This window comes from Strongylocentrotus purpuratus, unplaced genomic scaffold (assembly GCF_000002235.5).
Source record: "Strongylocentrotus purpuratus isolate Spur 01 unplaced genomic scaffold, Spur_5.0 spur5_scaffold_4, whole genome shotgun sequence".
NCBI classification, from domain to species: domain Eukaryota; kingdom Metazoa; phylum Echinodermata; class Echinoidea; order Camarodonta; family Strongylocentrotidae; genus Strongylocentrotus; species Strongylocentrotus purpuratus.
Genome location: NW_022145610.1, coordinates 27718827 through 27863005, shown reverse-complemented (window position 1 = coordinate 27863005; position 144179 = coordinate 27718827). Strand labels below are relative to the sequence as shown.

General features: G+C 37.5%; 4 protein-coding genes across 4 annotated transcripts; 1 reads left to right on the top strand and 3 right to left on the bottom strand.

Moving 5' to 3' along the window:
- The first annotated feature begins 26199 nt into the window (after positions 1-26199).
- On the top strand, positions 26200-60175 carry LOC373187 (abl protein tyrosine kinase). The gene is made up of 10 exons (XM_011663775.2): positions 26200-27704; positions 45942-46130; positions 48449-48750; positions 50648-50920; positions 51348-51432; positions 52887-53064; positions 54048-54232; positions 55662-55852; positions 56367-56559; positions 58638-60175. Exons 1-10 carry the CDS (start codon positions 27659-27661, stop codon positions 59993-59995), a joined length of 3000 nt encoding a protein of 999 aa, XP_011662077.1. The 5' UTR covers positions 26200-27658; the 3' UTR covers positions 59996-60175.
- Positions 60176-72086: 11911 nt separating this feature from the next.
- Positions 72087-88221, bottom strand: LOC100891246. The gene is made up of 2 exons (XM_003728254.3): positions 87687-88221; positions 72087-73115 (listed from the first exon to the last, which is right to left on the bottom strand). The coding sequence occupies exon 2, from the start codon at positions 73103-73105 to the stop codon at positions 72398-72400; it is 708 nt and encodes a 235-aa protein (XP_003728302.2). The 5' UTR covers positions 73106-73115; positions 87687-88221; the 3' UTR covers positions 72087-72397.
- Positions 88222-96218: 7997 nt separating this feature from the next.
- LOC753902 lies at positions 96219-121063 on the bottom strand. Its single transcript, XM_030998112.1, has 6 exons — positions 120916-121063; positions 115680-115829; positions 112988-113140; positions 111531-111581; positions 99155-99262; positions 96219-96690 (listed from the first exon to the last, which is right to left on the bottom strand). The coding sequence occupies exons 1-6, from the start codon at positions 120940-120942 to the stop codon at positions 96628-96630; spliced, it is 552 nt and encodes a 183-aa protein (XP_030853972.1). The 5' UTR covers positions 120943-121063; the 3' UTR covers positions 96219-96627.
- A 5424-nt stretch (positions 121064-126487) lies between these two features.
- On the bottom strand, positions 126488-131374 carry LOC588511 (gamma-aminobutyric acid type B receptor subunit 2-like). Its single transcript, XM_030997285.1, has 7 exons — positions 131359-131374; positions 130316-130393; positions 129401-129551; positions 128563-128704; positions 127987-128100; positions 127404-127529; positions 126488-126691 (listed from the first exon to the last, which is right to left on the bottom strand). Exons 1-7 carry the CDS (start codon positions 131372-131374, stop codon positions 126488-126490), a joined length of 831 nt encoding a protein of 276 aa, XP_030853145.1.
- Positions 131375-144179: the final 12805 nt, after the last annotated feature.

The following is a 144179-nucleotide window of genomic DNA, read 5'->3' as shown; positions in this document are numbered from 1 at the left end:
ATTTTTTAATGGCCTTATAATCATTTGATGATGGTTATTATTTTTTATGATGAAATGATTATTCAGACCAGAAGGTAATTAGACTAAATGAACAATAGACCAAATGGTTAGTAGATTTATTGAAGATTAGACCAAATGGCTATCAGCCTAAATGGTCATTAGACCAAACTATAAATAGGCCTACGCAAAATTATTGTTAGTACATGTGGATAGTAGACGGGCAAGGTGTACAGTGTAGATCACATTGGAAACAACAAATTGGATAGTAGACGGACCAGTTGTAGACCAAACAGCAATTCACCCCTCTAGAAGGGTGGTTGGGTGGAGGGAGGGAGGGGGGGGGGGTATGGAGTGACATGGTTGATTAGCCACACACCTCAGACTGTCAGCCATGCTCTTCTGCTATCTACTCACCAGAAACCTCTAGGGCATAACGAGGTCAGTGACAACTGCTTCTAACCATGATACATGTACATGTATGGAAATTACCATTGACGAGCCTTGCGTGCATTCATGTACAGCGCAAGACTCATTGATCTATACTTACCAGGCAACTAAAAGCCCAAGTACAATTTTGAAAGCCTTAAAAAAAATATTTAAAAAATTAGAGGAAAAAAACATCAAAAACATCGCCTTTCATCAGGTTTTCTTGACAGTGGAATATACATAAAAATTAAAAGATGTGTAGAACTGTAGATACCTACCTAGTACCTACTGATAATCCTTAAGTGCCATAATTTCATGAAGTGTTTCAACTGGATTATTGAATGTAGAGATTAGAGAGGAAATAATTTACATCCTGGGCTGGGATGTAAATTTCCTTGTCCATCAGAAGGGTGTAAAAGTAACAGGTACATGTACCTGTGTCTTGTTCAGTGAGGTTTTAATGTAGCCCTAAACTTGTATCTCTTTCAAATGTTAACTCTAAAATTTATCAGAAATCATAGGCAGAATATCAAAATATCTTGCACAGTATATCTTTTTGTTTAAAAGATGGATCAGGTCGAGACTGCATTTAAAAAGCTTCTTTTGAGGGGTTTTTTCACTGTCAATTTACGTAAATTCTTACTCTTCATTTGGGTTTTCATGCAAGTATACTGTATATCCAGTGTTATCCACTTAGAATACGGTATTCAATTTATACAGTGTACTTCTGGTAAGATTACATACAGTATATTACATGTACATAACTTTGAAAATACAGAGCAATATTTGTCTTGGCATTTTGCATTTGTCATGACTCTTGGATAGCCTGAGGCAAAAATAGTACATCCATATTCACATTTGAGCAAATCAGCTTTGTGTTAGCCTGTAATTTATGAATACTCAAGAAGTGAATGTCATGGCATGGCTGTACATGCATATATGGCATATTTTGCAATTATGGACAGAGTTGGTCTCAAATTGAAGGTCTGTGTATTGGCTGGACCAAGCATTTGCCTTCCCACCGAGCAAGTAATCCGCCCTTGTGCTGTCAATTTTCGATCTTTTGTGATGCACTGCAGAGCATTGGCACAATGAAGAATGGCAGGGTGATTCAATGCATGGGGAGGCACGTTCTTAATGTGACAACATCGATCTTGTATACATAACTTGACATTGATTTCAGGAGAAGTTGATTGAGCTAGTTCATATTGTGGGTACAAAGAATGAAATTATGAAGCAAGGTATGATTCAAGCAATCTCTGAAGTGAACAATGTTTCTCCATACCCGGAAGGGAAAATAGGAGTTTAACTACAGGCGTACATTGTACATATTATGCATGTACATTGTAGCATATTATGTCAAGATCCATATAAGATACCAAGATTTTATCTATTTTGAATTTTCTAATATCTTTTCAGTTTTAAATAGATGATAATAATAATAATAATAAATACCTATAGCGCAGCTTTTATACAAAATTTATTCAGCTGCAGTGGTTCAGCTGCATGAGCTCCCTTTTTAGTGAGGGGAGGGGGAAGGGGGAGGGGGAAGGGGGAGAGGGGGTGGAGAAGGAGGAACCTGAAAAAGAAATTATAGAAACCCTCTCCCGTACCCTCCCCCTTTAATAATGAATGGCCTTGTTATAAATGTTGATTTGTATTTGATTTTATCTACAGACTACAGTTGTAACTGTTAGTGTAAGGAGTTCTAAAGAAACTCCCCAAGAATTAAAACACGATATCGGTACTTACCGGGTATTCTGAATCTTAGCTCTATTCTGCAACTAGTACATGTACACGTTAAATGAGGAACTTTTCTGTACATTTAACAAGCAGTTAGCATGCTTGTTGGTTTGTAACAAACCATTATGCTCAGAACTTCTGCATAAGAAGAGTGGAAACAAATATTTGCTGAAATTCTACTCAGCATGTTACCTCTCAAAGTTCTAGGTGCTAGCAGTTGGATGTGTTCTCGCCTGCATATGCATGACCAGATTCGAGTGCTTTACATCATGGATTCTTTGCACAGTCGGCTGTCATGTGAACAGGATTGAACAGTTCTCAGGAAAACGGCACTTGGCGAGGAGGATGGCATTACAAGAAGGCTTGAGATCCTATATAAAAAAGCTCCAGATTTCCATGAAATGATCATACCTCCCCCCCCCCCCCCCCCCCCTCAGGCTTGAAAAAGAGGAAATATCATTGACTGCATAATTTGCATTGGGTCTTGGGAGAGCGCATAGTAAAAAGAGCTGTACATGAGTGAGTGTCAAGGCTCACACTACATGTACACCACATGTATGTCAGTCATAAAGCAGAAGCTTTCATGACAAGAAACTTTTGAAAATTGCAAACAAAACTTAGCAATTTGTCATTAACAATAACATGCATGATTCCATTATTTTGCAGCATAAAACTTTTCCCTAATTTTAACCGCCTTCAAAAACATTTTGTGCTTACACAAGTTTCTGGTTTTACAATGTTACGCCAGCACATGTAAGTTATATCTTGCAATAGGGGGTGTCACACAGAGGCCAAAAATCCGGATTTTAGTATCCAGATTTTAGGTGTCATCAATTATCCTTTAAAAAATCCTCTAACGAAGCAAAAAATTCTCTCTTGAAAGGATTTTTCAAGGGATTTTTTCGAGGGATTTTTCTATGTGACACCGCCTAATATATGGTTAAGGAGGGGACATTTACATTGGAAATGTACATGTATGTATGTTACATTGTTTGTTTGTACACGAATACGGTTCATAGTACTTCACCGAGGGTCATAAGATGTGGGACGTTGTTCTATTGTTGTTGCTGTGACTCATGGACGATGTCTGTCTGTTTCTTGACAGCCAGGGACAACCAGGTATAAGCTTCAGGAAGGAATGTTGAACACCGTTGTCCTTGCTTCATATTGTAGCATTTATTGCCATCTTTTTTCTGTTGTTCTTATCACAAAGAAAAATTGTGATAAAGGATACTTTACAGTGTTAAACTCAAGGCCATCTTGCATGACATGAAATCATGTTATTATTTTGGTTACTTCCCCAAACTTTCAACCTACATGTAACAAGCAACATTTTTCTAATGATCTTCAGTAGAGTGGGGCCTAATATTCATGTAAGGGTGGCATATTTAGTGTGTATCATGAAATATTAGTACCATTAATATGTTTTGAATGTGTTTTAATTTCATGACTTAGTAACCCTCTGTAGTCAAATTCCACAATATTTTGCAAAATCATGTGAAGTCCTGCAAACTTAATGTGTTCAATTTTATCTTTAATACATCAGAAATCAGGTTCCGTTATTTATACATAGAGAGCTCTTGTAGTATAGACTTTTGCAAGGAATTACAAGAAAAAAAAATCTCCCTTTTTTAACAAGTTTCTAATAATGAAAAATATTTAAAAAAACAATAAAAATGAACAAAACATGAACATAATATTGAATGCAGGTGGCAATGGAGAAATAAATATGTCAGCAAAATCAATGAAAGTGCTGTAAGAAGTATGTCTTTCAATTGTTTATGATATGAACATCAGTTAAAAGATATTCTCCACTTTCAAAAAATGACAATATCCATTTCATTTTGCAAGAGAGGTTCCTCAAAATGTCACAGACATTGAGATGCATTTCTATGTACCTGTAAGCTTTTAAAAGCCCATTCATCTGTACAAATCGCCACTAGGAATTGACACAATATGAAAATATATTTATTATGATGCACAACAGCTTGTCTCCTTCTCATAAATCTGAAAACCAGAGAAAGTCCCCAGCAGGTGCACTTGAGAATGTTTTTAATCAAATCTTGGAATTGAGGCTTGACATGCAAGTACTTTTGAAAATCATCCAAGAGTACATTTATAATAATACTAAGTAAAGACGGAAAATGAAGATCCATTCAAAACTACTATATGTAAACCTGAAAGGGAGCATCTTTAAGACACACTTAGGCATTCATTTTAAGGAATTCAATCAATCATTTCCTTCACTTCATGTTTGTATATCATAGGCCTTTATACTAAAATATGAATCATATTTTAACAATTATTCGGTGGCGGATCCAGGAATTTTTTTTTTTTTTTTTTTTTTTTTTGGGGGGGGGGGCACAAGTCTAAATTTAATTCTGTGACAAGGAACAGCTACAAAATGTCATCAGCCCATATTGCTCCTTTGTGTGTTTTTTAATCCCCCCCCCCTTTTTTTTAGGGGGGAGGGGGCACACAAGTCTGAAAATTTAGTTACAAGCTAAAGAAAAAAAGATGTCACCAGTCCATATTGTTTGTATTTTAAAAAAATTGCCCCTTTTTTTTTGGGGGGGAGGGGGGGGGGGGGGGTAGGATGCTTATGTCGTCAGTGTCCCTAGAACTGTCTTTGGTATTTTTATATTGTGTGTGTGGGGGGGGGGGGGGCTCAAGGATTTGCCCTCCTGAATGATCTGGCCCCATCGATATTGTTATTTAATTGCAGTGCATAACAAATTGTGTTACTCACAGTCACACATGGGCCTACTTCAGTACTTGTACTATACATGTATATCTAGTTTGGCTTGATATCAGCCCTAAACAAACTTGTGACTGACCAGAGGCTTGACTTTGTCAATTTAAGGATGCTAGTTTTACGAGAATGACTTTTTCGTCCCAAAATATACCATCCCCTTCCATAAATAATCATGGGTCATCATTTCAGTGCACGTTGTAACAAGTTTAATTTCTTGGCATAAACATTTATCTTCCCCTTGTGTTCCCTCCCCAATGAAAGCTTATCCTTCCTTCTCTTCCTTGAGTTCAATGTTAAGTGGAAGGTCAGGGGTCAATAGGTCACAAGGTCAAACAGCTGAGAAGGGTCTCCAAGGAGAAATTGATCCCTTTGCTAGATGATGGTGCAATGTAAGGGGGTTGGATTGCTTTCACAGATGTGTATTGTACATTTGCAAACATATCCCAAATTCCCTCCTATTTCTTACTCACTTTGCATGTTTCTATATATACTCAGGACAGCAAATGTCATATTCGGAGGAGCCCTACATGTATACAATGTACATTGTAAATTGTAGTTTACCAGTTTCCCACGTATACATGTACACTGTATCGTGGATTATACGTAGACTCTGAAGGTTACTTGTTGTACCTACCTATCTGTCTTCAGTTAGTCACGTGGAGTACAGTCACAAGATGATGAGTTTGACATCTTTCATTTTGATGGATCACAGAACAATACTACATGTAGGTGACCAGACCAGTGATATATATGATTTTCCCGAACAGACCATTATATGCCTCTTGGCTTACATTGAGGTACAGGCATTTTTATGTGGAGCTAAAACAAAATTTAGATATACCGTATTTGCCGGCGATAAGGTCGCAGCGCCGCATAGGCCGCACCCCAACTTTGACATTTCAATGAGGAAAAAAAAAAAAAAAAAAAGAAAAAAAAACCAACGGACAAATCAAAATAATCGTAATTTTCTCGTAAAACACTATTTTTTTTTACAAAGGCCGCACCCCGACTTTTTGATATTTTCTCTTCCAAAAATACTGCGGCCTTTACGCCAGCAAATACGGTAACACAGGTGGTATCAATTGAGTACAGCACATGTACATGTACATGTACTGCATGGTCTTAAAAAACAAATATAATTGTTACCACTTTTTATAAATTTGTATTGTTTATGATTCATATTTTTTACTACCATTTGAATATGGTAAGAACAATGTAATGACTGCAATAAACAGATGGAAACCTTTTTGTTGCTTAGCAACAGAAGAGGAGATGCCTAGAATCTATGTCACAGACTTAGTGTCAGCCACACCTTTTTGTATGTACGTGACATGCCATGGCACTGTGCTACATTTGCACACACTAAAAAAACAACCTGTAAATCATCTCTTTGGAGTCAAAAGGGCACAAAGTCATGTACTTTAACATACATGTACGGCTCTGAACAGACAAGTTAATGATTTATTAATTGTTTTCAAGACTGATCATTTCTATTTTTAAAAAGGGCATAATAAAAAATGCACATGTACACCTGTACATGAATAAGATACATGTATCATACATGAATTTCCACAATTGTGCCGCTGTGCTTTTATGGTTTCAATGATGATGAATATATTTCACCCTACCTGTACATGTGAATTTCTCTTTGAATAGTATTTCATTACAATATTTTTCTGGGAGGACTATGATCCATCCCCTCCCAGAAAAATAAGATATTACATTTTTTCAAGAAATATTATCTATCAAACTTATTTCTATTCCTGTAACACACTTGGTCATTTCTAAGTTAATAGTCCTGAAAATAATATTGGCGATCCATAGATTAAATACTTCAAAAAACTGAAGAAGAAAAAGAAAGAAGAAAGCTACCATCCCAGGATACATTGTATGTGTAATTTTTTTACACTTCAATAAGGAGATGAAAATAAGAGGGAAAAAAAAGGAAAATAAAAAGAGATATTACAAGGAATTACACATCTTCATGTAATGATTTGATTTAGCAAAACAGGACATGCCAATAATAAGGCAAATTCTACATGTACGTGTCTATGTTCATGCAGGCTATCAGTAAGCAATCATATCCCTACCTACCTACACCATGAATTATCAACGTTTATCTTGTATTAAATAACTGCTCCTTTGTAAACACTTGGCCAAGCTAAGAGATTATAGACAAAAATAGAAATGACAACCATGAGAGAGATAGAGAGAGAGAGACCATCTATGCCTGTGTAGCATGGGACACCAGAGGGCGCTGTTGTGTTTGCTCAACTTTAGCTGCACGTGTCTGCTTTGAGGCATGTATAATCTGTTTTATGGGAAGTATGTGCACACTGTTTTTTGATTAGTTTTGTAATTCCCTGAATACACAATAGGCATACATTTATCCATTCTTTTGCCAATGTACATAATTGCGTGTATTTACTTGTTCTGGAATCTGTACCATGAGCAGTTGATTGTGAATAGAAGGGAATAAGTTGTAATTAGTCATAAAAACCACAGGAAATTCTGTGACATGTAAACACAATGTGCAGTATGAATGTTCACTCTTAGTTTATCACAGGGACTACTACACAATGAATGTGTGTACTTGGAAATAAAGTGCTCAATACATGTGGACTTTAATGAGGAATTAGAAGAGATATGAAAGTAATCAATTATTGCTGAAAGATTCTTTTATGTCACATATTAATGATCTAATGAATCACTTTTAATTGCTGAACTCAATCAAGTCAATTTGTTGCAATTGTAGACCTCACATGCACAGGTAGCTGTTTCACTATATTCTCCAGATCTGTATTACACGTATGATAATGATAATAATAATAATATTTAATTTTTATATAGCGCTTTAAATACAAATGTCTCTAAGCGCTTTACAAATGTACGATGTGTTTGAACTGCCATTTGAAGGGAATAACTACATGTACAGATATAATAAATAGAGTGTGTATAGGCCCGGGACATGTACTTTGAGGGTATGAAGTTGAGGAGCAATTTATTTCTCTCTCTCTCACTCTCACTTTCTCTTCCTCCCTCTCTCTCTCTCTCTCTTTTTCTCTATCTTTCTCAATCTCTATGTATCTCACTCCCTCTCTCTCTCTGTCTCCTTCTCTCATTCTGCCCCCTCTCATTCTTTTCCTCAGTACCTCTTTTGTCAACTGTTTAGAAGAGGCCCTTTATAGTCATACAAATACTGTAAAACTGAACAGCGGTGAGAATTCTTCTAAAAATCCCAACATTTTATTTACTTCACAGGCCTTAAATTTCAACATTTTTAGGGCAAGGCCACTTTTCTGTAGGGTACATTCCTATATTACAGCACTAATGGGAAGAATTGGAAAGGGCACAAAAAATCTCCAAGGCCAATGAGAGGGGCATTGAGGCCAATCAAAGGGGCATCCAAGGCCATGGCCTTGGTGGCCTTGGATTAATTTAAGGCCTGACTTCATGAGTTCATATCTAAGTATGATCAGAACAAATTCAAAAAGGAAAAGAGGCATGTAGGTCTTACAAATCACAATATGACATTTATTTGCAATATTCCTCTGCCAACCAAACACTCTTTTCAGAGACTAGTCAAGATCAGTCTTCTCTTCTGAAGAATATATACTCAGGTACTCATGTGCAAGTGGAGTTGCATATTGCAAGGTTCTGCTCTAACTTGTCTTGTAGAACATTTTAATACAAGTGCAAGAGAATGTTAAGCCAGGGGAAATGCAGCGGTCTTACCTTATTAGCCGCACTAGGTATCATTTACCGAGTTTGGAGCAACAAGCCCCCAGGTGATTTTTGTCTTTCTCCTTAAAAGACAGCTGAAATTACACTCTCCGACGTCGAAATTTGAGCAGGGCCCCGAGAATAGTCGCATGGGCAAAAGAGAGTGTGCATTTGATAATGTGTAGCTAGACACACCAATGTGAGGCTTTCACATTTTAAGTGTGAATACTTCTTCATCTTCAGAGTTTAAACATATGTGCCATGGTTTAGACATTAGTAAATGTGTTTAATTAAGGAAACCAGGTAGTCCCCTCATATCTTTTCATATTGAATTTGTTCTAACAACACAGCTTTTATAAGCAGTAGTTTTTTTAATATGATGTGTTTTGTATCATCTGTATCTTTTACTTTAAAAAGATAAAGAAAATTTGGAACAAATGACTTTTTCTCATTGCTTATCAATAAGTCTCATTACAAGTATTAAGATATTTTTTGGGGGAAATATGTAGTTTCCAACTGACCAAGTGCTACCTGGACTTGTACATGTATTCAATCTTTATGAGAACATACTACTTCATAACCTATCCATGGGATATTCAATGCCTCTTCTACAGAGGCACACTCACTCTCATTATGATGTACTCTGGACCTCATATTAGTATATCCACCGGCTGTTGAAATGTATTGTTTATTCATTTATGTGCTTTCTTTCATTATTTGTTTTTGCTCCTACCATACAATCCACACTGTGGTTGTCCAATAGGGCATTCACCCCTGTCACAAATCAATGTACGAATCCACTGATCAGATTGGAGAGGACTGTTTTGAATCTCATGAATTAGAATTTCACCAAGATGGCGGATTATACTGCCATCCTGGGAAAACTTTCTGATGTGAAAGTGGGAATTTGTGTTCCTCGGGATTAGCTGCGACGGTTCCATGAGCTGTCTTGGGTTCGTTACCCTCCGAGGTTTGCCGTTGACGTGTTTGAAATCTGCGCTGCGTTATTTCCTCTCTCCGATCCTGCTGCTGTTGCCTAGCAACCCTGTTAGCCCCGGCTCTCTTCAGCTCCTTGTGTTACCTTTCATCTTTGCAATCTCTTTGATTTGAAGAGATAGATCAGTCAATTCTGGTGCTAGTCATATATATAGTCATAAGTCATGTCACATACGTACAATGTTCATGTGTCGGCTACATCATAGGCCTACATGTACATGTGTAGCATTAAATAGCTGCATTATATCTGATGATAGACATGAGGCCTTGTATACATTCAATCATGCAACAGCTGTATTTGTATTCAAGAAAACAATAAAGAAAGATATATATACATGTATGATAAGAAAGATATAGACTGATTTACTGTAAATCATTGTCATGTAAATGAAATATGATTTTAAATGATGTCAAGCTTATGATATTTTTAAAGAATGAATCATATTATATAGGTGGCAACATTTTCATCTTTTTGCTTGGAAAATGCTGCAGTTTAGAGTAGACCCAAATATTTTTCAAATTGTAGAACATGTAGAACTAGAATATGTTATCTGGATCAAAACAGCCTCCCAGTTTTATTCTTTTTTTTTCCATAGTTTAATTGTGTGCAATTAACAAACAACAAAAAATTGTGATGAAAATATGCACTACATATATTCACTATGACGTAAATTGACCGTTAGTGAATCTTAAGGCAAAACTTGAATGTTGAATCTCAGTCTCTATATTCCAAACAGTTGAGCTCTCTACAATGTAAACTGCACATACCAACACATTCTCTTTAAGCTTGATCGATCCAGCTATCAAATGCTGCGATTGTAAGTGGAAAATGTGACGTTTCTGGGGCATGGCATTTCAGAACCGGTGGTTATTTTGACTCTGCGAACTCCCTCGGAGGATACTTGATCACTACTATAAATGTCGTATTTCCCTTTACTCCCTCACTAGATTGAACAAATTGATTGGTTTCCTGCGAAGGGACCCAAGCTTATTAAATCACAACATTACGATTGCGTTCCATCTCCGCACTGCATACCATGTAGGTAACATTCAACACTAGCCTACAGTAGTTGTATCAGCTGACAAAAAGTGTCAAATGGAGGTGGATTTTCCAGAAAATGAGTACCTGTATTTGAAAGGATTGCCTTAAAGATATGATTCATGTATTTATTTTAGTAAAAGTACATCTACAGTGTCCTTATGCAACGTGTAGGTGTGGTTGCTATATTCTTCTTGTTGCTACATCAATTATGATTGTTCTAATTGTATTGTCATGCGCTGGGAGAAATATATGAATATAACTATTACCGGTAATCATATTTTCAAAAAATTCTTAGAGTTTGAATGATGGAATGATGTTGAAAGAATAAAAATGATTATAATTATACCTCATCACTGTTAACATGAACAATTTCAATGATATACAAGTGTGGACCGAAAAGTGAAGCGAAAGTGACTCGGATAAACATAAAAACTTGAAAAAAGATTTCTTAAAATTCTCATCTGCTGGCCTCTCATCCATTTGTTCCCTGCTCCTTGCCATCTAGGCATCATGATCTACATTGAACCATGACCTGTGTGTGTGGGAAACTGGACAATCAGTGTACAATTAATGGTGGTGAACTGTTCATTATTTGAAGTATATTAAACCCTTTTCTTTCCACTGAATTTGACAACTTGAAAACTATGAAGCCATACATAGACTTGTTTATTCAATTTTGACAATTATTTGTTTACCTGTCAATATTTGGCAGTGGCCTATTGTTATGCACTGGTTACAGTGACTGGTCTCCTGATAATTCTGCGCGCATGATGAATCTTTTCCTGGACAGTCTGTTGACCTCTTTTGTTTGTGGCAATTAAATTTGATTTGGTGAATACTGAAAATATGTTTTTTGAATCAAAACTTAAAAGATGTATCATGAAGATTGCAGAATGCATTATTTTCCTGCTAATACTGTAAATAAACAAACAAATATCAATCAGACAAACTGCAAACAAAATAGATGCCATGATTTTGTTTATCTGTACAGGCTAGTGCTGTACAGTGTATTCTAATGTACATGTACACCAGGGGCCCCCTTGCATAAAACTTACCATCGATGGTAACTGTGCCTTGATTTGGAAACCTTGATTTGATTGGCTGTTTATTGATTTTGCCATGTTGATTGATATTGATGCAAAGTTGCCATCAATCATAACGGTGAAAAAAATACACGGGGGCCCAAAATGCCCAAAAGAACCCTCGAAAATCACATAAGAGCCCCTTAAATTTGCATAGAGTTCAATGCAAAACAAATTTTAGATTGTTATTTTCATGCAGGCAAGGTTAAAAAGTAGCCCCCAATTTTTTTATTTCCCCCCCCCCCCCCTGAATCATAAATGGTAAGTCTTATGCATCAGGGCCCTGGATTGTTAGAATGTCAAGATTCCTGTGTTTGTTTAAATATGAAGTTAAATATACCAGTAAGCTTTTGGTTCACATTCACAATCATTTGCTTTATAACAATAGTATGAATAATTATAATCATGATAATAAAGGTAATAATAGTAATAACAAAACGACAACAATAACAACAACAACAGCAATGGTTATATTAATTACAATGATAATAATGATGATGACAATAATGAATTCAATAACAGTGATGAATAGATAGTGATAATCCTTTTTGTATAAATCTCTCCACAATTCAATTATGAATGATTTCATTTTAAGTTTCTGTACCACAAATTTAAAAGTACAGAAATAAGTGCAAAATGTAAGCACTCCTTTTTAAAAATAAAGATCAAGTTCTATTTGTGAAATATCAATTGTCTACACCACTTTGTTGACAAATTTTCCACTCTTTTTATGTCACTTTTCCTGCAGGAATATTTTGCTTATTTACTCATTCATATTTTTAGAAGCTTGCAATTACAGGACTGCACAGCATATTTAACCTAGATGTGAAGTGCACTGTAATTATAGACTTTTCGGGGGTGTACTCACGTAAACGCATTCTTTTAATCTGGTTTCCTAGAAACCACAAGTATGTTGTATTATGCCTTTATAATTGTAGTCATCAACTCTGATGAGTTGTTTACTTGAAATGCATCAAGTGTTGGCATCAACTATCATATTGTAATACCAAAGTGAAAACAAAAGTTTTTCTTAAATGTGAGTTAGTAACTAGATATTTAATGCAAGTCATGTAGATATCTATGTAACTTTGCAGTTTCACTTTCATTTTCATGTTTTTGTTTTTTCAAGCAACGTACACATTAGAAACTGTAAGTGTTACTTAAAGGTAATACAAAGTTTTGGTATGGGGTCATGAATTTGGTTTAAATGAAAATATTTGAAGCATATGCAATCCTACAATATTCAGTGACCGTTGTTCCGGTTGAAATCGAGTCTAAAGTTATGAAATTGTAAATAATAAACTCTTTATGTTGTATAGCTCCCTCTCAAGGTCAATATATTCATTTAGCTAAGAAACAATGTTTCTTGACTTAAATCGACCAATTGGCTATTCCCATTTGGAAATTATATATCACAACTGCATATTCTGAGATTTTCATGGTCGCAACTACCATAGTACGGCCGTATGCGCTATTTGAAATTTATCAAAATTTACCGGGAGCACCGGTAAATTTTTATATTCAATTTTTCTCGAAAGCAGAAGTGTTTTAGGGGCTAAATTTTCTAGTGCTTATAATACATCCACAGGGGCATCCAAATATATAAAAATTGTAAAGAATCACTATCCACCCAATTTTCAAAATTTCCCAAAACTTTGTATTACCTTTAATGTAGCAATGACAGTGCGCAGCTTGGTACTTCTCATTTGTACAAAGTTTTCAACTTATCAACCTTATCCGTGTACTCTGGATTCCTGGCTTAATTATAGAGAGTTCAAACTCACTATATTAGATTTATTGCAATTCAGACGATTAAAGTGCATTAAAGTGAGTTGTGGGAATATTTTTGTTTTCTTTTTTCATAAGGGGATGGAGAAGGGTATTAGAAGGGTGTCACATATTTGTGGGGCGAAGGGGGAGGGGGTGATAGATGTCAAACTTGCTCTTGCCGATGGCGTCACACAAAAAGACTGTGGAACGACTCCAAGATCGAGCATGAGAAATAAAATAAAATGGGATGTGATTCCATGGGAAACTCTGCGGTTCATTGCACATGTGACGTGCATGATGTGGTCTATAAACTGGTCTTGCCCATGTACACAAAGAAATCATTAACCACAATCAATTACTCCAAAACTATTTGAATAAACCCACAATATTTGCAGCAATCCAACATTCCTCGTGTTTTATGCAGAAAAGGAAAGAGAGAGAGAGATAGACTTTAGAAGGAAAAAAAAGCAAAATCCTTGTCATTATTTTGAAAGGAAATGGTCGGGTGAATACTAGCTTCCTGCGTTAGATATGTAGGATTTGAAACAAAACTACCAGATATCTCTACGTGGAAGGCAACGTAATGTTGATTGCTTGGCAATTGATAAGTTAGGGTTATTCTTGTGGATCATTAGACTATGCAAGGTGATACAATTTGGATAAAGTGTTTCATACATTTGTTGTACCTGTATCTCTACGGAATTTCAGTGGATTTTAAATTATTCTTGATATCTTGTTGACATATTCTTCTGGATTTCATTTCTTCGGTGACTTGGATTATTTGAACTTACTAATTGCATACATCATTGGGGTGATTGTACTGAGTGTAGCATACGTGGTCATCATTGTGTTTCTTGCTTTGTAGATACTAGTAGAGATTTATCCTCTTAAATGGCCATGTTAAACTTAAAATCACTCTGGAAGCAAGAGCTACAGACTGGGCGTGGTCGCTAATAATGGGAGTTCAGTGCGGGCATCCGATACAACGAGCTGCCATGGCGGCTGCCGACAAAAACCCCAAGCTTCCGCGGCTAGTCGTCTCGTCTTTTGGAAAGACCCGCGTGGCCAGCCCAGAACCGAGGAGCAGTGGATTTATTGTGATAGACATTGTTCCGCTGCGCAGGCACAGGGCACGGAGCCTGAGCCCAAATGCAGGAAAGGGAGGGTGCTGGCGACACGGGCAGGTCTTTGCAGGTAGGAATCAGGAACACTACTGCAAAGCTATTTATTTTCATGTATTTACATTGAATGAATCACAGCAACTGCCAGAAGAATAAATAATAGCAATACTATTTTTTTTCACTGAAATTTTGTGTACTGGAGGGATATTATCATATCAACATCATGGCATTTGTTGAATATACCTGAGTAGTTTATCTTGTCTATCTTGCATTCCTTAAAACCTTTTATTTTCAAAGCCTACTTGTGTTCATTATAAATACAAGTACAGTATTTATATTCATTTTACATTATATTATCACACTTAAAACCATATAGTGCTGTATAAATAATTAGCTCCACAATATCTGCCTGTATTGTACATTTGCATGAGTACAGTGTAGTGTGGTATTTTGAAGAACTCTGGTTAACCCTGCCTGCTTGGTGTATACGATACAAATTATCTCCATGCGGGGTAGTTTTGAAATGACTGCAGAGTCAAAGATTCATCAACTTGAATTTGATTGAGAGCATTGTCACACAGTTGAACCACTTCCTATTGTGTACAGTACAGCTATGTAATGGTACCATACTGGTGTGCTGCTGTAGATATACCAGTTTGTCTACCAGTGGTTTCATGTACATGTTACATGTACATACACCATAACCTAACATTATCATGTATACATATGAACAAGACCTATGTACTCAGAACCTGCTCAAGTGCAATGATAGACCATTTTCAATTTTAATTTATATATATTTACATGACAAGCTATTACATGTACATTTACAGTACCTGTTAATCTGTTATTAGTGTTTATCATAGCCAGAATGCAGATTGCATGCATTAGTTGTAATTGCAAGGTTGGACAGAAACATGGCTTGCCCTACCTAGCGTTACATTACATTTGCATTATGACTATTGAAATATGATTATCTGTAACCAGTGAATGAAAGAAGTGATGTTGGAAATTTGCCATCACCCCAATCGCACCACGCAGCGGCACTTACAAATCATCAATGTAGCCCTGGATGCAGGCCTCGTATAAGTCAGGATCTGAAGAATGAGAAAAGAATCTTCAAACAGACTCACTTTTACTTTCTTAGGTTGGTTTAATACCCTATTAACTACCGTAATGAAATATCATATTCTCAATAAGTTTATTAAAGGAATCACCCGGGAGGGGGAGGGCGGAAATGACCTACATGTACATGTATGACTGACTACGAAAAGGGAAATTCCCTTGCAAAGAATTGCACCTGTCACTGACTATAGTAAATCTATCAGCTGAGAGGCAGAGGGAGGTTACTTCTTGGCAGACAAACGTCTGCAGTCACTGATTATTCTAAATGGGCCTCCAAATGCAGTGGAGAGTAGTATAATCAAAGAGATACTACAACTACCTCTTTGGTATAATCAGGAGCGCCAGGAGTGTCACGTATGACAGACATGATCACTATACAAGAACCCACTATTATTATTATTATTATTAAAGGGAAAGTTGACCATGTTTTGGAAGCCTTCTTGCATGGAAATGAAATCTCTCTCCAGAACCAGAAGGGCGTTAACGTAGATGAGTTAAAGGTAAAGACCAGTTTTGGAAACGCCCCCCTCTCAAAAAATGAAATGGAAGCTCTTAATACCAATCATGTGAAAGAATATGTTTTGACTAATACGTGATCATACAAATTTTGTCGAGAAACTGTCTACTAATTGATATATTTGGTAAATTATTATATCTAACTGGACTTGATAGATATAACGCACGTGTCGCGCACATGTGCGTATAGTCCCATATACATCTTTCTGTGTACAGTGCTTGTAACTTTACCAAGACTGGGCCAAATTGATTATGATTTTGATGACTCCAGAACCTTGTAGTAGACACCAACAATACTTATATGCTAGATGATCAACCTTTTCTGATCGATTCCATAACGTTTCTTTCACAATACAATTGCATGACCATAACTGGTCTTTATCTTTAACACTCTTTTGGCTCCGAACAGATGATATTGAGCCATGACTGCTAAACAAGAGTCTATAAAACTACCTGCCATTACCCATTAGGCTACATGTCTTTATTATCTTTAAAGTCTATTTCTCCAAGGAGAAGCACCAAGGAAATTCAGTTTCTACATTTTAAAATTCTACGCATCAAATCATGTTACGGCCCAGAGAAAAAATTACTTTAAAAATTTGGGGGGGCTACTTTTCAAGCTTGTTTGCATGAAAATAACACTCTTTAATTTGTTTTGCATTGAACTCTATGCAAAATTTGGGGGCTCTTTTAAGACTTTTGGGGGCTCTTTGGGGCATTTCGGGGACTAATTTGCCCGAGCCCCCATGTATTTTTCCCCCTGTTACTGTTAGGGCCTGTGTAAGTTTACATAGTACTTTTGCATTATCATCATTTCTTCCTAGCTCATTCATGGATAACATAAAATTTGACCTTATTTGAGGTCATGTAAGGTCTGCAGCCTTAAATGCATCAGTTTGTCTATGATAGGTTTAGTTTAGGTTTATAACATGGATTCCATAATGTTACTATCTAGGATGAAATATTAAACCTCGGTCACAAATGCTAAGAACACGGTACAAACGATTTTCAGACAATGGAAATTTGGGAAGACAATGGAAAAATAGGGAGATTCGTACAAAATTATCGTTCGTACGAACCTTTGTGACCGTAGCATTAAATGTAGATCTAGAATTATTGCATTGGCAACTAACTTGCTTATTAAAAAAGTTGCATATTGGATTTATACATTATTGTACCAACATTTATTGATGCAACAATTTTTTCAAAATATTACATATAATTCAAGTTGCAAGTAAGACTATACAGTATATTGCATGCACATCCATAGTTTAGTATGACATGCAGTGGCTTACTGAATATACGGTAAATTTCCTGTCAGAAAAAACAAGACAATTAACAACAGTAAGTATAGGGCCTTTATGGATGGGATTATAAACTCAGATAACAAATGATCATTGTAAACAGCTCACTTTGATCTCTTACATGTACATATATGTATTATGAAATCTCTGAGACAAGATGGACTTGTTAAAGTATATGACAATCACTTTTCCTTTTTAAAATCTATAATTTCCCTCTTGATTTGATTGGTTATATCACATGTCAACTAATACTTGATGTCAACCATTGAAAGCCCAAGTGCAACACTTGATTTATGAGAGGCTTTTTGTTTTCTTTTGGAAAGCAAAACCTCAATAGATTAGTTAATTTAAGTATCATTGTGCATGTGTGTTTTCTAATTTGTATTATTATAGTTGATTTCAAGTACCTACATTTCTTTTTTTTCCCACAATAGCTACATTTACAGTGTACACTGCAACCAAAATCATTTTATTTTTCTCGCATTGCAGTGTTTTGCCAGTAGATGCACAGGCATAACAACTTCCGGGAAAAACAACGAAAATTGAAATAGAAAAAACCACCTCAGGTTTGTGGTTTCTTTTAAACGCCAGCCAAAGATTTTAGCTCACGTGGCTCTCCTTGATTCCGTGCTAACGCATGCAGGGCCCCAAAGAGTGGCGCATATGTGTACTACTCGTTAAAAAATTGATTTGAGCGAACGGTTTTGTATGGGTTCTTCCTGGTAAAAGGTAGTAAAAAAAAAACAAAGATTTTTCAAAATTGTGTTTTTGATGTGTAAATGAGCTTATTATCACATTGCATTTCCTCATTTCTCATTTCTATGACCATAGGCTATTTTGGTCGTAACCAGATACATATACTTCCTCGACCATTGTCTTAGCAATTAACCTCGTATTGTTTATGTTGTCACGTTACATGGGAAATATACTCTTGATAATGATTTAATGATCATACTCCATTGTGTGCCCTGGATATATAAGGGCTTTCAGACTTGGTCATATTGTTTTTCTTTCGTTATGTTATAAAAGGATGAAGAACTAATAAACAGTGAACCAGCCTATCACTTTTTAAATTGAAATGATGTATGGACTACATGTGAATGTAGATGTAGACAATTAAAAGGCAATAACTTTGAAATGCATAATTTGTCTGGTTGGAGTCACAAGGGCGCTAATTCATATACTTTTATTTCAATACACAGTTAACGTCCTTGTGCCTCCAAACGGAGGAATTCTAGAAATGTTTATCCACTAGTCATACAATAATTCATACATTAAAACAAATAATATTTATGTCCCATCACATGAGAAGGAGGATGAAGGAAAATGACACTGCCTGTTGATTTACCCTTTTCCCTTTCAGAATATACTGCCCTCTTTTGTTTATAAGTTAAGAAATTTGCTGGCATTAGGATGGCTGTATGTGGATGTATTAATCTTCTTCCCCCCCTTGTGTTAAAATCCAATCCTGCAATGCTACTTGCAAGGTAGAATGAAAATTTCTTGTTCACCATATGGTGCCAGGAACTATATGGGAGCGTTTCCTTGAAAATATGCAACAACCAGTGTTTATACATGTACTTGGTGCTACAAATACGAGGTACTAGGTAGGTTCCAAATGTACATTAATTCAAATATTAGAAAACTAACTTATATATTCTACATGTACCTGTTGATTTAGCTATTAATACAAAAAAAGGAATTATACCCATGAAATATCAAATAGTATTCTGAATATTTAGAATAATTGCTATCATTGTATACATTTAGCTGACATCACATATCTTTCAAAACACTAAAAAGGGTAAAGGAAAAAAAAAAATCAGGGACTGAATTAGAATCACATAAAATGCTCAAAAAATGACAGATTTAGACAAAAGAAATGGGAGTTAAGAAATCAAATTGACATTGTATATTGGAGTGAAATATTTTGATTTGTGGTTTTTCATGCAGCGTGTTTTTCTTTCCACTCTGACCCAAATTAAACACATAAATGAGGTCACGTTGGCGGCGAGAACTCAATCGTGATCCCGCATATGATTCTACCACAATTAGAGCTGAGTTTACACAGGGAATCGATGCCACCAAATTTTGTCCAGACTCTCTTGAGGTTTACTGTTAAATTGAATACTTATCCTAGATTGGAAAATTTTCATGCATCAAATCCTCTCATTTAGAAGATTTATCATTTCTGTGAAGACGTTGTGAATGAATCAAGTGAATATTTAGACTAGATTTGACACTCTTCTTGCATCAAATCATTTCTTTCAACTTTAAAGATAAACTTTAGTACTGGTAATGCGATTGCATTGTGAAAGAAAAGGTGTGGAAAGGATCAGAAACAGTTGATCATGTAGCATGTAAGTATTGGTGTGCACTGCAAGGTTCTGGAGTCATCAAAATCATAATAAATTTGACCGAGTCTTGGTAAAGTAACAAGCACTCACATAGAAAGCTATATATGGGACAACACACATGGTGTCGGGGCTAGTACTACCTTGATTTCCTTGTCTTTCTATGCTCATTACTCAGCCAGTATACATTTTCTTCCAAAATTGTTTGGCACATGTCATTTATTTGTAATGTTGAACATTCAGTGTAAGTTTCGTTTGATTCTGTGAGAATTATTTTTTTTTTTTTACCAGTACTGGAGTTTATCTTTAACTATACTTTAATCAGGAAATTAAATGTTTTCAGAAGATTGTGTGAATGAACCCTATAGTGTATAGTTTTTATTTTGTGAAAGGGGCAGTATATACATGTACCTGTATATATATACACACAGATTACTGAATAGAATTCTATTCAATTAAGGATGACAGTTTTGATGCGGTTAACTTTGTTGGCAGTGTTGCTAAAGTCTGGCGTGTATCATGCTTATTTAAACCTTGATCTGTTGTCAAAAAAGTTCATTTGAATCAGAAGGTAAATATAGCAAGCAAAATGTCCTTCTTTGAACTTTTGTTTTATACTAGTGTAACACCACAAATGTTTTTGTAATTGCAGCCAGAGAATCACTTATGATAATCTCTGACTAATTTACTTTAACAAAAAACACTAAGTAACAGTTTCGATCGGGTAGATTGATATCATTAAGGAAGTTAAATTGTGAAGTAGTTAGATAGATAGTTTATTGGTTTCCACAATATCTCATTTTACAAAGAGTGTAACATCATGTTGACAATGATTAGTTCATATTGAATGTGGAATATCATCTAATAGAAGTGATAATTAAAGCGAATGTTTGGATTGGATCACGGACCCCCCCCCCCTCCCCCACAAATAAGGATCATAAAGAAAGAAAGAAATACAAATAAAGGGAGAGAGAGAGAGAGAGAGAGAGAGAGAGAGGAGAGGGGGGGGGGGAAGCATGGGCCTTAGAGGTTCATGGAGAGAGGAGGGAGGTACATGCAGGGAGAGACAGAGAGAAAGAGTGAGGGAGAGATCTAGAGAGAGAGAGAAAAGAATGCAGAACAGAATAGATAGTCCCCTTGAAGACTTGAAATCTCTCCTCCGAGCAGAATGTGGATTTCTCGCTCCATAGTCGATACATGATGGGTAACCTCTTGACTGTTAGAGTGGCTGCTATTGATTTGAATATCATTTGACAATAGATAGAAAGAGTATCTGCAGTCTCTACCCAGATACGATTTCTTCTCGGAATGAAATTAATACATTTTCATCGATTGCCATTATTTCTTTTCTAGAAGACGTTCTGCGACATTTTATATTGTTATTGTTCTTTTTCGCATCCTCTGATAATAGTCGTGTTTTGAAAATTATCTTCCAGTAAACTTCTATCTTCTAAAATGTGCCTTCTTAAAATTTTCCAAATTGTTACATTTGTTTTCTTTAACCACAAGCCTACAGGAATCAGATGTCTCCTGTATGGGAACAAGAATTTTCATTCTTTTTGGTATAAATTATCTGTATCTGTAGGAAACTAGGAATTAATCCTCCTGATAATTAGTTACTCAAAAGAAAAAAACTAGCTCCTTTCTCAATTGAAACTTCATGATTATTATCTTCTGTAGCAGTCAATTTTCAGAGAAAAAGAAAGGCACTTTTAATCCTAAAAGAATTCAGCATTGTATCAGTTATAACTACTTCATTATTCCGCAGCATGAAAAGTTTATCAAAACTGAACCAATGCAGGAATACAAGAAGTTTTGAGCATGTGTAAGGTTCTGGTTAACATAGGAAAAGGGAAGTGTGAACATGCACTTTGATGCAATTCTGAGAATGAATTCATCCAGGAAATCTCTTTTCAAAGATGGAATTGCTCTCTTTTCTGAGATGGGATTGCATCTTATTGTTAGAAAATTGAAGTCTCATGCCGCGTGAGATGATATCCGTGCTGCAGTTCAGATCCAATCTCGTCAAACCCATACTGAATCCCAATATCTTAATCAATAGTAATCAAACACTGCCCTCCCTTGGCAGTAATTGGTCCATCTCAAGCGTGGGCATGGTATGAGGTGTTCGATTTTACGAGGCAATCTCCTCCTTCTCTTCTTTAATCAAGATGTGTTCCTTCAAATTTATTCACATCAAGCTCCCTGTATTACCACCTGGTATGCATTTTATTTTATTGACAGAATGTACTTTTTTTAAATTTCCAGGATTGACAATTTTCTTGGAAGGTAATTTTCTAACGTAATGCATCAACACAATAAGAACTGCAACAAGAACTCCATCTTGGGGAACATGTACAACTGCCTTATTACGCATTGTTCTATTATAAGGCCATTGACAAGGGGTTTTCTGTCTTAAAGTTTTGTAGAAAAATCTTAGAATTTATGGGAGTTTGTGTATTATTGGAGTCAGCTTAAGGGTGTATCTCAATGAGCGGCGATTGCTTACGAACGTTGCAAATTTTGGATTCACCGACTCTTCTGACGAATGTTGGCGAAAATCAGGGTTCGCCTCTGCATTTAGCGAGGCTTATCGATGTTGAGCGACAATTAGCAACATCCGAGCGTATGTTTGTGAAAGGCAGATGGCGACTATAAGCGACTAAGCAAATGTTATAGCGACAGTTTTTGCGAAGATTAGCTATTTGCCAATCCTTTGCCGCTATTTGTGAATTTTTGGGATCTTATGCTAACTCCTGGTACTCAATGGGTCGATCTTACGTGTATATAGGAACCATATGATCACGTAGTCGCTGGCATTGGTGAATCAAAAGGAACATCAGCGATACCATCTTACAACCATTTACAAAGGCTAACGACTGTTTTGCAAACGCGTGCAACTGGTGCAACAAGAAAAACTGTTTAGAACCTACCTCCAACATTTTACGAACCCTGGCAAAACCACAAATTCGCTACATTCGCAAGCATTCACCCTCAGTGAGATACCCCCTTTAGGGATTTATTTTTTAGACACAGATCTTAGTGTAACTCTGTAAAGAGAATCTGCAGTCTTCTTCCTTGAAAAAGAAATGTGTGTTGTAATACCTGCCTAGAAAGGCCACTTGTCTACAGTGGCCACTTCCTCTGTTTCCCTTGGGTGACCTCAGTAGAAAGGTTTAACTGCATTTGTATTTTAAGCATCATGCCCCCTGTCCACACACAGCATTTTCCGTGACTAATCATGATTAGCTATACCGTTTCGCGATAGTGATACCGTTTCGCGATAGTTTTACGACCAAAATTGTAGGTGTGGACGCTCAGTTAAACGATACGTCGTATAACGAAACTAGTCTAACGAAACGCAGGTTTGGGCATCGTTTCGAACTGAACTGAAACTCGATAAAGAATCACGCCTAATCACGGAAAATGTTGTGTGTGGACAGGGGGAGTGTAACTAGTGTAACTAACTGGCCGGGGCTTAACGTGACCTCGAGAGCGAAATGAGACCAGACCTCTTATCACTATCGCGAAACTCTATAAAGAATCACGGAAAATGTTGTGTGTGGACAGGGGGCATTTTATACGATGATTCTTTAGTGACGACGTTTCTTGTGTGTGGACATCCTGGAATTTATACGATGATTCTTTATACGACGTATCGTTATAGAGTTTCGGGATAAATTGTTTTGTGTGTGGACACGCTGTTACAAACATAAAAAAGATTGATGAAAATGCTCATTCCCTTCCTGTTGAGGGAATAGAATATTCCATAAATGGTTTATTGCTATGCCACAGGTTGATGTCAAAAAGACTGTAACCATGATTAACATCAAGCTAGGGAGTAATAAGCTATCTAGAAGTAATAAAGAGAGAATTCTGATTTATGACTGAACATCCAAGCAGGCTGTCGTGACTCTAAGACATGAAGTAAATCATTTTTATGCGTTCACATGTAGCACAAGGCCCACTGTATGTACTTGCATTTGCAAATCTTTACAATTCTTGCTTGGTTTTCCTCTTGTTTTTCCCATCTTCATTTTTTATTCAACTCTGACATGTTTGGTGTGAAGATGAGAGACGTGAAAAGATCCTAACAATTTCTTTTCAAGAGAGTTTCACCCTTAAAGGGATTTTTTAGAAATTTAAACTTTATAAGCACAGTCCAACCAGTATTGAGTATGATAATTTGAAGGTATAAAACCCTATGATAAATTGACAGAAAACAAATTAATTGTATATTCTTAGCTCATTGCTGACATGGAATTTCTAAATAACCACACTACCACATTATAGTGAGGAAATAAACTTTAAACATAAGTCTATTTTAAAAAACAAACAGAAATATGTGAAATATTCTAACAAAGAAAATGAGAAATATCATAAAATATTAGACATGTTTATGCTTTCGTCATTCTAGGCGACAAGGTACATGTATTTTTACTATTTTGCATAGGACATTTTTACGGCATTGAATGCAAGGTTCTTTGTTTGCACTATAGGAAGTTATAGGAAATTTATTTTATGTCTCTCAAAGAATTTGATAAACAGAATTGCAAAATCATTAGTCATAAAATGTATGAATGGCCACTGTCTACAAACATTGTGTGTATATATTTCATCTTGTATGTGTAACCGTGACAATGTGTGTGTGTGTTTGTGATTGGCTGAATTTGGATAGAGTTCCGTCCAGGTAGTGATCAACAATACACTAGATAAAAAAGGGGGTGTTTACCAGAGGGAAAAAAATATTGAAAGGAATTCAAGTTATTTGGAACGATTGAATTTGTTAAGGATAAGCTGTTTTTGTGCCGGAAAGGTAATAAATAAAAATATATATCTTCAATATTTACTGTGGGGGTAAATGATGTGGAGCAGAGCTTTACAAACAACTATACAAACATAACCACTTTTATAAAAGGATCTTTTATCAACATGCTTCATTTTCCTCTCTCATTTTTATGTTATTATTTTTATGGTTTGCAAATACTAGATTTCATATTTATTCAACTTATAATAGTTTGGTGCATAATCCATTCAAAATTGTTTTGAATAATAAGATAACAAAGAAAATAGAACTGACCCCCCCCCCCCCCCCCCCCTAATATGAAAAATTAGCCATTACTTGTAAACAAAGTCGAACCAAAAAGAATACATTCCCTAAGTTTGAAATGATTTTTTTTTCTTCAAGCAATTAATCTTTTGTTAAGAGCTAGATTGGCATGAATTCATATACTCCTCAACAGGTTTAGTGCCCTTATACCCTTACACATTTGATATGATATAGATTAATGGAGAATTCCAGCTCTTCCATTTTCTCTTGATACAATATTAATGTGTAGCAATATCGATACTGATGTTGATGCCAAAATAATTGAATGCCACAGGCTTTTATTGTGGATGCAAAGGTCAAATCGAGCAAGACTCCTTTCAGAAAGCACTCAAGTTTTTCGTGCCTGCCAGCTTGCATTGCAGAAAGCCAACTTTAGTGCTTGAGGAGACATGGACACCCCCAAACGATGCCCCTCTTGAAAAAAATCTGCTCCTGAATTATGAATCTCTAAGGATCCCGCTTCACCCATGATCAATATTCCTGAGAATATAGGAAATCTGTCTTTCTTACTCTGTCTACAAGAGACTCTGCCTTCCCGGGGATTGACTAGAATAGCTTCTGAGGCTGCATTCATATCAACGATTTAATCTGGGTCAGACCCGGGTCTATAATGCCTGAGTTGTCTTGAAGTTTTCTTAGCATTGTGGATTTCTGTTTGAAGCCAGAAGGGCGTTAACTCATTCCTTTGTAGCCTGGGAGACACGATGTGCTGGTTAGGAGGGGCCGTGTTTAAATATGCACTGCATGAGTAGCTGATTACATGTAGTAATTCTATTTTAATGTTTTCGTGAGTTCTTGTAATCACAGAAAGGCAATTCTTACCAGATGAATAAAAACACTGATTGTTCGTGACTACACATTAACAGTATCTGACAAAAAATATTGATAGAAAACATACTATAATTAGTTCTGCCTCGTTTTCAAATACGAGTCGCACATGTGATTTCAGGCATGTTTTCTTTTCTTTATATTTTACTAGACATACATGTACATGTAACTACTCTTTTGCTGCATGATAAACAATTAATCATGTTTTATTTTGTAAAACCTCAAAATGCAATTCCACCATCGGATTTAAAATTAGCCAGAGAGTCGTATAATTCAATGAGCAGAGAGCCATTTTTCTTCTTCATTTTTTCATTTTTTTTCTAATAAAGATTTATCAAAAGGGAGTTCAAATGAGATTTATACAAATGAGACCAAGGTAAAACCCTGGGGTTGAACTAATAGGAGATACTTTTCATAGACATTATTTGTAATGTGAAAGAGACCATTTTCTGCTTCATCTTCTGGGTCAGAGCACCTCAGCAGGCTAGGCGGGCAGGAGGTAATGAATTCAGCCAGCCTCCCGTCAGTCAGCGCAGATAGCATGCCAAATAGCATGGATTATCGACCACAGCCAAAGAGCCACCCTCTTAATCGCGCTACGCTCTCTGTCAAGCATCCATTCAAGCCGTGAGCTTACACCGAGGCTGAGCTCAGGATTGTACCAGGAGTCTTTTAGGATCACCTCTTCTCCTCCTTGTTTCCTCTCGGGCGGGGATATTTCCTTCGGGAATAGAAGATAGCAAGACTTCTGTCTTCACCATTCTTCAAGATCTTTCATCACAACACGGACATGTAAATACTCCTCAGGTCTGTCTATGTATTTGGATAATGGTTATCCCATCACAATCATCCTGGAGTCTGAGTGGTGGAGAAGCCTGATAAGGTTTTGGGAGGCAGGCTATCTCCGACCCCCCTGGGAGAGCTGTGGTCAACTGATCTAGGTCCCTCTGGAGGAATTGTTTACATCACTTTTTGTCTGAGCTGCCATCCTTATCTATCCCAGGGGTCTACTCTGACCCACTCAAACCCACTCTGGTCTGGATGACCATTGGACAGCCAGTATCTCTTGACTGGACATTACTGGTTTTAGTGTGCTATTGTGCTGTACTTATTAATCGTCACTCCAAAAATATGCCTAATCGTGGAACCATAATCTTTGACTTTTGATGTCTCGGAGATGATAACATTCTGAATTGAGAGGCACACAATAGGACTTGTGGTTTAGCTTTGAAGATTGAAGTCAGACTATTTTCATGTCTGCTGTCTGACTTGTATAGTATCTATTCAGCTTGGCTCCAGTCAGTCCATGTTTACTTTGTGTGCACACAGCTCAGAGGCACACAATGAGGTTTGGATACATCCATGGATGGGATGACTCTGCTAGCTCTGTGCTGCTTTCATTTGGGAGTTTGAGAGCTTATTCGATAATCTACCTTGACTATGAACTAGACAGTTATCGCCAATTCTAGATCAACTCATTCTTGAATCTTGCCTTAAATCGTGGAACATTCTACAGCTAGGATACGTTTTATATGATTGGATTTTTAAATCAACTTTCTTACGCTGCTGCTCTAGAAAAAAAGAAGCCACCACCATCTTCATCTTTATCAAACAGTGGAGTCTTGTCATGTACAAAGCTTTGATCTGTTCTCTGTGTGGATATCATCCTATTGCAATGGTTGGCTGATATAGTCGTTCTCATGAGAGGTTTCCCAGTGGATGATATATAACTTTTACTCTTCGGTTAATTTATCAGTGTCACCATGGTGATTTGTGAATTTTGTGCAAAGCAGCAGAAGCGGAGGAGAGGTAAGGTTCATTTAATAGCATACCTTCAATACGATTATGTTAAATACAGTGCAATTATTTTATATGTTGTCTGTGAACAATCTCAACATTACACCACTGACACAGTTTGTATATAGCACTAGTGCAGTTTTGTATTGCTCTAAAAAATAGTTGAAACTGTTACTTTTCATGAAAATTTTATTTGGAGTAAGTTTACTGAAGTATCCATGCTCTTGATAGCCCTTTAGGAAAATAATTCATGCTATTAGCATTCATAGTAAATAGATTTTCATTTTGTAATTCAACTAGAATATCATCAAAGGAAACCCAAATGGCTTATTTGATTGCCTGAGTTTTGCCTCCAAACCTTTTCCCAGCAGTTTCAAACTAGATTGGCAATTATTATTCTGTGCTACTTGAATTTAAAACATCATACAAACATAAACATAGCACTCATTGTACTGTGTGTTTATACCATAAACTTGGAATATGATTCAAGTCTTTTTCTCATACTTTGCAACAAAACTGAAAATGAGGAATTCTTGGCAGGAGAAAGAAGGTTAAATCCCCCTTAAATAAGACGATGAATGATTACGAGCAGCCGAGAGCATGCAATCTAGACTCCTTTGTCCAATCATAAGTGGGTTAGGACTGACTGCAATATTCAATTTGAGCTACAAAGCGGGGCGAGGGAGTGTCTACACGGACTGCCCCAAGCTACATTTGGATGGTTTATTAGTCTTCACGACCGTATTAAATGTAGGTTCTCGTGCTTTGGATGGAGTTGAAGTATTGAGTCATGAGAAAAATGAATATAAGTCACCCACTCGAAAGAGAAATATTGATTATTTTTCAGGTTTGATCATCAAACGGATCTTCGACTACGCGCAAGAAGGCAGTAAGCGCTATGAATTATCAATGGCAGTTACAGCCTTCTTGCTGACAGCTGACGTTATGTGGTCATTGCCCCATACTGGAGGATGAATTTTTCCACGAATCATAAATTTATCTTATTTTCTCTCTATTTAGTATAATTGCAAGAGTTAGCCTTACATCTTTGTTCCGTGCTGTCTTAGTACCTGCATGGGATGCGATAAAGGGGACTTTAAAAGACAGCAAGTAGAAAAATTGTCCAGATACCCTATTTACGAATATGAAATGTATGAAAGGGTATATCAATTATTGTAATTGTTTTAGCCTTTAGGGTAAAGTATTTATTGCAAACTAAATATTTGATTTTTATTATCCATTTACACTTGAGGTTGCTCGAGGTTGATATCAAATGCCCCCATCCTTTCATTCCAGATCAAAATGTGCACATTTAAGTGCTCTGTATACCATATGTAGGCCCTCTGATGAATGATGGTAGGATTAAAAAGCTCAAGATTTATTAATTTCTTACTTCTCTGTACACCCTTCCATAATCAACCCATTAAAGTATGAAAGTGGTACTACCCTCCTTTGCACTTCACAGATTCTTATAGCTCCTTGGGTTGAAGAGTTGTTTGCCAAGTGCATTCAATTGACGATTGGTAAATTTGCTCATTGGCCACCCATTTGAACTCAAGTTTTCAGGAATCAGTAAGCACTTGGAGACGTTGAATCAAATCTGACCCCCAAATGCCAATAAAAATTGCCTTACTTTCGGTCCTGCAAGACTGCATGAGACATATAAACTTCTTGAAAAGGCAATAAAGGCTGCAAATTTGATTCACATTGAAAATTCCATATTTAGTAATCACTAATGCCATACAAGTAGTCAATATCTTAATTGCATGCTTTGCGTTGTTTCTCCTTGTTTTAGCAGTTGCTCGCTCTCCTCCCTCCCTCCTCCTCTCCTCCCTCTCTCTCTCCACTACCTTCTTTCTTCCCCCTCTTTTCCCCCTCTCCTCCCCCATTTTCCCTTCCTCCCTTCCCTCCCCCCCCCCCCTCTGTCTCCCCCCCCCCCCCCCTCTGTCTCTCCCCTCTGTCTCTCCCCTCTCCCTCTTTCTTTCCCTCGCCTCTCTCTCCCTCCCTCCTTTTGTCCCTTCCCTCTTCCTCCCTTTCCCTCCCTCCCTTCCCTTTCCCTTTCCTCTCCCTCCCTTCCCTCCCCTCTCCCTCCCTCCCTCTCCCTCCCTCCCTCTCCTTCCCTCCCTCCCTCTCACTGCCTACTTCTCATAAATTTAGAGAGTTCAAGGGCTGGTCAGACGTAAATACCTGCTAACCCCAAGCATAGCACCTTTGATCTTGACTTGGTTTCGGTTATGAATTGTTGTTCAAGTAATTTGATCTTGCACTTTGGTATAATTCATTATTGAACTTTAACCATACAGAGGAATGGAGGACATTCACTAGTATAATTGCAGGGTTGTAATTGAATGCAATGACTGAGGTAATAATAGTGCTTGGTCTGTTACTTGGAAATCGAAAGGCGCTGTTTCACAAACAGTCAATTAGTTAATATTGTAATTAAAACCACCATTTTATTGACTCTTTATGGTGCACTAATGATTCATATGTTAGGAATCACTTCAAGTATTGGTAGTTTGATTTGTCAACAACTGAATCATAGTTGACACAACAATGAAATTTTGCAATCCTCAGTTGCCAAAAACATGACTGATGTTGCTTTGAATATTATTCATGAAAGTTTGATTTCTCTAAATTATCTGGTTTAACAGTATGTAGTTTTATTATTGCTTTTTACTAGTTATAATGTGCAGTAAATTAGTTCAGGGATTTTGAAGATGTTGACTAAGCCTTAAAAAGAGGAAATCTTGCCAAAATGACAAGGCAATTATGTGAATTTGTCATGATCTTGCAAACCACGACCAAATGTGAACATAGAGATCTTACAAATTCATGAAGATGTCACTTCATCGAAGTTTCCTCAACAAAAGACCAATTATGCACATCCTGTGCCGAAAATTGTCTTCACTTGTCCTACTAGTAAATTGCTTCAAGGACCAAATTAGCCTTAAGTCAAGGTCCATATGATCTTTATATGATAACATTTATACCAAATTAGCCTAAAGTCAAGGCCCAAGTAATCTTAGGTATTCTAATGTCTTTATTTGAAACATGTTCATAATGAACCTGTGACAGCAAGAGGTCTATTTTTGTCACCAATATCTAGTGGTTACCTAGGCCTACTCTTCTAATTACCTCATATTATCCCGTAATTCAATAAAAGTTGTTTTTGGACAAGAATTTGTTTTTCTTTATAAAATTGTTATGGCATTTATATCAGTTGATTGCTTAGTGTACATGGTAATTAGTAAACTTTTAGCAAGGCTACAAACTTTAGGAGTCCCTTAAAAACAAAAAAAAGACTTGTTTCAACTTCCAAACAACCAGGAAACCAAGTATTGTCGTCAATTTAACGCTGTCCCGTTTCTGTCGCGTTTCTCTTGAGCGTGCTTTGATCCCCCATCCCATGCGCCACTCAAACCATACTGTCAACCAACGATAGATGGCATAACCCCCAAATCTTATCCAATTATTCCCATTTCAACGATGCACGCTGATTTAAATGCGGTAATACCCCTCAAAGTTTGGCTTTCCGTGAAGGCTTAGGGAGAGCTGGTTGGAAACCGGCACATGATGGTGAGGAGTTCATCACGTTCAAGAGGAAAAACAGAGGCTCGTAATTGAGTGTTGTGATTTCCTGATGGCTATTTTTAGAAAAGCTTGCTACCAAATTAAGGCATTGATGTTTGAAATTATGCTGAATGATTACGACGGCTGGGCTGGGACTTAGGGCGTGATCAGATATGAGTATTTTTGCGCTGTGATTTCCTCTCGACAATTTGGGTGTATATACATGTAGGAATCCCACATGACGTGATTGAACTGGTTTAGACTTGAATTAAGGATAAGAAATGTTGACTTGATAGCAGTTTATAAAAGTAATCTAAGGAGCTACTGCAAAAGTGTAGTGATGGACCTACATGTACATTGTAGATATCTCTTCAGTTTTACTGTATATAAAACCAATGTCATCATTCTTATTGAGGGTTCTATAGTCCACAATTCACATTATCACTTGTATGGGGGAAGTAACCAGTTTGTTTCTTTGTATTATTACTTGAAACTGGATTTGTAGCCATACAAGAAATTTTCTTGAAAACATTATTTTGCTATCTTTCACAACATTACTTGAATGTAAACAGAACATTTGGCAATGTTTTTTTCTTTTCATTTCATAGATCTATAATTCTATATATCATGCTTGTTTTTACATGTACGCCATATTGTCTATCATGCAAATAAGGATTTGTCTTCACAGTATAATTCCACTCACGTTTCATATTGGATAGGTAGCAATAAAAGGCAACATTTGCTGAACCAAGTATGAAATTGCTATCATTCTGCACATCAAGAATTGCAGATACATGTAGATCACGGCACTTCCACTTTACACTTGATATCAACTGCTGATAGTCAGATGGGCGTTAGCTCTGTGTTAAAGTCCTGATATTGGTAAACGTCCTTATGGCTTTCAGGGGATGATTGCCCCTGCCAATCGTACACATGTACATTCTGCCTGTGCATTGCCACTCAACGTTTTACAAGGAATTTGAATCGTAAATCATGGTAGTCTGTAACAAATATAAGTGGTTGGTGTTAGGTTTATATATGTTCAATTATATTTCTGGATGCCCTTCTGACTCTTAAAGGTAAAGACCAGTTCTGGTCGTGTGATTGCATTGTGAAAGAAACGTTGTGGAATCAATCAGAAAAGGTTGATCATCTAGCATATAAGTATTGGTGTGTACTGCAAGGTTCTGGAGTCATCAAAATGATAAGAAATTTGGCCCAGTCTTGGTAAAGTTACAAGCACTGTACACAGAAAGATGTATATGGGACTATACGCACACATGCGGGACACATGCGTTTATCTCTCACAGACCAAATTTGACCAATAGATAAACTAATTTACCAAATATATCAATGAGTAGGCGGTTTCCCTCCAAATTTTTTATCATCATGTATTAGTCAAAACATATTCTTTCACATGATTGGTAATAATAAGAGCTTCCATTTCATTTTTTGAAATTGGGGCGTTTCCAATTACTGGTCTTTAGCTTTAATTGATGACCTACATGTATGTGTGCACTGTGCACTTGTATTCTGCCGATACATCGCCACATAAGCCATTCAACTTTATACAAGCATTTGAATTGAACACAGTAGTCAGTGGGCAATATTGCTTGTCGCTTTTAATGTTTTATTCTCCCTTGCGGTTCCCTCTTTTGAATTTGTGGTTATCTTCAAGAATCCTTTCTAGGACTTGTTTATTTGTACAGCGCTGGAGTCCTCTTTAATACCTTTCTCATGGCTGTCCGCAAGTACCTGATTTATTTCAAGCTTTTTGTATCTGTTGAGTTAACCACATTTACCGAGCAAATACTTTTTCAGATAAAAGGTCTACTTCAAATTTTCGTCTCCTTCAAAACGTTCTGTCATAGTTTCAGTTGCATTCAGTAGACTGCATGTATACAGCCCCAATTCTTATGTTATCTTGAAAGTTAATAGGCCCTATCTGTTAATGAAAAAAAAATATATAAGCATGTTAGGAAACTAATTTTTTCCGAGCTCTATTCATCATAAAACATGGATTCATCAATCATAGACTTGTGTGATGTTAATTAATTACATTAATTCTCCTTACTTTCATGTGTGGCAATTTTTACTGATCCAAAGAGAAATAAATTTAAGACATTGCAGTTTTCCCTTAATTTTGTTGCAAGTGTAGATAGTAAGAACCTTGTATAATTGTCTTTTTTCTAAATCAAATGTGAGATTTAAATATTTTTAATTGATATTCCGGAAAATATCCTTGTACCATTGTAACAATATCCAATGTAGTTTCTACAGATAAATTTGATCATAGAACGGTACATGTGTAGGCCTACACTGCAGCAACTGCATGCAATACATGAACTTCTCACGTTCTTGCTATATAAAAACCCACTCCTTTGGGTAAAGTGTTACTCATTCTATCAAAGTCTCTGATATTCAATGTATTTCAAGCGGAAAAAAGAGGACCGCAAAGAAATTGGCACGAGAAAGGTACACGCATGCAGAAAAAACAAGGCAGTGACTCAGTTTGGCGCATAACGCTTCAACAACTAAATTGTTGATGTCATCTTTTTCTTTTTCTAGCCTGTCAGTAACACTGTCCAAAGCCTAATGATGTTTGTAATACTAGATGTACATGAGTATTCAATCAGTGATATAAAGGGTATTTTTATTCTCAGTTGTAAGAGGAAATCAGCAAAAAGTGCAAGGATTCATTCAACTAGAGGTTTCATTGATGATCAATAGCATGACGGCAGTTCAACAAATATTCAAGTAGAATGTCGAATGATTGATATTTCTCCATTATAATTAGATTAATTTGCCAAATGATGATTTCGATACAAAATGGGAGTGAAAATTATGTATCTGTAATGGTCTTTTAGGTATCTAGATAGTACATACACACTTTATGTATATCTGGTCGATAAAATTTCAACCTTATTCCCTACTATTTTGCAAATCAAATTTTACCAAGCAATTAGGATCAACAAGTGCATGTACCGGTAAGCCCTTAGATATTTTATTTATTTATCTTGTTTAGTGCAAACATTAACAAAGCAAAATGATTTTTACCAGTCCTACCATAGTGTTGGTTAACCCTCCCAGTTATTATGCTCTCATCTCTGTGTACAGTCACCAATATCCCCAGGCTAAGGCAGTATCACCAGTCTTTATTGATTTATATCCCTTAAAATGATTTTCCTTCTCTCATTTTCATATACAGAGGCTGAGCGAGTTTTTAGTGCATGAAATAATTTAAAAACCTAGACTTTCATTTTGTCGATGATGAAGAGTAATGGAGAAATGATTAGAGAAAGATCGATGAATCATCCCTAAAGTCTGTCGAAAAATGGCAGATAAAATACTGCGCATGGCTCCAGCCCTAGCTTGACTGCAGCTCTTAACTCATGTATTAGCCTCTTTAGCATTACAAGTCAGTTTTTGAGAAGATTAAATGCTGAAAACTCTTTGTTGTTGGCCTTGGAAGGTGTTGTGGAAAATCAAAGTCCAGGGAAAAAATTAATATTTATTTTTCGGGGGCTACTTTTTAAGCTTGCCTGCATGAAAATAATGTTCTAAAATTTGTTTTGCATTGAACTCTATGCAAATTTATGGGGCTCTTTTCTGATTTTCGGGGGCTACATCGCCCCAAGCCCCCGTGTATTTTTTTCACTGTCAAAGTCGTATTCTCAGTACCGGTAGGCCCAACTTACAGTTGTAACCCCTTTTGCACCATAGTTGACAACTCTAACCCAAGAAGCTAAATCTTCAAAGTTCATTTGTGATGTTCCTTCAATTTATTGTCTGTTTAGAAACAGAAGGGCTTTAATTCTTTGTGAAAAGTACAGAAGTTAATGCCCCTCTGGCTCTGAACAGGTAATATGGTATAATGTAATGCTCCTGATGTTAAAGATAAACTTTAGTACTGGTAATGCGATTGCATTGTGAAAGAAAACGTATGAAAGGATCAGAAACAGTTGATCATGTAGCATGTAAGTATTGGTGTGCACTGCAAGGTTGTGGATAGTGCTGTAACATCACGGATATCTCCAATTCCGTTTAACCGCCTGTCAAAACCGGACGGTTTTCGGTTAAACAATTTATATAAAATAAAAATAAATAAATTAAAAAATAAATTTAAAAAAAAAAAAACGTTTTTTTTTTTTTTTTTTTTTTTGGCCGTGTGAAAAAGCTGGAAGGTGCTTAACTGAAGGCGCCGATTTGTGCTTGTGAACTAGTCACAAATAATAGTAACAATGTCGTTTTAGAATAACGTGCAAGATCATTAAAGTAAATTAAAAACAGTAGAGGACCTAGGATAAAACCTTGTGGTACACCATGTGTTAAACTTGGATGAATATACATTTATATTGAGATCTATTACAAAGATTACTTTCAAACCAAGATGACAGACAAATTGGAGTGTTGTTCTAGTTTCCAAGTGGTAAGTCATCACACCGATTACTGAGCTGGGAGACATTGCCAGGCATAGTGCCAGGTGGAGGGGCATAAATCGAAACTTTAAAAAAAAAAAAAAAATTATAAAAAAATAAATTTAAAAAAAACGGGAAAACAAAACCGTCCAATTGAAAACGGAATCCGCCATGGGCGGTCGGATACCGGACGGTTAAACGTTTGACTACAGCACTAAAAAACGGAGTCATCAAAATCATAATAAATTTGACCGAGTCTTGGTAAAGTAACAAGCACTCACATAGAAAGCTATATATGGGACAACACACATGGTGTCGGGGCTAGCACTACCTTGATTTCCTTGTCTTTCTATGCACATTACTCAGCCAGTATACATTTTCTTCCAAAATTGTTTAGCACATGTCATTTATTTGTAATCTTGAACATTCAGTGTAAGTTTCGTTTGATTCTGTGAGAATTTTTTTTTTTTTTTTACCAGTACTGGGGGGTGTTTCACAAAGATCCTAAGTTGAACATATCTCTAAGTTGGACTTAACAATTATGGAGAGCCGTTAGCATCCTTGAAAATATTTTGTAAAAGTTATTTTAAAAGGCATAAAATGTTGATTCAAATCATTCATATTTTCTTTTATCATGGGAGATTTCATATTCTTGATGTGGAATTTATGAAAAGTCTAAAATACTTGAATGTTTGCTTTTGAATATACTTAATTATAGCGCTACAAATGGCTCTCCATAATATTTAAGTCCAACTTAGAGTTAAGTTTGACTTAGAATCTTTGTGAAACAACCCCCTGGAGTTTATCTTTAATATACAAAATTACATCGGCAGCTCATAGTACTACTGTTATTCCATTTCTATTGTACATGTATATCTGATAGTATTATGTTGAGAAACTGATATGTCAGTTCAATACAATTTCATTAATGTGATCATAAAAAGAAAAGGCAACAGCTACAGTGTACTTAAATAACAATAAGTCATGTGAAAGCCTCATTAAAAGTATTATATTGGAGGATTCATAAAAGGTTTCAAGTGTGATTCATAGCACTGCAGTTAAAACAATGAATAATGTTTATATAGGCATTTTAATGAGCTTCTATAGCGCAGTATAGTTATTAAAGGTACTGTACGTGCTAAAACTTGCATTGCAAGTATTTCCTACAAAATACATGTTTTAAAATTGTTTTCTTTTCAGCTCATCAACGATGTAATCTCATTTAGTATATGGGGTCTGTGAATGATGTAGAATATTAACATATGTAGCTCTAATATTAGGTGTATGAACTATTTGATAACACAGAGACTGCTTTTATGAATATTTTGACAAAAATATGGCCCTGATTATTGGACTTGTAATGAACATCCAAGTCAACAGCTTATAATGAGGGAGATGATTCAGATACTATTTGCGGTTGGCTTAGAAGTATAATTTCTACAATGAAGTCTGCATTTTTTTCTTTTTGGCAAAGCGATAAGCAAAAAATAAGTTGTCGCCCCCCCCCCCCCTCTCTCTCTTTCTCTATCTCTCTCTCTCTCTCTTTCTTTCTCTCTTTCTCCCTCTTTCCCTCTCTCTCTCTCTCTCTCTCTCTTTCTCTCTCTCTCTCCCTTTCTCTCTCTCTTTCTCTCCCTTTCTCTCTCTTTCTCTCTCTCCCTTTCTCTCTCTTTCTCTCTCTCTCCCTTGTACTGATATCTGTTTTTAAATGTGAGTGATCTAATATAGACATGTTTCACAATTTTTGTAATGATCGATGAGTCTTACTCTTCCTTATCAGAAATCATGAATCAAATGCAGAACTTTAACACAAAAGCTGTCTGATATGACTTCAACCACAAACCCTCATTCAAATATAGGGCAGTGTAACAGACCGGCTTTGACCTCTATCCTAGTTGACCTGTGACCTCCCAGGTCACGGCTGACAATTGGGTATGATTAAAGGCTGGCTGTGCTGATTGTCCTGGCTAACCGAGAGTGGATGGGAGCACCGCTGAGCCCAGCGAGGGGGCTATTTTCCCCATCTTGAATTTGAAATACGATGATGCCGGCGATGAAAATAGCATCAAGGAATGACTTCAGAGGAATGTGTCAAATACTTCAGCAATTGATTTTCAGTTGTCTTTTCGAGTGTGACACAGTTATCAAGGTAGAGATTTGGATTTGAAATCTACCGGTATCTCATTTAGATGTATTTCTGCTAAGCCTTAATTAATTTGTTTGATTTTTTCAAATATGGAAAGACAAATAAAAGTCAAAATGTATTGGCATCAGCACCCCCCCCCCCAAAAAAAATAATAATAATGTAGAATCTATTAGATGTAGGGGTACTCTTATAAGTAGGCCTTTAATAAAATATGATTTCATGTTAGTGTGATATTGAAATCTACATGTGTTAATGTTTTTAAGTGCATTTGATCTGTATCAAACCTGCACATGTTGTATGTGCATCCATATCCACCCCTTGTATGCTTTATTGACAATGGTGGGCTAATTAGTAAATAATGAGTGTACAACAATGCATTATTTTAGTCTTACATGTAAGTATTAAACCTGAATAGGAAAAAAATTTAGTTAGTTAACTAATACCCTTTTCTAACTGCACTCTATCGGAGTCACACCGATGAAATACCGATTGAATTTTCCTTATGTAAACAAAGGTGAAACCGCAGTTTTCCCCCTGTTGCTTTCTAACTGCCGGTGAAATTCTCTCGCTGTGGCGAGCCCATGCCGGAAGTGAAGAATTATTGCGTAATTATTAAGCCCGCGCTCCATCTAGCTAGCATGCAGCATGTTCAACCATAAGTCAACAAACACAGCTGGTTACGATAAAGCGCGCGTATACTGCGACCATTGACCATTTTAATCGCTGTTTTAATTGCCTTTTTCTCCCGAACGTTTTCTAACTGCACGTTTCATCGGTGTCACACCGATAGAATGAGAATTTCTCCTGCTCTTGAGCAGGAGAATTTAATCGCCTATTTCTCTTCTTTTCATCGGCTATTTAATCGCCTTTTTCTCCTCTGTAGCTTTCTAACTGCCACTTTCATCGGATGCGTCCGGATGCATCCGATGAAAATCGGTGCAGTTAGAAAAGGGTATTATATTGTATCGTTCCATGGCAGCTGGATCTATCCTTTGTCCTGGAGGCTACTTGTGTTGGTAACAATTTTTGAGAAGAGGATTAATAGTTCAAGACACCCTTGCTGTCAAGAGGGAGCAGATGATGCGGTCGCTATGGCAACAACCTCATCCCATCATCTCGGTACATCATGACCAAATACTCTCACACCCTCCAACAACCTCCTCCATAATTCAATCAGCGGTGTATCGTGTTAATCTGCCAGCAGATAAGCTGCGTTTCCCTGTGCGATAATGAAAATTGATTGTGCCGCAGCGACACCTGCGGCCGCGGCTGGTCGCAGCCCGCAAATGTTTCACACCTGATCTCCCCTGTCCGTACTGCTCCATCTCAACACCACATCCCTTTGTGCGTGAGGGCAATCACATGACCAGTATTTGTATCAAGTTCTGTTCCAATTGCAAAGTAGTACTCTTCCTGTTCAAGTACAACATTTGATGAATATTTTTTTAATTGAAAGTATTTGTAAATGGACAAGTCCATGTTACCAAGTATTGTAGCCACGTACTATGGAATTGTGAACATAAATAAACATAAGAATATCATTGTATTTGATCATTTGTCTGATCATGGACCTACATTAATTGGTCTGATCCAAGCTGTAGTAGGGCTATCCGCTTGATACAGTCATCAGATGTACTGAAATGTTAGATCTACATGAATGTGGTTGGCAATGTATGGGGGAGGGGGGGGGGGAATGGTTTTGACCTGCCCAAATGTATTGTAGAGGATGCACGGTAGCTAGCAGTGGCCTTTTAAATTGGAAGTTCTGGGTTCAAAACTAAGCTGATGTCTTAGTATCTTTGCTAATGCATGAATCCTCCATTACCAGGTCCCTTAGATGGGACGAAAGTCATCATCTACAAGCTACATATACATTAATTCCTTTGCTAAGAATAGAGTGATATAAGGTCATCTTTGTTTAAAGGTACTATGTCCCTTTTGCAGCCAACCTCAAATGCTGTAGAACTTTGCAGGAATTATGAATATGTCATGTATGTCCTATCTGTGAAATTTAAATGTTAGCAGTGTCCTCATATTCAAATTATGCAAGGAAAACCGTTTACTTGCTAGCCTTCACTGTCAGACACTATTGAGTGACTGACTGGCTTTTTTTCTTATTTGGTAATAACATACATGAAAAGAGTTGTAAAGGGTACATGAGCATTTGTCTACATCAATAACCTACTTCTTGTGATGGCCAAGATTAAACTGATTGAATCTTTGCGCAGCATAAAACGTATGACCATTCGGTACAATTGTCTGAAACTCAAGACTATTACTTTTGGGCTCTATAGCCTTAAAGTCGATTTGACAAATAATAGTCATTTTTTTCCCACTTGAAGACATTTTCAAGCCCCACCTTTGTTAGGGAAGTTCTAAATTAGTATTATCTTTCAAATGCAGTTGGAATTTAACTTTTTCATTTTTTGGGCCTGCAAATGGGACATAGTCCCTTTAAATTGTATTTGACTACAATTGAACAGAAACAAGAGCGTAAAACACAAAATAAAATGATGACCAGTCAAAAGAAAAGAATGAAGTCTCAAGTGCAGGAAATACGAAGACAAGTGATAGAAACAGAGAGTGAATTATGAAGAAGAAAAGGTTGGCTAAAAATATTTTTTCATTAACACTCATCTTTGAAAAGAAAACAACTTCTGACAATGAGACAAAGAAAATAAAAAGCACACAAGGTCTTAGAAACATCCAGAAGCATATAAGACGCTTCCCTAAAAGTAAAACAGGCAAGGGAAAAACGGAGTCGAGAGAAAGCGGACGAGAGGAGACTCTGATCATATTTGGGGTGCAATTGAATTCATTTTGAGCATGCATCCCGTGCCCCCAGGGCTACTAACGGAGCGTGTCTAACATCTTAAGTCGATCCTCGGTGCAACTCGGTAGAGACGAGACTGGCAGGGTGACGCCTGCACCGATACTCGGTGGATATGGCCTCTGTATGCCGCCTACTGTACCCATGCACTTCATCCACTGCTGCTTTATTTAGCCAATGGATTTTTCATGCATAGATTCACACTTTATTTTCAATCATGCTCCCTTTCCAATTGTTGTTTTAGGGTAATGCAGTGTTCTAAAAAAACCTAGAGGGGTGAATTATAGATTTTCTTTAATATTTTTTTTTCTTCTCTTTCTTTTTTTCATTTTTTGGGGATACACCCATGGGAGTAGCACACAACAGAGTATGCTGTATGCTATGGGACCCCTGTTTTTCTTAAAACAAAATTGTATTTTCTATGTTGGTTTTTAAGTTTGTCCTTTATCTAAAATGGGGAATAAGGAATTCTAGTTGGGGACGGGTGTTTTTAAAGGGCTACGGAAAACCAGATTGTCTATGCAGGTAGTTGACCCCATTCTATATGTATGTTGCTTTCTTTTATATACTTCTGTTTGAAACTTATGAAAGTTTTTCCAACATGTCTCAGCTCTTGCCTCATTAAGGGAGATTATTAGAATAGATGAAACTGAAACTGCACCTCTTAAATCAAGATAGAAATCTTTTCCTGAGTTTTTGTTGTTGTTCAAACTCTCCAGGTATTATCAAAATTGATGGAAAGTTTCTTCTCTTGTTTATAACTCTTGTATTCTTTCGTGTCTGGAAATTTTAGCATGTAGACCCCAGAGGCAAGAAATACTGTTTTGATAAACAATACAAGATCAACCAATCATCTTTCAGAAAAGATTCATTTTGCTTGGGGGAATTGTTAGAAACAGTGAAAAACATGTAACATTATGCTGTATTTTGGTATGAAATGAAAACATTGCATGTTTCTAATGTATCAGAGCTATTGCCCCCTTTCACGAGATGGAAACTCGAGAAATCGGTTTTGATTTCAGCCTGTCTCAGCTTCCACATATCCCCTCTTTCACTCCTAATTTGAGAGCATCTCTCGTTCAGGCAGGTGATATTCTATATTCCACATCCGGATAAAATTATGTACTTAGAATTGTCCTGCATCAACAAAATTGAGGTTGCAAGTCAATTATCTACTATCAATTTTCACCAAAGTACCCATTCTAGTTTCAGGCGAGTCTCATGTTGTTTCCTCCGAAATTAAAGAGTCAAAACATTGATTAGCGTTGGAGCCTATCCAAAATGAGGGCGTATTGATTTTTTTGCTCACGCTTTTCCGGACTCCTGTTCTGGAGCGTGATGTGGTGGTAGGCCGTGGAAGGCGACACGTGCCCCGTGGGAGCTGAGCCACGAGGAGGCTCACCTAACGGAAAAACAATGACGCAAGATGAGTACATGCCGAGTGCCACCCCAACGCGCAAATTGGCGACCACCGTCACTTGATTTGGAGAGGTGATTATTTGTGGTAGTATATTCTGATTTTAGTTGGTTAATGTTGGCATCCTAAATACCCCTGAGGGCATGGTGTAGGATTGGTTGTTAAGTTCATGTGGCTTAGACTTGAAGAAGCTATTAGCTCAGTCCCTTTGTTTAGTTTCTCCCTCTCTCTGTCTCTCACCCCTCCCCCCTCCCCCACCCCCTCTCTCTCTCTCTCTCTCTCTCTCTCTCTCTCTATCTCTCTCTCTATCTCTCTCTCTCTCTTTCTCTCTCTTTCTCTCTATCTCTTTTTAATGACTTTTGCTGCATTATGCATCTAATGCATTTTGGCTGAGGTCTTCTCTCACAGAATTGTAATGTTTCTTCTTCCTTCTCTTTTTAGCTCCAAAACAAAAATACATGTATGTTTCATGAAAGCTAGAAACTTTAGCTGCATTCTGACAAAGGTTGTTACCCTTCTCTCTCTGAAGTTCTGTCTTAATTCTGTTCAAGTTTTTCTTATATTTTTCTTCTGTATTCTTTAAAAAGAAAAATTCATCTGCTATCTGGCTCCTGAAAGTCTAATGAAAAAGCTTAAGGAGAACCCTGGGACACTGTGTCTAGCTTTAAGCAGCCTCAATACCACCCATCTCTTTCTTCCTAAACCTCAAAGAGCCGAGGCTTCTGCAAACATCTTTTGTTGGCACAAGTAGCGCTTCTTCCGTCTCGCCTGTGGTACCTGAGGCAGTGGCAGGGGAGGGAGTGTGCATGGCTATTGTCCACTGCCACTGTTTCCATTGTGGGGGGTTTTAGGGAAAACTTCTTCAAAACACATTCCCTCTCCCCTCAGTCATGCCACTGCTAAGGCAAACTCTTAGGCGTTAAAGAGAAGGTTGAGTTCTGGGAAGAGGTGAAAAAAAAAATTGTGAGCGTTATCATTCTTAGTATGCAAGTGTGGAAGAACATCAGATAAGACATGTTCCCTGAAAAGCATGGCTCTTCAAATGCCTTCATATTCTAAATATGTCATGTAACATCGTAAAACTCCAGGGTAGGATTTTTACGCCACGTGTTCGTGTAGTCCCATATACATCTTTCTGTGTACAGTGTTTGTAACTTTACCAAGACTTGACCAAATTTCTTATCATTTTGATGATTCCAGAACCTTGCAATACACACAAATTCTTATATGCTACACTTTGTAGATGATCAACCTTTTCTGGTCGATTCCACACCGTTTCTTTCACAATGCAATCGCATGACCAGAACTCAACTTCATCTTTAAGCCGGTGCGAACTTGGCAAGCTGTCTCTCCATGTATAGCTCTGTACAGCTGCAGAGATTGGCACTGACCTTTCCTGTATTAGCAGGTTGTTGGGACATTTTAAGCTCTTGTTATTGACATGGGAGGTTTAGATATCTGAAATATTATCCCTTCTAAATGCACCTTGGTGTGCCATCGCTTGAAGCTGAGAGTTTTTTCCTCGTTCTCCCTCCACGATAAGATCTATGCAGAAACCAGAGGATGCGGATCTACTAGAGCAGCATTGAAGAAAAACATGAAGGAATTGAGAGAATCGGGTGTATGATAGACAAGATAATGACATCTTCAGGAAGAGAGAGAGATGGGAAGGGAGGGTTGAGAGAGAGAGAGAGAGAGAGAGAGAGAGAGAGAGATAGAGAGTTAGATGGAGGCATTAAATGGGTTTAGCAAGAAACTAATCCTCGACTCAGATTTTGTAAGTAGGTCATTACTTCTGTGCAATACATTGAGACACGAAAAGTGATCTTTATAAGCTGGCGGTCTTAATGCACAGGTTCCTCTGATGTTTTTTATGAGAAAAATTGTTCAAGGGACAAGGTAGTCTTCATGATCCTTCTAGAAAATTATATTATACCTAAGTGAGTTTCAATCTACAAGAAATAGCATTTGCCTCTGATTTCAGAAAGTTAATTTGTATTAGCTGATTGATCCCTTTATTAGTCTGGTGCAATAGCAAAAGTTGACAGGAAACAATCTATAACATAGAGTTCAACAGGAAGTTGCCATCCAATAATTAGCATAGTACATCATTGAACAAGTACAAGTCTAAACATAGCTCAGTGTCAGAAACAATTCTGTCATGTAAAGAGGTATTTTTCTTTCTTTTCTCTGTGTGATAATGGATAATAAGAGGACAGTCAACTGGAAATTGGATAGACGTAAAAAGAAAATCAAATTCATTTCTTGAATTGTTACTGTGAATGTTTCTATTGTCATCTGATGATATTGCTGCTGCTGCCGCTGCTGTTGTGGTTTATTTTAAAGTTGAATAAACTAAATTAACCTGGTTGAAGTAACATGTGGACAAATACCGTTGTTATGCCTCCGCCACCGAAGGTGGTGCCGGAGGCATCATGTTTTCGGGTTGTCCGTCCGTACGTCCGTACGTCCGTCCGTCCGTACGTCCGTACGTCCGTCCGTACGTCCGTCCGTCCGTCCCGTTTGACCGTTATCACAATATCTCAAGAACCATTTAAGATTTAAACTTAAGACTCGGGAATAGTATTAATCACCATAGGAAGACGATCTGATTAGATTTTGGAGTACGTAGGTCAAAGGTCACAGGTCACAGAGGTCAACTTATGAAATTCCTTGTATTGAGTTTGTTAGCGCGATATCTCAAGAACCATTTGAGATTTAAACTTCAAACTTAAGGATAGTATGTATCACCATAGGAAGACGATCTGATTAGATTTTGGAGCACGTATGTCAAAGGTCAAGGGTCACAGAGGTCAACTTATGAAATTCCATACATTGAGATTGTTATCATGATATCTCAAGAACCACTGGAGATTTAAACTTCAAACTTAGTGCTAGTGTGTATCACTATAGAAAAACAATCTGATTACATTTTGGAGCACGTAGGTCAAAGGTCAAGGGTCATAGAGGTCAACTTATGAAATTCCATACATTGAGATTGTTATCATGATATCTCAAGAACCACTGGAGATGTAAAAACTTCAAACTTAAGGATAGTATGTATCACCGTAGGAAGACGATCTGATTAGATTTTGGAGCACGTAGGTCAAAGGTCAAGGGTCACAGAGGTCAACTTATGAAATTCCATACATTGAGATTGTTATCATGATATCTCAAGAACCACTGGAGATTTAAACTTCAAACTTAATGATAGTGTGTATCACCATAGGAAGACAACCTGATTAGATTTCGGAGCACGTAGGTCAAAGGTCAAAGGCCACAGCGCACATTATGAATGCAAAAACAGCTTGTGATCGCGTTATCTCAAGAACCGATTGATGGATTCATGCCAAAATTAGGTCATGTTTGTTACTTGCAGAGCCAATGAACTGAGTAGATCCTTGGTTCATAAGGTCAAAGGTCAAAGGTCATGGGCCCATTATGTATGCAAAAATAGCTTGTGAACGCATTCTCATTAGAACTGACAGATGGATTACTATTTAACTCAGAACATCTTGCAGAGCCAATGAACTGAGTAGATTTTATGGTCATGAGGTCAAAGATCAAAGGGTCATATATGTATATGAGAAATTGCTTGTAATCACAATATTCTGAGAACCTGTCAATGGATTACCATTGAACGTGAATTCAATTTTTTTTTTCTGTTTTGGTTTGTAAAATTGCTCTATAACGGAGGCATCATTTTCGACTGCGCGCAGTCGAATTCCATCTAGTTTTAACTTGATATTGTGGCTTATATATAAAATAAAAAGAATCAAACTTGTATTTGATCATCTTTCTCCTATATTCGTCCAAATACTGATGCAACTGACTAAAACATCTTCCTTTTTCATTTCTCCCATCTCTACAGATAACTTCCCTTCTGACACGATCCAGTCACGTCCTCTACCCAGTACCCCAACCCATGCTACATCACCAGATATCGCTGGATGGAACTCAACTGAAGATGTCTGCGGTGGTGACGAGCACGATCCTGACCTCTTTGTGGTCCTCTACGACTTCAACGGCGGTGTCGAGAACCAGCTCACTGTCAGAAAGGGTAAGGATGATAGTTGGGGCATTGCTGGGAGGGGATGGGGAGGGGTGAGAGTCTGGAGGGATATGGTTGTCTTGGTGTTCCCAGATCAATTTCAGTGGCCTAGGTGTATAACTGTGTTACCGTAACAAAACTTTATATTCTTAGGAACTCCTGGGGTGGGGGAGCAAGACCTAGACAGAAAATGTTATCAAACTTCCTAGAGTTATTCCCCCATTCAATTCGAGGGAGTCTAGCATTGCTTTTGCCCAGTACTAATCTGGTATCTAAATGATTATCAAATGATAACAGGATTCAATTCAGTAAGAGAAATCTAACCCTAGAGACCTCTAGAGACTGTACATGATTAAATACCATGAACCTAAAGAGGAGATGAAATGATAGATCTTACATTAAAAAAAATGTGCTGCTAAATGTAACCTACAAGCAAAGCACAGTATTGAGTGATCACGTTTCTGCGTCTCTGTGAGGCTTTTACGCAGTAAACAAGGTCACTCTGCCTACTCACAAGCGTTCGCGTATACCGGTAACACATACTGGTAACTGTGTGAAGATATTATTCCCAACACCTTGTCAAACAACTCTTTAACCTCTGCATTGGATGCCATCGGTGAACTTTTTATTTGAAATCAGGGAAAGGGTACAAAGAATGATGTGTCTGTAAACGATTGACCGCAGCTTTTTTTAATTTGACCTCACCGTTCTAAAATAGATTGGAAACATTTTACATGATATGTTTGTACACCATTAATTTCTTCATGGGATTACGTGTTTAATACACATGCCTGCTTGTGAGTTCGCATAGCGTGATCACTCAATACTTTGTTTTGCTCAAGCTGATTTATGCAAGTCATAACCACACTCAATTGATGATATTTTAATGATCTTTCCCATTATTTGGTTCATTGATTAATGAGATTAAATGAGCTTAATTTTCAAATAGTTCTAAAGGGGAAGGAAGAGAATGATTCAAAAGGTCCGATAGTGCATTGCCAGAATTTGAATCGATATGTTGCACACCATTAATTTAAGGTGATACTAAATTGTTCCAAAGCATATATGACACATTCCTGATAGTATTTACCCATAACAAGCATCCATGCTTTACTAATAGCTGGCGTGAATTCAAGTTTAGGTCTGTGTGTATTTATAAAATGAAGTTCAAGCTATTTTTTGCTGGCAGCTGTAACGAAACAACCATTGTATGCAGAAATGAATATTTGAAGTAGACTCTGGTTCTCAGCTGGAAAATTAACGATGGGTTGAATTCTGAATAATATTGAATTTGGGGTTCAGAGAAACACACACTGTGATAGATTTAATGTATACATGCCTACGGATGTAACTAATCTGTATTTGGTTAATGTATATGGAATAATATCCTCAGCTAAGCAGGATACAATAAATTGCTTTGCCTGCAGAAAAATGATTCTAATAACTTTGCCTGCGACCCAGTGATACATGTAGGCCTATATCTATGGTGAAACAAGTTTCTGTCAGGACACCTTAGCCTCGAGCGAAAACGTGTTTGTGAGCAAATATTGGTTAATTTCAAATGTAAACAGGTACGATCAATAATCGGTTACACTTTGTAAGGTAAATCTCATTTTGGCATTTGCACAATAACTGCCTATTCCCTAGGGACAAAACACATTTCCATTGATCGTTCATTATATGTGTGATTTGATTTTGTGGTTTGAGCAATTTTGGTTTGGTGCTGTATAAAACCTGTCAATCAGATCACTATCAGGTGATGCTCTTCGCTGCTACATTTATCTCCTCTTTTAGAATCTTTTTTTGCATTTTCAATAACATTTATGTACCTTATCTCAATACTGGTTCATCATTTTTAAGGCATTCAAACTTGAAAACAGGTTTTGACTGTGTTGTACAGCTGAAACTTCATTCACAATGAGTTCATGAACTCTATGTATTTGTTGATTCTGATTTGTAATTGACTACATTTTTCTATCTTTGTATTAATTGTCTCCCACATGCACCCTCCTCTCTCCCTCTCTCCCCTCTCCCTCTCCCCCTCTCCCTCTCTCTCTTTCTCTCCCCCTCTCTCTTTCTCTCTCTCCACCCCTCTCCCCCCCCCCCCCCCCCCTCTCCCCCTCTCTTTCATGTACTTGTGGCGTATTATTGAAATCAAAGAAATCTGATGGATTTCTTTCATTTTTGATGGGATGGGGGGGGGGGGGCCTCACTGAATATGGACACTTTTTTATAGAGAATTCACATGATATCCACTACTCTCTACCATCCGAATGATTAATTTTGGACTATAACATTTTTTGATGTATAAATGACTGTCTTTGCAGGTGACCATGTCCGGATCCTTGGCTACAACAAGGGCGGAGAGTGGTGCGAGGCGAAGAAGCTCAAGAACGGTAAGACGGGTTGGGTGCCCGTGACGTACGTCACCCCCTTCAACAGCCTGGAGAAGCACTCCTGGTACCATGGTCCTATCTCTCGCAACGCGGCAGAGTATCTCCTCAGTAGCGGCATCGACGGCAGCTTCCTGGTCCGAGACAGTGAAAGTAGTCCCGGTCACAGGTCGATATCCCTCCGCTTCGATGGTCGGGTGTACCACTATAGAATCAGCAGTGGTTCGGATGGAAAGGTTTGTGCTTACACTGTACCTGTTTGAATTAACAATGAGCATCAATGTGAAGTAAATTTTCGCGGGACTATGCTTTTTTTTCTCTCTTATTCATATTTATATTAAGAAAATAGTTACAGCATGAAATTGCTGCTATAAATAGCTATATAATAGCAACAAATTAGCCAGTCTCATCCATTTTTTAAATGACTGAATGCCAGAAAACAGCATGAAAAGAACATTCAGAAAACTAGCTATGTGAGCTATTTCAAGATACAGGAATAGGTGAGGCCTCTGACTTTTAAGCTTACCCTACATTAGCCTCTATATGTATGATACTCATAAACAACATGTTTAGGCCGTAAACAAAACACATAATTAAGTATGTATAATTGAGTATACCACATGATATAATCATTTTGAATATTTTTATTGAAATGAAATTACCCATATCGGGATATTTGTGACTCAATTTTTAGATTTTAAACAAACAACAAATACTGTAACACTGCTACAGTGTAGGAGAGCACACCAGCAGTAAATAAAAAAGACAATTTTATTTGAAAACAGATTAATAGATTGATCAGATGAATCTCATTGAAGTGACTATATACGGTAAGGTCAAATTGAAGAAAACAAGATTCTGGAAGGGCACTTAGCGATAAAGAGGTCACTGACCTTGTGGTTTGGACAGTGAATTTAAACTTAATCCTATTGGATTGAGTCTGAACTCAGTTACCTGCAGTTAATCTTGTAATGAGGATTAGTGAAATGATTTTTTTGTGGAGGCCTTTTCGTCGGACTGCTTATAAAGTGATTACAGATAGAGTCAGAAAGAAGTGATTTTCTACTAAGCATTGAATTAAATTGTGGCCCTTGATGTCCTGTTTGTGTGTTTGTATCACATTTAAAGATATTGTCTACAAAACACAAATATAATCTGGTGTCAATTTTACAGTGTGCCTACTTTTAAAAAAAAACCATGGTAGATGCTTTTCTGGAGAATTAAATTGAAGTACAAATTGAAAGGATAACTAATGATAGAAAGGATTGACATTTATCTAAATAACAATTACATGTACTTATTACGTTTTTAACCTGAGTCACTGTAATAGTATGAACATTCATAAATTGATTGAAATCAATCAAATATCAGTCAGTTTTATAAATGTGTACACCATGTGAAACTTAATTTTTTTTTTTTTGGTGAGGCATACATCATATATGAGTAATTTTATCAAATTTCACTGATAATGGTGCCAATCTGTGCCGTTATAACTTATATGTGAATTATCAATTAGCCATTTGGCCACCCATGCTGTCAGGACATTAGTTAAAACATTTCAGCCTTTGTTTCCAAATATTTTGTGTAATATTTGATAGGAGAGGATGAAAGAGATTATGTGATTTCCTGTGATGCCCTAAATTTTCTTTTATATTTTCCTACACCAAAAGGCCACAATTTGGCAATCAAATCTGAAGAAATGTCACCCACATGAGCATCGACAAATGTTTTTATGAATACATTGGGACCTGCTTCAGCAACTATGTAACGATACCACCTGTTTTATACAAAAAATGCAAGTTTTTGATTTCCCTTGATCATATCTTCTTATAAAGGAAACTGAATATTATGATCACCTTCCTACAAAGACCATTTTTTGGTCACCTTTGAGTGGTTTTTGTACTGTAAAATCTGTACTTAAAGACCACCCAACTGAGACAAGAAAAGCAGGTTTTCTTTATGTACAGGTCAGTTCAGAATATGTTTCAATATCAAAGAGAAACAGAAAAAGATCTTTATTGACAGGTGGTCCTATGCATGTAGTCGCTATAGTAGGTTACACTTATATACAGGTTTGACCGTAATTCTACGATGGCTATTTTCATGTATGATTGCTCTTTTCATTCTGACCAGGTATTTGTCACGACGGAGAGCAAATTCAGTACCATCGCCGAGCTGGTGCATCACCACTGCAAGCAATCGGACGGCCTCATCACGACGCTGCGCTACCCTGCAGCCAAGATGCAGAAACCCATCATCTATGGCGTGTCCCCACTGCCGGACGAGTGGGAGATCGAGAGGACGGACATCTCCATGAAGAATAAGCTGGGAGGGGGCCAGTATGGGGAGGTGTATGAAGCCATCTGGAAGAAACATAACAAGATTGTTGCTGTCAAGACACTCAGGGTCAGTTCAATATTGTCAATTTATGCCTGAAGGCCACCTATCACCATTATATTGTATTCATGTGCCATTGTAAGTTTTAAAAAATATCTATGTTCCTTAGTCTTTCTTTCTTCATTTCTCTTATACTCAGTAATTTAGTCGAAAATTCTTGGGTATATCTCTCTATTCCTATTCTGACTCTCTGGTTGGCTGTCTACATTCTTCCTCATGTTATTATTAGCATTTTTAACAGCAAGATGTCATCTTTAGAAAAAAATCAGTATCAGTATCCAGCATTGTCAAAAATAATATATTGTCACAATATAGATTGATTCTTGGGCTGTTGAGGAGCATGATGAATTTCTTCTTTTTTTTTCCTACTAAATTATCTAACTTCATGCCAAGTGATCTTATTTTCTTGTCTTTCCCTTTGTATTTGGTGGAACAGGAAGAGAACATGAGAGTGGATGAGTTCCTAAGAGAAGCAGCGGTGATGAAGAACGTCAAGCATCCAAACCTTGTTCAGCTATTAGGTAAGATCAAGCAGCAGGACTGGAATTATAATAATAATAATAATGGTGGCTTCTTATATAGCGCACGTGTCCCTCACGTTGTGACACTCCTGGCGCTGCCCCGACTACTACCCTGGCTTTAGCAAGGCGGCCATTACGGCGCTCTAGCATTTTCAAAGAATTAATTCCTGCCAGGTACCCATTTACATCACCTGTGTTGAGTGTGGCAAATGTAAATCAATGTCTTGCCAAAGGACATTCGTGCGGTGGCGGGACTCGAACCCCGGACCTTGTGATCAACAGTCTGGTGACTCAACCACGACACCATTATAAAGTACAAAGAAGTGCAGCTACTAACAAGATTCTCATTAGTGCATATTGTATATATGCAGTTATTCTTGTGAGGGTTTTATTTACCACTAGTAATGCAAATTGTCTGAAGGTCTTGAAGCGGACAACATGCACAAAATGTGTTGTAATTGCACATAAATCACAAAAATGACAAATACAAAAAACATCATGAAAATATCTATACATGAGAATATGGGCTTCTACATGAACACGCTTGGTGCAAATGGGGCTTTAAAAAGAACAGTACCAAAGGCAAATTCTCCCTGACGTAGGTATTGTCAAGGATGATATATTTGTCAATACGTCCTTTTAAACAGCAGAATCTCGTTGATCCTTCAAAACGAAATTTTGCACCATGGATGGAACACACAAATAGGAAGTCTCTTAGTTTACCTAAACTATGGTCAATTAAAAGCTCTTCGCATTATTCAAAGTTAGTCACTGAAAATTTGAAGATTGTTTAATTTATGTGATTTAAATTGAAGATAATAATAATGATAATGATGATATTAATAATAATTATGGCAGAAATTAATACCTTGAAATGCTAGAGCGCCGTAATGGCAGCCATGCTGAATCCGGGGTAATAGAGATGTTAAAATATGATATGCGCTAAACAAGAACCAAATATTATTATAACAATTATTATAACATTTGTAGAGTAGTGACATGTCCTTGACTGTAACAGTAAGTTCAGAAGAGAGTTGGTTAATGTATCATGCCCTCAGTAGGCCCTTTGCCAACAGCCTGCCATACAGTGTCACCATATGTCTCCGAGAGGAAATAGCTGTTTCAAACCACAGTCCTTGCACTTATTCATCATCAATGCTTCTCTGAACATTGAGTACATGTGTAAAGATCACGATCACTAAGACTTTCAAGAAATCAACTGAAGGGTTATTTCAATACTGGTTTGTTTCGCCTATAGAAATCATATTGCAATTATGTAATATGTCATTTTAATGTTCACAAAATTAATAGGTTAATGATAGGCTATTGAAAATTACTATTACGTTGATTTCTTGAGAGTTTTTAAGATCACACTGAATATGTAGCCTCGTATGGCCCATAATCATCTTCTCAATCACTTATACCATATCAATCTGTGTTTTTTTAACCACCAGGTGTATGCACAAGAGAGCCTCCCTTTTACATCGTAACAGAATTCATGCCGTATGGCAACCTGTTGGAATACCTGAGAGACAACGACGAGACATCACTGCCGGCTGTCACGTTGCTCTACATGGCGACGCAAGTTGCGTTTGGCATGAGCTACTTAGAGAAAAATAGTTTTATTCATAGGTGAGTAACCGTTTGGATAATTTTATTTTGCTATTACTAAAGGTTCATTGAAACAATTATGACCTCTTGATGGGGCAACTAGGGATAACCAGGGAAAAAATATTTGAAAAACTTGGGGGCTACTTTTCAAGCTTGCTTGCATGAAAATAACACTCTTTAAGTTGTTTTGCATTGAACTCTATGCAATTTTTTTTTTTTTTTTTTTGGGGGGGGGGGGGCACTATTTTTGTGGGGAAAATTTCTCTGAGCCCCAGTGTATATTTTTCCCTAGGGATAACATTTTGGAAGGTGTCTTGACACATTTCCGCCTTTACCCCAGGAAAGATACAGGCTCTTAAAACGTTTTTTCTTGATAAGACGTGAAAAGGGTCTGTAGCCTATCGGTACTGAGAAAATTAAATTGTGTAACACTCTCGGTACCTTTGAAACGGTCTGAACAACTCAGCTGTTGCTACGGTTGTTAGACCCTTTCAACGGTATATGTACATCTTATAAACTCAAATGTATCTTCAAAGTCGGTGTATGATAATTGATCATAAGTTGATGGCACAGGAGGGTCTGTTTAATTCTCATAAACCATTTATAAGTATAGACAATTCTTATACAGTAGGCTTGCGGTTGCACCATGTGAGAGAGAGGGAGGATTGGGAAGTCGTGAAAAGGACTCTCGATAATCTTTCTTTTTTGAGTGTGTGTTGTGTAGTATTGACAATTCTTAGTTACACCCTCACCGATGTGTGTTATCTATGCATTGCAGACTCAATGAAGAGGATAAGTAACACATGCTACAAGAAAGACTAAATACTATTTATCGTGATGCCAGTTTCATGCAATAGCCTGTATTCAGGCCCTGGCAAGTTATTTTCAGACCATAGTTTAGGATTTTTTGTGTACAAAATAGCTCATTCTAGGTGATTTTTAGGCCCTCTTATCAATTCTAACTGGCATCCCCGTATTGATGTATCCTTCTCTCTAATAAACAGAGATTTAGCAGCAAGAAACTGCCTACTAGGTGAGCACCACCTACTAAAGGTTGCAGACTTTGGTCTAGCCCGGATGGTCCAGGGTGAGATCTACACAGCTCAGGCTGGGGCTAAGTTCCCCATCAAGTGGACCGCTCCAGAGAGTCTGGCCTACTACAAGTTCTCCAGCAAGTCTGACGTATGGGGTAGGTCCTTCGAGAATTCCTGTCTTCACCTTTTTTTTTTTTAACGTCTTCCTTTGGTCAGCGAATTGTCAAATGGTGGCCAAGAACTATATTTATACAGTAGGCTTGCGGTACACCATGTGTGTGAGAGAGAGAGAGAGAGAGGGTTGAGGAGTCCTGAAAAGGACTCTGACTCGGTAATCTTTCTTGGGGGTGTGTAGAACTATATTGTTGCAAAATGTTTTGGGACCAAGATAAGCTAAGCTAAGTTTTTATGTTTAATTCTCATAAAGAATTTGAATCAGAAGCCAAACTCGACATGGGTGATTTGACAATGACTTACTGGACACTCAACAAAACATTCCAGCTTGCTAACCATAAAAGATATATATAGATAAGGACTTTAATTTGTTTTGATCTGATAAATAACATTAATGGTCATCTCTGGGAGTTTTATTTTTATAGAAAAAAAGGGAGAAATATGCCCTTTTTCACAATGGAACACAGAGATGTGTTGTGTGATACAATGCTATTTTTGTATGCATTTCATGCATGATTGAAGAAGCCATCTGGACATTGAGAGCAATCTTTCACTGTAGAATTACATTAAATGTATGCATGAATTTGGGGTACATTATCAGGATGCTATCTCATGCACCCAAACTTATAGCAAATAAAGTTCAACTTCAGCCATTCTTAAATTTTCAATCATGGACCCCGTCTTGTGAAGAATTGCGATTGATTCAAATCAATTGCAAGTTTTAACTCTTAATATCCTGCCACCGGGTTAATCTCCATTGTGCCAGGCCCCAAATCCCTGCAGTGCCAAGTTTATAACGAGATAATCGGATTAACGCGATGGTACTATCAATAGTGCGTGCAAAACACTTGGCACAGTCCAATGGGCATGAACAATAACTGCTATTACATTAGCGTGCAATCATGCAAGAAGCAGAGGAGCAGTAGCTTGTCGAGGTGTACATGGCACTTTAACAATAGCGTGCATGCATCCTTATGGCAGGCTATGAGTTAATATGACAGGGCCCTGATGTGTTCAGATATCAAGTTGCCTCTATTTTGTTTAATGCTTATAAAAGCAACCCTACACAAGCAAAACGGGGCATTGTGGCGTGCGCCTGTAATCTAGCCAACAATTGAAGTTACAAACTGATCAGCCGAGGACGCAAATTCAGAACTAAGTCACGTCTTTTGGATGGTGACGTTAAAGGTTGGTCCCCAGATCATAATCATATCTGATTGATACACGTCTGTAAAAACCTAAAACACACACACACACACACACTCAAATCACTTTTTTTAACTGCTTATAAGAGCAACCCTATACAAGCAACCTCTAGTACATCATAGATGTATTAAACGCTATATAGAAGCGGAATTATTATTATTATTATTATTTAAGTATGTCACCAAATATTTCTTTACTCCACAGCGTTTGGGATCCTCCTGTGGGAAATCGCGACCTACGGGTGCTCCCCCTACCCTGGTGTGGACCTCCAGCACGTCTATGGCAAGCTGGAGCAGGGCTACAGGATGGAGAGACCCGAAGGCTGTCCTACGGATGTCTACAAGCTCATGCACAAGTGCTGGGAGTGGAGACATACCGACAGGCCCTCATTCACTGTAAGTTTGGATGCTTTTATCAGAGCTGCCAACCACTACGTTTTTCCCAGAATTATTCAGTATTTTCCTTTGAATTATGGTCGTACGTTTTTTCTTCATAAAATACATTTTTTAATAATTGTTATAATTTTATTTTTTTTACATTCTTGATTTATCACAAATTCAATAGAAAACTAATGTTAAAACATACTTGAAGAGAAACATATTCTCAAAAAGGATGAAACGTCAATAATACCCAAATAATGACAAATAAATACCTACTTGTAAATATACTATAGGTCCTAATATGGAAATAACAGCAGGAGGAATGGACATGTCGTGCGTGTGTGGTTGTAAGTTTCGTTTTAATATTTTTTTTGCATCATGGTTCCTTTTTTGGTCGCACAAGGTTGGCAGCCCTGTTTTATTTAATATTTCTTCTACAACTGTGCTTGATATTATCTGGGCATTTGTTCAGCCATCTCTTTGTGTCCAATACCTATCATTTAACCCTCATGTTCCTCTGACTTTGTAGGAGATCCATGAAGAGATGAACAACATGTTCCAGAACAGCAGTATCAGCGAGGAGGTGGAGAAATCCCTCCACAGAAGAGGGAAGGATCCTCCTACCCTGCCGGCCAAGAAGAAGAGCGTCAGGAGAGGGCAGCCGACCAACGATGTGGAGCCTCCTCCAAGGAGCAAGGAAACTCACCCTATTGTGGATGCAGGTGACTCATTACGAAATGCTCTCGTTAAAACTATACCCCGCACTTTAATACAGGAGTCAATGTAACCTGATGGGTGCTAGGACCCCATATTCGTTTCTCTCGTTTAAACTTTGAGAGAGCTTCTACTTTAAAGCTTATCTGCCGTAGTTTACAGGGGGGATTAGACTGCCCTGCAAGGTCACTGGACAGGTGGTTATCTCATCAACTCGGCTCTCAGTTAACATAAGAAAAAGAGGATCATGGGGGACCAATGGTCACCGATTAGGCATTGTTTGTTATATAGAGGGCGCAAGTAGCTACAAGTAGTGCAGTGGGCCTTTAACACAGAAGTCAATGTAAATTGATGGGGTGCCAGAACCCCATATTCGTTTCTCTCGTTAAAATCTTGGACAGAGCCTTGAGGCTCTGAGTGAGAGATTAAGATATTTGATTGCAGCTGGACTCTTCATCATCTTAGGTATCTTACTGGGGCTCTGCCTGAAAGGAAATGAGAAGCAGGAAATAAGTATTTTACTTGTTTTAAGATATTTTCATGTCCTAAAGTCACTAATAATTTAGATGAAGACCAAAATGAAAGTTTGAACGAAGCAAAATGACCCATAATTGGCGATATAACAACAATTTTAACTCTGGCAGTGAACCCCTGCATGTGTCTCTTTCTCCCTTCTTCCTTCCTTTCCCTCTCTATCATGCTTATCTCTCTCTCTCCCCCTGTCCACACACAACATTTTCCGTGATTAGCTATACCGTTTCGCGATAGTGATACCGTTTCGCGATAGTTTTACGATGAAATTGTGTGTGTGGACGCTCACTAACGATACGTCGTATAACGAAACTAGTCTAACGAAACGCAGGTTTGGGCATCGTTTCGAACTGAAACTCAATAAAGAATCACTCCTAATCACGGAAAATCTCGAGCGGAAGGAGACCAGACTGTAGAGTTTCAGGATTACTTTCTTCTGTTTATGGACATCCTTGAATTTATATGATGATTATTTATATGACGTTTCTTGTGTGTGGACACTTTGAAATTTATACTATGATTCTTTATACGACGTTTCGTTATAGAGTTTCGGGATACATTGTTTTGTGTGTGGACACGCTGATTATCACCTCATCAAGGTCTCGGTGGGGGTGGATTACAGCACTAGTGTTTACTTAGGGCTTATCACAATCTCAGCTCTAGTACAAGTAGTAGTGGTGAAAGTCAAATGGGGGTTTCAATTTTAAACGACGAGTTTTCGTCATGACAATATGCCCTCTCATGTCTACTGAGGAGTTAGGATTGATATACTATTAAGAATCATAATTATAATTTGTATATTTTATAAATGTAATGCTTCCTGGGAGAAATTTCAATTATTTAAACTTATTTGTGGCTTACACCCAGTACATACAGTAAGATCGATCGTACAATCTGTTATTGAAAAACAAGTCATCAATCGATCAGATTTACTGGGTGTAAGCCTCAAATACCGGTATGTTTAAATAATTTGTACATTGTTAGAAGAAATAGAATGGAAATTGGAAAACCCTAAACACTTATAATACATGAACAAGTAACTTATATGAATAAATAAATAGGTAGGTAGGTTGGTAGGTAGGTAGGTTGGTAGGTAGGTAGGTAGGTAAATGTATAATTATATAGTAAAAGATATAAGTAAGAAATTCACATAGCTTACTTTTAATGAAGGTAAAGGGAAATAATAGGGGGGAAACAATAAGACACTTCTAAATTGCTGTAGAAGTATGTAAACGAGAGGCAAGTTCTCTTTTGCATTGATCTGATTATTTTTTCTGTTTAAAGTTTTGAAAGCTTTTATCATATTGAATATTAATATAAACAGGGTTAACGGACATTGCATTGTGATATGCATGTTCCAAGGTATTGATTCCACGTATATGTTGATCACTAGAGTACCATAACATTTGTTTTACTTTATTTTGAAAGATGTACATGTTTTGATCTTTAACCTGAGGATACTAAAGCCCAAGATATATGATATGAAAGTAAATCATATCCAATGGCAAAAAACCTAGTTGTACTATTAATTCTTTTTCTCTTTCTTTCTTGACAGTAAAAACCTCCACACCTCCCGCATCACCGGAAGTTTCAAGAAAAAAGCCACCTTTTTTAATAAAGAACCTTCGCAAGAAAGATGCCCCTAAGAAGAAGGAGCCGGAGAAACGGAACAGTTTTCCAGCGGACGATGACCTGAAGCACCACATGGACCACAAGAACTCCCCAAGCTATCAGAAAGAGAACGGAGTTCCCAAAATGCTTGGTGATATCTTAGGACCTGAATTTAACCGTGTACCGCCTGGGACATCACGTAATGGTGATGGTGGCTCAGAAGGGCATGATAGTGTGAACCCTGGCTTTGGACATAGAACGGCCCTGAGACCTCCTGGAAGTGGGGGAGGGGATGGGAAGAAGTCAAAGCCATCAAGAATAGCCAAGGAGAAGAAACCTAGTCCAGAGGATATTATAGATGCTAGTGAATCATTCCCTATCCCCGGATCGCCCACAAGTCCGATGTTAGATCGTACAAACAAGAATCCTGTGGTTAGAGAGGACAATGGACATGTGGTGGGAAAGCCTGCTTTGAAACCTCTTCCTGCAAAACCTAGTAAACCGACCCACTGGCCGGAAAATGGTGGACATGACAATTCCAAAGAGCCTCTTGGGAAAACTAAATCACTACCTTTCTATAACCCAGAGCACGGAGACCTAGTGGAATCGCCAGACAATGACAGTTTCAAAGAATTGCCAACATCTCCAACGGGTCGTAGTCGAGACAAGCGAAAAGACATTGTGAGACCGTCGGTTCCTCCCCCTGCGCCACCTGCTAGGTTAGTCAGTCCTGTTGAATCCCCAACCACCCCTAGCCCGAGGGGTTCACCATCCAGATCTTTTGTGAACAGTAAACCACAAATCATGGGGGCAAAGCCTGTTATCAAAGGACCAAAGCCAGTCATTACCAGCCCCAAACCTGAAATTACTATCCCCAAGTCATCACACAATGTGAACCCCAGTGTCAAGCTACGGGCTGATAAGCGCGGATCGGTCAGGAAGCGTGGCATTTCGCCCATCAAGAATGACTCTTCTGTAGGGCAGGGTGGGAAAGCAGAGGTCTTACAGATGGCCGAGATGCTCTACGCTCAGACCAACATGCTGGTCCAGAACGGCGAATACAGCAAATACAGCAGCGAACTGTGCTCAGAGTTGGACAACTTCTTCAAGCAGTGCACCAGGCATGTGGACTCCGTCATGGTCAAGGCGCGCTTCTCGTTCCGGGAAATTCTGAACTCTCTTGAGTCGAACACGACGTTGCTGAGAGTCCGTTGGTCTTCCGCTTCCAGCAGTGAGCTGGAGAGAATAATTAAGGACTTGCATGCAAATGTGTACGTCATACGTGGCATCGTGCAACGGTAGCTTGACAATGGAACTCTTCAATTGGACATGGCTAATAATTAAAACTCAAGATAATCACCTGCCAATAATCTGTCGTGCTGAGGAAAAGGATCAACGGTCAAAAATGTATTGCATGTGAGATAATAGTTGTATAAAATTGAAATGGTATTATGAAGATGCAATTCAACTGCCCCCCCCCCCTAAAGATGTGATGGTATTAAAGAAAAATCATAGAATTTATGATGAGCTGAATGAAATTTGATAAGAGATTTTGATCATCAAATTGAATACTTGACAGCAAAGGTGAGAAAAAACAGGTGCACAAAACTAGCATGTTGTGGAGCCTCATGCCGTGGAATATGTGATATGATCATTTTTTGAAGACATGAAAAGAATGTGGTGAATAAGCCAGTGAAAATCCTACTTAATTCTTTGCAAAATGAAAAAGATTGAGGGTATGACAAGAATATGAAAAATATTAAGTTATATCATCATACTTTGAGATCTCTAATAGTTCTCTAATCAAGTTTTTGAATCAACATTCATGCAGTAGATCTTCCAATTATCCCGAATGTCAAAATATATCCAAAACTTGAAAGCTTAATCTTTAAGGCTTCAGGCATCTGTGAGATAGAAACGTCAAAGATGCTTTGATTTGCATTATGAATAGCTGTATTGTCCTAGAATCGCAAATGGTGGTACAGTCTTGGCGAAAACAATATCTATAAAAGCATGTTTTCTTTTTTTATAACCATGCAGGTGCAAATTGACTTATGAGAATTTTTCTTCTTGTCTTCAGATTTGAATCTTATCTAACCTTGGACATGGATGTTAACATAGACATAAGTATGGTGTTGTCTGCTGAGATTCAGAAGGGCGTATCTGATTTTGATTGAGATAATGCCCTGCTAGTGCTAAGCAGACGGTACATCAAGACATAAGAACTGGCATTTCATTTTGGACATCGAAATATGTGAATCGAATATATCACATATTCCTGGCATGAATATAGTGGTGTCTTGATTAAGAAAGAAAATGTGTTCCTTTCACGTTTCAAATGCTCTTTTTAAACCTTTTCTATGCAATCATCTCTTAAAGCTTTTACTAGATATATAGCAAGAATTAGTGTGTATTTTGGTATAAAGCTTAAGAAGATAAATATACCATTGCCTTGTAGTGTATGTCATTTTTTATTAAAAGCTTAGCTAGCAAAGGAGGGCAGATTGAACACATAGAGCGATGATCATCATATGACTTTGTTTGGTAAAAGTTGTATGAAATGAGTGAAGAATAATTACATAATTCATCTAAGTTTCTTGAGAGAGGGCTTAACCACCCACACAAATAATGTGCGTTCTTATAATATTTTGTTGGAAAACACAATTTTTAGGGAATTAAGTGCTTGGGTCTTGTGTGACGTTTCCTTTATTCTTCCTCTTAATGGGTTGTTATGCTTCTGTTAATTTGATAATATCTTGTATGAGAACACCACTTCTCAGAGAGTCAAGTGTTTGGGTCTTGTGACGTTTCCTTTATTCTTCCTCTAGATGGGTAGTTACGCTTCTGTTAATCTGATAATATCTTGTAGAAGAACACCACTTCTCAGAGAGTCAAGTGTTTGGGTCTTGCAGCATTTCCTTTATTCTTCCTCTTAATGGGTTGTTACGCTTCTGTTAATCTGATAATATCTTGTATGAGAACACCACTTCTAAGAGAGTCAAGTGTTTGGGCCTTGTAAAATTTCCTTTATTCTTTCTTTAGATGGGTAGTTAGGCTTCTGTTAATCTGATAATATCTTGTATGAGAACACCACTTCTAAGAGAGTCAAGTGTTTGGGCCTAGCGACATTTCCTTTATTCTTCCTCTAGATGGGTAGTTACGCTTCTGTTAATCTGATAATATCTTGTAGGAGAACACCACTTCTCAGAGAGTCAAGTGTTTGGGTCTGGCGAAATTTCCTCAATTCTTTCTCTAGATGGCATACTACTTATCCTTCTGTTGATTTTCAGGAAAAAAAAGAGCAACATGTTTTAGGCACGCATAAATAATCTTTTTTTTTCCTTTCATCATAATAATATTGTGTGGAGCCAGAAGGAAGTTGCTTCATATACTTTAGAGTTAAGACCCTTCTGGCCCTGAACAGATGTCTGCTGAAAGCCTAAGGGGCAATGCCCCTTTTGATAGACGGGTTCACACGACTATCCCTTTAGGTTAAGGTTGTGGTTATAAACTTTGAAGTAACTGTGAAGATAGGGACCGTGAGAACACTCTCCTGGCTATGAATCTTTAAAGCCCATCTGTACTAGTTTGGCTATGAGGGAGTAGACCACCCAGGAAGGTCACTGACAGGTGGCTATCTCATCAACTCAGCTCTCGATTAACATAAGAAAAAGAGGATCATGGGGGACCAATGGTCACCGATTAGGCATTGTTTGCTATATAGAGGGAGCAAGTAGCTATAAGTAGTGCAGTGGGGCTTTAAGTTATCTTTGAAGCTTCAAACAACAACAGATTCTCAAGGTTAGCGGATCATTGTTTATAACTCTTGAGGTTTCGCAAACTTAAAGTTTATAACTACGACGCTACCGTGTCAACATAGCTAATGTAAATGCCATTGCCAAACACCCATCTCGCCCTTGGGTAACAATTTGCCTGCTGTGGCGAAAGGAAATGATACGCCTGCATTATTGGAAAACCCTGCTCGTCATGTAGATAAAGCATTACCTCTTAACTTCATTTTTTTAATGAAAAATGCATGAATGCTGCCAGTTTGCCAATTTTTGTTGTCGATTTGTGATTAACTTTAAGACTGCCCTCGCACATCAATCTCAATTACATATATATAAATTGATAAAGTTATTGGAAAGATATTATATGATGCTCTAAGGTGCTCCTTAACATTTTCAAGTGAAGGTAAAAGTGGTTCAGTTATGCAATTTAATTCGTTGTTGAAATGCTCAAGTGAACATCCTGGAAAAAAACAATTTGAAGCAGAAACCGATTGATGATTTGATTTTTTAATGGTCACTACCTGTATATTTCTCTTGGTTTACCCTGTTTTTCAATCTTCATTTGGCGAATACACTTTTGACAAAAAGGGCCAAAACTCTCAGTGAATTTTCTTTTGTTGAAAACGATTTCATTTGGTATCTATGTTTAATGGTTATGTTGATGTTAATAATGCATTGGGTTTGGATTTGCATGTATTAAGTTATTACCCAGAAAGCTTAAATAGTACTTTTATTATCGAATTGCTATTCATTTATTTATTGCAACAGTACACGTAGGTTGGATTCCCTGAATCCACCAGTTTGTTTGATTTCTTACTTTTTTCCGTTATCTACATTTTAGTCTCTCTTTCCTCTATATCTTCTCTTTATTCTTTCTTTTATTTCTGTCCACCCATCTGTTCCTTCTCTATCGCTTCTTCACCATTTCTCTCTCCCAATCTGTCTCCTTTTCTCTATTGACTATTTCTCTTACTTCTCTCTCTTTTTTCTTCTACCATCTCTCCTCTCTCTCTCTCTCTCTCTCTCTCTCTCTCTCTCTCTCTCTCTTTTTAATTTGACTGGTGATACAAATAAATGAATAATGAATAAAGTCAAATAAGTGTTGATCCTATACCACAAATAGGGATCGGCAATTTTTTCATCAACAACTCAAAGTGAAGAAGAAGGAGAAAAGAAAAATATAAAGATATGCAGCAGCTTACAATTTTGATAATCTAGATATGTATCAACTTGAATGTTAATTCAGTTTACATACAGTTTAACAAAACTGTACATGTACGTGAGGTCGATAAATCTTTGTTAAATTCCTTTCTTGGATGTTGTAGTGTACTGTGTTAAATCAGGACAGATTTTTCACCTGAAAATCTTGAGATAAAATGCAGGATCGTACGAGACAGCAGCTGATTTCTTTTCGTTCCAATGTATAAATAACACGGCAAATTTGAATGACTTTTGTTCCGATCTTTCTCTGTCAAAAATTAGTAATTAGTAAAAGACTAAATTAGAACATTAGAGTTCTATGACACATGCCAAACTTGTTTACCTGTCACAGTTCCAAAATCTATTGCTCAGACACCTGCAGAAGATGAGTACTCGCAAACTGAAGCTAGCTGATTGTTTTTGTGTTGCTACAAGATGTCGTTTTGGCAGTTGCAGCATCTTATATGTCTGGCAACTGGTATAGAACTTGTATTTTTATATTTTTGGATATGTTGTAGAACTTATTTCTAACAATTCTTACCATCCTCATGAACTTCTTAAACAACTTAGTGCAGATTTTCTGGCAAAATTTATTACCAATAATCAGATATTTGATACCAGTATTGATTTTTTTTGTTAATGCATGAGAAGTGCTGTAAATTGTTAGTGTATGTGTGTGGCTTTGTAATATGTTTGAATTTTTTTTCCTTTATTGAAAGTTTTCCATTTTATTTTTCAATCATTGCTCTCATAAGTGAGTTATGTAATACACTGTAATATCAAATCTGATTTACAGAAAGTCCATGAATCCTCCACTGCCTACCACATAATAGCAACAAAATCTATAAACCTGCCAAAATATATACTATTGGATTATTGCCATATTTCAATTGTCTCATTTCCGGCACTTGCAGCCTTTTTGCACCTTACATTTTGTCTTAGACTGTCAGAGAAACAGCCATAATAGATAATGGGGAAAATACGTTAGAGTACATTTTGTATATGAGACGCTAGAAGGAGGTTAATTCATATGCTTCAAGTCAATGCCCTCGTGCTGATCCCAATCTGCTATATATCTTTTTCTTAGAACCAAGTTAAATCTGTTCCACTAGTTTGCTTCAGGGAAGTGATCCAAATCTTTCTCGTATATTATGAATTTGGGGTATTTTGTTTTGAATTTTGAATTTCATTTCATGCAATTTTACATGAGTAATGTTCATTCCAGAGTCATTATAAATTGGAAAAGAATTGACCAATATGATCAGGTCCAATTTCGTGCATGGTTCATGTGCAGGTATATTGAAATTGTGAAATGAACTGATTCCATAAAGCCTCTTTTATGGTGTTTTGTTTGTTAACTCAATATGGATCATTTGCAATGTATTTAATCATTGCTTTTTATCATAACCCTTATTACTGAAAGTTTAGTTGTCATTGATCAGGTTATCATGTATGATGTTAATGTAACTCACAAGTACACATAGGGAGGCAGAAACAAGACTAAAAACTGGACAGCGGAGCCAAACATAGTTACAGGTGATCTGCGACCCTTGCAATTAACCAACAACCTGTTTAATATCCAAACAGAATTGCTGTAAATTTTGTCACTAATGTGACCTTTTCATTCTTGATTTGGTTTTGTAAAAAAAAATTGCAGAGGTTTTCTTTAAATCAACATTTGCAGAAGCTAAAACATATAACCTCCAACTTGTTAGTGTTCAAATAGGATTGTAGTAATTTTGGCACTTATGTTACCTTTTTTTTCCTTTCTTTTGTTGGTTTTGTGAAGGAAAACTGCAGAAATGTGCTTTAGATCAACACTTTTTGAAGCTTTGAATATTGTGGCTACCTTAAGCTTGTATTGATGTATCACATTAGGTGAGAGCCATGATGGAATGTCTGTGTATGTCCTAAATTTAACGTGATGACATAAAGCTTGTGAATACTACTTGAAATTATTCATATTATTCACATGGAGGCGCAATGGCTCAGTGTTGGAGCAGTGGTCTTGTAACCCGGAGGTCCCAGGTTCAAAACCCAAGTCGATGCGCTAGTGCCCTTTAGTAAGGCATTAATCCTCATTACCAAGTCCCTTGGAGAGGACTTAAAGCTATTGATCCTCTGGTTGCTTTAAAACTTACAAGCATACACATGCTTTCTAAGCAGTCAGGTAAACCAAACGAACCAAAAATTCACCCCAACTTCTGTTTCGTATTGCCTTTTACGAAGCCTCTGCACAACATGTTCATGAAATATTCGAAAAGTTACAAAAAAACTGTCATTGAAATCATTTCATTACGCTGGAAATGGTAATGTGTCATATTGGCTGAAAGTGTTTGCATGTAATTTATGCCATTAAGTATGTGCCCGAGAACTTTATTTGTTATAGAATAAAAGGAAAGGCTTAAATGTATTTGAAGGTTGTTTGTTGCTATGTTTATTTTAAAATATGTCTTTCCTCATTTGAATTATATACCATTTGATTCTGGTATATGAGGGTGAAGGGATGGCTAAACTTCCATGGTTATTTACATTCTGCAAATCTGAATCATGTTTTAGGCCAATTAGCATTTCCCTCTGAAATCGTCGCCATCAAAATGTTGTGTACCTAAATTCATAAATCATTTCCACTTTTACGGCTAAAATATTTGCCTGGTTGATATTAAGTTAGACTTACATATTGGCCTAGTTGATATTAAGTTAAGACTTGCATTAGGACTTGTTTTATTCAAACAAATATAATGATAGATGTGATGAAGGGTTGTTGTTCTATCAAGAACTTCTTCAAACTTCCATGGGTAAATAACAACCCACTACCTGTCATCATTAAAATGCAGTGAATACTTTAATGTAATTGATGTCACATTCATGATTCTAAATGTCTTCACCAAGTTTTAAAATGATACTTCCACTCCATTATCCAAACATAAAGGGATTATGAGATAAACATCAGTTCCCTAATTTTTGTTTGTTGTTTTTTTGTTACTAAACTTGTCACATTGAGAAGGATGCTAATCTACAGTTCATGTATAAGGTTTTACTTTTCGTGTAAACATATCCAAGGAATTTATTTTCAAAATTAATATTACTTTGAAGAATTTCTTTCATATTTTATGGTCACAATCTAGAAACGTGCAATCTAGCCATGTATCAGTTTAGTAGTTGTGTTCTAAATGTCTTAGTTCTTCCTCTTATTTTTCAGCTATTTGTTGGTTGTTTCTTTCTGTTCAGTATTTTCTGTTTTCTCAGAGTATGATTTTCAGTTAGAAGCAGGGATGTTCTTCTATGTTATCATGACCAAACTGAATGATAAGTGGAGGGAGAATTACACAATCATGTGCTAAAGATGAAAATATATATTTATAAAGACTAGCAAGGTACATGTTTATGTAAAGTGAGGAATACTATAAGGCATGAAATCTATTAACTCAAAAGAGGAGTTGGGTAGATTGTAATGGATTAGATTATCTGGGGATTTATAATCCCCTTATTATGTCACAGCTCAGATTTTTGTTCTGTGTTCTATATATATGTTATGAAATGCAGCAATCATATTGTACAAAGAAGACAAAAAAAGTGAATGTTATTAAAAATATCACATGTTTGAACTTGTTCGTAAGGATTTTAAGCATAAAATTTTAATAAATTACCGATACTGGTATAATATACCAATAGAGTTTGTGTCTGTGGTGTGTTTTTGTCTTTCGTGAATTTTTCTCTTTCACTTGTATTGCAATATGTCCATTCCGGGGGTTTTAATTAAAGTTGAGCTGAGGAACAGAACGAATTGAGATTTCTATTTCCTGGCGACATGAAAATGATATTGAATTCTTTCTGGAAAAAACCACCTCTTGGTGACCATGCAGGGAGGTCTAATCCCTTCTGGCCAAACTAGTACACAGGGGCTTTAAATATATTAAACAAGATTTGTTAGATTCCCTCGCCAAAGCATTTAGAAAAGAATTTTTGTTGACAAGGTGGGTACTATGTCCCATTTGCAGCCAACATTAAAGGTAAAGACCAGTAATGGTCATGCGATTGCATTGTGAAAGAAACGTTGTGGAATCGATCAGAAAAGGTCGATCATCTAGCATCTAGCATCTGCAAGGTTCTGGAATCATCAAAATGATAAGAAATTTGGCTCATTCTTCGTAAAGTTACAAGCACTATACACAGAAAGATGTATATGGGACTACCCTATCTCTCTCACCAGACCATGAGAGAAATAAATTTACCAAATATATGAATTAGTAGGCGGTTTCCCGGCAAATTTTTTATCATCATGTATTAGTCAAAACATATTCTTTCACATGATTGGTAATGAGAGCTTCCATTTCATTTTTTGAAATTGGGGCGTTGCCAATACTGGTCTTTACCTTTAAACTCTGTAGAACTTTGCAGGAATTATGAATATGTCACATAATATGTCCTATCTGAAATTTAAACGTTAGCTGTGTCCTAGTATTCAAATATGCAAGGAAACCCAATTACTTTCTAGACTTCACTGTCAGACACTCAGATACTACTGAGTGACTGACTGACATTTTTTGTTTCTTTGGTAATAACATACCGGTACATAAAATGAGCTGTAAAGATACATGATCATTTGTCTACATCAATAACCCACTTCTTGTAATGGCTAAAATCAAACTGATTGAATCTTTGCGCAGCACAAAACGTACGACCATTAGGTACAAGCGTCTGAAAATCAGACTATATATAATTGCAATCACTATTAAAAGTCGATTCGACAACTGATGCTCGTTATTTTCCCACTAAAAGACATTTTAATGTCCTTTTGTTTTGAGGGAAGTTCTAAATCAATATTATCTTTAGAATTTAACCTTTTCATTTTAATACTTGGCTTGCAAATGGGACTTAATACCTTTAAAGAATAAATTATATTTCAAAGTCAATATGCGTCATTAATTCTGTATTGGGTATTATGGATATATATATTTACGATATAAATTTTATTTGGTACAACACTTGGTAAAAGAAATGAGATGTAGCAATTATAAAATGCTAAGTGCTTTTAAAAAAGTCCAGACATAGTTATTAATGCCACCTGGAGCGATTCATTACCTAAATCTCCGGCCCCCGTTGTGGGGGCATTTAAGTGGCTGATTGGATAGAACTTAAATTTCCAGAAAAAGTATGGGAAAGATAAGATCTAATTCTGAGAAGATCGTGGTCTTATTATAACAAAACAGATGATAATTGGAGAAATTTTCAGATTTAACATATCACACTCCCGCCAATTACGTGGATGAATTCTTAAATCTGGATAAAACGGGATACAAAATTCCGCAATAGCTTGAAGGCATCGCCGGGATTTATTTTAAAAAAAAAACATGTATACGACCATGGATCAACATACTTGATACGACTGACGTGTCTACTACAAAATTTATAATACCATGAGAAGGATACAGGTCGGTTCATAATGGATTTTGTTTTAAATTTTTTTTTACAAGTTCAAAGTAAACCGATTTGATATGAAAATAGACAAGAAATAATAGTTGTCCTGCCCTTCGTGTACATCTCAGATTCATTTTATCAGCAACTATTTGCATGTATGATAAGCAGGGGCGAACTGATCTTAATTGGGGAGTTGGGAGAGGGTTCCCCCACGGACCGATGAATAATTTGCTTGAGCAGAGGCGGATCCAGGGAGCATGGGGGCGCACACCCCCCTCTTTTCCTTTAAAAAAGCAGGTAAAAAGCTAAGAAAATTTCAGTTTACGCGATCAAAAATGCCTCAGAATGTACCATAGAGCATCTTAAAGTTCGAAATTTTCCGGGGCTTTTAAGCGGGCCCCGTTCTCCACGCCGTATAGGCTGCGCGTTCGCAAATTCGTACAATTCACGCCCCACCCCTTTTTGGGAAAATCCTGGATCCGCCCCTGTTAAGGGCCGGTCAATTTGTGGTCTGAGTGTTGATAATTATCTATCTTATAGGTGAGTGCATTATTGGCTGGTAGCATCCTAATGGAATTTCAGTTCCAGTCCGGCCCTGATGATCGGCGCACGTCAGTGTCGGATCCAGAAGGGGGCAGGGGCACGGGCCCCCACCCCTGGTAAATAGTTTTGTTAAAGATTTTAACAACCATATTTTTCATCCTTATTTATTTGCTCAAAGGGGCGGTGTTAAGTAAAAAGTAAATAGTGCTCAATACCCTATCCCCCCCCTCCGTTGAGCAAAACAAAAAATTAGTGCTCATTAACCCCCCCCCCCCCCCCCCGCTTAATTGCCAGCTGATTCGCCCGAAGCTAAATATTTTCTCACGAATTGGGCTCCCGCCCCGCCTTCGCCGCCGGCTGGATCCGCCCCTGACCTACTTTATGTGCCAATGAAAGGGTGGACACCATTGCAGACCCGTATGTGTTATGAGGTGTGGAAGGGGTCACGTGAATAGAGGACTGGTCAAATAATGACTAAAACTTATAATGAAAACCGTCTAATTTGTTCCCAATCGGTGTCCTGGAGTTTATGTAGACAAAAAATGAAATTGGTGATTCTGGTCAGATGATCACATCTCGCGGAATCCTGTTAATAAGGCTTTCGTTGTCATGTCTTTGCGTTGATGCCCTAAAAAGGGCCACAATCAAATAAGCTATGGCATCGCCTTTAGAGGATCAGTATTAACGTCGCTCGCAAATACATAGCTGTTTTTTCCCACATTAATTTTAGGAGGCCGATCTAGGAACTACTTATATAGTTACAGCTACAGCAATTATAGGACGTATGGGACCGGTCTTATGCTCTGCGGTTCGATATATTTTGGCTTGAGGGCCGGTCGATTTTTGGTCTGAGGACATGCGGATCATAGAGATTCCATAAGCTATAACACAACATCATGACCATGGGCGTACGAGGCGAGTGGGGGGGGGGGGGGGCTGCGAAATGACCAATAATCGAACAATCGTCTCCTCAAAATATGGCATTGAGGTGGTATATTGATTTTTATCATTTTTATTCAATATATTACTTTGTGATGACACGTTTGATGACATTTTAGCTCGCTCACAAAGTTCAGAAACTGGAAAGTTGACATTCAGGCAAAAGAAGCTAGTCACCCCCACCTCCTCCCCCCCCCCCCCCGCAGAAGATATAATATCCGAACGCCTATAAATGGCAACTCACCATGCCTGCGTAAAACAATGACTAAGTAAATACCTTTATTATTTTTTTGTTTTAGAACGTATTTTATTTTTCATTCTATGAAACAAATTTAATATAATCGAGAAAGAAAAAAAATTCTGTTACATATAAAATCATTGATTTTGATAACATAATAATTACAAACAATACTACAATAATACAACAAAATATTACAAGTCATAATATTGAATGAAGACGAACATTTAAAAAACTCTCCCTGCCCCCCCCCCCGGTCGCCCTTCCCAAGAAACCTAGTCTCCCTCCCCAGCCTCCGTCATACCTCCACCATCCTCTCATCTCCTAACCCCTCCTCCCTACCGAACTACCTGATTTGCGATGGAGAAAACACAAATATTGCCTTAATGCTTTTGACATTTCAAGAAGAGTGAGTGTTAGGGTAAGAAGGCATCTCATGTGGATAATATACGTAATTACATTGTATGCCTACACGTGTCATTATTTTGTTTTTTGACCCTCAGACAGGCCATCTTACTTTCAAGGCATTTTCTGAATAATATAATTGAACATTATAGAATAATGGATATTACAACAAAATTAGTATACCTTGAACATAAAATATACATCGTTCGTTCGTTCGTGTCTCCTTAGATTAAGATAGTTATGTAAAGCTCCTTAATTAAAATTAAGTTAAATTAAATTAAGTTCTTCCATCGCCGGATTGCTGCAATGGCCGTTTCATTAACAAGGGCCATGTCTTCATCTGTGATATAAACGTAGTGAATGGAAAGGAAAATTTTCCATATAAGAGCGAAAAAAGTGAGTCATACTTCTTTACTGGACTTACCAAGGCATCTTCTCCTTAATGAAATTAAAAAAGAAAGAAATAAATATATCGACTTCACTTTGGCTATTCAAGACATAAAAGGGAATATTTTCCAGATTTATGCCACCAAATTTTCCATATAAGAGCGAGAAAAAAAATGAGTCATACTTCTTTACTGGACTTACCAAGGCATCTTCTCCTCAATGAAATTAAAAAAGAAATAAATAAATATATCGACTTCACTTTGGCTATTCAAGACATAAAAGGGAATATTTTCCAGATTTATGCCACCAAATGTTCCATATAAGAGCGAAAAAAATGAGTCATACTTCTTTACTGGACTTACCAAGGCATCTTGTCCTTAATGAAATTTAAAAAGAAATGAATAAATATATCGACTTCACTTTGGCTATTGAAGACATAAAAGGGAATATTTTCCAGATTAAATTATGCCACCAAATTTTCCATATAAGAGCGAAAAAAATGAGTCATACTTCTTTACTGGACTTACCAAGGCATCTTCTCCTTAATGAAATTAAAAAATAAATAATAAATATATCGACTTCACTTTGGCTATTCAAGACATAAAAGAGATGATTTTCCAGATTTATGCCACCAATGACCAGCATGTGAGGACTTATATACCATTTCATTCTGATTCTACCACGACTACACTCCAGGCCAACAGAACACTGTTTATTCATCGGGTATCTTATGATATGACTTGCATATAAGTTCTTTGGGGCTTAATAAGTCCGGTAAGGTCAGTAAGGTAGCGTATTTAGGAAAGTATTCCACGATGAATGTCTTGTTGCCAGGGCAGAAGGCCCGTAGCCGAGGCGATGCGATGTCGGGAAGAAGGAGTCCACAAAAGGAACGAAGGGATAGTGACTGGAAAGGCCACCGGTCCCGTCCACTCTCCGGAAACGAAGTCCGATCGGCATTTCCATGGGGTTCTTGCTCTCTTCCAGTCGACGCAGGATCTCTTGACGAATCACAGCTCTCTCAAGCGCGTTCAGTTGTCGTTTCCTCAACGGGGCAGGTTGACTCCGCTTAAGAAGAGACCCGACATCGGCACCATCTTGGTCGGTGTATAATCCGCTTCCCAGCACCGCAGCTTTTGAAGGTGCGTACGCATCCACGGTCGTTTCATCCGCAGACGATAAATCGTGGTTTGATGCAGCATCGATAACACGAAGATATCGACTGACCTCGACAACAGTGCTCCTAAGAATGGAGCGAAGCAGTTTGTCTTTGGCTCCTTGTATTATTTCGCTTTCTTCATTAAATTGATTACCTTGTAACGACGACGGCGACGACATCGACTGAAGAGGAGGCTCCAGGTCGAGCCCGATGGCGGTGCCATCGTTATGATGGTCGAGATCGTTCGCACTGGTTTTCGTTTTACAATGAGAAAAGTGAACTAACATCAGGTTAAGGATCACCCAAAGAATTGCTGAATGTCTTTCCATGTTTGTGGTCCTGTATGACAGAGAAAAGGAAAAGAGAATAAATGTGACATCGTACGACTACCGTACGACTATTGAAGGGAAATAGTAAAACAAATAGTGCCTCAAGGTAATCTCAAGAGATAACTATGATCCGAGACGAATTCATAGGCCATACAACATACTGTCTTCAAACGCATACCGCCAGAACAGAAATGAGAGAGAGAGAGAGAAAAAAAACATCATTATATTTTAAAACTTGATATGAAAACATGCGGATGTATACATGACGACGAATATGGGTAATCAGGTAAGGGAACTGCGAACTTTTTTTTGGTTTTTGATTGGAGGAAGGGGGGTAAAATGTTTTAAGGGGTTCTCTCTTTCCTGTTAAATCCCAAAACTCCGACTTCTCTGACACAAACCCCCCCCCCCTTCCAAAAAGGAAGAGAGTATCGCATATAAAGTGTATCAGAACAATCACATAAATAAAAAGTAAAAGACCTTCTCCTATCCTTTATCCTTTTGTTCATATTTTTGTGCATACGTCGCTGCCTTCCCCCGCGCTAATTTGAGATTCGCATAGATTCAGTGATCTTGTATTTCAAACGTTCACAGCTCTGTTATTATTAGTCGTTCAAAGGCTGAGCGATATTTCGCGTGATACAATTAAACACACAACTTCTTATCGACGGCAACATAACCTTACGGGCGTACAAGACAGCCAACTCCCAATTGATTTCCATTTGGTCACCATGCAATTATAAGTGGGTTTTGGGCGAGAAATCGTCTCTCTGATTCTTGTTATTTCCGCTGTCATGACTTGTAAAACGTCATATGACCATGAACAACTAGCGTTATGGTCAGGCTGTGATAAAAGAAAATAAATGAAATGTAGAGGAAATGTAAACAGGTGCATCTCATTTGGGGGTGTCGTTCGTGCTGCTGGGAGTGGGATGCAACACCCCAATCACACACACTGCTTACGTTTATCGGGAACTCTGCAATGTTTGTCGGCATATTTGAAATTAATAAGTTTGAGAACCCCTTTGACTTGGTAGTTGCTTCTATTTTGTCATTTTGCTGCTTTAATTCGTTTCGTTTGACATTTCCCAGTAACAGTTAAGTTTTGTGTTCGTTTTGTCCCCCTTTTTTTCTCCATTGTGTTAGTTATTTTGTTAATCTTTTTGTATGAATCCTTTTTCAACTATTCAGAATCTACGATTTACGATCGATTTTGACATATCACTAAAATCTTCTTGAAAAGCACAAGATGAATACATTTTTGGATAAAAACTTTGATTGACATTAAAATCCTGTCGGTAGATTCGGACTTTATGGATTCTATAGACTTTTATTTTTAGGGTAGTCGACAATAACCACACTTATATTTTTTAATCTACTTGTTCGAAAACTTAATCCTATGCACCTCTCTCCTCCTTCAAAAATGATTTCATGATGTCCTTTGTGTCGTTAGGTACACACACTAGTTCGTTTAGGCCGTGGTTTTAAACTTAAAGGTTATCTTGTGCGTGTTGTAGTAAAGAGACCGTGCGGATGCACTAGTGCTTACGAAACTTTACTCGAAGTTATAAGCCACGACAGATCTTAAAGGTAGTGTAGCCTGACGATACTACGTGTCTTGCCCGTGGTCTGCCTCGGGGCCAATCGGGTAACTTATAAGACCACTACGGACGACGCGACCACAGCAATCATGTGCGTGCAACATACGCGAAACCGAAGCGTGCAGGAGAGCTTCGGTCTGTTTCGTGAACGCTATCGCGCGCTGACCGTTAATCAAGTCCATTCGTATACGCGCAGTTGTCCAAAAGAAGCCGTAAATGGCATCAACCAGTATTTGCCAAGCTACACTCCCTTTAAGGTTAGCGCGATAACTTCGAGCGGGAGGGGATCCACACTTGAAGATGTTAGGGTGGAGTGCGGATGCAATAAACATGTAGGTTACGCCATTTTGTTGTCAAAATGATTGCTTGCCCGCCATGTAGTTTAAAAGTTTGAATACTGGTTGTTTGAACACTTCGAGGTTTCGGAAACTTGAATTTTAAAACTACGACTGTCCCATGTGAACTGAAAAAAGAAGATTCATCAAGTGTGAAGGTTGTATTGCCGTTTTGACACCCGTGGGAAGATCATCAAGAATCGGTTTCGCGCTCCTGATTGCATGTCAAAAAGATGTCTAAAAAATGTGCAAACGGCAGTGCCTCCAGCAAATTTACAAAGACGAATGAAAAGAATGAGGGAGGGAGATGGGGGGGGGGGAGAGAGAGAGAGAGAGAGAGAGAGAGTCAATGAAATTAAGAAGAAGCTGAAGAAGATGAAAAAAGAGTATGGGGGATTGAGGGCGAGAGATGATAATAAAAGAATGAAAGAAAAAACGAAAATGGAGGAGGATTGGAGGAGGAAGGAAAAGAAGAGAAAGAGAGGGAGATAAAGAAAGATAATTAGAAGCAGAGTAGAAAGGATGAACAAGGCGAGCAAAGAAAGAATACCCACGAACCGCTCCCCCTTAAAAGAACCCACCCAAATAAACAAACAAACAGACAAAAAATAAAAACAAAATAAAAACGGAAATAGTTTCAGAGGGCACGTTGTATACGAGCGTAGTCTGTAGCGCACAAAACGGTCAGACAATCTGTCGTGATTGGAAAATGTTTGGTCATGAAAAATATCATAATCTGTCTCCACTCATTTTAATTCCATTTGCATCCATTTGATGTATTTAAAGTAGGGAGTGATTAAATAGAGTGCTAAAAGCATATCATGGGGATGCGATTAAAAGAAGTATTTTCGAGAAAAAAAATTGCGGTTATTCACCCCCCCCCCCACACACACACACACACACTTTCTCTCTCTCTCTCTCTCTCTCTCTCTATCTCTCTCTCTACCTCTCCCTCTCTATCTCTCCCTATCTCTCCCTCTTTCTTACTCTTTTTCGATCTCTCGATGATATTTTCAGCATTGATCAAAATTTATGTAGATTAGGATTCTTGGTGCCGGAATCATTCAAATTTCTCCGAGGTTTTACGATAAAAAATACTCCCTAAAGAATATATTTATCTCTGGAATCTGACCGTAAATTGCTCCAATCGAACGTTTGATTTAAAGTAATTGGGTAGAACAGGAAGCATCATTAATCTACTCAAGCAGATAGGGAATATTCTACGTCCACATCTAACGAAGATTACCAAACTCTTATCAAAAGCACGTACACGTACTAAACTCCTGAACTGCGATGGTATCGTGTAGATTACTGCTAAAGGGGATTGTGCAAATAGGCCATACGTGGGAGTAGGGGGGTGTGTGTGTGTGGGTGTGTGTGTGTGTGTGTGTATGGGGGGGGGGGTGAGTTCTCTCTACACCCCAACCCTGACATTTTTTTTTTCAGGGATGGGGGTGAATTATCATCACCATCATAATTTAGATCACTTAAAGTTTTCATTAAAATTGGGGACTCATTTTGATGGATAGAAATAAATCTATTCATTATGATTTTGTAGCACTAATTATCATCCACACATAAGAGGCAAATATCTTACTAATTTGAAAAATTACAGAGGAGCAATCGAGGGACCGAGTAACGTAGGATCGTGACGGGGTGCATATAACAAATTATTATCTTATTTGTCCTCATTCCTTTTTTTTTTAACTCTCTCTCTCTCTCTCTCTCTTGTCACTCAAATTCTCTTCAAATACGCGCGCACACAATATTGCTTCTTTTTGCTATCTGGTAATAGGTGCCGGGGCAAGTCCTCCCCCCCCCCCCCCCATGGCTACGCCATTCCGTCAACGCCCACCAATCCCTCTGCAACGGAAATCGTGTTTCCATTAGGGTTTCGATGACGGAGTAATACATTGGCATTAAAAACATGCCAGTTGCCACTTCCGAATTAGCCCGTGAGCACGGAAAGACCCGAAGCTGTCATTATTATGCTTTAGTTAACCCTTCAAAAATAAACAAGCAAAAGACATGGTATCACGTACATCAACTACTTGCCCCTCTTTTTAATTTCTGACAAAAAGCGGGCTTGATTTGTGGCGGGAACTCTTGAGTTTCTCCGAGCATGCTTTTAACGTCACTCGCGCTCAAGTGCAATATGTATCATCCTTCTGCCCGCGACATTCCAATTATTCTTAGGAAACAACTTGTTTTTTTTCCTGCGTTCATTTGCTGAAGATGGCAGTTACCCACTGCACCTTTTAGAATGTGTAATTACCCGATATTGACACACGTACTGCTTCATTGATTCTGGTTTTGCGGTCATATTATGAAGCTAATAATATGAAAAAACGAAAGTAGCAAATTTGGTAAACGACAGGATTACTCTTGCTGTTATTTATCTTGAAAATACCCGAGGGCAAGGAGAAGTGAAATTGTTGACTAAGAGGTTCATTATTGGAATTTAATTTGTATTAATTTCTTCATCTTGACTACAAATATGCTAACAATAACAGATCCCTCAAATACAATAGAAATGCATGATTGCACTGATCGAAATGAGATAACCCGTTGCAGTGGCCAGGGGCGGATCCAGCCGACGGCAGGAGGGGGCAGGGGGGCAATTCGTGAGAAAATATTTAGCGGCGACCAAGCCAGCTAGTGAGTAAGCGGGGGGGGGGGGGGGGGTGAGGGCACTTTGTTTTGGAGGTGCAAATTTTGAGGGAATATTAAGCGGCGATTCAGCCAGCCGATGAATTAGCGGGAGGGGGGGGGGGGGGGGCATGAGAGCATTTGTTTGGCCCAATTCGTGAGAAAATTCTTCTTCCTTTTTTCCCTGTTTTTTAAATCTTTTTTTATTAATTTTTTTTTCTTCAATTCCAGGTCCCCCCCCCCCCCATGGATCCGCGCCTGGCAGTGGCTGTGTATAAGAAAATTAAAACAATTCGGGAACTTAGAGTAAACCACTCGATCCAGCCGCTAAATACGTATTCCTAACAATTACTGGACGGTTATAAGATGTTGTTTTTATACTTAACACAATATGAAATTTGTATTTGTATTTATTCACGAAAAAGAGCATCAAATTAATTTAGATTTAAAGTTACTGATAGTTCATTGTAATCTACTACTGAATTTAATGGAGGCTCTACTTTAAGGACTGCATGATAATATTCTATTTTATTATTTGATCATCGATTAATCCGTACCACCTGCCTTAGAGAAGCGGGTATCACGAAAAATCTAATCAGTCATTTAGTTTGCTTTGCGTGTAATGGTAGAATATTTGTAACACCAGGGGGCATTCACACCTACGGAAAAGGTGACATTTACTAATCTTTTTTTGCGTGTGTGTACACATCCAGTTCGCAATTTGCAGTAAGTCTTACTAATTTCAGAATAATCACGATAGTTTGCCGGGTGCTGTGTGTGTGAATGGTGTTAAGAATGCGAAAAACAACTTATAATCCCAGGATTCAAAGCACGCATACATCGTCGAGATTCACGTATGCGCAATTCGAACGTTTTTGCCGTCGAGCGAGTATTCTCCATGTGTGTGAATGGTCGCCAAACAAAAAATCAATCTTTGCATCGCGATCCAAATCGCACTAAATTGACATGTGTGAACGGTCGCAAAAAAAACCTCGATCCGTGCATCGCGATCCAAATCGCACTAATTGTAATGTGTCAACGGGCATCACATCTTTCAACAAGCAGATCATCAGATATAAATGTTTGCATAAAGAAAGGGAAAGAAACCATTATCTAATCTCCTGTGACAGGTGCTCTCAATTAATTTATCAGGTTGGCGAGACATAGCAAATTAGTATAGGGTGCATGCAGGTCACTGACTATCCCAATAAGGGGGAATTCTGGTAAAGCTACACAAAATTGTGAGCTTTTTCATTCGTTCTAATTCTATGTAGGAGAATATTATCATGGTAGCCATGTCACTGACCGAAAAGGGTTGCTCCCTGACACGCCCAAATCATGCTGATTATTTTCAATATGACGAGTAATAATTGGTGTCTTATGTTTGTTTTACCTGACTGTTAAGAAAGCATGTATTGCTTGTAAGTAAGCAACCAGGGCCCCATGGCCTTAAGTCCTCTCAGGAGGACTCGGTAATAAGAACCAATGCCTTACCTAAGGGAAAATTCGCATTGATATGGTTTTGAACCCGGGGCCTCCCGGTTACGAGACAACTGCTCTGCCACTGAACCATCACGTTATGCCTTCACGGACGTGTGCTTGTTAGAAAGGAAGGACTGCGGTTAAAATTATAATGAATTTTACAGTACGAAAATGATAGGTTTGGCGTTAACTCTAAGAAGACAAAAGTTCATGATCATCATGGTTGCACGTGACGCAAATAAGCCAATGGAATACGCGCCTATATAGGATCAGAGCAAGAAACCCATGCACATGGATTTTGGGCCCCCGTGTCACAAACAGTTGCGATTAATCGCAACTTATTTAAAATTGATATCAATCGCAACTGTATGCGATTGATTAGAGGACTTGCGATTGATTCGGTTTATTCGCAACTCTTTATACGATGGGGCCATGTTCATGAAAGAAAGACTGTGGAAGACTAGAAACAACTGAAAAGGGTTGAGTATGTAGGACATGAAAATGAGGCAAACTGTGTGGCTTCGAAATGATCAAAATGAAATGCATTGCAGACAGAAATTGGGGTATATGGGACTACACAATACATGTGGCATGAAACTTTGGTGTAAAATTGTTCTCGTTATATTCAGAATAAATAATGAGGGCATTTGAAGATCATTTATTTTCAGGGCAATTTTTTTTCCAATGATATACTTCCAAACCGACATTTGTGTTAATCTGTTCCGAAACTCCACCTTTTCTTTAAAGATGCGTTTTCCGGATGCGTGGCAAAATACAATTTAATTCGATAATTACAATCAACATAATTATCTACCTAGAGAATGATTTAAGTATCCATGGATTACAAGAATAATTACTCCAGTTCTTATAAATATCCCTCCACGATTAATCGACCTTCATACAGCTTTTGTGGGATCACGTGAAAGAAAACAAGAATTTTATTGGGATTTATCTTTATATTCTTAAAGAGCCAAAATTATGATTTAAGCAAACAAGATATTATAGTTTAAACCATGGAACGTTCATAAAGTAACGAATCAGCAATTTTCTAATATCCTTTGCGCCCGGTTCCATTCCTCTGCTAATTGGAATTATTGTAATTTTTACTAATGAACATGCAAAATAGGAATCAAGCTAGCACAAACAAGTTATCATAACGCGTACGAGATGTATTAAATAACATGTATTACGGGTACTTTGCAGTAATGTATATTCAGAGAGATTGAGAACGGGGTGGGGAAGGGGGGGGGGGTATCCTCCCTAAACGTGTCGATGTATTTGGTCGGTCAGCCCCCGCGTGTTGTAGAGGGTACAGATTTAATAACCCATCTCATTCAGCAGTCGTAGAACACCCCCAATACCACCCCTGCCTCCGCCCCCGCCCCACTCCGGGAACGGAGGGACCGCATGCGTGTTCCCAAAATATCCGGCTCGTAACAAAAGAAAAAGGTCTACCCGTATTGACTTTACACACCGGACGTATGCTGAAAAAGGGGGGTGGTGCTGAAAAGGCTCGTATAACAAAATAATAAAAAAAGTCTACCGTATTTTACACACTGGACTTATGCTGAAAAGGGAGGGGGTGCTGGGAACACGCATATGCATACCCTAAATAACACTGAGTAGGGGGGGGGGGGGCGGCGGGACCCCCAAACCGGACATAACATTTGGAGGGGATGATGCCAATGTTGATGACTTCGAGGAACACACTTCTGGGCCCTGTCGCATAAAACTTACCACCGATAACAACTTTGCCAGAAATATTAACTGACATGGCAACATCACATCAATGTTTCCATTGAATTTACCATTAATGAGAATTTGCATGCAACGGGGCCTAGGTCAAGACAAGGTGAAAGAATCAATCTATATCAAAATAGTCTGCGAGCCTCTCCCAAATATTTACCATGTGGGCTAAACCCGACAGCTACGGTCAGGCTGACAACCGGCTCTTGGCTTTAAAAAAATTAATCCATCGCTGCACAGGGACTATGATTATGTACATGATGTACATTATGTAAAGAAAGAAGCTGTGTAGATTTGTATGTGTAATTGGATTGATATAATTCCTTTTAAATATTCATCTATATACATGTAGTAAAACATTTTTTAAGACCGAGGATTTTTTTTTCGAAAAATTTGAAGTTTAAATATAACTATTGATTATGATGAAAAGGTGACAATATAATAAAGGATATGATTATGTGTATGTGTTTATAATATGATTGCGTTGATGTAGTTTCCATGCAATGTTCATCCTTACATTATCAAACACCCTTTTCATGTTCGATGAAGTTTTCAAAATCTTGTGTAATCAATTAGTAAAGGCATAACGGCATTTTTCAAAGAAAGAACAACAAAATGTGTGGACGTGTGGAAGCATGGAGATATAAGAAGAGAAGAAAGCAGGTCGATATAAGTTTAACAAATATAAAAATTAAAGACATTTTTGATTTTCGATCAAGTTTTCAAAATATTTGAGTTTTATGTCTAATTTTTTATATTTTTTTCAGATCCAAAAAGGCTTCTTTAATTTTTACAATTGCCCTGCCTTCAAACAAATAACGCAATGCTTAAATACACAATCCCAGGTAAAAATGGTCAAGACAAAAAGAGTCGGTCGGTTTGAAGCTGTTGCGGAGTCGGTATGTGGGTGTGAATGAGGTACATTGTTGGGTTACGTAATGGGACGTATCATCCGGTGTTATGAAGACGGCAATAAGATAAGTAATGGATAGAGATCTTTCCACGAATCCACTTTAGTATTTTCTGCATACATCACAATGAATCTTCGATTTGGCTACTTGTGATGTAAATTAAGTTCTCGGGCGTCAAAGCCTGCTTCATAAACCCCAGCTTTTGTCGATGCTCCGCGATCAGCGACCTAGCTGTCAATTGTTATATAATTTTGTCTGATATGGCCCGGTCCCACTGGCCGATGGACACAACACGTATGCATAAAGGACACAGTGGACGAGCAAAATTTCGCGGGTGGCTCCATCCGTTTTCATCCGCTCCAGAAATGGACAAAATTTGCGAAAATTTGCGAAAACAGAACGGAAAATAACGGACGTGGGTAGTATGTAGCGGGAATGTTAAACGGATGTTCATCGGAAGCCTAGCGAATGAAAGCGGATGGAAGTGGATGACAGCTTTGAAAACTTTATATACGAGATGCATACGCTTACATCCTTTCTATTTCCGTGCTACTAACGATGTACAGACGTTCCGTGTACCTTATCTTTCCTCCCTCTTTCCGTTTTCAGGTGTAGCGGATGTGAGTTGCGAGGATGCCCAGAGGATGCAGAGAGGATACAGCGGACGTTTAACGGATGATAACGGACATAGAACGTTTGTTGCTCGTATTTGTCGCGGATTTACATCGTACACGGCGGAAGTTCATCCGTTCTAAAAGTTTTGTGCAGCTCAAAACTTTTTGCGCGGATGAAATCACAGTGGACGGATGCTCGATGGATAGAGCGTATGAAACACGTATGCAATGAGTACACAACGGATGCATAGCGTTTTCCAACGGATGGCAAGATTTTGTTACGCTTTACATCCTCTTTGCATCCGTAAGTGCAGTGGGACCGGGCCTTAACCTATATATTGTAACGTTGTAATGAAGACATGATTTAAATCACTTCAGTGGCAAAGTACAGCCCTCATTCTACATCTGTATTTGATTTCGGCCTTCTATCAATCTCTCATGAGATCGAAGATGTTTTCGAGGCCTGTTCTTCCATTATTTCGAGTTTCCCGCGCGGGCATTGCAACCTCTGCCTGTGCAGAGCCGGAGCTCGGTAGGCTTAAACGGCTTTGGACGAATGGTCGCGTTCAAGTCAACGCGCCGCGACGCGACGCTACCCACCCTTTCGGCATAAGCCATCCTGTGCAATAACGATTTTCTTTTAGATTCAGGTTTGTTTTTAGGAATCAAAAAAGAAAGAAAGAGAAAACGGGTTGAAATGTGCATACTTAGAAACATACAATGATTGATGGGACATTTCCAAGAAAGTCTTTTATATACTATATCGAAAGAATAATTCATCTGATGTCAAATTGTTAATTATTTGGTTATTGGTTCTGTTCTCAAAATGTTGCCACCTAACTCTGCGTAATAAGAGTTAATGGAAGTTTCAAAATCTATTTCATGCAATAGTCTTGCATATTGTTATGAGGCACCTTGGTCATCTTTGGTTGGTCTCTCGTCTGTAAATTATCCCACGCAACTGCACAATAGATTATGTCGAAGGAGAAGAAAGAAGTACAAATATATATATATATATATATATATATGTAATATATTTCATACATAAAGTGAACAAGAGAACGGTGCAGGAGTGTTGTTTTTTTTTTGGGGGGGGGGCGGGCTAAAGCCCCATATTGAATAAAATCTCCCTCCCCCGAAAAACGCTAGGTACAAGCTAAAATGAATGCAACTCAAAGCCGCCCCCGAATCACCCAAAATTTTCCCCTAAAAAAAATATTTAAAAACAATGCCTCTACAATAAACCAGTGGCGGAATTGGGGTGGGGCACTACTGGCACACGCCCTCCTTTGAAATTGTAGTGACATACTTTCAGGATGCTTTTGCTTGTCCAAGAAATTTTTTAGTAAATAGGCACCGAAAAAATCCTGATTTCATTCAAATTTCAGAAAGATTGCCTGCCCTCTTTTTACAATATTCTGGATTCGCCTGCGCCTGGAGGAGTAAAGCTGATCCAACATTGATTATGGCTCATACCCCCCCCCCCCCCACTCAGTGTTATGTAGGGTAATATTTGATTAAATGGACATAATCTATTATGTATTTGCGTGGGATAGGCACCTATTTAAAACATTAAAACATGCACAAATTAGCGCATTATCCTAAAATATTGAGTATTTGTCAGGATGTAATTTTTCTTCTATCAACTCTGGGTCACAAATTGTAGGAAGCCGACGGAGTACTAAATTTGAAAATTTGTTTGATGAACTATTCCCAATACAATCCCCATATAAAGTTTTTTATTTAAACTGAAATTTTGCCGATAATTTAATATTTTGTAATACATTTTGTAATGTAAAACTGGTGCTTGACTTCCGAAAGTCCCCGCAGTGGAAGCGCGGTTCGGAGCATGAAACTTCAAAGCCAAGACGAATGTTACACATCCCATTCTTACGCTTTAGAACCCATGAATGCATTTGAATACATTACAAGAGTTTCGCCTCCTTTCTTTCACCTCCCTGGTCTCTAACATCACATCCTGTCACCAACATCCAGCATCTACTTCATGTCCATGGCTTTAAATTCAAGATCATTTAAGAGATGTATAGACTAGTCTAGTTCGACTAGTCTTGATCTACCTGGACTATTGACCCTTTCGTGTGTTTCCACAATTTCAAAGAAAACCTGAAAATGCGAGTTTGGTTCAATTCAGTCGATGGTAAAGTCTAAATCTATACTTATCGTGCTAGATCTATGAATTTGTGTTCCATTACAGAGATATCAATTACGATTTTAAAAAAAAACATTATTACATATTAATTGTTATATACATAGCCGTGTGTCCTTCCACAAAACATGACATTCAATTGTCGCGATAGCTATACACCTACCTCAAAATTCTGAATTTTCCACTTTTCATGTCAAACCTTTTTTTCTTCATTTTAATCTAATTTACGTTTAAAGGCCCACTGCACTACTTGTAGCTACTTGCGCCCTCTTTATAACAAACAATGCCTAATCGGTGACCATTGGTCCCCATGATCCTCTTTTTCTTATGTTATTTGAGAGCTGAGTTGATGAGATAACCACCTGTCCAGTGACCTTGCAGGCTGAGATAACCACCTGTCCAGTGACCTTGCAGGCTGGTCTAATCGCCCCTTTACACTATACTACTGATAAGCTTTAAATGAACTTCACCCGGGGAAAAATTTAGAATTCGTCGGTGATTATGTATGTGTAGGTGAGTGGATGTGGGTGCGCATGTGCGTATGTGTGTGTGCGTGTGTGTGTGTGTGTGTGCGTAAGTTTGTGTGCGTGCTTATGTTATAGAGGACCCCCGCCCCCCCCCCCCCCCCCACTCAGGTTTCGAAATGACCGCATGCGTGTTGCCAAAATGTCCGGTAAAGGGGTACTTTTCGTGCGACAAAGTCCGGCCCGAGAATTGTAAAAAAAGGGTGTATTTGACTTTTCACCCGGAGATTTCTTTAAAAAGGGGTGTTTTTTCTTTTTTTTCTCTCATCTATTTGGACTCCTGAGAAATTATTCCGAATTTTGGGGGTACATTGAGCATTTTTCCTGATTTAGGGGGGTCTCCAAGGCAGGAAAAGCCCGCGAAAAGCCCGCGAAAGGGGGGTTCGGAAATGTTGGCAGTCCTCAGATAGGGGGTGATTTCAAAAAGAGGGAACGAGCATATGCGTACCCTAAATAACACTGAGTGGGGGGGGGGGGGGCCGGGAGAGGACCCCATGTATACACTATTTGCCGCTTCTGTTCACACACTGATTTAAGTTGTAGAACTGCAATAATACGTACAATATGGCACAATAGGTACACAAGCCGTAACCTGATATCGAGATGAACGATACCCGCCTCAATGACCCAATACCGAAATTTAATGCCACTTTATGGCTGTGGAATTTGCTCAAGACTTAATAAAAGACACCCCTTCAATCTAAATCACGTGCTTTATACCCTAATTAAAAAAAAAAAAATTCCTTGTGCATTCCACCTCTGACTCTCCGTCTCTTTCCTTTCCTGTCTATACTTCCTCCCCCCCCCCCTCTCTCTCTCTCTCTTTCTCTCTCCCTCTCCCTCCCTTTCTCTCACTACCCCTCTGTCCCGCCTTCCTTCTTTTTACTTTTCATTTGTCTCCCTCATTCGCTTTCTTCTCTGTATATATATATATATATATATATATATATATATATATATATAGGGAAATTATTATACGAAAGCCTGGGATGCGTACTGAAATTTCATAAACTCGGATACGTTAGAATATTACTCAATTAAGAATTCGAGTAAGAAAGAAAGCCAATACTAAATGAGTTAGTTAACATGCGAACCAAACACATCGCGATGTACAGTTTTTTATTCTTTAGAAATAGCGTATCAGTGTATATTTCGGTAAAACAATTACAGTCATATTGTTGTGAATTTTACAACTTTCTATTCGCTTTTTTTGTTTTGTTAATATAATAATAATATTTAGCTTCTATATAGCGCTCAATAAAATGTCCCTAAGCGCTTTAAAAATATACTATTACCCCGGTCATTAGATTATTGTTGAAGTAATTCATAATGTTAAACATACCAAGCAGGCTGTGTTAATAAAGAAATATGATTTCATTACATGGCTAACCAAGAAATTGTAGATCTGTAACCAATTTAATCTTTTATAACATGTATTGGCGCAAATGAAATAGAATACGACGGGAGTTTTTGTATTGTTTTGTTTGCTTTAATAAGTTTCCGTTGGCACGACTTTTTAAATATTTTTTTACTGAGTCATTTTTTATGAAAAGATTATTTCATATACGTTACATTTCTTTTAGATTTTGTTTTCCTGTTCTCCTTTTTAGCCAGAGTATCAATTTCTTTTCTGGATCGTCTTTAATCAATTCTAGGTGTCGAAGATATCTCTTGCCTTCTTCCAGAACGGATGTGTAGGCACACAGATGAATAATAAAAGCAACTCTCCCATCAGTCTTTGCATGGATCTTACTGCCATTGTAAAAAAAAATTTCGAGATTTACTTCGCCAAATTACTCATTTACAGTCAAACCTGCTTTAGTGACCACCTGTCTACAAAGACCACCTGTCTACAAAGGCCACATTTGTTGTTTCCCTTAAAAATGGTTTCTCATTGAATCATGTACTAAAGGAACCTGTCTACAAAGACCACCTGTCTACAAAGGCCACTTTTTGTGTTTCCCTTGGGTGGTCGCTATAGACAGGTTTGACTGTATATGGTGGAATACAATATTCTATATTTTGCTTGTATAAATAAATATATCATAAGAGTAGTACACGAAAAACATATATGTAAATGACGTAGGCCTACTGAGAAATAGAATCAATTTGAGTAGTAGACGGAACAACGTTTTTTTTTTTAACAACTCATATATTGGGAGGAAGAGAGGAGAGGAAGAGAGAGGGGAAGAGAGAGGGAAAAGAGAGAGAAAAAAAAGGGAAAGAGAGGTTATTATTATCAAGATTATCATTATTTTTAGTATGATTATTAAGACAAAAAGGATTTTGAAAGTGACTAGAGAGAGAGAGAGAGAGAGAGAGAATTAGAAAGAGAGACATTCAGATCGAAAGCGGGAGAGATATAGATCGATAACTTAGATTTAGACAACTGAAGAGGGAGGGATCTAGAAAGAAAAAGTAGAAGGGAGTAGAAGGCTAGAGAGTTAGAGGGGGGCAGAAAAATACAATAGAGTAACAGAGAGATAAGGAGAAGGAAAGATAGATGTAGGTATCATCTGAACATTGTAAAATAATAGAAGATGAATACTCACCCTGCAATTGATATCAGCGCAATCTGTAGAGCCGGTAGTCGCCAAGAAAATCACCTTAGGTCAAGCGAAATATGTTCCTTGTGTCGTTGCTATGCTGTTTGGAGAGGTTCAGGCCTCAAACCATTTTCTCCCAATTTAATAAATAACAAAAAATAAACACAGTTCAAAAAAGAAAAGGTAGATTGTTAAAAAAAAACCTACTCGCTGTGAATAATCGCAGTGATATAGTTCTTCAATCCTTCCAAAATCAATGGACAAGTGTAATTGTGATCGTCATGTAGCCATTTACTTTTCCTGGTATACACAATTAGACGGAGATGAGTTTCTTTAGAAATAAAGAAACTGATAAGAAACGTGGTTGGATTTTTACCGAGTAAGACTGCTTATTTAATCAGCAGAATACCGTATACAACCAGTGCCTCGACTGAAAAATCTTCCGAAACAAATTCGCTTCTTATATAGCGTCTCCCTGAGCAAAAAAAAAACACTTCGCGGGCTTTGTCAGATAAATATTGGTGTACGTCGGAAGCAACTTGAAGACGTATCACAGTGTGCGCATGCGTTCATCCAACTTCGCTAACTGACTGACTGGAAAACGGGGAGGGTTTAACGTACATGTAGTTTACTAATTGGATCGCTTGAAATGCTTTGTGGTTGCATTATGAATCCATAAATCTACTATTAGAGTGAAAATTGTGAAAATACGGAGAGAGAGAGAGAGAGAGAGAGAGAGAGAGAGGGGGGGGGGAGAAAGGTACATATAAACACATAGGGGGTAGAGAGGGAGAAGATAATGAAAAGACAGCATGTAATAGAGAGTGTAAGAAAACACAATTGGAAGAGAGCGAGAGAGCAGACGAATAAAAGAAGGAGACAGACAACAAAACAGAGGAGAAATAAAAGAAGCATGTGATAAGAGAGAGAGAGAGAAAGAGAGATTCATAGAAGATAGATCAAGAGAAAGAGACATTTATATATGAAAGATACATACATATATATATATATATATATACATATATATATATATATATATATATATATATATACATAATAATTAGAGAGAGAGAGAGAGAGAGAGAGAGAGAGAGAAAAAAAAATAGATAGAGAGAAAATAACAAGAAATAAAATGAGAAAAATGAGAGAGGGAGAGATAGTGTAGGAGCAACACGTCTAATTTCAGAAACGTTTTTATCATTTAAAAATCCAATTAATCGATGAATGACATAATATTACCCCGGGTGTGCATGACAAAATATAAATGGAGCGATATTCGATGCTTTCAAATAAGATTAATAGTTTAATCTGCTAGTAGACAGTGTGATGGTCTATGAAGGCGGGGAAGGGCGCCCACATCACCCACTACCTCTACTATTATCTCCCCGCGAACACACACACGCACATACCCCCCCCTCTCTCTCTCTCTCTCTCTCTCTTTCTCTCTCTCTGTCTCTTTCTCAGTCTCTCTTGCCATTTCACTCTACTCCTCCCCACACTTTTGCTCCCCCTCTCTCTGTCTCTACGGTTGCTATCCCCATGCAGTCACACTCTCTCTCTGCCTGTCATTCATTTATATACCAGATTCTGCTCTCTCTCTCTCTCTCTCTCTCTCTCTCTCTCTCTCTCTCTCTCTCTCTCTCTCTCTCTCTTTAGCTTAAGATGGATTTTGCCGTATTCATAACTGCCAGCTGGTTGATTTTGAATAAAACAAACGAAGACAGTAATACTTTTACCTACACATTCGCGATGACTCAGTGGTAGAGGAGTGGTCTATCTCGTAATCGGGAGGTCCCATATTTCAAACCAAGTCAATGCGCTTGTACTCTCTGGTCTAGGCATTTATCCTCATTACCAAGTCCTGCGAAGAGGGTTTAAAGCCGTCGGTCCCCTGGTTGCCTACTAACACGCATACACATGCTCTCTTAGCCATCAGGTGAAACAAAAAACCAACCAATAAGGCCTGAACTTATGTATCTGAATAACTTTTCATTTTATGAAAGGCCAACTCGGGCTGATGAAGACAGACCTTATATACACCCCTTCGAGATGCATTAAAGCCATCGACTTACAAGCATACACGTACTTTATACACACTAAGATACAGACAAACAATCAAGTCATAAATTTGCACAGAATTTCGAATTTGGATGTGACGCATCGTCACACCCCTTCTCTACCGACGCCATTTCCCCCTTCCTTCCTTTCTTCCTAGTCCACTGTTCCGCTTTTCAATCAAGTGGTGTCGTCTTTTTATATCAATTTTTGATGTTCTCTGGGAAAGGGCTTTTATTGTCACAACACTGCAAGATGAGTAGGAGATTAGAAAAGGATAAAATTGAAGTTATTTGCTCCGATAGATAATTATCATATAAGTCAATGTATGTCTTTCAAAATCAGAAATGTATACAGAAGTGGAATCATTGTGCAAATATTGTGAGTTACGGATTTTTGAAAAATTGATTTTTAAAAGATTGTATACAAAACAATAATTGATAATTATTTTAAGATGCATAATTATTATATTGAATATAATAATTTGTAATTTGTATTTAAGTTGTATTTGAATATTTCATTTTTATTATAATTCTAAGTCCATATCTGGTTTATTTACAATTTCAATCAATTTTGATGCAGTCCTTATTTTGTGTAAGGTCATATTCTTCTTTGCCGTTTACTTGTAATTCAATATTTTTAACATGTTTCTTTAGTATTTCTCACTTTTCCTTCCTTTTCCTTCCTTTTACCTTCCTTTTCCTTCCTTTTCCTTCCTTTTCCTTTCTTCTTTCTCTTGCGCTTAGAAACATTGTATTAAGTGCATTGTAAATGTAATGCATTATCGTTATTAATAATTGAATAATTTATATCCATTAAACATTTAACTCATTATTTATGAAGCAGTCGCCGTGAAAGCTAAGCGTGTTGAGCTTAGGTTCCTTGAGGGTTACATAATTTACATCGTGTAGTTCGGCATCCTTATTATTCTGGGTACTTGCAGTCGGAGCTGTGAATTCCTGTATATTATATCTCGATATAAATATGTACAAGATGAGTGTAAGGAAAAATAATTCTCGAGAATTCGTTAATGCTTCTTTAATTAAGTTTTTTCATAAGGTTACTCAAATTGGACAGGTTACATATATTATTATGAAAAGGAAAATCACACAAAGTACTTCTTTAATGTGCAATTTGAAGTAAATTCTATGGCCGATTCCTAGAACCATAAATAAAGAGTTTTTATGGAGATGTCTTTCTCGAGAAGGCGCCATAATCCGTCAAATTCACAGGTTTAAGTTTGTGCACCTGGGTCCTTGGTGTTGTTGTTAACACGGGGAGAAGGGATATAGGGAGCAAGAGAGAGAGAGAGAGAGAGATAAAGAGAGAGAGAGAGAGAGAGAGAGAGAGAGAGAGAGATAGGGAGATGGGAAATTGATGGGATGGGGAGAAAAGAGTCAGCATTGGAAAAAATGAACTATTGGCGGAGAAATAATATTGTCGTTGTTGATGTCCTCATCGTCATCATTATTTGGCATCAACTATAATTGGCTTATAAACACGATCCTAAGTAGAACTTCATACCAAGTTGGACTTAAAAATTATGGACAGCCATTGGAGCCTTAAAATGAAATATATTCAAAAGCAGATATTCAAGTATTTTATACTTTTTTTATACATTCCACATCCAGAACATGAAATCTCCTCGATGATAGAAAATATGAATGATTTGAATTTTATGCCTTTCAAAATAACTTTTACAAAATATTTTCAAAGATATTTTCAAAGATGCTAACGGCTTTCCATAATTTTTAAGTTCATCTTAGAGATAATTCAACTCAGAATCTTTGTGAAACACCCCCCTGGAGTTGTAATTTTTCCAAAATAGTCGCGATCGTGTTAATGAAATGAAAAAAAGTAAACAGGGGAAATGGAGAGAGAATAAAATAAATGGGAAAGGAGAAATAAGGAGGGATAGAGACAAGAGGACATGGTAGGTGAAAGAGAGAGAGGGGGAGAGGGGGAAGAGCGTGGGAGAGGTTTCAGAGAGAGAGAGAGAGAGAGAGAGAGCGAGAGAGAGCGAGAGAGAGGGGTCAATGTAGGGCCAATATGCGTGTGAGGGTTAAGGTAAGGGGGATGGTGTGGGTGTGTTTGCGCGACCGAGTGCGTGAACTTTTTGTTTTTTATATTTGTTGTTATACATGTAGCAGAACTGTTTTTAATTAAATCGACGGGTTTATCACCTTGCATTTATCTCAATAATTCTTCACCTCCCACATATTGAGGAGCAATAGGAAAGGCTAAATCCTTTTCCCACTTTTTCTCTTCTCTCTTTCACTTTTGTTACCTCTAGTTCTATTCATTTTACTTACTGTTGTATGCCCGGAGCTCATTTTTTAAATTAATTAATCCATTCATTAATCCTTTCATTTATTTATGCATGTATTCATTTACTTATGTATGTATTCATTTATTCATCCTTTCATTCATTTATTCATTCATTCATCAAGAGGCAGATATTTGGAGCATAGTTTGTGCCCCCATCTCACCCCATACCACCAAACCAATTATTTTGCTGATTTCTTGGGTGAAGGCGTGAACTAGGTGTGAACCGTCTGCATCTTCGGCCAAATTTGAGAGTCCTTGCGTTTATGCTGTTGTTTTCGTTTTTTCTTTGAGTTATATTTGTTAGGTAGATGCTTTGTTGTATTTTTTTTAGCTTGTCGGAATTTTGTTTTTTCTATACAGTGTGCATCCATAGACAAAAACAAAATGGGATCACTTTTTTTTCTTTCAGTCCTGTGACCTTAAATCAAATATGATCGCAAAGATTTTCGAAAAATCAACTGGTGGACAATATCACAAGTCTACTCTCTTGCTTATCCTCTAGAAACCGTGTACGGTTTAGGTAATGCATCATTGTATTGTTCGTACGTTTAAATGAACGATGAACAAGACTATTTAGTCTGCCCCGGGTTGATTTTCGTAAGTTTTTTGCGATCTTTTTTGTTCTTTCTTTCCGTAGATTTTTCTTTAGAAATTATGTACCCGTCAGGAATAGTACAACCGCCGATTCATTAATTCACTCATTCGATCTATCTTATACTGCAGAATAATCTTTTGTTTCCTCACTTTCGGCACCTTTCTTCTGTCAGTACATGCACCTATTTATCTCATGCTTCTCCTGTTGCACATTTCAAACATCTGCTTTTGTGCTGTTTTTTTCCTTTCACCTTGTTTCTTTCTTGCCTAGCTTTCTTCGCAATTCTTTCTATAATCTGAAATTTATTTTGCTACATGATTTAGCATACGGAGATTTGATCTTCAATCATCTTTTGTGAAGTATGTAACCTGTTAACGCCAAAGGCTTTCCGAAATCAGTCGATTATAATTGAAAATCACGCGTTAGTGATATTAATACATTCCCCTTGAATAGCCGCCATTTGGGTAGAGCAGTTACGAGTAAAAGCGTTTTCTTGAGAAAGCGAAGCTTATTTTTACATCATCTCTAACATGATCGGACCTGCTCTCATCGAGGGGCGTTGATCCATACCTTAGACGGGGGCGGGAAAAGGGGGGTAGCTGCCCCCTCCAGCTAATCGACCCCAATCGTCACAGATAATCTTAAACAGAATTACAAAATTGCATAAAAATAAATCTTTCATCAACTTTTTGTGGTTTTGAGCATGCGCAAAAGGAGAAGAAAAGTTTCCGATGAAAAAGTAGAAAAGATTATCGTGAGTAAAAAAAAAAAAAATCCACCTACACAGTTTTAGAACAAAAAAAGTGATCAACGTCCTATAATCAACAGAAATTAAAAACATTAACGACTTACAAAATACCCTTCATAATCGTCATTTCAAGAAAAGTGATTCAAAGCAATATCATGTAGTTGTAGTTAAACGAATAATTTTGCTTCCGGCAACAATTTTACCTCATTTCTCGACGAGGAAGTAGGAATTATAATAGAATATAACTATTTGGATAATATGAACAATGATTCCGATTTTGAACAGCGATCGGTCAGCCTAAATTGCACTCCCACGGGCAACTCTTTAGGCCATTTGGTGCAAGACATTGTAAATGTATCTAACATATCACATTCTCAAGATATTAGTTTTTGACTCCCCATATAGATTTGTAACCAATACGGAGTTAAAAAAAGAGGCCATTAGCCTTGTTTTTTGCAATCAATATCCGAAACAATTACAAGATTGAAGAGCTGCTTTGAGAGAAAAGCAATGACTTCAACAACCTTTTGTAAATTGATTGATTTCGGAGATAAAATGAATCAAGCGTTCATGTCAGGTTATGGAAGCGATTAATATGCTGATAATACAGATTTATGGATTCTCGTATGGATCAACGTTTTAGCCCCAAATGCGTCCCCAACAATAACGATCTAATTGGCAGAGTGATAAATTTTTAACCCGAAGATATAGATGGGACCCACGGGGCCCTTAGGATGTTTAGGTCTTGGCATTAAAGTCGTATGCGTCATAATACATGACGATAGGTCGTAACACAAGGGTGGGGAGGTATTTCCGTGTATTTCAGATGCTCATCCATTATTTTTTTCCAGAGTGCCAGAGTTGATACGCGCCGCTCATTACAGTGGGCTTTTCAATTGAATGCGTGCGAGCAGAAAATGATCTTCTTTGTATGTTATGCGATGGCTTAGAGTTAGAGCAGTGGTCTCGTAACCAGGAGGTCCCGGGTTCAAAACTGCGTCGTTCATCGTGCCTTTTGGTTAGGCGCTCATCGTGCCTTTCGGTTAGGCTAGATTCCTCATTACCAAGTCCTTCGGAGAGGACCTAAAGCCGTTGGTTTCTGGGCCCCGTCTGACAAAGAGTATCGATTGATCCAAATCAATCGCAAGTCTTCCAATCAATTGCAAGTTTGCAGTCTCCTATCTCTTTTGTACATAGTTGCGATTGATATAAATCGTAAATGAGTTGCGATTGATATCAACTCTTTGTAAGACGAGGCCCTGGTTGCTTACTTACTTCAAGCATATACATGCTCTCTTAGCAGTCGGGTAAAGCAATCCTCAAACATCATCACGAACAAATATCATCACAAAAATATAAAAGGGTTACTCGTCTACACCCCCCCCCCCCCCCCAGTCACCACCTCCGGACTGCTGGAATCGTCACACTATGCTGACCATTAGGTTTTTTCACCTGCAAAAAATAGGTGATTTAAATCGTTTACAAGCCATTTGTTAGAACAACGAGCTAGGAGGGCTCTCGTAGAACCCCTTGGTCAGAGTTACGAGCGACAAGTATACATGTACGTCACGCACGATTCTCTGTGTGTGCGAAAACATGTATATATATCTCTCTCACGCGTGCGTCAGATAAAGTGATTAAAATTGTTTACAAACAATTCGGCTAAGTTAAAGGTATAGTTAAGTTCTGTTGCAGAGGGCGCTACACAAATTTTGTCGGAATTTGTTTGTGAGATAATGAAAAACTGAGTGTCAAATTTGAAAGAACATACAATTTAAATGACAAAATCATCTTTGTTTGATCAAAATCGGTTCAGAGACGGCTAAAATATCCATAAATATAATGATTTCTAATATTTGTGTACCACCCCAAATATTCGATAATTTGAAAAAGCCGTTGAAAAAACGAAATACAGCCTTTTACGTTGTATTTCAGCCAATGCCGATGTTTTTTTTTGTGTGTGGCTTTTTCGTGTTTGTTATATTAAGCCCAACCAGCCGGCCCATGTATTGTTATTATTAATTAATTGATTAATTAACGGTCAATGTATTTTTTTGAAAGTGGAGCTAAATTGGTATGATCGTATTGGCTAAATTTCACATATTTTGGGGTCTAAAATTACCTTCATAGCATTTTTACGTCCTCAAAGGGCACTAGAAATGTCATAGATAAGAATAAGAGCAATAACCATGCACTTTGAAGGCAATTTCGGTCTGAAAACAGAACTCAACTATCTCTTTAAGAGTGGATAAGTATTTACTTAACCTGTGTGTTTGAATGTGTGTGCGAGAAGATGGATATGAGATAGTCGTGTTTTTCTTAAAGTTCATTTGTGGCTTGTCCTCCGTAAATAGAAAGTAGACGGGCGTAACTAATTTTATGTTCGGGAACATTACGATCTACTTTGTTCAGCGCAAGTATCTTGTCAGCTGTAGAGTAACTTCATGATCTGGGATAAACGAATTAATTAAAGCGTTGAATTGGTACAGCAACATGCAACCCAAATAAGGAATGAAACACTTTTTTTCCCCTCCATCTCATTTGATAGAACAGTAAAGATTTACACGCTAGAACTAAATATTCAGTACTATTTGTGCATACATGCACTAATTTGAAGAAGAAAATTCCATAAATATGCCAACTAAATATGCTAAGTTTTAAAAAAATGTACATCAACAGTATTTTCTTACTCGGAACATGGATAAACTACCCGACACATAATATCCATGCTCTGAAATATCAGTTGAATATATTTAGACCTAAAATGAGATAGGAAAAGTAGACTAAAGAATAAGTGAAACACTAGGTTAGGTGCATTTATCATTGTTTATTTTTTAGATATCGTATTGACAAATTTGCCAAGGTCTCCATCTATGACAATCTTACAATTATATATACACTTTACACTATTACCTCACACTGTAAACCTTCATTGGAGAATAATTGTTGCAATTTCATGAGGGCTTTTTTGTAACATCAATAAACTCTATATAAATATTAAAATATCAACAAGAACTTGACATAATAGTTCAATCAAAATGAAAATGTTTTATGTAGAGCGCCAGGAGTGTCAAGTCTGACGGATATGAGCGCTAAACAAGAACCCTTATTATCATTTTTATTGTTACAAATAGCTCTAAAAAAATCATATAAATGAATGCAAACGATTGAATTATGCATTTTACAATTTCATTCTGAAATGATAAGATTTGTTGTATATATTAATTTCTTGAAGATCTTGATTTCGTCCCAAGGCGTGAAGCCCGTCTAGATTTTGGTGATTCCTGAAAGGTCAAGGAAAGATGTGAAAGAGAGAGAGTGAGAGAGAGAGAGAGAGCGAGAGAGAGAGAGAGAAACAGAGAGCGAGCGAGACAGATAGAGAGAGAGAGTGAGAGAAAGAGACGGAGAGAGACAGAGAGAGAGAGAGAGAGAGAGAGGGGGATAAAACGAAACAGAGAGAGAGAGAGAGACAAAGAGACAGAGACACATAGTTAGAGATAAATAAAGAAAGCACGATAGAGAGAGAGAGAGAGAGAGAGAGAGAGAGAGGAGAGAGAGAGAGAGGGAGAGAGAGAGAGAGAGATAAAGATAAAGAGACAGACAGAGAGAGAGATTGAAGGAGAGAGGGGGAAGAAATGATAAATACATGTAAAAACGGTGAATAACGTGGATTACAAAGGGGTATTTTATAAATAATGAACATACAGAGAAGGAGATATGGACACACTAACAACGAGGGAGGAGACAGAGAGAGAGAGACGGAGGGAATGGAGGCGAGAGAAGGGAGAAGGAGAAAAATCAGAGGGAAGAGAGAGGAGATTCATGAGGAGAGAGCTGAAGGAAAGAAAGGAGAAAAGAGACAATGAGAGAGAACTGTGGGAGAGAAGCAAGGAGATGGAGGTGGAAAAAAAAACAGAGAGAAGGACAAAGGCGAGAGGAGGAAAAGAGAATCATGTAAGAAAGTGGGAAATAAAAAGAAGTGATATTGAGAAAAAAAGGGGACAAAATGTTTAGGGGAGAGAAGAAAATACACCCAAATGCTCCTCATGAGAATCCTTTCATATTTAAATGTTGATCGTTATTGATACAAAGAGATCGGTTTTGAGCCAATATATTCTTGCAGATACAAATTAGTCATTCATTCAAACTATTCTTAAAGACCCATCAAACTAATGTAGGCATAAAACCTTGTTATTGTAAAATAATCATTACATTCTGCCAGAATAGGACAAATAACGATAACATTAATTTGTAGAGATATTAGTGGTGCAATCTGATAGCTCTTGCCATCTCTCTTCATAAAGTCTTTTCCGAAGAGATATCGCTTGTTAACTCCGGCATTACTCATTATTCTGTAACCATGGTAACATAGATGGGAGTGTTGAGTTACGGTCTTCTGTCTCTCAGCAGACTACATCTCAATGGGGTTTTTTTTTGGTTTGAAAATGACAGCGAAAAGGTGGCTCAATTGTCCGTACGGAGTTGATCTTAAATTCTTGAATAGCATATTGCAGGTGATTTGACCAAACTCGACTGACATTGTATTCTTTGGTATGACGTGTGTGTGTGTGAGTGCGTGCGTGTGGGTATGTAGGGGTGCGCATGTTTGTGTTGTGCTTGAGGGGGGGGGGGAGAAAAAGATGGAAGCAGGACATCAGTTGCCTAATCAAATCCCATAGTCTGACAATCAAAATCTTTATATCCCAAGGTCTAACAAACAAAATCTGTATAAGCACTTTAACTTTAAACAGATATTTAGGCACAGGAAATGATATATCGCCATGGTAACAGATGACATATTTCTCAATGCATGTGATTTCTTCTGTCCGTTCTTTTAATGAATTTTGGTCTCCTTATCCTAGCCTAGAGTTTAAATCATTATTTGTTATATCCGAGATCGAGAAATATATCCAGAAGGATTAGAGTTGATTCTGTCCTGTATTGGTTAAGTTTTCGCTGGAATGGTTTTATGAATAATAGAAAGTTACCGATTACTAGACAGGATATAGTCTCTTTATACGCGGTATGTTGTTTAAATCTGCTTATAGAAAATGGAATGATGAGAAATTATAGAGATTATGTTGCGGAATGGTGAAAACGCTGTCCTGTATGTATGACCTTCTGAATTTTATATAATTTTCGAAATCATATACCCCTTTTACATTGGATTGAAAGAGGTGGTCATGCTATTAGATTATGAAAGAAACAATGTGGAAGTTATTGAGACTTTAATGTATATGGTACTATACACTCATGGTGTGAAAAGTTGGTCCAAATTTTGAATCTACCACTCTATCTTTTTGAAAGAAATCATGATAGCACTGAAAAAGCAACCCCTTTGCGAGGCGTTGTGGCCTTTATGATATCAAAGCGTTCATGAATAAGAAGGAGGAAAAAGCTCGCAGATTGTTTTTCATTTTTACCTGAACTCAACTTTATCTTTAACATGTAATGTGCCTTGTAAAAGAAAGAGGGAGGGAGGGAGAGAGAGAGACTAGTCATGGGAATATCAAAAGGAAAAAAAATAGATAACCGTTCAGGCCAAGGACGTTAGCTAAAACCCGGAAATAGATCGCCTTAAGGTGGATCTTCTACGATAATAATGGAATATGAAAAGAATAATAAGCAGAGTGGAATAAAATAAGGAACGCCTTGAAATGGCAGCTCGGCGAAAACGTGATTACCAATTTTACAAACAGATCATCATTACTCTCTATGAACCGTCACTTCCTAAATTATCATACTTACAGAACTCGTCCCCGCACTGGGCGAGACAGGACCCATGTCATCCGTGAAGTCGCGGAAGTTTGAAGAGCAGAAGATCTTTTGTTGGTAGCTTGAAAGGCCCTCTGGCATCTGAAATCATTGAAATCATTCAAATCATTCAAAATCATGCACTAGAAACTGTCGTATACGGATATGTATATTGTAGGAAAAGAAAAAATTGAATTATAGTGCGTAGCTCTATCGAAGTTTCCAGTCGCTCTCCTCCCCTTTTGAATTTTTTCAAAGATCTCTCTCCCTCTCGCTCTCTCTCTCTCTCTCTCTCTCTCTCTCTCTCTAAACACATCAAAAATATATAGATACTGATATCATACAAACTATATGAATCAGCCGAGATTGTAAACGGATAATGTTTTACAAAGGGGAGGAGGGGGCTACCCCCACACTATAAAGATTAACGAAAGCGTCATTGATCTATTTTGTATGATTATTTCAGGATTTGGAAGTAACACGCTGCATGCAGCAACAACGAAAGAACCTTCGGGCATTTCCATTAAAATCTTAAATTTTGTACCAAATTGCCTATATTATTATATTGTTGAACATATATATATATATATATATATATATATATGTATTATGTATATTATAAATTCGATGATAGTGAAAGGAAAGATACCGGGATTAGGGGAGGTAAAGGCCAACGGAGCATATCTGCCAAAAGGGAGACTTATTTATCCAGAGATAATTAAATTTCCCCATGGTTACCACATTCTTATTGTTTTTCTTACGCGGATGATTTCAATGAATATATTTTGTTAGCTAATCTTAGCCTAGAGGTCGTGTCAATGTTTAATAGATCTTGCATGGAGAGTGGAAATTGATGAAGGAATTTGGGGTCCCATTCTTTCCAATCCTATCAAACTTTCCCCAAAGGGATTTGTAAATAATTGATTTTTATCAGATTCTAGACAGAACCTCTCCTCTCCAGGCAATACACGCAACATGGAAGTGGAATTTAATGACAGTATATGGCAGTGAACAGTGGCGTAATGAGCAAAAACGTTTGGGGGGGCTGACAAAAAAAATCCGCAGCACCCCACTCTTACATGCAGGCCCCGCTGAAGGTTTCGCAAAGTGGGGTCTAGGGGCAAAGCCCCGGCGGGGGTCAAGGGGCGGAGCCCCCGAAGCAGAGTAAGAAGCATTTGCAATTTTAGAACCAAATTAGACGCATTTTCAGGCACTTCCTGGAGTAATATGACGTAAAATTGCTTTCTCCTACCCCTTCCAAGAGTAGGGATCTTTTGCAATTTGAGAACCACAATTGGCGCATTAATGTCCACCGGCACTTCCTGGAAAAAAACGAGGCCTTCTGATTAGTTAGAAGTTAGAGAAAAGTGATCTGCCACGTCTTGAGACGTTGTAAAATTATGCTTTGATGCCGCACAATGCACAAAGACGGTGGTCCGGTACTTCATCAGAAGTACTTGCAAAATTTTTCTCGAGTGTATAAACTGTGTCGTTATCAGGGCCGTCGCTAGATCTTTGTCAGTGGGGGAGTGGGGAGTGTGTAGAGGCCACCGATTACCGACAAACCGAGCAACCAATTACCGACAAATATATTAATGCCATGTCCAAATGTCAACAAATTTAACCCTATAAACCCGAAGCGCGGCAGTTTTGACGTTTCAATAAATTATTACCTTTAATCCTTGTCTGACTCTGAATTCATTTTCGCCCATCCCGCGCGAAGCGCGGAAGCTTTTGCGTTTCAATAAATCATTACTCTTAATCCTTGTCTGAATTCATTTTCGCCCATCCCGCGCGAAGCGCGGAAGCTTTCAGGTATCATTAAATTATTACTCTTAATCCTTGTCTGAATTCATTTTCGCCCATCTCGCGCGAAGCGCGGAAGCTTTTGCGTTTCAATTAATCATTACTCTTAATCCTTGTCTGAATTTTTTTCGCCCATCCCGCGCGAAGCGCGGAAGCTTTCACGTTTCATTAAATTATTACAGAAAGAAGACGATTCGTTGTATCGTGTTTAGGCTTGTCTGAATTCAGTTCCCCCGCCCCCCCCCCCTCCCGCGCGAAGCGCGGAAGCTTTGACACTTCATTAAATTATCAGAGAAAGAAGACGATTCATTGTACCGGTTTCGACTCTTAATTCTTGTCTGAATTCATTTTTGCCCATCTCGCGCGAAGCGCGGAAACTCTGCCGTTTCATTAAACTTTTACTCTTAATCCTTGTCTGAATTCATATTCGCCCATCCCGCGCGAAGCGCGGAAACTTTAACGTTTCATTAAATAATCAGAGAAAGAAGACGATTCGTTGTATCGTGTTCTTGTTTGAATTCAGTTTCCCCCCCTCTCGCGCAAAGCGCGGAAGCTTTGACACTTCATTAAATTATAAAGAAGGAAGACGATTCGTTGTACCGTTCTCGACTTTTAATCCTAGTCTGATTTCAGTTGCCCCCCCCCCCCCCCACCCCCGCCGAAGCGCGGAAGCTTTGCCGTTTCATTAAATTATTAGAGAAAGAAGACGATTCGTTGTACCGTGCACTACTCTTAATCTTGTCTGAATTCAATTTCCCCGCTGGGCCCCTCAACGGTACTTGTGCAGTGTTGCATAATGTAAGTATGGAACGCCCGGCAGTGCTTGTCACAGTTGCTTCTGTAAAGGAGTTTTTTTTTACTAGTGTTACTGTAAGTGGCCACGGCCCCTAGTGACTATAAAAAACATATGCTCTTCCTGGCCATTTGGGAATGTGTCAGTTTGCAACAGAAATGGAGAAACGCGCATTTTGTTGAAAATCATGTGATATCACGAACATTTATACATCACTTATATATGGAATTGAAAATAAGTCATGGTTCAATTTTATTTGGGGGGGCTGGCGCCCCCCAAGCACCCCCACCAGTACGTTAGTGGCAGTGAATGTATTGATTGCAAAAAAATAAGCTAGTTTAGAATGTCAGCGCTACTTAAATGATGTCGACTTTTTGTTCTTTCAAGAAACGCACATTCACTCTCATATATTTGCAGTTGTGCATATAAAACATGTTTATATATATAGACAACTAAAAGCAAATATAATGAACAAAAATGTCAAACACAATAGTTTTTCATTTGTAATCATCAAAAATATCTAATTTTTGTTTTAACACAGGTTTTTTGTTCTTGTTGATAGTGCCTAAAGAAAAAAAACATGCACTCAACAGATTGGATTGATGATAAACTATTTTCGCCCCTCCTAAAAATATGGCGCTTCAAGCGTACAAATTAAAGGAAATTGGTTTTCCCCTTTTTTCATTTTTTATTTTTTATTTCAAACGCTAGCAGCTTCTCCATGCATAGTTTAAATTAACATTTGAAAATACTTGGTAATACATGTACTTGAGGAGAAAAAAATAGAACGTTACATTTCTTATTACACATAGCAGGTTCAGCTGGTTTAACTTACTTTTGAAGTGATGGTTATGAAAACACATTCGATTTTTAAGAAACCAAGCAAGGCATTGTCGATAGCATTGTGCGTCTTCTTGCGGAAAATGTGAACACGATTCTACAGGCGATACAAGAGGCTATTGCCCTTGAACATTTCTTGAAAGGCTTTCCGATCATCTTATAGATGGAAGTGACTAATTTCATAATTTGTTATTCTACATTTCCTTATCGCATACATACATGTACGCCACGCATCCGTGTAGCAGTTGAACTTAAGATGGGAACATCCTTGTGTTATTACAAGTTGATTTAAATCAGTGGATATTATCTATTTTGCATAAAAATATCTGTATTATAACTGTATATATATTTGCGTAGCCAACCCCCCCCCCCCCCCCAAAAAAAAAAAAATAAATAAATAAAAAAATAAAATCCATCATGAAATATTAGAAAAGCAATCTTCTTTTTTGCATTAGAAACCCGAAAGAGTCAACATTATCTGTGTATTTCTGTAAATGTTACCGATTTTCTTTGCCTGTCCAAGAAAGCATTTTTACTGTTTACTGTTTCATATACTAAAAATCAACTGTATAAAATGTGGGAACATAACACTAAGTGTCATGCAGAAGTATACAAACTAATTATAATTCCGTGTCCATCTCGTAGGCTTTACTGACTAAATATCGATATGAAATCCTTAAAATTATTCATTTAATGATGAGCGGTGTTTGTGCTAAGAAAGAGAGAAGGGATGATTTCGGATTTTATTGATTTTAACTCGTTTTTGTCTCGCCTGCGTAGCAAAAAACGAGACATAGGCGCCGCTTTTCCGGTGACGACGGCGGCGGCGGCGGCGGCGGCGGCGTCAACAATTTTTAATATAATTTTGAAAGTGAAAGTTCCTAGTCAATGAAACTTGAACTATACGGTCATCAAGTGTCCCCAATCATGTGAGTAGAATTTCAGGTCACAAAGTCAAGGTCAAAGGTAATTTCAGGTCAACAGACTTGGACTATGTTGTGGTATGATCATCGAAAACTTAACCTAAGGTTAAGTTTTTGAATTTTTGATTTAATTTTTAAAGTATAAGTTCTTAGTCCATGAAACTTGTACCGAAGGGTTATCAAGTATCACAAATTCCAGGTCACAAGGTCAAAGGTCATTTTTGGTCAGTAGACTTGAATTATGTTTTCACAACTTAATATGAGAATTAAGAAATAATTATTAAAAAAATAATTTGTTCATATTTCATTCAAGTTATCGATCCTGGTACAATTAATAGTAAATATTCTTCTGATGATTCTTGGTCAATATTCACTTCAAAATACTGATTATATTCAGAGGATTTCATTTTTTAGGTCTGCTAATGGGCCACCCTGCCTATAAATAATGTTCCAACCTCAATTTTTCATCATATCGAATTGCGTAACGCAGGCGAGACCGCCGAGAGCGTTTCCCTTGTTTTGAAGAACGGATTACTCCGATAAGAACAGATTTCCGTACTACTGTCATTACTTTCCGGATATAATATAAATTAGGGAACGTCAGAAAAAATAACATTTTCTTTGTTGGATATGCTCCAAATCGTCTTCCATTCTAACTATTGAGTTTTGGCCTGCCTTTAAGGAGACAGAGGCTAATAGATATCTTTGTTTAAATGAGAACGAGTATACCAGAGGCGGATTGTCAAAGTGATATTTTAATTTAACGCTGTCAGTAATTAATATGATAATAAATGGTACATAATAATAATAATAATAATAATAATAATAATAATAATAATAATAATAATAATAATGAAAATAAAAATAGTAATGATGGTGATTTTGGTGATGATAAAGATGATTCTTTATTATTATTACTATTCATATTATCATAACTATTGGTATTATTATTTTTAATATTACAATCATAATTTTCATTATCTTTATCATTATTATTATCAGTATTATCATTATTATTACAATTATCATAATAAGGATGAAAATATTCGATATTAAAGAGGCGCTAACACCCAAAAGTCCCATTTTGATACTGCGTACGAAATCGGGATAGAATACCGGATTTTTTATAATTTTTCTGATTAATTTATTCTCCGAATTCAGGATAAAAACATGATATATATACAGAACATTTACAACATAATATAAATAGACATTTAAACAAAAATGATCATTTTAAAAAAGAAGACAATAATGTAGTCGGAAGGACACCCAGTTCAGTCAAGTTATAGAGACAAGATTGTTCTTCCAAGATGTTTATTATAATTTTAAATATATATTGTGTAGTGACGAAAACTTGACCATATATATATATATATATATATATATATATATATATATATATATATATATATCATAAATACAATTAACAGCTTACATGTAATCAGGGACGATGGCAATTTGCCTTTTTGAAAATACTTTAAGACTATGGGAGTTTTAGATTTGCGGGGAGATTATTGAATAGGTCATTTTCGTAGTGTAACCAAAGTTAATGCATATGTCTTTGTGAAGTGCCTCAATACAAATTATTTCATTCGCCTGATAAGAATAATAGTATTTCATTAGACAGAATTCGAGCTGCATACATTAGTTATTGCCAGGTATATAGGACAAACATTATGGCTTGACCTACCTAGCAACACTTAATATGCAGTTTGCATTCTGACTATTGAAATACTATTATCCTTTTCAGGTGAATGAAATAATTTGTATTGAGGCACTTCACAAAGACTTGTGCATTACTATACAAATAATGAATGGTTATGAGTTCAATAGTGCGAATATGTTCATGAGTTGAAAGATTAACATTCTATTCAACGAGGCGTCAGCCGAGTTGAATAGAATTAACGTTAATCTTTCAACGAATGAAAATATTTGCACTATTAAACGAATGAAAAACATTCATTATTTGTTTTATACAACATCGAAGAAGACCTAATAGAACGTTAATCAACAAATTATGCTTTACTCCTTATAAAGATAAATTACAGTTCGAGTCAAGCCTTCTCAGTTACATGCAGATTGCCTTCGCGTCAGATACACGCAGGGATACGCGCGCGCACATGCAGCAGAGAGATACGCAGTCTGCATATAACCAAAAATGCACGGCGCATATAACCAAAAATGCACGACCGTGCAATATACCATCTATTGAATATCATGTGACCAACAATCGTCCAATCAAATGACAAGGATCCACGTAGGTGTTGTATAAATTTGGTTACTTTACGAAAATGGCCTATTGAATAGCACCTCTGTATAAAGAGAACGTACATTTACAATAATCTGTTCTGGGTTTTGCCAACGATAAGTTTCATGAGACCTTAATGCCTCAGTCACACCTTTGCGTATTTGGCTTGCGTATTGCTGCGTATTTATGGCAAGCCCGTTTATCATTTATTCCTATTTCTTGATTTCAAGAATGACCATTGCTTTACAACAGAAAATCATTTCTTGATATCAAGAGGAATAAATGTTAAAACGGCTTGCCATAAATACGCAGCAATACGCAAGCCAAATACGCAAAGGTGTGACTGAGGCATACAATATTGGAAGCAAAATTTTAAATACGGAGGAGTAAGATCATTTAAAGCCTTAAAAACCATAGTATTTAGATAACGTCTAGTTGAAAAAGATGTCCAACCTAAGCGTCAGCAAGCATGTAATTCCCTGAATGACACATGACTGTAGGGACTTATTCCAAGTATGGTTTGACGTTCCCTGTTTTGAAGTTTCTGTAAAGAGTTGGCATATTTAGCACAGGCTGTTCCTTATATTATATCACCATAGTCAAAAATAGGAAGATAAATGGCATTACACACAATTGTCATGTTAGATAGATCAAGGATGAGTAAAATCACTTTAACAATGGGTACGTTTTTTAAAGGATAGACGGAAGGGCAAGGTATTCCTCGCTCAAAGGAAGGAGGGCAGGGGTTCTCAAACTTTTTCCTAGACGGTCCAGGCCCCAGTTTCATCAAACTTGTTATCAATAACAAGTGCTTGAATGCTATAACAAAATTTCTTTCAGCCAATCAAAAGCAATAATTTCAGTAGCTTATAACAGTTATTGTAACTTGTTATTGATAACAAGTTTTATGAAACATGGCCCTGATGTGATTTCCATGAAAGCTACAAGGTCCGAAACAATGGGTAAAATTACTTGACGTAATCAATCATTTCCATACATGTAAAGTCATATTATAATTGACTGTACAAGCAAGCGAAGCAACCGCAAAAAAAAAAATACACTTCCATTATTGTAAAAATATTACATCTTTATCCAGTTTCCCACAAGCATCCGGATTTTCGTTTGTGTGAGCTAACGAAGCGAGCGAACAAAATGGACTGTTTGGTTTCCTTAGAATGTTGTTTCATCATCAAAATGAATTAGCCAAGATGCAAAAAACATAGTTTATTCCGGCACCTTGAAGCATGAATACATATTCTGGGGGTGTTTCACGAAGCTGTTCGTAAAGTTACGCATGACTTTGCGAACGACTTTTATATGAAAAGCCAAATGGGATACTCAATCATTATCAACTGTATCAACTAAAGTTGAACTGTCCAGGTGTAGTTTAACATTCTTATTATAACAAACATTTTGTATGCAAAGTATATTTTTTGCCATAATTTAATTGAGGTTATTGGAAATATCAGAACAAACTTTGGGCATCCTATCTGGCACTTCATATACAAGTTGTTCGTAAAGTCATGCATAACTTTACGAACAGCTTTATTATATGTAGCACCCCCAGGACATAAGCGGCTCTCTATTCACTTCTTCTTTAACTGGGGCAGAACGAACTCTCTGGAGAACTTAACAAGGTCCCAGAAGTTAGCAAGGTAACAGGATTTAAGATTTAGATTTCTTCCAAGTGCTAAACTCTCCCAAATGTTAATTTTTACACTGGGGTATATTGAGACGCAATAAGGAGCAAACCGATGAGAATATAATATTTTCTAACCTTTCAACAAACGCTATTTATAAAGCTATCTTTATATTGGGGCTCGAAGATGCGAGATCCAGTTGAAGCAACACATATAAGGAAACAAACGTCCGAACCTTGCACAATATTCTTATCTTAAACATTGGAAAAGTCTATTTCTCATACAATTTACCTTTCGGTTTGGCAATAAGAATCGTGGATCCAATTCTACTTTTTCCTTTTTTTGCGCTATCTTTTGCATTGTTTGCGCCCCCTCCACGCGCCACTTAGGGCTTGTTTGAAGTCTATATCTGATCTAAGGAGAATGTTTACAGTTTAAAAAAAATATATTAATAAAAAGATAGAGCCTCCCGCGGGCGGTCCGGATTGACATGCCCTGCCGTCCGGACTTTGAGAGGCCCTGAAATAGGGTATAAACTACAATAGCATAACTTCAACAAAGTTCAATCTAAATAATTATGCCAAGTTTTAATGAAGCTATCTACATGCAGATTGCGGAGGAAATGGATAATGCACACAGAGGAAATTGATAATGTTCACTTTATCGAAAATATTATTTTTAAATTATTTACCGCTGTAGGGCCTATAATACTCTTTTTATTGAGATTATGAAAAGGATAAGGCATCAATAATTGGCGTAAACAAAATATCAAAATATTATATTATACACAATTAGCGGGGACAAGTTGTTTTCTGGTAATGGAAATACGTAGAGGAAATGGCTTAGATTAGTACGAATCCCTACCAAAGCAATAACGTCCTTTGGTGTGACGTACATGTATATCTACATTTGCCACACTCGAACCAGGGGCCTGTTTAACATACAACTTTTTATCAATAACAAGTTACGATAATTGCTATAAGCTACTGAAATCCTTGCATTTGATTGGCTGAGAGCAGATTTGTCATAGATCTGTGGTACGGTAATTGCAGTAAGCTACTGAAATCCTTGCATTTGATTGGCTGAGAGCAGAATTGTCATAGATCTGTGGTACGATAATTGCAGTAAGCTACTGAAATCCTTGCATTTGATTGGCTGAGAGCAGAATTGTCATAGATCTGTGGTACGATAATTGCAGTAAGCTACTGAAATCCTTGCATTTGATTGGCTGAGAGCAGATTTGTCATAGATCTGTGGCAGTGTTATGAAACAGGGCCTTGGTGCAGCAAGTGGGTACCCGTTAGAATGTATCCATTGCATGTGCAGAGCGCTATCGGTTGCTTGAGCTAAAAGCTTTGGTAATGATTTCCAAAGTGCATAGACACGTTATATTTTAATGTGCTATGCGCTATACAAGAACGGCATATTATTATCATTACTATCGTCATTACCATTAATTAAGATCATTATCATTATGATCATTATTCATATTATTATTAATATCGTTAGTATTATCATCATTATCATTATTCTTACTATTACTTATTATTAATTTTATCATTAGTTTTATTATCATTATCGTTATTATTACTTTTATTATTATTATTATTAATATAATTCGTATTATTATTATTATAATTATCATCATCATTATTATCATTATTAAAAATTGCTCTATATCACGTTCGCTGAAGAGCTTAACTCATATGAGAATAGGTATATGCTACATGTATAAGACTATACTGCCTCTGTTTCCTTATCTTTCTTCCTCATTCATTAGCTGTCATGCTCCTCCTAACAAGAAATCACTTATATTTAGTCTACGATATTCAGCTTCGTTTATGATATTACTAAAGTACACTGTCACTAATTTAGGAAATGGAGAATCTGTAAAGGCAGGGCAAGAGATGTCAACACCCTTAGGGCACTGTGCCACTCACGTCTACAAGTTTTCACAACAAGGGGTTATCCCTACGTAAACTCAAAAGGGCACTCCCCTCTAAAGTGACTCAGTAGCAGGCGCGTACGCAGGGGGGGGGGGGGGGGAGGTTTTGGGGTTAACCACCCCCCCCCCCTTGAGTTTTTTTTTATGTGTATGTTTTGTGCATGTTTTTTTTGGAACCTCCCCCTCCCTTTAGAGTTTTTTTTAAAATAAAAATAAAATAAAATTATACTAATGGCTGACCTAAAAACGGTGACCTTACCCCCCCCCCAACGGAACAGAATGTCAAATTTTCAAGCTTGGAGACCAAAAAAAAGTGTCCTCCTACCCCCCCCCCCCCCCGCTTATTCAGCGGCTGGCTAAGTCGTTGCGAAATTTTTGGCCCGATTTTAACCCCCCCCCCCCCCCCTTGAAAAAAATCCTGCGTACGCCACTGCTCAGTAGCATTGTTGAAGGTTGATGGAAAAACTGTGTAATTTTTGTATGAAATACTACTTATTATATTCCTTCTACTGTACTACCCTCTAACATGCCAAAAATCCTGAAAAAAAATCTCAAACCACAAAGATATTAATGGTTTTCTTTGAAGGCGTCACTGTGCGACGCCACCTAACAGTAAATTCTCCCAACCATTTATGAAATTTTCCATGAAATAAGACATAAGACAGGCTTTTAAAAATCTTTCAACACTTAAATGTCTGGAATGGTATATACATGTAGAGCCAATTCATTGCTTTGTGAGGAACATTAATCTAAAATGTATAATTAAATTGTAATGAAATAGTTAGGAGAATTGTGGAATCGATCAGATCAGTTTTTCCCAATTGTTATCATTAATAATGGTCAGTTTTCACTCAAACTTTCAGATTATCTTTCATTGTACATCTAGCATTGAACCATTTACTCTCATCTGAACAATGTTCACAAGTTCCTTTAAGAAAATGAGCTATCTTCTCAATCTCTCTTTAACATGCGTATTACAAGAAGAGAATTAACAAGTTAATTAAAAACAAATATATAAGTGATTATTCATTCTCAGTTCGGCTCATTTTATTCTATGAACAACATCTGTCGCGAAATTCCAGTTGGAAAACATAGTACATGAAGTCGTATAAATTATTTGAAACAAATCTTACCAATTTAGATTTAAATTTTGTTGTACTTTTAATAACAAGTCCCATCTTAAAAAGCAGAAAATATTATTTCAGTGGCCCGAAATGTGGAACATTCAATATGCTTTTTTCGTGTTTGGTTTGGTTTTTTTTTTTTTGGTGTGTGGGGGCTTTCTGATGCGGAAGCAAGCCGAAGATCACCTGAGAAATCGTTACCAACATCTTTGTTTAAAGACCGTCAATAGTACTGGGCCAGAAGGGATAAGACCACACAGCGAGGTCACTGACAGGTGGCTATCTCATTAACTCAGCTCTCAACTAACATAAGAAAAAGAGGATCATGGGGGACCAACATGCACCGATTGGGGAAGTTTTCTATATAGATGGAGCAAGTAGCTACAAGTAGGACAGTGGGGCTTTAATATGGCTTCCACGTACAGGAAATTATATCTGAGCCAGTTCAAAGTTTTTTTCGAGGTTTTTATATTCCTGATAATGTCATGTGGTTGACATCCTTAGATAGAGCTGGAATTTGACTTATATGTTACGTTTTCTTCATTCTTTGTTTGTGTATTTAAACTTTTTTTAAAAAATAAAAAAAACAGCGATTGGCAATGCCACCTTTATTATCTTGTAGTCTTTTGACCTTAAAGATTTGTGGGGCGTAGTGGGTGGATAATTAATCAAATGAAGCATTCACTTATGGATATCGTGGGCTGTGGCCGTGCTGGTTTTTACCAATATCTTCGTTCAACTTTGATTAATAAACCGCACCCCGATTACTCAATCTTTTTATCTTAAAAATAGTCGGGTTATATTTAAAAAAAACGGACTGAATTGTACCCACTCAATAATTATCTTCTGTAGTAATATTTCGGCTCGACATTATTAAAAACAACCGATCTATCAAATGCAAACCGACATTTTCCCCCATAGACAGAAGACACATTTACTGGGGTTTAAAGTTAACACTTGGCGCCTCATAAATCATGGGACTTACTGCATGGACGGGATGTTTGAGTGAATTATAAATAGTACACTGTTTTAATGAACTTAATGAACTTACATTTTCGTTTGGATGTGGGGGCCTTCCACTTGACGGCTCCTTCTTAGTCCTCTGTATAAAGAACAAAGAAGTGATGAACGTAAAGAAACGATGATTCATGCCCTGTGCACCCTATGCGTCATTTTGATTGCGTCATTGCCTGCGCTAATAAAGCATGCGAAGGCATTAAACCTGTACGTCAGCAATATTGCAAACACTGCACGCTTTGCTTTTTGCATTCACTTTTATATAGACGATGTTATCTTCACCTGTGCGTCAATAAGCGCAAAAGTTATTGAGGCAAGCCTCCATCAATCAAATGACGCCTCCTGTGTGACGGGAGTTATGTATACACAAGTATTACTCTTGTGTATGCGACTTCAAAGCAGTTCTTCTTCTTTTTTCCCCCTTTCCCCTTTCGTCGTTATTTTCAGATTTTGCTTGTCCAGTTAAATACAATCTATACATAATACACGATTCAGAATTAATTCAAGTCACATCATTCAAATGCTATTCCATTAGCAAAGTTAATCAGCTTCAACTTAACGACTCTCAACAACAACAACAACAACATGGTTCCTTTAGGGCTCGTATTCTATTCCTTATAGTGTTGTCAATGCAAATTATCAGACAATTTGTTTAAGTGATCATAAGTTTAAGTGGTAATTGTGTTATACAGAGTCGCCAATTAGCTGGAACAGTGAGACTGATATCCTTTCTCATGAGAACTGATGGCTTTAACCTTTGGAATTTGTTCATTCGGCATTTTAGCTACTATGTTAAACAACCACTCTTTTTGTGACTGATGTGTACCTTCTTTTATAAAGATGTAATATATTTAGCCCTTTACCCGTACGTTAATGGGTTGATCTCCCCAGGGAACGGGGATACGCGTTCGCACCAGATTTGGAAAGGGGAGGGGGCGGAGGGGGGCGACAATGTATATAATTTTCCGCACGGTTTGTTGTTGTTGCCTTTTACTTCCTCCCTCTTCCTACAAAAAAACAAAAACACTAAAAACAATCATAACAGGGATTTTTTTAAAGTAAAAAGGCACCAACAAAATTTGATGACCCTTTTTGCTTTTGTTAATTATCAGAGAACGTGTTTATAATATTTATTTGTTTATTTAGGGAATTATTTATATATCTATCAATTCATTCATTTACCGATTTATTAATTAATTCGTTCGTTCGTTTGTTCGTTCACTCATTCATTCATTCATTCATATTAAGCCTCGGTCACAAATGCCATTACGAACTGCTACGAACGCCGTAAAAACGATTTTCAGACAATGGAAATTCGGGAAGACAATGGAAAAACAGTGAGATTCGTACGAAATTATCGTTCGTACGAACCTTTGTGACCGTAGCATTAGCTTAGTTGTCACAGAAATCTGTTGTACAGTCATTTTCACCCCCCCCCCAACATTTCCGCCCATGCAAAGCACGTTAGCAATCTTCTATGGGTTGGCCTACCACTCTGTGCCTCCGAAGGGAGCCCCAGGTTCCCCGCCTGGGCTGGTGCTTCTTGTGTTCGTCGGGGTCAGGGATCAAGCCTCGGATCATGAGATCCCGCTCCCGTCGGATCTCGTTCTGAGCTAGCTCCCGCTCCCGCTCGATTAGCTTCTCCTGCAGGAGCAAGATGGATCAAGAGATCATGGATGGAGGAAGAGAACAAAGTAAGAGGGTGATTGATACGAATGAAGGTGACGTGGCAGAAAGTTATGATTATGACAGCGAAAGAGCAAGAGAGAGGGAGAGAGAGAGAGAGAGAGAGAGGGGGGGGGGAGAAAGATTCAGAAGATATAGAGAAAATGAAAGGAGAGAGGCAAAGAGAGAGTTGAGAAGAAAAGAGATGATTGGTGAACGAAGAAAGAAAGAGAGAGACAGTCAATTGGAATGAGAGAGTTGTGAAATGAGGGGCAGACAGATTAGGGAGTAGTGGGTTACATGCAGGAGGAGGGAAAAAGAGAGAGATGGGCATTGAGAGTCAAGAAGAGAAAGATAGAGAAAGAGAGAGAGAGAGAGAGAGAGAGAGAGAGAGAGAGAGAGAAGAAATGATACTCTGATTTCATTAATCCATACACGCTTTACCGAACAACATTTTTTTTAAATGGCATAATTATGTCAAAGTCCATTTGTGCCATATTTTGGTAACACAGTAAAGACATCACATAATCTCATGCGGTCATGACGCTAGGGAAATGTAAGCTTTAAAAGATAATTAGGCAAAATTTCCCTTGTGTGATTATGTACATGCATGTGCATTTAAATAAGCAGTAACTAAAATAAATAGGCTCGTTGCTCTTTTTAAAAGTTGAAACATAAGAAATAAATGTTCATAACAATATTATTGCGATTTTTTTGTAAATCTTTGTATGTACAGGGCTCTTTTGTAAAGCAGGCCTCTGGCACTGAAAAGACTACCCTGTTTTTTAAATAAAACTGAATAAATAAATAAATAAATAAATAACACATTTAAGTACAAAATACGCTCCTTTACCCTCACCATCGATATTAATTATCACCACTATCCTTTAGTTTATGACGATGACATTAATCTTGCCCTTGTTGTTAAACAAAAGTACATGAAAATAATCTCAACATTCGGTTTTAAAGTTTATATTTCCTTCAGGTCCTGTTCTGTCATGTTCCCGTGTGCTACTAACGTATTCAACTATGTTTACTGTTTTATCCAAATCTGGCGCAAATGGATTTTGACATGACAATTTAAAATGTTATTTTGGTAAAGCGCGTATGGATTAATGTGATCAATCATTTTGAAAGCATATTACTTCTACTTCATGGAAAGAAATGAGTCATATTTGTACAGCTCATAGTTTGTTAACAATATCCCTTTATTTGGGGGTTTCGTCTTTTGTTTCACATCAAAATAGAAAGTAGATATTAATTTACCTCATAGTAGGTTACAATATCAGTTAATTTTCGGGTTTCGTTTTTGTTTCTTTCTGGGACGTATTGAGAAATGGGGTAATATATCAAAATAGATAGTAGTAATTCATCGGGGGAAATTTAAAAAAATGTACGTAGGCGTATCTCGCGAATGTCTGGATTCGTGCATCGAAAGAAAGTTAAATCTTCTGCTACAACCTCTTTTTGTTTTTAATGGTAATATCGAGAATATGATTTTGAGATGGATTTGTGTCTTTCAATTTAATGAATGCCTTTTATGCAAACAGTACGTTTTGCAAAGCAAGGGGTTTATTTAGGGTAATGACAATGAATACAAATAAGATATCACAAAGCATAAATATGTATAGGATGAGAAGTCATTATAAAAGATTTCGTACGGCCTTCAGATGACAAAGAAGCCCGCCATACCCTAAGGCCTGAGCATTATCTTGATTAGATGGGGGGACGGGTATTTCCGATCACTATTCCTTATATTTAAAAGGAAAACATATATATTTTGTTTCCGGTTAATTATTCTCCATTTACTCCTCCTCCTCCTCCCTATATAGAACCTTCGTTTCATTACGCCTTGTCTTATTCATTATCAAAACGTATTTCTTCCTATTGTTGTTGCTGTTGATGTTGTTGTTGTTGTTGTTATTATCATTGACATGTAAAATCTAGTGTCTGATTTTGCCAACAGTTTTGTTTTGTCATGTTTTTATTCATGTTGTATTTTTTTTATTAGCGCTTTGATATGAATTCATCTTTGGGAACTACTGCGTCTTGGGCAAATGATTACAAGTGGCCTTGGTTCATTCTACAAATCGCATTTTCATGGCAAACTAATATTGCGTTATTAACCCCCTAATATCAAAACAGAAAAACAGTAAGAAGAAGAAGAAGGAGGAGAAGAGGAAGAAGGAGAAGAGGAGGAGTATAACAAATTTGGATCCATCTTGGGAAGAAGAAAACATTTTACATTCACCGTTTTTTTTTTTTTGGGGGGGGGGGGAGGGATAAGGAGCGCATAATATGCAATCTTGTCAAGATGTCAGCATAGTCAACAAAAGCATTATCACTTTGATAAGAGAGGATTAATGAAAACCAGGACAATAAAAAAAATATAGGCTATCTGGTTTCCAACTGAATTGTTTGTGTAAAATGAAGTAATGTAAAATAAATAATTTAAAACAAATTTTGTGCTTGTTTGTTTGTCTCTTTCTTTCTTTCTTTGTTATAAAGTTAACAATACCTCATATTCCTGTAGTACTTTCTCCGCCAGTGCGTCCATGTAGCGGGCGCTAGTGAGGTCTACCGTCTCGCCGCCCATTAGTCTCCACAGCCTCCTCCTGCAGCGGACGTTGTCTGGTACGAAATATACCGTAGCACGATCCGAAGAATTCTGCATGGAGAACAACGAAATATCCTTAAAGGTATAGACCATTTTTTTTTTTTTTTTTTTTTTGGGGGGGGGGGGGTGTTTCACAAAGATACTAAGTTGGACTTAACAATGATGGAAAGCCATTAGCATCCTTGAAAATATTTTGTAAAAGTTATTTTAAACGGCATAAAATGTTGATTCGAATCATTCATATTTTCTATTATCATGGGAGATTTCATGTTCTTGATGTGGAATTTATGAAAAGTCTAAAATACTTGAATTTTTGCTTTTGAATATATTTCATTATAAGGCTACAAATGGCTCTCCATAATATTTAAGTCCAACTTGGAGTTAAGTTAGACTTAAAATCTTTGTGAAAAACCCACCTGGTCATGCGATTGCATTGTGAAAGAAACGTTGTGGAATCGATCGGAAAAGGTTGATCATCTAGCATATAAGTATTGGTGTGTACTGCAAGGTTGTGGAATCATCAAAATGATACAAATTTTGGCCCATTCTTGGTCTATACCTTTAAGATTTCACATTTACATGTACCCCTGCATGATTCGGCGGTTTACTGGGATCAAGAGAGATGATCATGAATTGAATTTCACATCTATTTTCTGATGTTGATTTGGTGAAATGTTAGTACATAATAATAATAATAATAATAATAATAATAATAATAATAATAATAATAATAATAATAATAATAATAATAATAATAATAATAATAATAATAATAATAATAATTACATTTATAGGGCGCTTTATACAGACGTTTCTAAGCGCACAGGTGGTACTGTCTAACTTGAATTATTCAACATGTTCAATACCTTAAAAGCAACAAAATAACATGAACTATTACTATACAATGCAATACAATACAATTGAGTTGAATGAAATATACTTGTGTGCGCCTCCGGTAAACTATAAATGATTAAAAAGGTGGGTTTTGAATGATTCAATGGATGGGGCATTTTGAATATGGGTGGGAGTTTGTTCCAGATGGCGGGGGCAATCGATGAAAAGATAATCTGGAGGATCCTAGATAACGATAGAAAATGTTAAAAATGGAAATTTGATTCTTATATATTTCCCCGATTTCCTTCTGACGACAAATGTCAAAAATGTTGATACAAAATAGGTCTTGCATTCTCCACAACCTTATACAAAGTCCTGGATAAAAACGATGGAAAAGATTAAGAGTTGAAACGGAAACAACACCTATTTCCCAAGTTCTGATGATATCATTAATAATAATGTTGCATGAGGTAGTGAGCTCCGTGTAGCTAGCGGCACACAACAGCCTCCTCTGCATTGGATGTTATCTGGTATACAAAATACCCCACAGCGCGATGCAAAGATTCCTGAAGTATAGAAAATATGAAGAATCGGAATTCACATAATACATACATGATACTTTTTATGATAAAAATTATAGTAGGAAATAGTTTGGTACGAAATACACCCGTCCTCCTTCCCGCCCCCATCAATCTATACATCTATCTCCTACAATCGATATTATCTGGTACGAAACATACAACAGCACGATTTTAAGAAACCTGAAAAGAAATTTTAAAAAGTGAGCTTTGACATTCACAATTATTCTTTGTTTTTCAGATGATAATTTTGGAGTAAAATTGTTGGTGCTAAAAGCAACGTGAGACTCTTCCCCCGAGTCACTCGTGCCTCTCCAAATTTGTGCTTTTATATGACTTTTGTCATTAGCACAATTTTCCCTACTGTCTAAATGTCTGCATGCTGTAAAATCTGCAGTGTGTAAAAATCACACCATCCTTTTCATTTAGAGAAGAAAAAAAATGATCACACCTTGACAAAAAGGAAGTCACCATCTTTATGTTGGCCTGTTTGTTTGTTTGCTTGTGTATTTATTTATTTGTTTGTAATTTATCCTATGAAAAGCATCTAATTGATCTGACATATCCAGAATAAGATGAGTTTCTTGACTGGCGATTATTAGCATTCATCTCAACAACTGACAAGCAATCTCAAGATAAGCCTTACAATTAACATGTATAATATTCAATTTCTATTTCTCTAAAGTAAATGATTAAGCAAAGTAGCAAACCAATTTCCTTCCATAGATAAAACTATTTTACAGATTATTGATTTAATCCATTGTCCTCGTAAAACCTACTAAAGACTCGAGCTTTTGAATTTCTTCCGACGATTGAATCCTTAATCATTGCAAAGATTAAGGTAATCTCCTCATAAACTCCTTTATTGGTAAGTAATATAATAGTATATAGTTTGAATAATCATATGATTCATATTTCAGTTCCTAATCAAAAGCTATTAGTATATTAAAGTAAGGTTGTATATTGAAAGTCCAACGACTATGTGATCCGACTGCGAATGCGACAATATAAAGGAATCTTCTTACCCCCAGCAACCCCCATCCCCACCACCTTCCTCAGCCCCCCCCCCCCCCCCACAAAAAAAAAAAAAAAAATGCAACGGGTGCTTGTGGCTCTTTCCCATTTCGTAAATACACAAAGAATACAAAATGAAACGAGAAAATTACGTTTTTTTTTAAACTTTACCTCACCTATTCCATTACACGAATTGGGCATTGCAAATTTAATTTTCAACTATAAAATGTATAAACTTTTCCAACCCATATAAGTTTTATTTTCATTGTAAAATGTTGATCAGTTGACCTACCTTTACGACCATCAATACGAGTACAGTGTAGGTTAAAGATACTATGTCCCTTTTGCAGCCAACGTCAAATTTTGTAGAAATTTACAGGAATTATGAATATGTTATGTATGTCCTATCTGTGAAATGTAAACGTTAGCAGTATCCTAATATTCAAATTATGCAAGGAAACATGTTTACTTGCTAGCCTTCACTTTCAGCCACTATTGAGTGAGTGACTGGCCTTTTTTCATCTTTGGTAATAACATAAATAAAATGAGCTGTAAAGGGTACATGAGCAGTTGTCTACATCAATAGCCCACTTTTTGTAATGACCAAAATTAACCTGATTGACTCTTTGCGCAGCATAAAACGTACGACCTTTCGGTGCAATGATCTGAAAAATCAGACTAGTACTTACTGGCTCTATAGCTCCTAAGTCGATTCGACAACTAATTCTAAATTAGTATTGTCTTTCAAATGCCGTTGAAATTTAACCTTTTCATTTTTTGGGCCTGAAAATGGAACATGGTACCTTTAAAGGGTACATCAACAAATTTGAAAGGGATATACTGTATATTACAAACTTAAACTTGGAATTGAAAACTTAAGTCTTACCTCTTTTGTGTGTAAGCCATGGCGTCCTCCTGGTACGGATCCCATTTTGAAAATGAATTCTCTAAGGAGAGATCTCTATTTTCCTACGACGCGTTTGTCTATACAGCTAATACTTGTACTCACATCTCCACGGGCTATAATTATATTACAACATCCTTGAATGAAGTTTATTCTTCTCGAAACTCGAGCCAACTTAAAACAGAGGGGTCACTCACAAAGGTGTTATAACGTCACAGGACTCGTTAAGTGTTAAACAAAGGACACTTATCTATGGGCGGGAGGAGGGGGGGGGGGGGGGGGGCGGAGAGGCGTTGTTCTTAACCCGAGCGCGCAAGGCCATAGTAATTGAGTACAAGTAGAGATATGGTTACATGAATCGCCAACAGAATATTTTGTCATTTTAGGCAGATGCACACATCATACCCCCCCCCCCTCCTCATTATATGCGACGTTAATGCCAATGCCTAGTGAGAAGAAGAACCCACAGAGTTTTTTTCCTTTCATCTGAATAATATCATATGAATATACATGAAAAGTTTTGTAACATACATCTGAATTGGTCTTATTGACATGCTCCTCAATAGGGACTTTTAGATTAATTTGCGTGGACTGATGCGTGTGACGTTCATTGAAGGCAGTGCATTAAAAGGACGTCGACCGTAGCAATCCACGTTGTCGTTGTGCAAATCTAAAAGTCCATATTATCTATTATTCAACGCGATGTTAGAATGCTGTAGCCAATTTGGTTCGTTTATGTTCTTCTTTCATCCGTCATGCACCTCCGAATACTACGATCGACTAAAAAGGCGTAAAAGTGGGTCATACTACAATTATTATACTGAAAGTACATCTTAACTGTAAATCTAAGCATATGAAATAATAATAATGTATTATTATTATTGTTATTATTAATATTATTACACTACTAAAAAGCATTTTGAATTACATGGACAGCCACTAGTGTCTTGACCTCATGAATAACCAAATTCATTACCATGGTTACACTGAAAATAACATTGGACGGTCAAGCACGAACTAGTGACCATGTTCGTTGTTCAACCGACCGTGTTCATGGTGTTTGTGATACCTCAGGCGTACCAGTGAGGTCCATGGTTATATGAGTGAGAATGATCCGCACTTCTCGAGCGCAAACTTCGTCTCGGTCAGTCCTATATAGAATTACACCATACATACTGCGCTCATGAAAAATGAGGTACGCCACCAATGGGGGTTTGGGGGGGGGGGTAGGGGCTGCTCAACCCTTCCCCCTAAGAACTTGAAATTAATCCAATGTATGGGTTTCTGTAGCGCTTCATACATAGACGTGTTTATAAGCGCTTTACAGATAATTATCACCAACATGATCATTGGACTCGTGTTTGTCGTACCCAATTATGCACATTCTCCACTCCCTAGTTTTGAAATCAAAGTCGATCATCAAAAGGCCCTTCTCTATTTGTAGCCAAAAGATAGTCAGAGATATAACGAGGATACTAGTATAACACATATAACAAAGGAGATAGATACTGAATTATAGATGAAGCTTAAAAGATATGGGCAATTTCATGAATAAATAGTTTAGTAACAAAAAATACAAAGTATGTAAAGAGTCTATATTCGGATGATGTATCGAATAATTAAACCCTGATCTTGTTTTATGCTTAATCAGAGAAGAATCATCGAACCCACTATCCACGGTACGTTATGTTTCTTTCCCTTTCTGACTACCTAAAAGTCTAAAAACTAAATTACAAATTGATCTATTTAAGACGCTCGTTGCTAATAATAGGTATATATAACACAAAATGATTGATGATCAGAATACCTTCTTTCTTTTACGTTTTCGTCCCATGCATAGCTTTGAAATGATTGGAAGGTCGGTTGTTTTTCTCTCGCTGAATATTGAACTGTCCGATAAATCTAGTAGATCCTCAAAATGAAGTACCCGTATTATTTTATATATTGCTTTTAACAGAGTGGTGTATGTAGAAGATGGTCTTTCATGCTTTGTCGATCTGTACAATACTTTCTGTATACTGGCATATGCAAGCAGGCTTTGTGCACATGCGCAGATACCATAGAAACGCGCTGCACCGTTAAGCGCGTTGCTATTATGACGTGACAAACAGCAGTGATTACATTTTCATTGATAATGCGCGTACAGCTCAGGAAAAGGGCGGACATCGGACTGCTTCTGTCATTTACGCCCCCCCCCCCTCCCCCACCTTGACTCTCTGTCTCTGTGTCTGTCTGTGTCTGTCCGTCTCTCTCTCTCTCTCTCTCTCTTACTCTCTTTCTCTCTCTCCCTCCCCCTCTCTCTCTCTTCTATTCTCTCTCTCTCCCCCTCTCTTTCTCTCCCTTTTTCTCTTCCCTCTCCTGACCCGCCCATCCATCATTATTGTTAGTTCGGAGACAATTTCTTCATCTTGCAGTGAGGTATTCCTAATTAAGGGAATTAGCCTTAACTCAATGATAACGGTACTCTAAAGATAAATAGATATCCGATATATCCAAAGGGAATCTGTCCGTTAAACCCATTACAAATTGCATTTCAGTGCATTGACGTTTCTGAGATTATTAATCTGATTTATTATTTTGTATGATTATTTGTTTCTTTATCTAATCCTGTTTTCAATCTTTCTTTCTTCCACCGATTCTTTCTGTTCATATGTTTAATTGTATTACTTAGGTAGCTGCAGGATAAGAAGCGCAACAATTATTCAATCATACAAGGAAATGTTACTCGTGCACATCATTTATTCATTTAATATACGCTAGATTTGCTACAAACGATCTGACACAAAACATTTTACTATCAGTTTCACAAAAGTCACTAATTATTTACAATAAAAGAAATAGAAAAACAATATTAGCACGACCGCAAAGAATTCCAAACAATCAACGGCAATTTCACTTTTGTATTTCCTATATATTATTATTTTTGGATTATTGTGATATTTCCTTGTCATATTGACACACTTCAATAGGTGATGCACATGGCTTTTAAAATCGCCCTAGGTTGGTTTTTTTTAAAGATACTTCTCCGATTGTTTTCATTGTTTGTTTTTTCCACTTGGGCAGCTGCAGGTAAAATGATTAACAATGACATCTTATAAGAAAAATGTAAAAGTCATACTAGTCATTAATAATTAATTATATATATTACTACATATACAAACAATTCACAAAAGAGTACGGTATCAAAAAGGCCATCCGATATTTAGAAAAAGAGAGAAAAAAATATTGACACGATTAAATCAAAGTGAAATGCACTTTTAGTATCAAAGTATTTAGCTCGTAGATTTTTTGTCTTCATATTATAAATAAAGTAATGTAATGTTCGCATAGTTCAAGGCGAAACCACTGACTATTGATTTCTTGGAGACCTTTGCCATCGTACTACTTGAGTTCGTTTACAGAAAACATCAATTTATTCACAGATAATATGGGTACTTTATAGCCAGTCCAATTTTAAATCGACATGATAGTTATGGATCCTCCATATTTCAATAACTTTCTTAAATCTGACTCAAGATTGAAAACACTAATTGGGTTCATTTAGTATGCTAAGCTACCACTTAGAATGTCAGATCAAGAAAATCAATTAAATGAAGAATACCCTGTTTTCATTGACATTTTTGGTAATTTCGACGAAAGTCAGTTAATCCAAGTAAAGAGCAAACTGAAGTTGATTAATTTGGTTTTGAATAGTCTGTACCGCAGATGATTCCATGCAAACTAGGTCTTCAACATAATCCATGGTCATTAATTTTTCTCTAGAGGAAAGGCTTCTATTTATATTTTTTCATTATGTTAGGGATGAAAGAAACAATTTGCTTCATTGGAATACATTTTAGCTCGACATTCATTTATTATTTACAGTTTATTCTTAGCAAAGCTCTGCACATGTATTTATGATACATATTTTTTTTGCTTTACAAGACATATTGAATAATTCATTTGTGTGATTAAATACGTCTAGATTGTTCCACTCAAAAGTGACTTTTCTGGCAATGGATTATTTTGGGCTTCAGTTATCCAAAGCTTGTAATTTGGATTGAAATACCTCCCTCTACCGACACATTGGTAGTATTTTCTTCAAATCTTTCTAAAAAAAAGATGTTGTATTGCCCTTTGCGACCGACCCAAAAAATCTTGAAATCTACGGTCGACTTTTTTTTAAACCGTTTTTTTTGGAGAGAAAACAAATAATTAAAGCATTAAGTTAAACAAATAAGGACTTCCGACCGACCGATCCATGTTTTGGCACCTAAAGGGCAATACAACATATTTTTTTAGGCCCTTTATTCCCACATTGGTTTTATCCGCTGTCAGATCCCACCATTTTGTCCATCAAGAGCAACTCTTCCAGTAGTCGCTGACGTTCAGTTGATTTCTATCAAAAAATGATGTAACATTACATTGAAACAGTTTCAATATTTGTATGAATAGAAAGATTAACAGGCGTTTCTTAGTTGCGATATACATTGTCATCATATAGAAATAACTGAATTTCGATTCTGAATCCAATTTCTTCATTTTTAATCAAACTAAAGTACCATTCAAATTATTTACGGTGTTCGATTTCTCAATCACGCTCCCTCGCTCTTTCCATAGTATTATTATATGTAGATCTTAAAATCCGATTCTTGATTATCTCTCTTTTTGATTGATCAGAGAAAGAGATCTACTGACATATCAATAACTTACTGAAGTCATTTTCTGTATACTTGTTTGTTGTTGGTGGGGGGGGGGGGGGCATTTATATCGTCAGCTTTTCGCCGTTCTGTTTTCTTTCATTCGTCTTCAAATTAGCGTGTTCTATTTACGTTTTTTTTTTTTTTTTTTTTTTTCTTGACTAAATCATTTTTAATGTCATTTCAGTTTAATTATTAAAATACAAGGGCAATGAAGGATAATGTATTGAGGGTCTTGATTATTTTACAAGAAAACCTTTTCCCTCCTATCAAGAAGATTGTTCCGCGCCTAGAAACAAAGTTTTACTTTATTTATAACCGTATTGTATAATTTGTAAACATGAACAGTTTTGGTCCTTGGACCTTTGAATCATGTATACTTATATGTCTTTTTAAACCGAAATAAATAAATAAATAAATAAATATTAGGCGCATTATAAATGTGAGCTATTATTATTATTATTATTATTTCGTTCAATAACTGTACCTCTTGCAGCTCTCGTTGAAGGCGGACACGCAACCCTTCTTTGTCTTGAAAGAGGTACTTGTCTGTGTTCATCACATCGCTCGAACCCCCTTGGTTCTGGGATGAACTTCCGGAATGTTCATAGATTGACAAGAGCTGTAGAGAAAGAGAGAGAAAGAGAGAGAGAGGGGGGGGGGGGGGAGAGCGAGAGAGAAAGAGATAGATAGAGAGGGAGAGAGAGAGAGAGAGAGAGAGATAGAGCAGGAGAAGGATGAGAATTACGGGCCCGAATTCACAAAAGAGGTTTGTCGACAAACCTCCTTTTGTTTCGACAAACCTCCTTTTGTTATTTACAAACCAGGTTTGTAAAAAACGCGTAAAAACGCGCTATATGACGTACATAAACTTCGGTTTGTCGACAAACCTCCTTTGTTAATTCGGGCTAAAATGTGTATTTTATCGACATCGCGACCACTGCTGTAATGATTGTATTTTCCATTTAATACGCCATAAATCGGTAAAAGAGTACACCGGCGGAGCCATATCCAGTCCCTGTACCCAAGCATCATCATGCGCGCGTCATCAGTTTGGGGTGCATTATGGGACATGGCTGTCGACACATTGTGAGCAGCAGATGGCAGTATACGTAAATCTGAAGAAGTGTTTATAGTAGAGTACCCTGTGCTCAAAGAAAATGATGTACAATACCATATACGATAGTATTGTCTTAATAATGACAAGAATCATGGCCATTCGTGATATTGTATTTGTTTCTGTCTAGATTGTCAGTATATAATACTGTCGGTTTAGTGTCGGTCTCGATAGTGGGTCTGTGATACAAGGGGGGGGGGGATGGCGGGCAAGATGTACATAAGTCAAAGGCAGAGCAACAAATACATTAATGCGTGACAGGGACTTTGAGAGAGAGAGAGAGAGAGAGAGAGAGAGAGAGGGGGGAGAAAGAGAGAGGGAGAAAGAGAGAGAGAAAGAGAGAGAGAGAGAGAGAGCGAGAGAGAGAGAGAGAGAGAGAGAGATGAAGTTGAGATGAGAGATGGGGGAGCATAAATATCTAGATACAGTTATGGAGATAAATGTGATATAATGGAGCAACAAAAATGAGACAGAGATGTAGTGAGAAAGAGATAGAGAGGGGGAGAGACAGACAGAGAAAGAAAGAAGGAGAAAAAGACAGACAATTGAAAGATGGAAAGAAATTTAGAGTGATGGAGGGACAGAGGAGAGAGAGAAAACAAGAGAGAAAAAGAGGCCGTGAGAAAACGCGACATAAAACGGACATCGAACTTAATTGGCGAACACGGAATGCCGTGATCGGGCCCCTGGTCGTACCTTTGGCACGAAAACGAGACAGAGCACGACCGTGGTGGCGATGATGACGGCTCCTGCTACGAACGAGAAGACGAAGTTGATGTCGCCTCTGCTGTAGAAGATATAAGCGAATGGTACGGTGATGACACAAGTCAGACATACCGTGTAGACGGATAGAGCGATGTATTTACCTGCAGAGGTTTTTTGGAAGAAAAAAGTAATAAGATCGAGACAAAAATTGCATTTTTAAATTTGGCATCAAAATATAAACAGGACCTCACCGATCATCAAAATCTGTAAAAAAAAAGACTGTAACTTGTCGGACAATTCTTTTGATCGTAATCAATCAAATGCAATGTCGACTTTATATACAATTTAGGAGTTCAAGAGCGGTATGCATTAATTTTGCGTAGAACCCCTCCCCCCCCCCCCCCCACGAAACACAATTTGGTTTCAAACTATGACCATTTTTAATAGACCTTTTAAAAGAAGATTGCAAATGGTTTCCATGAATACTTTTATATTATCTATTTTGATTTTACTTACATGTTGTCGAAACTGTTTCTTTTTCCCTACGGACTTTGTTTCATTTTCTGCGACTGGCACAAAAGCTCAAACTGTCTGCTAATATCGATACATTGCCTATTGTACAAAAACCTGTAGGCCTATTATTAAAGGCCCACTGCACTACTGGTGGTTATTTGCGCCCTCTATATAACAAACAATGCCTAATCGGTGACCATTGGTCCCCCATGATCCTCTTTTTCTTATGTTAAGTGAGAGCTGAGTTGATGAGATAGCCACCTGTCCAATGACCTTGTAGAGCGGTTTAATCCCTCCTGTAAACTACGGCAGATAAGCTTTAAGTGTTTAACCACAGTAAATCGATATAAATTAAAACGAATGGTTCAAATCAAATCAAAGTTCGGCTTACTGTCATTCAGCTGTGATATGCGCACGTTTCTTGTCGACCATGCCAGAAAGACTCCAAACAGAAGCAAGGCTCCTTTATACACCAACAGGGTGATCAAGAACGGGACAACGTGTTTAGACGAGCACGCCCTCAGCGTCGGAACAAACCAAATCTCAAGCGCTGGCACCTCAAGATCCAACTGTAAAAATATTATAGCATCGCAGTTTAATGCATGTGATTCCAAAAGCATTTCACTCAGATGTCCTTTATTATTGAATAAGGACTGTTCACCACAAAGCGATTCTCACAGTACTGCCCTCCGATGCACGAGCCACATATGTAAATTATATGACATAAATATACATGTCATTAATTCGAAGCTTTGCTAATCTGTTGCACGTAAACAGTCGTCGTTGTCTTAATATGCAAATTTATGGAAAGTGGGAGCAGTGTGGACTTTTGTTTTGACCCGCCGACATCTTTCCCGTGGCTGAACGGAAGCGGAAACAGACTTGAGCCCCCCCCCCCCTCCACTCAGTTTCCCACACTCAATTCTGAGACAACTATCCCTTGGACTTGCCCGACCTTCAAAAAGATCCTCCCCCCCCCCCCATGAATAGTACCCTTCACATGGGCAAATAATCTCGAAATTTCAAACAATGTTCATCATTGTTGGTAGTAAAGTAGCATTTTATTCCCTTGCACTAATCCCGTATGCATCGGGAGTTTTATTTTCTTAAATTATATGTTGGTAGACCTAAGGATAACCAAGGTACATAAAAGGAGAACTATGAATGTTACTAACATAGACCTACATATAAATCATGATGTTACCAAGGAAAGGATGCACAAACTGTCGTCATTACCGTACACGTTACCAAGTGATCATGAAAGTCAACTGCAATACTCACGGTCGGTGCGAATGTCCTTGATCGTAAAACCATGGGGTCGAAGGTCATCCAGAAGATGAAGAAAGCGAGATCGATGATCACGAAGATGGAGAGCGTGAAGAGAAGTCGACCATCGCCGAGACCACCCTTTTTAGAAATCGAAAGGAATGGTGAGTATTGGTCACGAGAAGAAGAATGATAGTGTTACACTCCCATTATTTTATGGAAAAAATATATTTCTGCAAAATTGAAACTGTGAGTTTACATGTGGTTTTGTTTCCCTTTTTGGCAGCAACTATTCGGCAAAATGTGTTTTGATCTTTGAAATGTTGAATTCCACAGTCATTATAACTTTTGATGTATAGTAAGCCTATGTTTAATATAATGACTATAATAACTATTAATTAAAACCAAAAAAAACAGCGGTGGTAATGCCCGAAGCGAAGTTTGTGTCAGGACCCCCCCCCCCCTCCCACTCCATTCTGAACATTTTCTATCGACGTCCCTATCGTAAATGGTGAAAGAGAAGGAGAAGATCAAGAGAAAGAGGATATAGAGTAGGAGAGGGAGAGATAGAAGAGAAGGAGGGATGGTGCATACTCACCCTTACAGCCCGTGCTTTCATAGCGCTGGTATAAATCTGATGAATGCGATAGGTCTTCACGAATAGGGCGCCAAAGGATAGAGAAAGTCCAATGCAGCCGACGATCAAAGTCCCCTGAAAAAAAATGAAATAATGTAATCTAATATTTTTGTTTTCAGGCTTTCGATATCCAAAAAAATTGGAACAGACATTTTGTTTTGTTTTGTTTTCATTCTCTTTTTCGTCTGTAAACTAGTAGGTTTTCAGACGCGACACACTGAAAGACATTATTACTTACAAAATAACAATCGCCGCCTATTTAGGCTCTCCAGTTGTACCAGCTATTAGCATATCGATACTTAGTTTATTTCATTTCATTTAACAGCTTTTATCTTTTTTTAAAGTTTCCTTTTTTCCGACCCACTTGTCAACGATAGCACATAGCTTCATTTAGACTTAAGTATTAAATTTTCCTAACAATTCCTCTCCACCAAAATGCATGAAAGACGAGTCAGTCTACGTTTATTTCAGTTTTTAAATGATATACATGATCATGATGTATGTCTATCTAATTTCTTAAAATTCGGTCTACCTCACCTGGCATTGGATGCTTATCATCACGTGACTGTATGACGTATGTATCTGTAGTGTTTCATTCAAGAGGAACGTTGACCCATAGAGCAGGATGCATCCTATAGCTATCACGTTGTTCAACACCGGGCTCGATATTTTCACCACACTAAATTACAGATATAAAATAATAATAATGGAACGAAAAGAAAAAAAAAGGTATTGAGCTGTCAACAGAGGGGTAAAGAAAAAAATGGACTGGAAATTTCTTTAGAAACCTACTTTGTTATCGTAGAATCTTCCGTTCATACGCTGTTATATGATTATATCCAACAGAAATAATTATTCACGACGCAAGATATGAAACTAAATGGGACCAATCGTCACCCTGTTTACCACGTCATCTTTTTGTTTCTTTTGCTTTCTTCATTTTATTGACATTTTCTTAATAACCATATAAAACAGGTCATGACTGCATGACAATTTTTTTTCGTTTTCATTATTCTGTGCAAGGTCGTTGCGAAATAAAGATATAAAGAGAGAGAAAGAGAATGAAAACAAAGAAAGTGAGAGAAAGAGAGAGAAAGAGAGAGAGAGAGAGAGAGAGAGAGAGAGAGAGAGAGAGAGAGAGAGAAGGGAGTGAGGGGGCGACACATCCGCCTTATCACTCACTTTTGTCGTCGGCGAATCTTTCATTACTGTCTGAAAAATAAAAAACCCTCTCATTTTTTTGTTTTCTTTTGGGGAGCTCTGTAGATATTCTTGTCTTGAACGTTTAATTATGAAAATGTACAAGCAATATGAATAAACGTTTTGAATTACCTATATAGGCCTCGGCTCCAGACAACAATATTCAGGTTCTTACCGTTCATTTCGGAAGTGAATATTTGCCGCCAAAAAGCTCAGTGCGAGGACGATACCAAGAGAGCCGGTTACGTAGATGACGCTCCGATTCACGTTACCGATCGCGACAGGCGTTGGTCTGTACGTTGGGCCGCTGACTGGGATGATAGTACCTGAGATGATAAAAGAGGAGTTTGTAGATAAGAAGTAGAGACAGAGGGAGAGACAGAGACATAGAGACAGACAGGTAGACAAAGAACAGAGAGAGGGGAACCACAAGATGAGAAAGGATGAGGGAAGAGAGAGAGAGAGAGGAGTCAAAGTGTGTGAGAGAGAGGGTAAAGAACGAAGAGGGGGAGTGATATGAGGAGAAGGGAAGGGGGAGAGGGGGATGAGAGGGAACGGGTAGAGTGTGGGGGCGGAGAGGGGGAAATGAGGAAGGAAAGAGAGGGGATAGGAAGAATGAGAAGAGTGTGGTTGTTGTGAAGGAGATGGAAGCGAGAATAGAGAGAGAGAGAGAGGCGAGAGGAAAGAGAGGCAAGAACAATTGTGTGGGATGGAAAGGTGGAATGACAGGTGCCAAAGAAAAGGGAGAGAGAGTAAAGAGAGAGTAAAGAGAGAGAGACAGATAGAGACAGACAGAGAGACAGAGAAAAGGAAGGAAGGTAGCAAGAGGAGGAGAGGGAAAAGAGTAAATAATAATAATAATAATAATAATAGCTCGTTCTTACATAGCGCTTTTCAGGACCGGAGGCCCTCACAAAGCGCTTTACAGATAGGGTCGTGGAGAATCTTCAAAGACTGTAAACAAATTTTTAGAGCATTAAATATCTTCTTGACGTTCGTGCAAGGTTGTTGAGTGTATTGTAAGATCGTCGTGAAATGGAAATACAAATATAAAATCAATATAATCATATTTTTAAAAAATCTAACCTACCTCCCCATTCGAACCTTCTCTTCCATCGAATGCTGTCTTCTATGCGATCAAAAACAAGGATTTGCTCTACGCTGTTATCTGAAAGGATTTTTTTTTAAAAGAGAAAATCATGACTGCTTTAACCATTTGAATGAAAATGATTATTTATCAACGCAGGGGGGGGGGGGGAATCTGACACGTGATTTATTTATTTTTTACATCAATTTAGAATACCTAGATTAAAATCAAATAGATTACAACAGTTTTCGGGAGGGATTTTACGTAGCAAAACATAACAGTTTTGGACTGTTTTGTCACTCTCAGATTTAGGGGAAAGGCGTCAGGCCCCAGACATTTAAAAAACTCGTTCTCCCACAAGATTTTGTCTCCTAAAACATTATTGAATTGTAACCATAAACATGCATATGCTTTCAATGCATTATTCATTAAATGTGAACTGCTTGTTGTTTCTTTTTTTCTTCAGAAATAAGTACCAATAATGCGATGACGTTCCTATATGAATTTCTCTTACAAAGGCATACAGTACATGAACGCAAAAGCTTATTGAATCTAAGAATCCTCTCTGGACTGTTCAAATACTTTAAAGTAAGGAGAAGCTCACTAGCTAGCAAACAAGATGTGTAGTTTTTTTCTTCAAAATATGTCAAAACTTACTTTGTAGTTGTTGAATAACGCCATTACTCTGTCGGCTCCCGTACGAGTCAAATGCCACGTGACCCTTTAGAGTTGGTTAAAGAGAAAAACATTAAACATCGCAGCGTTGTAATATGTTTATTAAAACACTTTAATGCTATACATCAACATGTGAAACCATAATTCGTCACTCTGTGTACCCAATAAAAATCGCACACCATACACTCTGACCTTATCTTAATTTGATGATAAATCATTGGCGAATTATTTGACGCATTAATCCGTTGCAAATGAGGCGTCATTTCAAGTGCGCTATTACCTGCGCTAATCGAGTCTGTGAAGGCACTAAATCCATGCGCCAGATATGAGAAGCGCTGTTAGAACTGTTCATTTACAGTCACTTTTTGTACGACGTGACTTTCGCATGGTGCGTCAGAAACCCATAAAAGTCGCTGACGGAGTCCTACGTCAAAAATGACGCTTCGTGTGTAACGCGCGTGAGTCAGTTTAAGCAGTTATGACATTTTCCTTTGACCACGTTGAAAACTTTCAACTGAACTTAATGGGCTTTAATTCTTGTTCTCCAAAAACTAAAGGTATAATCAGCAAATATCAGTGGTGAATTTAAAAATGAAGGCAGTTTTAAATCTTGCTACAATGAGAAACAACATTAGCTGAAAGCGGTTATGTATAACAAGACGATTTTGGTCCGGACAGGTTGTGTATCCGGACAGTTGATTTAAAACAGCAATTTGAAGACGTTTGCAAGCAATATTAAATAAATCTTATAAGACTGATGGCATGAGAATAAATGAGAAGAAAACGAAGGTGATGATGATAAGTAAGGCCAAGACAAAAGAAATAACCATCATGATAAATGGCAACAGACTAGTGCAAGTCAACCACTTCAAATATCTAGGCAGTGTGCTGACTGAGGATGGCAAGTCTGCCAAAGAGGTCAACTTGCGCTCAGCATTGGCAAGAGCTGCCTTCACTCAACGACAAGATATCCTGATGAGCCACAATATTGACCTGAGTTTGAGAAAGCGTCTTGTGAAGTCTCTAGTATGGAGTGTACTGTTATATGAAGCAGAGACGTGGACACTCGCCAGGAAGGACATTCAGCGATTGGAAGTGGTGCTGGCGTAAACTACTAGGTGTGTCTTGGAGGGATAGAGTTTCGAACGAAGAGGTGCTGCATCGAGTTCAAGAAAAGCGGGTGCTGCTTCAAACGATTAGAAAGAGACAGAAGAAATGGCTTGGACACATCATGCGGCATGATGATAGCTTGATGATCAGAGTCCTAGAAGGCCGTCTACATGGAAAGAAGTTGAGGGGAAGACCTCGTAAAGGCTTTCTTGATGATTTGATTGCGGAATGTGGAGCAACGGGGTATGAAATGCTGAAACGGATGGCTAAAGACCGAAGTACTTGGAGAGACACTTGAAGTAGCACTCTGATTGGGTCACTGAACCTGTCATAAACTGACAGATCACTATTGATGGTTGGACACTATTACAAAGGGAAATTTTCATGATGGTATATCCTAAAAATCCTAAGGCAAATGAGAAGTTTAATAAGTGTCCGGACACCCAACCCCCATCATTATAATAAACGTTGCATTCACTTACTGTTAGTCCCACAAACGATACTCTCTTTGCCTCTTCTAGGAAGATATCAGCCATGTCCTTCTCACTGTATGTGAAGTCGGCCAGAGTCTTGGGTGGGTTTGACGCAGCCAGCTGCTCTATTGACGCATTCAACGCAAGGGCAATGGTCATTATCTGAAGAAAGAAAGGAAAATGACGCATGCCATCATACCAACAGATAATTGTGAATTATGGCGTATGGCTTACGTCGATATGCAATGCCGCAAGGCTCTCCTACGGGGAGTTTGATTGGTTGTTTGAATTTATTTACCGAAGGCATATAAATAATAACATACATTATTACATGGAACAATACTTTCAGAAGGATCACCCTTCTCAGCTATGCTATTAAAGCACAGCTGTTCTCTCGAGTGGTCCTTATAAAATAATAACGTAAACAAGAAAATAACATATTACACATTAAGTCATTAGCATAATACTACAACATTATATACAGTGTATATTGTTCACTCTCTTAACATGCCCCAACCACCCTAAAGCAGCCCCAACACCCCCACCCACCCGATGAGTCTCAGTGTTAAATGCATTTGAATGAAGATGACACTTACTTCCGGCTGTGTCAGTATACAGTATCCTTCCATCAGTTATTCTTTTTTCATGTTGTACTTTAAAAATCACCTCCCAATTTGTAAAGCTGGCAAGGGAATGATTTAACCTTTAATTATTTTTTTGTTAAATATATTGTAAATTAGATCATCTTCGTGTCTATTCTCCTTGTCGTTTCCTGTGTCATCACGACAGAGAGACTGTCGTACTCGCCTGGTCGTAGCCGTATGAGTCGCAGGCTCTGTCGTACTCACCTGGTCGTAGTCGTACGAGTCGCATGCTATGTCGTACTCACCTGGTCGTAGCCGTACGAGTCGCAGGCTCCTCCTGTTAGCAACTGGCTCTGAAGATACTTGAAGAATAGAAGGCGCTCAGGATCGGGTTGCTGACAGCATAGGTTTGATTTGTGTTTAAAAAAAGGAAATTTTAAATTGAAATTCAATGCAATACTTATAGCAGCGTAATTGGAAGCTATATAATAATAATTAATAGTTACAGGCATTTCTATAGCGCCGTCTATGTAGAAATTCCATTCCGAGGCGCTTTAATAATATTACCCTGGCTTTAGCCATTACAACGCTCCAGCATTTCAAGGAATTAATTCCTGCCAGGTACCCATTTACAGCACCGGATCGAGTGTGGCAAATGAAGATTAATGCCTTGCCAAAGGACATTAGTGCCGTATCGGGGTTCAAACCACGACCTTTGAATTTCAAGTCAGGACTGTTTAAACCACTCACCTACGACTACGACAGCGGCGCTTCCGTATTTTAAGATTTGGATGTAAGTGTTGCTCTTTAATCATTATTATACACTATGATTGTGGTATTATAATTGTTTAAACTCATCGGAAAATGAAAGACAAAGTAAATACCTTAACCATGAAATATGAGTCGTATTGTTTCCCCCTCTCCATATAACTACATTTATTTGAAAATGATTATTTACATCAATGTTTTTTTCTTCTCTAGAATGATACTTTGGTTTAATTATTCGCGGGAGTGTAAACATTTATCCCAATATCAATTTTGTGTACATACTATCTCGCCTTTTTTTCTTCAATTTCACAGAATTTAACACATGAGAGGAAGCATTAGGTACATTTTCTAAGTTATAGACGTTCTGTATGTTGAAGAAATCTGTATTTTGGAGAAAAATCAACAAAATCAACCGATATTGATCCAGAACAGAGACAGAGAGAGGGAGAGAGAGTGAGAAAGAGAGAGAGAGAAAGAGAGAGAGGGAGGGGAGAGAGAGAAAGAGAGAGAGAGAGAGAGAGAGAGAGAGGGGGGGGGGGGCACATGTCTGACACTTCAAATCAAGGATGATCTTACGACTCCATTGAAGTTGATCTCGGATAGATCTTCTTGGATCTCGAAGCCGCGCAGGCTGAGGTAACCGTCGACGGCGTCGTCCACCTGGTCGACGGTGCAGAAGTCTGGGTCGCTCTGCAAGAAGAACTCGGTCTCAGCCTGCCACCAGCGAGCGTGGTACCATCCCATAAGCACCCACACGTACTTTGAACCATACAGTCCCTGCCTATATATCTGTGCACAATAATGAGATAATAAATTGGTGGTTGCACACATTAATAAATTAATAGATCAATTAATTATTGAATTAATTAATCAATAATTAATTAATTAATTGTATTTTTGTCATTTGATAACTGAACAATAATCACCTGGCAGAAGACTCGCGTTGCCATTCGTTGGTACGAAGACATGAATATGATCCGAGCGTCATGTCGCTGGCATAAAAAATGGGGGGGGGGGGGAGGAAGAAGAATATTACACATGTTTAATATATACATGTATGAGATATAATTATCCATGCATCAGACATCAAAATGACGGGCAAAGAGTGTCAGAATATACCACCAAATATTTTGTTAATAAATATTCACTGACATTTGTTATTTTCATTTCCAGCGTAAACCTTATGCTTTGCTTTCTCTCACAATTTGACAAGCATATTACCCTCCATGCAGAACCTAAAACAAACGAGGATAGCTTCTAGTTTAGGCTCTGTGATATTTCATTACTACTTGAAAATTAGTCCTATAGAGCTGTAAACAAATACAGTTTATTTCTTATTTGTACAAACTAATTTCTTCCCGTTATTTTTCGTTTTATGAATACCTGTAATGCTGTAAAATGTGAGGTATGAAACGATTAACAGAAAATGAACATGTTAATCCCGCAAGGCCAAACTTTAGTACATGTACCTGAACAATATTCAACAAAAACATATTAAGTTATGTGTGACGTAAGGATGTAATATATAAATCGTCAAAATACCAACTTTTTAATACAAAAAATGTATATAAAAAAAGATTCAAGCGAAAACAAGAACAAGGACCGCTTGCGATGGTGGTTCATCAATTGTAAAATGTTAATTTCACATTAAAAAAATGTTGTTCCTTTTTTAGATTAAAAGTGATTTGTTAATGTCTGAAAATGTGTTTATATATTTTTCTGTAATATTATGTTATTGAACGTAGAGTTAAAAAAAACACAGTGCAGTATATGGGTGTCCTTCGAATACGAACATTTCCTTTATTGGAAGCAAATCGAAAAGTGGTGCTTCATGTAAAAATGTGCGCTATTGTTCATTTTATAGCACGGCTTTATGAACATTCAGACGTCAGAGGCATGTAAAGGAAATTTAATTACGCTTCTCATATATCAAAATCAAACTGAGAGAGTTTCAATTTGATATTCCTGGCCTTGTATTTATAGATAGAAAGCTCCTAGAGAAAAAGAAGAGGAAAGAGAAACGCCCCTGTTCAATCAAAATTGAAAAATGTATAAGATGAATATTTTGTTTATAACAATAATAATAAAAAGACAAAACTTATTGATGAATCTTTCGAGAATGTTGAACGATGTTATTTGTCCTTGATGTAAATTTGAATTCTTTGTACCTAACATTTTCTCATTCAAAAGAAGTTGACTGGTAACGATCTAGCAGTCCTTGCTATAAGCAATTATGTCGCCTCGTATTCTTCGCTAAATAAAAGAATTACCCCAGAAGGGATGCTTTGGTACATTGACAGAAACAGCTTTTGTTCAGATAAGCATATCTATATTCATTCTCAGTGGCGTAGGTAAAGGGGGTATGGAGCATCCCGCCCCCCCCCAAACAAGTGATGCGTGGAAAAAATAATGAGAAATAAAGAAAAAGACAGGAAAGAGATAAAGGGAAACGGAGATGGCTAGGGGATAGAAAAGAAGAATACTGGATCGCCTCCTGCACTCTCCCAATTTTCCGGGTCAAGACAATGAACCCCCTCCCCTCCCCCATGGTTACAGTGCCACCCTTCATGTATGGACGTGAATTATATTAGCTTCATTTATTCTATGTACTTGACAATCCTTTAAAAAAACCTAATTACGAACATGAGGAAATTAAATTTCCTGACCTATCACTCATCAACGTTTTTATTGTAGTATTCTGCCTACGCATCTACTTCAAATGACCTTTCGCCATATCATTTAACGCAAAACAAATAGCTCCAAAGGCAGGGAGACGGAGAGATGTTTAATTTAAAACATGGCCAAAAACCGACTCCTTTCAGACTGCAAGCAAACTAATTCTTTTCCTTTCAAGGTGATACAATCTTCGGTTTGTAACCTTTGTAGAATTGAATTCTTTGTACCTACCATTTTCTCATAAAAAAGAAGTGGATAAAATTTACCTTGAGACTCTCTATGTTGGTCCGGGGGTCATCATTTATCGTTTCTATGGCAACCACTGTCATCCCTTCAGACTGCATCATGGTAACTAGCTCCTCCATCTCCTGTTTGATTTGATTCGATTTGATTTATTAAAGAAATACATGTTTGTGAGGTCATGACTTTTTACAGGGATAAAATAGAATCATAGAAAGTTGGCTCCTACATATTTCATCACAGACAACACCTTTTCCAAAAATGTTGGTTCACTTTCATTCAAAAAGAAACGTGTAGGGTGTGACACCCCCCCCCCCCCCATACACACATACACTCGGTAAATTCGGTAACTTGGTCGTCGGTAAATTCGATAAAATTTTGTAAAATGTATAAGATTTACTAACATCACGGAAGAGGTTGACGTTTTGATACAAGATGGCGGCTCGAGACCATCCCATCTCTTTGAGTAGTGCTATCCTGGCCGGGTTAAACACCGTGTTGGAGGGGTAGATCTGCACCGTGTACGGGTAATTCATCGGTAGTTGTTCGTTAGCTTGAAACTGAGCTATCCCTACCTGTATTTAAAGGGGTCGAATATATACCACAGAAGAGAAAGGGAGAGATTGATGATAGCGATAATATAGTGAGCCTTTTCTGATGTTGATACTTTTTCAAGATGTAATGTTAGTCTTTCATAAAATACAAAATGATGGACTACACGAAGCAATATCTGTTAAACATGATGTCGGTCAGAGCAGTGCGATAGGAAGGCTACGACTAGAGACATTTTGAAGACGATTTCGATTTTTAATTGATGTTCATCATAAACTAAAACTTGGAAGTTAAACTGAGGACCCCACAATATTTCTTAAACTGAAAATGCCATGACATGAAACATAGTGATGGTTAATTCATCACGTTAAATGTATATACAGAATGCGTGCGAGATCCACCGTTTTACATAATGTTAATGTTGCACTTGCTTTTCTTAGTCTATATATTTATATCTTCTTTCTTTCATTTTCTCTCCCTCTCCCCGCCCCCTCCCCCATATATATCTCCCTGTCTTGTTTGTTAGTCTTCCCATCGTATCCGACCTCAGACGAACCTGTACGAGGTGGTACTCGGCTGCCACTCGGTTCAGCACTTCGCCGACTCGGGAGTACGTCGGTCCCCATACCATCACCATCTGAGGAAAGTTATAGATGACGTCATATAGGAAGCGCAGAGCCGGGGCTGCTTGGGCCTGTTAAGTAAGAGAGAGAGAGAGAGAGAGACATCAATGATGGAGGGCGTACCTCCTTTTTACAAGAAAAATATTTAAAATTAAATAAAAATTGTAAATGAATAAATAAATAAATAAATAAATGAATGATTTGAAGAAATAAATAAATGAATGATTTGAAGAAATGAATTAAAAGTATATACCAACAACGAAATAAATTAATGAAAAAGGAAAAAAAAAGAAAAATAAATCCCTCTTGCTCTACCTATGGCTAGGGGTAATAGGATCAATGTGAAACATTAAAAGCAATTAAAGGAATAAAGCCTTCTTTTCCTACATCTCGTTGCCTTCCGACATAATATATAACCCGTTACAAATAAGATAAATTTTAGGCATCAGGGGATGGCCAAGCGTATAGGACCAATATTAATTGATGAGATCAACAGAACGAAGAACCATTTGGAAATCGGATCGCAAAGGGAGCACCGAGGGTCTATTAAGTAAACTAATGCTGAGGCACCCCGGATTTAAACTGAATCGGTCTCCAGATGTAAACTCTCATTCTTGATAGCATGATACAAATGTTAAAAAGGGAAAGAGATAAATGCATAAACGAATCGACGTTATGACATTGGATACTTTCTTCACCTCTCTGCACGGCTGCACGTACATGACACACATTAATTATGTTACATTATATTTAATGATAAATGCAATGCGGCGCATGGAGATTATTTGTGTGGCATATGGTAAACAAATATTACGTGCTCCGGCGTTGAATATTATACAAATATTAGTCTTGTTCGGACAGAGAAAAGTTATCCTTGGGTAAAGGTTGTGTTAAGAGCTAGTCGTGGTAAATATGGCAGGGTATATGGCGGGCCAAGCATGCCACTATCCGTACAACTATACAACTATACGACTAAACGTCTATCCAGCCGGCCAATCAGAACGCAGGAAACTATACCAGTGGCGGATTCAGGGGGGCACAAAAAAAACTGAAGTGACGCCCCTGGTTTTTATCCCATTATTATTTTAAAAGAAATGCAATTCCTCATGCTCTCGCACCTCTCGTTGTTTAATTCTCTTTCATTTTTTTCCTTTCTCCTTTAATTCACAATAATTCCCGCTTTCCCCCCTTTTTGCTTTTTTTTGTTTTTTTTTGTTGGTTCTTCTTGTGATTTTTTTTTCTTTATTTATTTCTTTATTTCTTTATTTATTTATTTCTTTCTTTCTTTTTTCTTTTTTCTTTTTCTTTTTTTTTTATTTATTTTTTTTTTTTATTTTTTTTTTTTTTTTTTGGGGGGGAGGCTACACGCCTGGCATGAGGGACCCCATAGTATGTACACTGCAAAATTGCGTGCCCCCCCCCGCCCCTTTTTCGGTATAAAAGACACCTTCTTATAATATCATTCCCCTTTCTTCCTTTTCCGCCTTTTTTCTCCGCTCTCTCTCTCTCTCTCTCTCTTCCCCTTTCTTCCTATCCCCTCCTTTTTCTCCTCTTTCTTTTTCTCTCCTCCCTCTTTTCTTCTTTTTTCTCTCTTTCCTTTTCATTCTTTTCCCCCTCCTTTTTCTCCTTTTCGCCCTTTTTCTTTTTCCCCTTTCCCCTTTCCCCCATTCTTTTACCGGGGGGCACGTGCCCCCTATGCCCCTCTGAATCCGCCACTGATATAGTTGTATAGATGTACAGTTTCCTGCGTTCTGATTGGTCTGCTGGATAATAATAATAATAACTAGACATATAATACTTGTTTGGAACAAGTATAGGTGGGCTGGTCAACTAAAATTTGAGACAAAATAGAGCAAAAATAAGCGACATACTGCTTACAAATTCTTAAAAACAATATCATGTAGATTCATAACGTGAACTAAATTCACCTTCAATAGGCATAACACGCAAATTATGAAGTTTTTGACATGAGGCCTTTAATCAAAATTTTCACTATGATGACGTCATCAAAATGAAAAATGGTTATTACTGCGCTTGTAGAAAATTGTCTTAGCTACAACATATCGAAATTTTGAAGAAAATTGATCAATATTTACAGAGATACAATCAATTTTACATAAATATGCTGACGTCATAATATGCAAATTCGTATTTTGAGTTCCAAGGCCATTGTGATGATGTCACGATACACTTAATAGCCAAATGAGACATGGAATCATATTTCCGTCTCATACTCTATCTAAATATGAAAAAAAATTGAGGATCCCGGTTCATTCCAAAGAGCTATAACGGATTTTGTATAGGCATGTTTTTGCCCATATATGCTATGTATTAAAAGAGCTCGCGCGCACTGACATTTATCTTGAATTTACGCTCATCTTGTTAATAATGGTCATAAAGAGATAAACATGGTATCAAGTTCCTTGAAAAAATATGAGAAATATCATGAAAGAAAAAAAAATGGCGATTCTATGTTTTGTAATGGTGTTACGCGCGAATACGGGCGCGCATGCTCGTACGCGCGATTTTTTATAAAATGCTTAAAATGACCTGAAACGTATGCAAAATAAATTTGAGACGATTTTGAGCATTTAAAAATTTTGCGCGCGCACTGACGCGCGGACGTACGCGCACGCGCGCGTTTTTTGACATGAATTTGACCGGACTGATATTGACCTTGATCATGATAAATATGAATGAGAAATGATTTACCGTTATGAAAATATGATCATGAGTAAATTTTCAGAAAATTTCACAAAATGGCGCCTAGATGACGTCATCAGTCAAGGTCAAGGTTTAAAACCTTACCGTGTTTTCTCCATATGCCTATACATATGTGTGCCAAATTTTAAGTTTCTTGATTTAGCCATTTTCAAGTTATCTTGTTAACAAAAAAGTGGTTAGAAATAAAATAAATAAATAATAATAAAGGCAATTTTAACAAAATTATAAGGTGGTCTGTATAGATACAGCCCACCTGATAATAATAGTGGGTTCTTGTATAGCGCTCATGTCAGTCAGATTTGACCCTCCTGGCGCTCCCGATTATTACCCTGGCTTTAGCACGGGTGCCATACGGCGCTCAAGCATTTCAAGGCATACATTCCTACCATGTACCCATTTGTTTCACCTGGGTGGAGTGTGGCAAATGTAGATCAATGTCTTGACAAAAGACATTAGTGCGGCGGCGGGACTCGAACGTATAGTTGTATAGTTGTACGGATAGTGGCATGCTTGGCCCGCCATATTTACCTCGACCTTTACCCTGGGGTAACTTTTCTCCGTCTAAACAAGACTAATGAGTGATGGTTTGTAATATAACATTCTTTGAACAGCTGATGGAGTTAGAATTTTCCTAAGGGGTTACACGAAGCAAGCAGCGCTGATGGAAAATGAATTACGATCACTTTACAAAGTGAATCATTAGGCAAATTGCAAAGTGGGCAATGTTGTTATTCCTAAACAATGACCTCTGGTATTTGTGTTTAATGTTCAAGCGAACAACCTAGATCTTTTATCAAATACTACTACTTGCCCTGGTCTCCCTTTCCCCCTCTCTCCGTAACCCCCCCCCCCCCCCCCCCCCCCCTCTGTATCTATATCTCCCCTTATCTTTACCTCTCGAAATCTCAATTATTTGTTTTCTCCCTCAATGCATGTTTATTTCTGTGCTATCAAAATAATGTTTGGGAAAAACACATTATGTCACTAATATAATATACCAAATTAAAAACTGCAAACGAAATATTTTTTGAAACGCCACTCAGTGACACGAGTAGTAACAAGTATATACTGCGACCAATGCTACGTATCTATACCTTTAAATACATCATGTCGGTATCGCTTAGTGGTGTAATTGAGAAGGGTGTCATATTTTGATTAGCATCAATTATTGCTCGCGTGCAATATCGCTTGATAGACCACGGTATGCACATAAGACTAATCAGTCGTGTATTGTGATCTGTTATTACGAGGTTGTAATGGGCCAACGGAATAGAAGTGATTGAGAAGTTTTCAATATTTTCCAGGTAAGACACTACTTTATTTTATGTTGTTGTGCCTTTCGGTTATAAGTGTATTTTTAGTCATATTTTTTATATTCATATCCTTTATTGTCTCCATAGTTGTTGTACTTTTCATGACCCCTTAAATTAAGCCTATATTATGCAGCAGAGCGTCATTGTAAAGCAGTTTATTTTAAACTGAATGACCTAAATAATAAACGATCATTTGCTTCAACACTCTAACACTTAACGAGGAAACCGTTTAGAGTATCCAGCATGTTAGGTTACACCAAAAAAAAAAAAATGTTTTTGCAGCCCTCAAAATATGACACTCTAAGCTGATTTAATGGTGGCCAATAGCAAGCCTTCGATTGAAGTAAATGTCTGTCATAGTTTTATGAGAATTTATGAGAATGCATAACCTTAGGCCTACCATTAACGCTCAGAGGGCTGGCATTTTAGCCAATGTACTCTTGATCACCCCCCCCCCCCTCCCGTCCCCTCCCAATTCGTTATGTGTAAAGTCATGTTAATAATAGCAAGAAAAGTGATGATAACGAAAATTAAAACAATGATGTAAATGATGATGATTATAATTGTAATAACAATAATCATAATGATGACGATAATGATAATAATCATAATGATGATAATAATAATATTAATGATGACAATAATGACAAGGAGAAGAAGAGGACGAAGAAGAAGAAGAATAACGATGGATACATTTTATAGCACCCACACAACGGTTACAGAATGCCTACCGATTTCGGTGCTCACAGCATTCAAGGAATACCTTCCTACCGGTACTCATTTAACACCTGGGTAAAAGAGTGCCAAATGAAATACATTGTCGTGCCTAAGGACACTACAGATCTAGAGCACATAGACGTATTTTAGGCTACGAACAATAATGCTGAATCTAAGTCCCATTTCTTATATTTCTAGTCTTTTACATGTACATGTATATCTTTAACAGTGTTAGTGCCCAACATGTAAACATGAATATTCCAGCCATGACTGTCTTTCATGTAAAATTGTATTTGTATGAACCATGTTTTTGCTGTTATAAAAACCATTTTTGAAATGAATTGAAAGAATTGAATTAGGATTTTCATGTGTTTCATCCACCCCCCCCCCTCTCTCTCTCTCTCTCTCTCTCTCTCTCTCTCCCTTTCTATTAGTTGACATTTCGGTACAATGCTGCGAAGAAGGACGTATCTGATCTTCGGTGTAGCGACGATTGTTTCCACTTCCTTTGTCATTCTTACCAAGTTTTCGGGAAAGGAAAAACATGAAAAAGGTAGATACTATGTTGATTTTTAATTTCTAATAAAAATGTTGATTTTATTTGAAGAGGGGCTGGTGTATACCTAGGTCACATCGCTAGACCGACTCAACACCTACCTATCCTTGACCTTAAGTGAAGTGAGGAGGAGCGCCTTACAAGCGACCACTCTTATGTGCTCTCTTGTTTTCTGTGAAATTTTGTGTCTTTTTGTGATCTTCGTGGTTTGATATTTACACCAGTGGAGGAAGTTTATACCTGGAACCTACTGGAAATGTTCTGTCTTGTTATATGCATTATTTTTTTATAGCGCTTAGAGACTTTGGTGGTAAGCGCTTTATAAGTAACGTTTTTATTATTATTATTATCATTATTATTAAGGGATAATGTAATATCCTGTCGGTCTCAGTAGTACGACTGGGGTAGATCAGGCCCGTCTATATAAAGAGTTGCGATCTATTCTAATCAATCGCAAGTCCGCCAATCAATCGCAAGTTTGCAGTCTCCCATGTCGTATGTACCTAGTTGCTATTGATATCAATCGCAAATACGATTAATCGCAACTGTTCATAAGACACGACCTAAATAGAAGCCCCTACTACATATTCAACATGTATATTATCGCTAATGTTCGTTCTCCTGCAAGAACAATCGTTTTGCCTTCTCTGATACTAAATCTTATGATAGGGACTTTTAGATTTACACGACAAGCGCGTGGAGTGCCGCGTGTGACATTGTGTTAAGGCTCTGGGCCGTGCCCGGCAGTGCCTTAAAATGACGTCATATTACCTTAAAAGGATGTCACACGTGGCGGTCCACGTTCTCGTCGTGTAAATCTAAAAGTCCCTAATATCACATCTCCATACTCTTGTTT

Coding starts and splice junctions, on each gene's coding strand:
- LOC100891246 (XM_003728254.3), bottom strand. CDS start 73,105: ATGGAAAGACATTCAGCAATTCTTTGGGTGATCCTTAACCTGATGTTA.
- LOC753902 (XM_030998112.1), bottom strand. CDS start 120,942: ATGGGACGAAAACGTAAAAGAAAGAAG. Junction 111,582..112,987: donor CCCTTCGGAGGCACAGAGTG/GTAGGCCAACCC, acceptor TTCTTTATACAG/AGGACTAAGAAGGAGCCGTC. Junction 99,263..111,530: donor CCCCACATCCAAACGAAAAT/GTAAGTTCATTA, acceptor CAATGATTTCAG/ATGCCAGAGGGCCTTTCAAG.
- LOC373187 (XM_011663775.2), top strand. CDS start 27,659: ATGGTGATTTGTGAATTTTGTGCAAAGCAGCAGAAGCGGAGGAGAG. Junction 27,705..45,941: donor GCAGCAGAAGCGGAGGAGAG/GTAAGGTTCATT, acceptor CCATCTCTACAG/ATAACTTCCCTTCTGACACG. Junction 48,751..50,647: donor GCAGTGGTTCGGATGGAAAG/GTTTGTGCTTAC, acceptor CATTCTGACCAG/GTATTTGTCACGACGGAGAG.
- LOC588511 (XM_030997285.1), bottom strand. Junction 128,705..129,400: donor ATTCACTTCCGAAATGAACG/GTAAGAACCTGA, acceptor TCTGTAATTTAG/TGTGGTGAAAATATCGAGCC. Junction 127,530..127,986: donor TGAAAGCACGGGCTGTAAGG/GTGAGTATGCAC, acceptor ATTTCTAAAAAG/GGTGGTCTCGGCGATGGTCG.